We start from the raw sequence: 144,179 nt of genomic DNA on the forward strand, positions 1-144,179 counted from the left end.
CTATCTTTAATTAAATATTTCCCTTCTGTTATGCTTTCTAGAGGTGGAATTTAATATTTTTAGGATACTTCGAAGTGCAGAAAACTGACTATAACTGTTTTGGGGGTGCAAATCAAGTATTACATAACAGCAGTGATGACTGTATTTCCTAAGAGCTGGATGACTCTGAAAGAACCTCCACCCCCCAAATATTCAGAATTTCTTTTCTTGGCTCAGCCTATGCTTTATTCTTAGAGCCAGGTGAAGCACTGTTTACAGGAGCTTCTCTGACCATACTTCATTTCTCGTTTGTACTGAACCAGCTCTTATTTGAGGAAAAAATACATGTATAGCAGATACATTGCTAATTTTTTTTCTTGTGTATTTATTCTCATTTTCTTAGGGAATGACCAAATAGTTAAAGACGTGACTGAATGTACAAACAGAAACCACACATCCAGTAGTATTCAGCAAAGAAAGAAGGCATTCTTTCACTTTGTAAAAATACATTGGCACATAGCATAATGACAAGATTCATCATGAATGAACAGCCTTCTCCAATATTTTTTTTTCTTGCTGTTTGGTATTTAACATTTTGATTTGAGCATTCCTTGTTATAGAATGGCATATATTTAGTCTGTAATAACTTCAGGAAGCTTTCGTAACACACATTTATTCATAACAACATGTGGCTTATCACATCTTACTTTTAAGATCTTTTAAGGTAACTTTTTGATTTTTGTCATGCCATGCTCAGTAAATTAACACATATTTGGAGCTCTCTGCCCCTTGGAATCCAGGTGTTTCAACCCATCCAAGATTTAGGCAGGACGCTCAATTCAAAGTTCTCCAACAGAAAAGGGCTTTTCTACGGTTGGTGGGAAGGCTGGCCATCCATCAGGAAAAATTAATTCAGCACTCAAGGAAAACATCCTTTACACAGGTTAAGGCATATGGTTCGCAAAAAAGCTTGAAAAAGGTGTCAGCCCTTGGTGAGGGGGATCATACAGTTCTGATTGGGCTGGTAAGTATGGTTAGCACTGTTTGTAGAAAAACAAAAGGTCTTCATGGTTTGAAAGAGAGATTTGTGAATCTCCACAGACATGTGTAGCCTTGATTTTCTCTTCACAGAGAAAAGCAAGGCACAATTCTTTCCAAGAATATTTCTGAGATTCACATTCTCTGAACCTCAGAGAAAGGAAAAACAATTCTTATCTCATTTGCTGTGCCTGTGTTTGTGCTAAAGTAGAGTGCAATATGGAGACTGTTTACCTAAAGTGATGGTGTTTTGTTTCCTTGGCCTATCAGGGCCAAGTGTGTGTTGGCTGACAGTCACGAGTTGCTGTGCAGTTGTGCAGTTGTGTGCAGAGTTGAGTGCTTGGCAGATTCAGTTTAGATGTAATGTAATATAGTGTAAAAAATTATATAATAATATAGTATAATAAAGTAATTAATTAGCCTTCTGATAAGATGGAGTCAGATGCATAATTTCTCTCTCCCCCTTGTCGGGGTTGCCTATGAATTCCATAGACATGACATGCATTTTGCACAGTTTTATTCTATGCTTTTGCAGTTTAGTGCAACCTAAAATAGATTAATATAATGATTGAGTTAATTAGACTATCAGGATAACAGAAGTAATTTATTGTCAGCTTCTGTGTTAACTTTCTGCAGGCATATAATTTCAGCATTCTGATTTTAAAGGAGAAGCACCACACCACTTTTCCCTTTCTAAATGATGTGTTGTTAAACAAAGTCATAAACTAAACATACTTTTAAAACAATTCACTCTAAATGCACCTGGAGGCAAGTTCTGTATGCAAAAGAACATACATATATATAGGTACATATATATATGTCTCTCTGTGTGTGTGTGTGTGTGTGTATGTATATTTATGTACAAGCACTGTATAAAAATCAAATCACTTCAGCACTTCAGTTCTGAAAATGCAAGAGGCTTTGCTAATTGCCTGATACTCCACTCTATATAAATATATCAGAATGTTTCAAAATCTACACTAGGTCAGTGCAGTCCAATTCTCAAGCCATGAGCATTTAAGTTACATACAAAAAACAAGCAAATAAATTCAATGTAGGTGAAAGCAATGTCGTATTTTCCTTCACTGGTTCCTAATATTTTAGAGAAGAATGACCTGACTGCTTGGAAAGTGGATTGATTTTTGAAGTCTGGAGCCTTACACCTTCAATAAATGCAAAGACTGGCAAGTATTGCAGCATGATACTAATAGTAGGCAATGAGGCACTGCTAAGCCATTTCCTGGTTGATTTTTCATTTGTATTTAAATAAAAATGATTGATCTGACATTGAGGAAACATCAAAATTAAGTGCTTTTAATATTACATCTTTGTCAAATGTAGGTTATTGAATCCAGAACTTGAAAAGCTACTGAAGCAGAAAACAAAAAAAAGGAGTATATGCTCAGACAAGCTAAATTCCTTAAGAAAAATGAAACTAAAAATTTTTTCTCTCTACATGCATTTGTATCAAATCAGATTCCTAAGAATACATATACTTGGCATTGGTGAAAAAAGCAAACTAGGGCAGGAAGGATCCAGCACAAGGGCAATGGAACTGATGAAGGGTCTGGAGCACAAGTCTGATAAGGAGCAGCTGAGGCATCTGGGGCTGTTCAGCCTGGAGAAAAGGAAGCTCAAGGGGGACCTTATCATCCTTTCCAACTCCCTCTAAGGAGGTTGTGGCTAGCTGGTGGCCAGTATTTTCTCCCTGGCAAATGACAGGACAACAAAAAGCTGCCTCAATTGTGCCAGAGTGTTTAAATTGTATATAAAGAATAATTTCTTCCCTGAAAGGGCAGTCAGGCATTGGAACAGGCTGCCCAGGGAAGAGGTGGAATTGCCTCTCTGGGAGTGTTCAAAAGGCATGTGGATATGACCTTTGTTCTTAGCCACCTGACAACTATGTGATACACTCTGTCAGCCTAAAGATATGCCCCCTTGTCCTATCTTTACATGATCTTGTGAAAAGTCCCTCCCTAGCTCTCTTTAGGTAGCCCCACTTTAGGTAGTAGAAGATGCTATAAGTTCTCCCTGGAGCCTTCTCTTCTCCCGGCAGAACAGCTCTCTCAGTCTGACTTCATAGGTGCTGACTGACTGCTTAGGTGCTTTGTAGCCTGACTTCTGGGTGCTTCAGCCCCCTGACCACCTTCATGGCTGCCCCTTGACAACTCCAGGAGGTCTATGTCCTTATGCTGGGGATCCCAGCACTGAATGCTCCAGTTGAGGTCTCATGATAGCTGAGCAGAGGGGAAGAATCACCTCCCTAGACATGCTGGCTACTCTTTCAATGTAGCCCAGGACATGTTTGGTTTCTGGGCAGCAAGCTCACATTGCTGGTTTATGAAAAACTTCTCATCCACCAACACCCCAAGTTCTTCTTCCCAGAGCTGCTCTTAGTTGGAACATGAGACATGTTGGCTGTCAGTCATCTCCTTATTTTCTACATGCCTTACCATAGTTTTGAGAAGGGTTTGCTCTGTCATGTTGCTCGGTGTCCAGGTGACACTCACTGGCCTGTAGTTCCCTGAGTCTTCCTTAAAAATGAGTCTCCCTTTTAAAAATGAGATTGGTACTACCCCTTTTCCAGTCCTAGGAAGTCTACCTGACCATCATGACTTCTCAAATACAGTGGCTTATCCTCTTTTTCCACCAGTTCCCTCAGGACCTGTGGATGTAGTTCATCAGAACCCATGGAATTGTGCACCTTCAGTTTCCTTATATGTTCTTAAATCTCATCTTCTCCTACAGTGGGTGCTTCTTCATTTTACATATGGCTTTTGCCTTCTGTGACTTGGGCAGGGAGGCTGGAGTCACTCGCCAATAAAGATTGAGGCAAAAAAGTAATGAAGTACCTCAGCTTTCTCCATGTTCCAGGTAATCCCCTTTATTCTTCTGGAGAGGCCCTCACATTTTTTCTATTCTTTCTTTCACCACTGACATACCTATAGAAGCTTTTATTTTTGACCTTTTGTCCCTGGCTAAGTTTAATACTACCAGTGCTTTATCTTCCCCAGCTGACCCCTGGGTACTCAGATTAGTTCTCCTTATTTCTCCCTGAATACCTGTCTTTACTTCCACCCTCTATAGGCTTCCTTTTAATATTTGAGTTTCCAGAAACCCCTTGTTCATTCAGGCAGGTCTCCTGTGGGTTTGCCTGACTTCCTTTTTGTTGGGATGCATTGCTTGGAAGAGGTATTAATGAGCTGACTATTAACCAGTTTCCCTGTGCCTCTCTCCAGGGCTTTATCCTGTGATAAAGCAGACCCCTGAACAGACCAGTCAGCTATTCTGAAGTCCATGGTGGTGAACTTTCTGTGCTCCCTCCTCATTGCCCGAAGCATCTCGGATTCCACCCGTTCATGTTCACTGCGGCCCTTGAGCTTCACATTCCCCACCAGCCCTCTCCTTGTTGGTGAGAATAATGCCCACTACAGCACCACTCCTCACTGGCTCCTCTATGACTTGGAGAAGGAAGTATTCACCAAGACATTCCAGGAACCTCCTGGATTGCCTGTGCTCTGCTGTGTTGCTCCTCCAACAAATGTTGGGCTGATTGAAGTCCCCTGTGAGGACCAGGGCTTGTGAACATGAGGAGTCCCTCCTCTCTGTCTGTGGAGGGACTCATCTCCTTGGTCTTCCCGGTCGGGCAGCCTGTTGCAGAACCCCTTTGTAATGTCCCCTGCCCCTGCCCTCCCTTTAATCCTGAACTATAAGCCTTTGGTTGGCTCTTCATCCATCCCCAGGTGGAGTTGCATGCATTTCCATAGCACCAGATGCTTGTGTACCCAGAGGCATTTAAGTTGCCTTCTCTACTACCATAAGCCAACTGACAGGCCAGAGTGGCTGGAATTCCTTTGTGCTGCCCTTCAGGAGCTTTCTTACTGACCTGCCATCCCTCTCTAGGCCCTGAAAATCTTTTCTTGGCCTTGGCATCAAAATAATAAGAGATGGATGGACTGAGGTTCCCCTCCCCTCAGCAACTACAGTAGCTCTTAGAGGTTCATACCCAGTGACTGCAGCGGTCCTTACTGCTCTTCAAAGATGGAATCCAACACTTTGACTTTCTGTCTAGTGGGAGAAATCAAAAATCATGAACAATCAAACTTTGAAGCATGTTCTCTAAGATATTAGAAAAAGCCTCAAACATGGGAAAACTTAGCAATGATACAAGCTTCTTGACTCCAGCAAAGATGCACTGAAATTTATTGGCCAAATTTTTGTGTACTACTACAGTTTTAACTCTTGGGAACAGGCAGGGTAGGAAAGGGGATGATATTCTTGGCAAAATAAATTAGTGGTGCTAACACTTACATCCTGACTTTAAGGCATAGGTGTATGTCTCAATGAGTCATTTATAAAGAAGCACACACTATGGTAGAACATGTTCCTAGGATGTGCCTAATTCCCAATGGCAACTAATGCATCTTAAGTAATTCCTCGCAACGCTGGAACGAAGCAGACACCAGGAATGCGTGTTTTTAGACCGATTTTCAGACCGACCAAAATTAGGAGCTAGAAGCTACCAAACAGAGATCACAACCTGAATGGCCTTCCATGAACCGGCCATTTCAGCTGTGACCCATTCCTGTAGTAACATGCGCTACTTTACATGAAAGCAACGCGGAACATTCTACTTCTTCAAACCTAGAAAAGCTTGACCCGAGCTGAAGCTTGGCAGCGGCTCACAAACGTGCCTGACGGGCAACAGGGATCCCACAGGAGAGCGGACGGGATCCGCTCTGCCGAACAACGCGCATGCCAGAGTCGTTCGGAACCGGAGGTCTCCCCACGCCCCTCACTCCTTCTCCTCCAGTCCCCTGCCGCCGCGAGGCGCGGGCAGAACGGCGGAGTCCTTCGGTTGCCGTCCCTCCCTTCCTCTGGCTTCCTCTTCCAGCCTCCTCGCTTCCACGGCGGAGGCTGCCACACACCGACCGCCGACGGGGCGGCGGCGGCAGCAGCGGGGACATCGGTGCGCGGCGCCTCCGAGCGGTCGCGGGGCAGCTCCCGCCGCGCCGAGCCGGGGGCGGGCAGCAGGGCTGCCCCTGCCCGCGCAGAGCGGAGGGGCGGGGGCCGCGGCTCGCCTCGGGTCTCGAACGCGGGGCGGCGCGGCCGGCGGGGGCGGAGCCGCGCCCGTGACGCGGCGCTCCGGCGGCGGCGGCGGGGCTGGCGGCGGTGGCGGCGGACGGGCGGGGGCTCTCTCGGCGCGGAGCTTGTGCGCTGCGGCCCCAGGAGCTCCGGCGGCGGCAGCAGCAGCGCTCCGGCCGGGGAAGGAGGTGCCAGACTCCGGCGTCGCGTGCGGGCAGCGAGGGGGAGCGGAGCGGCTGCTGAGGCGGCCGGAGAAGGAGGAGAAGGAGGAGGAAGGGAGCGGGGAGCAGCGCCGCTTGGTCGGCCCGGCGGTGCTGCTGCCGCCACTTCCCCGCTGGGCGCTCTTCTGCCCGCGAACTCGATCCGCTCCCGGAAACTCTCGGCTCTCCTCTCAGTCGCGCCGGCGGGGTCTCGACACGCTTCTCGGTCCCGGCGAGGCGGGCAGAGGGCAACTTCTCGCACTTCTCCGGAGAAGGATTTGGGCCGCCCCGCTCCGTGGGCGGCAGCGCCTGCGATCCCCACCGCGGCGGGAGAACTTTCGCCTCCGATCGCGGGGCGGCGAGAGGGGCCCGGGTACGCCGGCCGCGGCGGGAACAGCGCGGCGGCGCCGGCCCCGCAGCCGCGGAGATGAAGCTGAGCCGGCAATTCACGGTGTTCGGTAGCGCGGTCTTCTGCGTGGTGATCTTCTCCCTGTACCTGATGCTGGACCGTGGTCACTTCGACCACCCGAAAAGCCCCCGGCGAGAAGGCACCTTCCCCAAGGTGAGCGGGGCGGCGGCCGGGGCGCGGCGGCCGGAGGTGGAGGGGAGGGCGGCCGTGCCGCCGCCACCGTCCCCTGGACGTGCCGCTGCCGGAGCGCCGAGGCGCGGCGGCTTCGGGGCCGGCGGGGCGGGGGCCGAGCGGGCCCGCCTGCGGGCGGCGCTGGTGCCGGCCCGGCGTGGGGCTGCGGCGGGAGCGGGTACAGCCGGGCGCGGGGTCTGGCGGGGCTCGCCCCGCGGGACGGGACGGGACGGGACGGGACGGAGCCGCGCTGCGGCTGTGGCGGCTCCGCGGGTGGCTCCGCGGGGTGCGGGGTGTGCGCGGACAGGACGGGCAGAGCTGACAACTGGGGACCTCAGCTGTGTCAACAACAGGTAGATTTAGGGAAATGCTGACTTGGTGGCTGCTTTCCTTCCGCTGAGCCGTGCTTTGGAGCTGTGGCTGGCTGACCCGACTGCTCCTCATGGTCATACGACGCAGTACTTCAGTTCTTCACTTTTCTGTCTCTTCGCTGCGTGGCAGAGAAGTTTAAAAGCGTTGTGTCGTGACTGTGTTCTAATTAGGAATGTTTGCCCGTGAGAAGAAACATGAATTTCAGAGAGGACGTGTTTTTTTGTGCAGAATGGCACAATACTGCTGCCTATACACAGCTGTGTGTTCTTAGAGACAAAAAACACAGCAAAACCCCACAACATAGATTACAAAGTTATGACCTATTTATGCTTGCACGGTACTTATTTTTGTTTTTATTGGAAACAAACCGAAGGAAAGTATAATTTAGTACTGGAGTGAGACTTCAAGTGAATAAAAGTACTCTAAGAACTTAGTTAAAAAGTAACAATTATCTCTCTGTTAGAACCACTCTTGTTTCATTCAATGCAAAAGTAATAATTTATATAATTTTTTAATAGTAAAGACAAAACCTTTGACTTAAATATAAAGACAGTGAGCAGATCTGTTCTGCCTTTATTCCTTTAAGTTACAGTTCAGGGGTCAGCCTTCAGTTTTTGCAGAAAGGAAGAGAACAAGAGGACAAGAAGAGGAGCAAGACAAGGCTGGCTACAGCAGCTGTGTCTGTTCAGTGTGTAACTCCAGCAGGAGGGTAATGCTACATGCCACTTTTGTAACAGCTACGTAGGAGTGCTGCTTTGGGGATATGGGAAATATCTTATATGAGGAAATCGCTTAATGTATCATTATTCAGCCAGCTGAGTTTAATACAGGTATGTATTAAAGTATGGAGTAGGAAAGCTCATCCTTGGGTGTTGGTTTTTTATTTTTAGTGTTAGATTTTGGGTTGAAATACTTGAGTGAACAAGAAAGATTTATTAGGCGTGTTTTGTCTTCCATTGTCAATGTCTTGCAGTTGTCTGTTCCTGTCCTACAGTGTAATCCTGGTCAGAGGTCTTTCCTCTTGTGACCATGGGCTTGGTACCTTGATCTGTTTTCAGGCCTATTCCTTCTAGATGGTGTAGTCAGCTTGAGACAAGCGTTTCTCCTTTCATCCTCCTTCCTCCCCTTGGTCTTTTAGAACAGTCTGTCAGTGTTTACTCTTTTTATCTTTTCGGTGCCTAGATTTCTTTGAAGCCTCTGATTATCACTGGAAAAACTTCTGCCTTTCGCTGGTCTTTCCTTTGGGTAAAACAGTTACCTTTTCTTTTCTTACTGCTTTGTGTTTTGAGGAAGTTACAGATGAAATTCAAATGTTTCACTTTGTTACAACTGTCAAACCTCTGACACCTAGCAAATGCTTTCAGAGTTTTGTAACATCAGTTTGAAATAAATGCAAAAGATAAAGAGTGGAATAGAAGCCTCTAGAAATATATGAAAGAAACACTTTAATACTACTACCTCAGCTGACAAAAAGTTGTTTGTGTCAATGCAGTGTTGCCAAAGCTCAAAGTACTCTAAGTGAAACTAGCCACAGATGTAAAACCTTCAGGCTGGTTTTGGTTGAAAAAAACCATGGTAGCAGACTGTCGATTTAAGAATGCATTTTTCTTTTCCAATGACATAGGTCAGAATCTTTTATCTTGGAAAAAGGAATCAAGATTTTTTTTTTTTTTTCTTTCAAATGTTATTGGTTTGTTTCACTTTATACCTCTCTGATGTGGCAATGCACTTTGCTGTTTCTCTGTGCAGCTCTGGTAACAGCACACGTCACCTTTCATGTGCCGGAAGTTACACATTGATTAGTTTGTTCTTTCTGACTTACGTGGCTTACGATTAGCTCAGAGAAGTGGGTACTTCTGGAAGCAGTCCCTTGTTTAGCTTATAAGCATTTACTGTCTAGGTGTTGTGTTTGAATTCTACCAGAACAAGAGATGAGATTTTTCAGCAGTTACTGTCTGTTGAGCTGTATTCACCTAAAGTGAATACAGCTAGTATTCATATATACTATGAAACTAGTGCCAGTAGTAAAATAAGTTATGAGAACTGCTGCTCCATTTTCATTACCACGTTTTTTCCAAAACAGGGTGCCTTCTCTTTGTGTGGTCGCAAGGTAGCTTGCATCAGACTCAGTCCTCTTTTAGGCTTCTCAATGCAGGCCAGTGAGGTCAAGAGGGTGTCCTCACAGAACTTGCTTACTAGTTTTAGAGGTCACGACACAAACAAAAATATCTTGCAGAAATAATCTGTGGGCAAGAGCTTCCAAGATGGATAAATATCCATAGACAGATGGCTTTATGTTTTGACCAAGTATTTAAATGCTTTGCACTGTGGTACAAAACAGAACCCATGGTCAGGCTTGCCGGTGACACAGCAGAAACTTTGTATCTTTCTTGGTGTTTGTGTTGCAAAAGCTGGCGTCAATAGTCAGTTTCACTGTGGGTTTTTGTCATACCTATCTGTGCTAGGATGGCATTAAGGCAACTGTAATAGAACTTTAGCTAAAGTGATTTATATCCTTGTCATCATTGGTGGTGCATTTAAATCATAATAGCAGAAGATCTTTATGTTGCCATAGAATGGAAGCTACTGTTAATTTGGGGAAAGATAAGTACCTATAACACATGTAGATCAAGGCTTACTGACCTCTCCTCTGTAATTCCTGCAGGTATGTTTGTGGATCCTGCCTGTTTGTCAGGTGTATATTATTCTGGTGATGACCATATCACAATCTTTATCTGAGCCTGCTCATAGCCATGGGATACTCCTGTCTCAGGACACATATCAGAATATGACGAGCCCTATTGTCCTATCTCAAGGCTAGGAACCATGTTACAACGTTGTGCAGAGACTAGCTCAAGGTGCAGGGGGGGCCTTAGGTGCATTTTTAGGTTACTCTTGTACCAGTTGTCTGTACAGATTATTCTGTAAAATTCCTCTAATTTAATATATTAGAAAAAGAGCTGAGTGTATTGTTTTTGTCGGCAATAATACAATATTTTCTCAGAAACCTTGTGTGACTGCAGAGTTGAGGAAGTCTAAAAGTGGTGTTTAGTCCTATGACATTGCCTGTGCAGCAAGTGCAGCAAGTGTCATGTATGAGTGATGTGTGGGCTAAATTGATAACTGCTAAGTGAAAGCTACATTCAAATCAAACCTGAGAAAACATCCATAAGCAGCTTACCTTATAGAACTTGTGTTATTGTACACAGATGAATAACAAGTATTGATAACCCATATTAATCTATTCTGGATTTTGGACTCATATAGAAGAATGAAAATAGTGTAACAACTTGTGGACTGTTTATTTTGATTCTAGATCAAAATAAGGGTCTCACCTAAGCCTGCATGATGCACACTAAAAGTCCAATTAGAAAAAAGAAGTAGAGGGTTTGTTTGTCATAGTCTCTTGCATCAGAAATATATGCTCTTTATGTAGTCTTATGATGAAAGTTAATTTTTAGTGAATTTTATGGCTAAGCAAGGTGAAAACAGCATCACATTGAATCATCCCCTGTCACTACCTGAGAGCTAATACTTTGAGCTTGAGCTTTTTCCTCTAACCACTTTTTCACATGGCTTGGTTTAGCTTTTATGGGACAATATCGCTGCACTGTGTTAAATGTTGCTTCTGAAAATACATTTTTGAAAGTCAAGACTGCAGTGATTCTGGTAGGTAAATGGACCAGCACCAAGGAATGCTTCATTTTGTCTTCATTATTTTCTTTGAACTTTATTAAATGGCAAAGCAGAAACATACAGCAATTACCATGCTTGCTATTTTCTTTTTCCTAAACAACTGTTATTTGAATAAGATCTCCTTTCCCCTCTGTGTTTTTTCCCCCACCTCTCTTTTTGACCACCATTATTTGAAGCATTCTGTCATCTCATGTGTGTTAACTGCTTTTATGAACTCACCAATTGTACTGCATCCAAGAGAGGTGATCAAGTACAGTTCCTCTATAAGTAGTTGGCTTGTTTTTGTGGTTTTTTTGTTTTTGTGGTTTTTTTTCTTTTTTTCTTTTTCTTTTTTTTTTTTTTTTTTTTTTTTTTTTTTGTTCCTGTGCCCTTCCAGCTAATCATTAAGTGTCCTGGCAGTTGGTACTGCTTAAGGTTCTTGTTGGATTCTTGCTTTCAAGGTATCTACACAATGCATCAGATACTCCAGCATAAATATCACAAGTGGTGGTTGCTCCTGTATGGGGTGTTATTTCTTCCCAATTAACCAATAATTTGACAGTAGTACCACTTGGCCAAAATAGGAATCAAAATAGGGTGGAGCAGTAGTGGCAGGAAATTAGCACCAAACACAGGCAGAAACACCAGAGTTCTCTGATCTGTGTGGTGAGCTTTACTCCAGGGTTGTGCTGAAGTAGCCCTTGCCCTACTGTAAGGCAGCTCCGCCTCCAGTCAGCCCTGAGTCGCCACTGAGCTGTGGGCTTGGTAGGTGCCATGCCCCGCAGATACACTCTGCACACCTTTTCCAGCTACAGCTTTGCTGTATACCTTGCCATAGTGAAGTAGCTGAAATCAATTAGTCACAGGCAGTATGAATATGTGTGTTTTGATGCTGCATGTTCTTAGTAGCTAGTGTGTTTTCATGAGCTCATTTGGGAGCTCTCTGGCCCATGTTATGCAACAAGGAACAGGACTTCTGTTTGTAGAAGTATTGGAAGCAACCTGGTCAGGTATTTTAGGAAATGTTTGTCTGTTTAAAATGTGAATAGTGATAATTAAGGTTGTGCCTAATTTTGAAGTACTCATTTTTTGACCTCTGAGCACTGAAAAACTGTGGGCACAGTGACTTTTACTAGCATTCATATGAGTTTTACATCATCGGAGATTGAGAGTTGAGTGAAAAAATCCACAGAAGGAATAAATTTTTCTGGTTTTGAAACATGTTGACTTATCTAAAACAAACAAATTCCTATTAACAACTCTCAGTAACTTCACAATCTAAAAGCCTTTGAATGTCATGGAAATGATCTTGAGTGCAAATAATAAAACTCTAGGATTACTTCTACTTTGCAAAGGAGGAGCAGCTGCCTTTGTGAACATAATTACAGGATTACAGGTCAGTAACAATTCTTTGTTTTCCTATTTGTTTTCGTAATGTTCACAGAGTGTATTTGTTGGTTTGTTTTTTTTTTTTTTTTTTTTTTTTTTTTTTTTTTTTTTTTGCTTGTACATTTTGTGTAAAGTTCTGGCTAAGCAGCAGTCAAGCAGAAGCTATAAGCCTCCTTCAATTACAATCTTTAAATCTGGTGCAAAATGTTGACCAAAATGTATTTTACAGAATACATAGTCTACAAAACAGTAACTCTTAACTATAATTGAGCACATCCTTCTGCTACCTAGAGTCATTGCCTAGCTTAATGGTATAAACTAAACAGAGGTTTTCTAATTTGTTCTTACTTAAGCTTTTTTTTTTGTCTAACACATTAAGTTTTGACTTGTTTGGATGAAAAGAACCATTATTAAAGTTCCTGCTCTTAAAGGCAGATAAGTTGTGCTTCACTTGTGTACTGCTAGACATTTAAATAAAGATTCAGCATAGGGTAGGGAGGAGAATCAACAGATTCTCATCTACAGATGTACACAAAAATGTATCAGTAACAGAAGTAGTGAATATTTTTCAGTTTAATTGACTTTAAACTGAATATTTCTGGATTTCTTTTTCCTTGCTTTCAGGTCACTGATGATGGTGTCAAAACTAGTCCCTAACAGCATGCCTTATATTTGTCTCTGTAAATGGCATGAAACATAAGTCTAGTGTAATAGTACATTAAACATTCTTGTTATTGCTGCCTCTGGTGGTAAAGCAAAATGTGAAAGTCTATCAACTGTAGTCTTAAATCTATTTGTCAGGCTCTTAAAATCTATTTGTCAGGCTATTGCATCTTTGGATCAGAATTTTCTCATTCTCTCAAGAGAACAGACTTTTGTAGTTATTTAATTCAGAAGATTTCCAATGCCTCCATAAAGTGAGCTTTCTTAGATTAATACTTTAAGGGCAGGAAGTTAGTAACAAGGTTTCTTATGTTCTTTTCATTGTCACAAATTTACATAAGCCCTCTGCACGGATCAGCGAAGCCTTCAAACCTTGATTTGTCCTTTAACTGATACAGTCTATGTTTTTGTTCTGTATCCTGCCTTGTAAAGATAATACACGCTGAAACAGTGTTCTGAAATATTAAACTCTGATGGTACATTGGGTTACATTTTAAACTTTTACCTGCTTGTTTTTTCTGTGCAGGAGGTGAACATTTAATTGCATATTTAATATGTTCTCTTTGCTGTACAGTGCTCTGATAGTGAACAAAGAATGCCTCCTGGTGTTACCATCTTGATAAGCTGGCATCTCATCAGAGTTTATATCAAGATTTTGGCAAAGATAGCTCGTGATTTCTAGAGATGTACCTGGATATAGTCACTGGCAAGACTGGTGCAGAAAACTGTTATGATGACTGCCATTCAGTGCAGCCAGAAAATGAGACTTTGCTCCTCACTGCTTACTGTAGTGAATGTGTATAGTGAATGACCTCAAATTACACATCCTTTGGAGACCTCTGTCCATTGTGGTGCTCCACTTTCTTCACCACAGTTCTTTGGTACACCAGAGCCTCTAATGCAGGACACTGGCAGCTCCTTTGTGGCCTCCTTTTTCTTCATGTGGGTGAGAAAGGGAATGGGTTCTGGCTTGTTTTGAACCCAGCACTCAGTGGTTGCTGGCTGAGTCTGGATGCAAATAACCCAATTCCAGCTGACATAACATCAGGAGTCTCTAATCTGGATTTCCCCTCTGCCTGCCTGTTTCTATGAGATCTCATCTGTGGCTCTGTCATACTCCCTCTTCAACTATTTGAGCTAGATGTCTTTTTCCTGATGAAGTGATCACTAGTGGTCTTTTGGTCTGCATTTAGAGAAGGAGTGTGCATTCACTCAGGAAATGAAAATTCCAACTAGCATCTTTTCTGCAATGTACAGTGTTTAGATAGGAGAAACTGAACACTACTTCCTCAGGATGAAACATGTTGGACTCTCATTGTGTTACTGGGCTTCCCTCCATGTGTTGGGTGTCACTGTGCTCCTTTCTGGAGAGTCCTTGCTGCAAATCATACTGGTGTCAGGAGCAAACAGAGAATGACAAGCAGAGGGCAGTGGGAAAGCAGACTGCTCTGGAATATTTGGGGCATGAAAACTGCTGAAGGGTTCAGAGTGACTGAAGCATAAGGAGCTGTTTATGTAGCTGATTCATGTGGTGATAGTGGCAGGTTTCTCACGGCCGCTAACAGGTGTGGACACTTCTTGTTCCAAATGGGAGGAAGGTATGTGGATCTGTGTTGCCTTCACATGAGAAGATTTAGTTGGTTAAGTCCAAACCTGTGTAATCACAGGGATGGTGAACAGGTGTGCTGTTCATGTGATGCCATTCTCTACCAAAGCTGCAACTGCTGCTACTTTTGGTAGATTTATTGGCACTTTGCACTTCTTGCAGAAGTGCTTCCTATGCTGTGAAGTAACAGAAGGATTTGCTTTATTGCTTTTTTAAAAAAAAATCTTTATTTACACATTCATCAATATATAGAGACAGACATAAATGAAAGAAAGAAACTTACACCAAAGTTATTACAAACTTTTTAACTGGTTGTGTAGGCCGAGTGATCCACATTACTTTTAGTGTCTTTATGTTAAAACAGTGTAGATTAACAGAGCATACTTTAGTGTTGATCACTTGTACTAGGATACATTTTATGTATCTCCAATTTTTGGTGCAGTTAGGCATTTCTCAAAGTCTTGGATCAAGGTTCCTTCTGTTCTGAGAGGACTTGATGCTGTGAAGTCAGGGATAGTTCTGCTAACATTTTTGACTTGTGTACCTACTGAGGTTTTGCTATTCAGCATCTACAAAGCCATGCAGAACCCAACATTTCAGACAGAATCAGTTAATGTAAAATTTGTGCATCTCTGCTCAGATTAAAAAAAGTTAAAGAAATCTCCCTGCTAACATAAAAAAATCTCCCTGCTAACACTCTAATGTGTGGAAAATTGAAATTTTAATTTAAACGAATACTGTTGGAGTATGGTTTGAGTAATGGCGAGGATCTCTGTGTTTTGTCTTTTAATTACACCTATTTAGTGTCCCCTGTAACTTGCATCTAATCTGTTTTTCTGGTAAGACAAGGTCTGTTGCTAGCAATTAATAAGATAAAACAGCTTTAGAGTAACTTCAGTTTGGTACTGTTTGGCCTTGATATTTGAAGTTAGCTGCCTTCCTTTATAAATGTTGAAATGGAATTTATTTTCATCTGTTAAATTCACTGGTTTGAAGAGTTTGCAGTGTTTTTCACATTCAGCTAATATTTTAAAATAATTTTACTATTGAATAGGCAGTATCTATTTAAAATTAATAAGAAGAAAAGGTGAATGTGCAATGAAGATAGACCTAGCTTTTGCATAATAGACCTAGCTTTTGCATAATTGGGATCCATGTGAAGTTTTCGCCTTGAGAATGGATTCCAGACGTGAATTATTTTCATACTGAATGAAGGCTGGGATCCATTTCTAGTCTGAGACACTATTGTTTCTTAAAGTTAATTCTCATGCATCTGACATTTCACAACAAAACACAAAACCATTTTGATGATCTCCAAAATTTGATTTGCTGCAGTTTTAACTTGGATATTACATGAGGTCTTGGTTACATGTTCTTAAGTGTAGCTTTTTATTTCATGTTTTGCATTCAAGTTGAGTTGGCACATGGCATGCTTAAAAGCTTTAGAAGAGAGGCGTGATGCATCTCACAGTCTCCAGAAAAGAAAGCAGACTTTTCTATATCAATGTCCTCTGTTAGGTTACACAATGGGAGGTCTTCTTAAAGATTTCTTTCTCCAAATAACAGAAGCTCTACCTCCAAAGTTAAAATAATATACTTTACCAGCTTCTGAAAATAAATGTCCTAGGTAGGCTGAAACCTTGCAGCTTACAAATTATTGCTGGGTGTATGTAGCAACTTATGAAGTTGTTGATGTTTGAAGGCCATCTGGTAACAAATTGCTATTTGTAGACAGAGAACTTGGTTTACAAAGAAAAATATTTTGCCACATAATAAACAGTAAACTGGTAGAATTGTTATAGGTTTTTCAAGGTTTAATGTATAATTAAATGAAAGATATGTCTTAAAGATATGAAATATGACATGACCTCCAAATTTGGAGGAAGTTTATATCTGTCTTTTAGAGACTGGCAGTATATGGTGGTGGAAGGATGAATCAAACATGTATTTTATGAGATTTTTATGGGTTTTTTGTTTGTTTTTTTCCACTCTGTCTGTTGTTTCCCTGGAGAGCATGTAATTGGCTAGATAATATAAACCAGACTGATGGTGTATTCTCTCATCAGGTAATTCACAGGCTATTGCTAAGCAGTGTGAAACTCTTTTAGTGGAAAAAGGTGTAGAATACTTCTACACATACATGAATGAGAATAAAAATTTTAAACAGTTGTCTGATTTTGCAGTTGTAGAGACAGTGTTGATAGTGGTGGGATAGGTGTGAGCAGTATTTTAGCTGCTTGCACATATGATAACTCTGAACTGTAGTCATATGCAGTGAAGCTGGGAATGATTTGTATGGATGGCAGCTGTACTGTAATTTCCTAGGAATCTAAGAATCAGAGCCTGTAAAGCCCCCAACAAGTATTGTTTTATATATGCTATTTTTAGATTGAGTGGCATAATCAGCTATTAGGCTTCATGTAGAGAAGCCCTTCTTACTTTCAAAACATTACAGATATTGCAAGAGAAAACACTAATTTTGCGTAGAAATGTGTGCACAGTATCTTTAACATAGCATTTGAAAGACTCTAGTCTGGTTGTTTCTTTTGTGCCACCAGGTGGCATGGGATTACAGTCTGTTTATTTTCTTTTTGTTTTTTCTTTCCAGTATTCCATCATCAGCATATTGATTTCTTCTTGTTTTCAGTTCATCTGTTTTATTAGTTTCTAGAGTTTTTCTTTAAACTGTTGGGATTCTAGGATGTTGCTCCTGCATTTTGTTTAGCTTAATCTGGTTTTGTTGTCAACATATATTTTTGTCTTTTTTGGAAACAGTAGCTGTTTGCATTTGTTGCATTTTAGAATATGTTACCGTTTTCAGGATGTATCAATCTAACAAACAGAAGTAACAAGAAGTGGATCAGCACTTTAGACAGCTCATAAAACGCAGAACAAACGAATACCATTAAAGTAATAGTAAAACATATTGTCTGAAAATTACTAAGAACTTCCATAAAGGTAGAATTATAGTAATGACAATACAGAATCCAGAAACATGGTTGGTAACTCTTGGTGAGGGTTTAGTTTTCTTTTTTTTTATATTTTTTTCATTCCTGAGGACTTTTCAAAGCCAAGAGAATTTGAAAGAATGTACACATCAATTTGGAAAGGAGACCTAATCCTTTGCAAGCTACAGTTGCTGAAAAGAAAAAGGCAAATATTTCAAGTATATTACTGTTGAAAGGGGAAAAAGTGTCATGCTAAGATGTTGTTTCTTATATTATACTACAGTCCTAGAAAATAAGGCAGTGGTGCTGGGATAAAGTCATTAGGACCATAAGTCACAGAATAGCTGTCTATTGAATCAATGGTATTTGTGTTGAATGTAATGGTAAAATGTAGATGCCTGGAACTGAAGCAGGTTTTGCTGTTATGACGGCTGCTTGCAAAAATATCTAATCGTGTGTTGTATATTTTCAGATCTGAATTCAACTTTAATAATTGTGAAAGTGACTGTTTTGTTTGTTCTCTTGTCACTTCTTGTTGCATTAAAGTCATTCTGAGGAAATAAAGAAATTACTGCTAATGATGATAGATATCCCTCAGGTCTTATTAAACAATCTGGCCTTTTTGATTCTCTAAAAGCTAGCACATTCATGCCTGATAAAAAGCATCCCTCAAATAATTTGGGAGGAGTGGCTAGTACATGAGAGGGCAGTTTTGGGATGTCTTGATTGGCTGTGTTCCCTCCTGCATCCCAACAATGCAGTGATTAGATACCATTAAATTGCTTTGTGGGATTGGTCTCTTCCTTCCATGTTGCACTGGAAGATGCATTGACTTCTTTCAGTTCACACTGGTGTTGTTCTGCAGCCTTCCTCTTGTGGAGTTCTCTAGAATGTCTACAAAACATTGTTGTTTGGCAATTGGAGATGACCTTCTGACTGAAAATGCCATTAGCTTGATCTCTCTTTTACAGGATTTTCTTGATGATTGTAATGGTCCAATTATACAGATTATTCCTGTGATCAGGCTGTTAAGGGATCTCTTAAGCCCATGAAGTTATTTTGTTAATTTCTCTCCAACTTTCACTGAAAATCAGAAAAGTCGTATTTATGTTTTACATGTATGGGAAAAAAACTGAATTGTTTACACTATTCTTGTAATCCTGTCACAATGTGACTGACTTGTAAAAAAAAATCACTTTCTGTTTGATGTTCTGATAAATGAAAAGATCAGATTTTTGGAAATGAAAGATAGGAAAAAAGTTGAATTAGATATAATTGCTACTTGACACTGTGAGACTTTAAAGAGTATCTTTGTATCACTGATTAAATCTTGTGCAGTGAATTCAAGTTCACAGAGGAAAAATGTATCTTTTGCTATTTTCTCTTGGGCTGAAAAGAGAAAGTTCTGTGTGTTGCATCAATTCCTTATTAGTTTGCCTTTATGTAAAATATAAAATAAAGATATATTTGAATTTTCTGTGTGATCACACATTACTGTGATTTTTTTTGTTGTTGCTGTTGTTGGGGTTTTTTTGGGTCTGTCAAGAATTTTTCTGAGAAATAATTCAACTTTTTTTTCCTCTCCCCCAGGGCCAGCTTTCAATATTGCAAGAGAAAATAGATCATTTAGAACGCCTGTTGGCAGAAAATAATGAGATTATTTCAAACATACGTGATTCTGTGATCAATCTGAGTGAATCAGTAAAGGATGGACAAAAAAATTCAGAGGCTGTAAACTTCGGTCAAGGATCTGTTTCTGAGCTGTTTCCTTCTGCTTCAGTTTTGCTTGCAGTTGATTCTGAGGACTGCTTGTTTGCTTCAAAAAGTGGAAGTCACAGTTCAGGTGTACAGGTAAGCAGTATGCCTTTCTGATTCTGCTGGAGTTTTAGTTGTCACTATATGTTTAAATCTGAAAATGTCAAGTTGCTGCTAAAATCTTGGTGCTAAGACATGATAATAGAATTGTTGAAGTGACTGATGTGTTTAACAGATGTTATGAAATTGTTCCTTTATATCTTTTTTAGAAGTTCTCTGGAAATTGAGTAATGATTATGAAGAGCCAACATAAAAAGTGTAAAAGAGAAAGCTTAGAAGTTTTTTGTAAAAAAAAAAAAAAATCCTCCATGGTGATTATTGTCCCACCAGTTCTATGGAAACAATTTACTTGAGAGTTTCTTTGAGTTTCCCCAAACTCTTCTAAAACTGATGAAGCATAAGCTGGAAATAGTGGATAGGCATGTTTTAAATAGATTTTAGTTTTAGGGATGTATGTGAAACTTGATGGATAGGTAAAGAATGTTCAAGAATTAGTAATTTAAAAAAAAAAATCTTGGGTCCTGTGTTCCCTTTGGAATGTCATTTCTGTATTTCATCATTCCTGTGTGTCTTCAGTTTGTATAGGCACTTTGATCAGAAAGGAGGGTACATATACCATCTTGACTGCTTGGCATAAACTGTGGAGGTTGAAGTTTTTAAAGTCAAACACTTCAAGTTGAATTTATTTTGCTTTCTGGTGATGCTTTTGAGTTCATGGACTCTTATATATTCATTTTTAATGGAGTGATTCAGGAGCACTGAGAATACTCTGTGAAGTTTGTGATCTGTACTGTTTTTGTGAGTCTTGTGGGAGTACTATAAATATTCATAGTACTCTAAAGCAAAGATTAAATTTTGAAGTCCAGCTTTCTCATTTTAGAATTTGAAGTATTTCTATTGCAGGAGAAAGACAGTGGACTTCAGACAAATAAATACACGTATTAGAACAATTGAAACCTCTGATGTATCATGGTTAATACTTTTAAACTTTTCAGGGATAGGCACTACCTTAATGTCTTTATTAGAGAAAGAAGACTTTTTAAAGGCAATATCTGAACACCTTTTTTTGTGTCTGATATGCATTAAGACTTCTGTGCAGGGAAGTGAAACATCTGGAGCTGTGGTCACAGGCTTTCAAGTTAGTGGATTATTAACAGATTATTCATCGTACAATCTGTTACTATGTTACATGATGTACTTTGTTATGTGCATTAAAAATAAGTTCTAGTAAATGAATTTTGAAATAAAATATATTGTCTTAAATTCTTGGGCATGTTAACATCTTATGAATGGAAGATAAAATGTGTTTTCTAAAACTGCTCTTTGTTTCTTGCTTCACACATGCAGAATACAAGAACATACACCTGCTATCACCCAACTACCTACTACTTACCAAATGCGAGTCTGTAGTAGCTATACTGCTTTTGGATAATTTTCTTTATTTTTATGTACATTTGCATGTACATAAGAAGCAAACATACTGTTCCCCTACTCACGCTTTCTTCCTTGTGCAGGGAGGAAGGCCTTAATGTTCTCTGTGTCATTGCACTGCACCCTCTGCTCAGCAGGTTATTCACTGCCATCATTAAGTCACTTTAGTAGTGCTTCTGTACTTAGTTAGTTTCTCATCCTGTGGGTCTGAACTGCAGTTCAGTTATGGAATCTAGGACCTTGACTTCAGCAGCATTCCTCTAGCACCGTGTTAACAAGCTGATCTAAATCACTGATCTAAATAAAACCTGTTTACTATTTAATACTTTACCAACCCTGATGTATTCTGCATGCTGAGTTAATTTATTTGAGGCATTTTCAATAATTATTTTGAGCACTTTTTGAAAGAAATATGTGTTAATTGCTGCTGTTTTGTAAGCATTAACTTAAACCCACAGATTTTTACATTACTTCTCCCATGTTTGTCTCTCAGGTGGGTGTATGAGAGACTAGAAAGTAGTAAGAGCTAATGTAGGTGAGATTAAGTGTTTGGATAAAAAAATAACTTTACAGAATGAAGGCAAAAGAGTCTTCACTGAATAAATCATGGAAGCTGATTATCGTCTCCCATAATGGAGAAACCATTGTAAGAAGGTATTCAAATATGAATTAAAAAACCTTGTGATGATACAGTGAGAAATATTGCTAGATTTGCTACTCAAAGGCATGTGATTTCATAAAACAGAAAAACCAAGTTGCTAACAACATGAGACCAAAGAATTCTCATATGGGACAGCTGAAGGATGTTTTTTTTTTCATAGAGGAATTATAAATCAAGAAATTGTTTACTTGCTGCTTGAGCTGTTTGTAAATTTGTAGATAACTGTAACCTGAAAATAATGGTGACTTGAGAATGCTATAATTTAATTCAGGTAAAAGACTAATGTTTACTTTTTACCCAAAAGATGAGTAATGGAAACAGGTAATAAACCCACAAAAATGAAGATGACTGGATTAAATATGCATATGACCTGATGCTTTTTCAGTTTAGTAGTTCAAGAAGTATCTGGTATTTGTGCTTAGAGAAGATGGCATTCTCAATAGCTGTCGTGCTGAGCTGGAAGATCTTTTAAATAATACAGTGAGGTGTCTCCTCCTCTTGTCCATTTCAACTACTGAAGCATCTAAGATCAGGCTTAGTAATGTTTCTCTTTTTGAAAATGAGACATGAATCACTCTTTGAAAAGGTGGTTTGAAGAGGCACAATATAAGCTTTTATTTCTTCTGAGCAGTAGTTTAGTATTCACTGTTAAGATGTTATGATGTTTTCATGAGATTTATATAATTTCAGCAGTTTGTGTCCTACAGTATAGAGAAAGAATAAGCCCATATAGAAAAGAGACAACTGATGACCTTAATGTTTTACTAAAAAACTTGTAGCAACATGGCTGTCTTCTGAAGCAGCCACAATGAAGACAGACAGCATCCTTTTTGCATTTCTATCTGTCTGCTGTTTATAAAAAGTCCTTTATTCCTATATCAGTATCTTATACTTAGATGTGAATCTAAAATATCTCAGTGAAATATTTTCTTTAATGTCTTTTGCCTTTTGCTGACTGGCTTGGAATTTATTCTTCACTTGCAATCATGTAACTTGTTTGAGTGATGATGCAATTTGTAATTAGTCCTTTGCACAATTCTAACTGAGGATGGTGTTGTATGAAAGAAAAAAGGTTTAACTTCAGTCTTTTAGATTTCTTTTCGTAAGTGTGGGGATTTCAGCCTTTAGTTGGCTTTAGTTGATTTCAGTGGAAGTTTTAGATTTTTTTTCTTGTCTTTTTTTTAAAACTGCTTTTAGTTAACCTTTGAATCTGAATGGTTGTGGTTGCCAGGGAGCACTGGGTGTCATCTGGTCCAACCACCTGCTCAAGCAGGGCTACCAAGGGTTAGGTGTCATGGATCATGTCCAGGTGACTTTTCAGTATCTCCAAGGATGGTGATTGCACAGCCTGGTCACCCTCACAGGGAAAAAGTTTTTCCTGATATTCAGGAGGAACCTTCAGTGTATACCCATCACCTCTGATCCTGTCTCTGGGCACCACTGAAAAGAGACTAGCTCCACCTTCTCTGTACTCTCAGTCTTTGGTTTCCTGGGTTCTCCTTCTTGCCATTTTTGAAGACAGGAGTGACGTTGCTTTCCTCGAGTCTTTGGGCACTTCTCCTAATCACCACAATCCTTCAAAGCCTTTTAAGTGTGGCCTTGCAGTGACAAGCCAGCACTCATGGGTGCATCCCACCAGGACCCATGGACTTAGCTATGTCTGATTGGTTTAGGTATTCCCTGAGCTAGCCCTGTTTCAAGAAGAGACAGTCACCTCCCTGATTGTGCTGGCCACATTGTCTCTGATACAGGCCAGGATGCCTTTAGAGAGGCACCCCAGCATGCTGATTTCCCAGGAAGGACTTTTGGGACTTCTGTGTGATTGTGCCTTGTAGGTACTTCCTTGCTTATCTACAAATGTTGGAGGTGATCCAAGTTTATTGATTTCTTATATTGTACTTTTTTGAAAATCCTTCCATGTGACATCATTCCTGGCAACTACTCCCTCACTAGGGCTGCTGTTGATTCTCTCAGTCTCCTTTTATTCTTAGCCAGAAGCTCCTTAATAGTTCAGCTGTCTTCCTGGCAAAGGTACCTCTGCTGCCCTTAGCTGGATCTCATCTCTCCCAAGAAGACACACATCTGAAAACAGGGTCAGAGAACCCCAAACACCAACTCTGAGGCCAATTATTTCTCTATACTAGCAGTGTCCTCCTCACACAGTCCTATTGCCCTTACTGGTAGGTAGAGGAGGACACCACCTGTGATCTTGATTACCTACAGAATTCTGCAGTCAGTTGTCAGGCAGTCTGTGTTGCCTCTGGCAGTATCGCTGATACCCACATGGAAGTACAACGAGGGATAGAAGCCATTGAGTTGGACAAGCTTCAGCAGTTCCTCTACAATACCCAGGATTTAGGCCTTTGCAAGGCAGCAAACATCTCTAGATAATGGGTCAGAGACTCCAAGACTTATTTCCTGAACTGCAGTTTCTGTCTCTTGAGCTCATAGTCATATCAGCTTGGTTTGAAATAGCTGTAAAGTGGTAGATGCCAGGGAAAAAAACTATGAATGTTATGACTATAAAAATTAGTATATTGAAAAGTGCAGAAAGTTGCTTGTTAAATTCAGACTACATCCATAAGAAAAACTCATAGGAATGTGTGGAATTCAATGAATGCCTACTTTTTAATTAAATAATATTTTCATAGTAGGAATGTACTAAATGTTTATCAGTATTAAGGCCATTCATTGTTAACTGGCAAATTTACAAAGTATGCACTTATATTTTCTTCAGAACATTATATTGCAGAGAAAAAATACAGTTCTTCAAACTCAGGTTTTGGAAAATACCATATTTAGAAAATATGAAATAATAAAATATCATCTATCTTATATATTATATAAAGTATGTATTATTTATTATTTATCTAATATATAAATTAGCCTAATAGGTATTTAAAATATATGCTATTAGGCTAGCCAACTTCAGTGTAAACCTTATTTGGGGCCTTCAGGCTGACAGTACAGAATGAACAGATCTTCAAGTATTGCACCTGTGTTTTCCACTAGTCAGTATTGTCTGAAGATTGAAGCAATCCTGGGGGATCAGTGATGTGACAAGATCATCTCACACAGGCCATAGATGCCTGGTGTACATGGAATCCCTCACAGGTTTTAGGTATCTGGTGCACATTGCCGGCCCAGCTGAGGCTCTGCTAGATTTAGGATTACTGAGTTGTATTCCCTTTTTACATTACTTAGTTTCCTTTATACCTTAAGCTAAAGGCCTGTGGTGGATTGACCTTTTCTGGCTGTCAGATTCCAATCCATCCAAGGTCAACCCACTGCTCTACCTTTAAGCACCAGAACCTGTGTCTTGAGGATTAAGAGATAGGGAGTGGTATGGCCAAAACTTGGACTGAACATTGCCGGAGTGAAATAACTGTGGGGATTCTTTTGTTGTTCTTATGAGGTGAAAGGGCAAGGAGTGGAGATTTACCTTGTGTGTGGGTGTGTGTAAAAAATTATTTTTCTCAGGATTTTTATGTCACTTTGATTTTAGTATGGGAAATGTTGGGTATTTTTTGTAAATGTAAATGAAGTTTGTGAAGAATATGTGATGAATATATATTTTATTGATTGTGCTTAAGGTAAGTCTTTCACAGAGGCGAGAGTGGAATGCTCTGGGTGCAGATGTCTAGGTGTTGGCAGTGAGTGTCTCCAGTATCTGTGAGGAGAGGCCAGTCCTGCCCTGTGCCAGACACAGCTTCAGACCTACCACAGGGTACAGCCTTCATCAGCAAAGCATGTCAGTACCTCTGGCAGAATGGGTTTTAAGAAAGGTAAAATGCTGCCTGACAGTCTAAAGGCTAAAAATAGGGTAGAAACCATCCTGTGAGCACCATGGTCCTTGATGAAGGAAGCAAAGTAGGCATTCTAGTCACTGGAGCAGGTTGGGAAGACCATAGTGGGAAAGAGTTTCCCTGAAACCTGTGCAGGACCTCTTGCCAGAGTAGGTGGATATTTTCAGGAGGAACTGGATCCTGTGGGGGATCCACACTGGAGGAGTTCCTGACGTGCCGTGGCTTGTGGCTCTCATGCTGGCGCAGGCAAAACATGTGAGAAGGAGAGAATGACAGTAGAAATATTATGGGCTTATCTCTCACTATCCAACTCCATTTTAATTGGCAACAGATTAATTTAGTGTTCCCAAAGTCAGGTCTGTTTTTCCTGTAATGAAAATTGGTAAGTGACCTCACTGTTTTTATCTTCACCCATAATATTTTCTATTTCTCCTCATGTTCTGTTGATGAGGAAAAATGAGAGATCAGCTGGGTGGAGGCCACAGTCAACTATTGCAAGGCCTTAATTTCTTTAGTCAGATATTTGTTTCAGATATCTGTAGTTTTTTTAAGTTTTCCTAGCAGGACAGAAAGCACCTTACCACTGGGAAAGTTTAAGTCTTGTGGTGTTGAAGTAGTGAATGACTGGTGTAGGAGTCCTTTTATGTGTAGATGAATTGGTTTTTGTAGAAAGTTTGTCAGATGTACAATTATATTCTAACATGGGTTTGGAACTGATTAAAGTTTAGTTATTAAACTAGAATGTCAGGAATTGCATGTCTGATGTCAGTTGTTGTGTTTGTATGTTGTGTTTTTTTTCTTAAAAGCAAACCAGAGCCTTACAAAAAATATTTCTTGAATCTCATACTGTAGACTCTCTTTGAAGCTATATGGTGTTCCCTAAGTTTCATAGGAACTTGTTACAGTAATTCTAGAGTTTCTTTATTCATCTGTAACCTTTTTATTTGCGTTGACAAGTGAAATACGTCCTTCCGTGTACAGTTAGTGTACTGGGGAACAGGAAATGTACAAGAAGTTCAGGAAATGTACAGGGAAATGCACAAAGTCCTATAGCAATTGCCTGTAGTTATCAACATTTTTGTTGATAGCTTCTTTCAGTTCCTTTTTGTGATTTTGGTGTTTGCCTCTATCTTTCTCATGCTGTCATTCTTTCTTGCTCAGTTTATTTTCTTCGTTTCCTGCATTCCCCTGTCTAGTGTATTGTGTTATTCTGTATAATCCTCTTCATATCCTCCTGCCCAATACCATTGTGAGCTGCCATAATTTTTGTGACTTAAGGCTCTTAATCCTACTGTTTATCTAATCAATGTCAGTTTTCTCAGAACAGAGCCTGCCAAATGCTCCTCTTCCTGGCAGCTGTGTCTTGGGTGTCCTAGTGTGATTTGAAACTTGCTCTCATTTGTCAGTTTTTCTATTCATTTGGCACATCATCCCTCCCTCTGTAATGAACAAGCTGATCCATTTTAGGTGAAAACAGCTTTGTTTTTTAATAGCAAAACTGTTTCTGTGAATTCATGTTTTATATTCCTTTAATTTTTCTTTTTTAGATGCTGGATGTCTATGACATTCTTCCTTTTGATAATCCAGATGGTGGCGTTTGGAAACAAGGATTTGATATCACATACAATGAAAATGAATGGGACAGTGAACCACTTCAAGTTTTTGTTGTGCCTCACTCACATAATGATCCAGGTAATATGTTAACTTAATTGATCTGAGGATCTAGAGACTTTTGAATTAGGAAATGCATTTCCACTTCTGTTAAGATTTGGGTTTTTTTGAAGCATACAAGTTAATATGTTAGAGTTAAGTCTAGCAAGGCCATGAAACAATTGTATGATTTAAGTGCCATTGACTTCTTATGACAGTTGTTATGATACAAGTTGTTTGTCTACTGAATTTATCAACTGGAGCAGAACTTCAGTGTTGAAATTGAAAAGTGATGAATTTCTGGTAACACATTCAGTTTATACATTGCTACATTAAATGCCATCAATTCTTATTTTGACTTTTTGGACTGCTATAGATATTTAATCCTCAGCCTGTACTAAAAAAATGTGCTTTTAGAAGATGTGACAATGGCAAATCTGAAGTTTTTGACCCTTTCTTCACTTTTTTTTTGTGCACACCCCCAACCTATAGTGGGATAATGAAAAGTCTAGATTTAAACAGAAATCTAGGTGAACCTACATAATTTCATTTACACCCAAGTGGGTTTACAGTGTAATAAACAAAATGGAGAAGTGTTCCTTTATTTGGAAGGACTTCTTGGTAAAATATACCAAGAAGTGAATTATACCACTACACTGTGGTCCCAATACATGTACACTGACCATGAGAGGCTGGTAGCATTGGTTGCTGTCATAGAAAGCCACAATTTTAAAGATATTAAATTTTACTAGTGTATATCTCTCTAAAATTTAATTTGTTGTATGAAGTACTGTGGATCTGAGTGAAGGTATAAACATAAATGGCTTTTATTTGCACATATATAGCATTTTCAAAGAAAATGAATGCTGGAATGTGGAATTTCTATATTACTGTCCAGTTATGACAGGTAAATGAATGCAGTATGGATAAGGTAAAAGTATTCAGAGCAAATAATCACACTATAGACTTAGATCTGCCTATTTATTGAACTATCTTTGAACCTGTGTCCGTTTATTTCCTCTCTGGTTGTAGTTCTCCTAAAGACTTCCCTTGAAAGAAGCAGCTCTGGCACATAATGAATCAAAGCAATCCTAAAGCAATATACAAAACTTCTCATTCTCTTGGGCTTACTGGAGTGAGGTGGGGAGTTTATCTGTCTCCCTTTTTTCTGCTGAAGCTGTTGGGATCATATCCTAACTGGTACAGGACTGCTGGTGGTCCACTAGAAGTCAGTGGCCTGGTGTCACATCTGCCCTCCAGGAATGTGTTTTCCTGAATTGAATAAACACCCTCTGTGCACAGTGCAGGCTGAGGTAACTTCTCAGGCACATGAGGTTTAGGAGCTGCAGGGAAATGTCCTGAGGTAAGCTGTGAAGAGATTTGCTGATAACCTCACCAGTGTCTATTCAAGTCATGGGGGACTTTTTCTGCAGGTTCTAGTGATTTCAATGTATGTGCAAGATATTTACCAAGAAATGGGGTTGGTAAAGGTATAACTGTATTAGCTCATCTGAAGCTACTTCCTCTTTAACTTCTCACATAACCAGTTATGCTAGTGAGAATGTGTAGCTCAGAGGCAAAGGGCCTTGAAACAACTTTGTCTAGTTGTTATCTAGTTGTCATCCCTGTTGTCTAGAATCACAGAATGCATCACAGAATGATGCAGTACTTCTAAATTAATTGTTGTTGTCTAGTTGTCATCCCTGCCTATGGTGTGTGGCTAGAAATTGCATGGTCCTTTCCAATCCAAGTCACTCTGTGAATCTATGAAACACAATCAGTAGGGAAGGTGGTGGTGAGTTTAAGTTCCACCTTCTTTTCTGGAGGATGACTGAATATGCCAGTACTCTGAAATGCTTTGTGATGCTAAATCTGGGTTAACTGCTTCTGTGTGAATTTAACCATGACCTGCAAATTTGGGATCTTTGTGCTTCTCTCTGCAGTAGCTAAAGTGTTTCCCTTTTGGGAAATGGGTTGAGAGTGGGTCTCCTTCAGACTTTTGATCAGTGGTGGCACAATTGCTGTAGTTGCTGGCAGTTAATGAAGATTTGAGCACCTCAGCAGCGTGTCTTAATCTTAAACCATGGGGAGAAATTTGGTTGTTGTGTGAGATTATAGCTATCTCAGATAAGTGGCAATTCTGTCAGAAGCAGATTAAGGAGTGAGCATATAACCTACTGTGCTGCCAGAGCCCTTATGCTGGCTCTCACCTGCTTCAGCTGTGGTGTTTTGTGGCTGCCTGAAGTGGAGGAGGCAGCTGAAATGCAAAGGGGAGAGCTCAGATCAGGGCTGGCAAGATTGTCAGCCAGCACAGATGGACTTGAAGGACAAGTTTTGGATATGACTGGAGGGAGGGAAAGACACCTCTAGCATATATTGATCTGTAATAATTTTGGTAATGTCTACTCATTAAATTATTTAAAAATTGAGACTTGTGATCTTTCTAAAATATGTGTGTACCAGTATCTCACTGCTGAATGCGGTGGTTACAGACCTAGTATAAGCAGCACTTAAGTGGAATTGAAAGTGACTGAAGTAGATTTTTCTCTTGCTTCTCAACCCACATGCAAGTGTATGGGCACAAAGGTCAGAACTAAACACTGCTTTTTAACACTTCATCAATTATGTATGACATTGGTAATTTTGCCTTACTACCACTCACATTAATCACCTTTTATTATTTAAGACAGCCTCCATTTCTCAGGAGGAGATCTATATAGGCCTAAGTCAGTGTTAAGGTGTAAGAAAACTTAACCATGAAATTTGATGCTGTTAATACACCATGGAGTTTCATGTAAGTTTTCTGTTGACTGGGTCTGGGTATGTTTTTCTGGTGACTTCACCAGAGCAGAGATTGCTTAAGCTGTTGTCTTGGCCACCAAAATACAAGAAATGGGCAGCTCACAAGTTTTTCTTGACATGCTGAATGAGGGAAATTAGAGCTTTATTCCTGGCTTATTTTTTAGTAGTTCTGTGTTTGCAGAAGAGGTGCAGTTCCTTTGGAAATAAGTAGGACTGTTTCAGAAAGGACATTTTTGACTGCTCATCAGTAGAAATTTCCTTTCCATTCTAGCTATGATGGCAGCAGATTTGGATGTACAAAAGCAAAAATAGATCTTGCATAAGACTTAAAATGTAAGAAGTTTGGTAGTACCTCACAGATCATGGCAGATTTTACTTTTTTGAAATGTGCAATAATTCAAGTTTTTAATTATGCTCATGAAATTAAGCCTGATAAATCAAATCATTCTTGTTTTGCCTGGAGCAGAGATCTTTTGCAAGTTAAGGTATGCTGTTGGAAAAGTAAATACACTGTCTTACTTTTTAAATTTCAGTGTATTTTCACCTACCTAAATTATTTTATTTTTGTACATATTTTGCAGGAGCAATAAGCTCATCTAATTCCTTTTGAATCAGAATTAATGCTCTGAAACAAGGATGTTTCAGGGGACTTTGTTTCTCTGATTTGACTATGTGAAACAGAAAAATGAGAAACAATCTTACACAGCTTTTAGTTTTAATTTGAGATTGCCTTACCATTGGGTTTTTCAAGTTTTACTTCACAGTCTTGACTGTGAGTAATTCATCTTTATTTTTGGTGAAATTAGCACTGAAGTGTTTTGTCAGAAACATCCATAAAATGTTAACTTGTATGTCAGTTCTGTATTTTACATCACAGAATGATGCAGTACTTCTAAATTAAAAAAAAAAAAAAGATATATGTATTCTCTACTTTAAAAGAAGGGACTTTTAAAATGCTGAATCTACAAAGCAGCTAATGCCAAATGATTTTCATGTGTAATCATACTTGCTAAAATTAAATTTAAAACTTAGCTTTTGGATTTATTTCTGATATTTATTGTTATTGCCTGAGTATGATTGATCAAACACACATGCACACCATGCTTAAGTTCTTTAGAGCTGTTCTCTAAGAGGTAAGAAGTCATGGCTACATGTCCTTTTTTAAATGTGTTTTTTGTTTGTTTGGTTTTTTGTTTATGTTTTGGCTTTTTTGTTTTTGTTTTATGAAAACCTTTTACTGTTGCATTTTGTGGAGCTTGGATGTAATTAAGAACAAGGATATCCTCACAGTTTATGACACTTTTTTTTTACTTCCTCAGCTATCAAAACAGTCACTTAACTGCGTCTTCTCACAGGAACTAGTTAGTTGAGAATCAAGCATAAATGTAAAAAACGAGGAAAAAAAAACCCTGATATTTTTACTAACTTGGGTGTACATTTTAAAGACCAAGAACTGACGTTCCACTAATATATTTGTAAATAGAATGCTTTTATTTTCTGGAAAGCTGTGTAGTGCTAGCTGAAATTTGTTTGTTTTATTTAAAACTGACATAAAATAAATAAATTACTCAAGTTTCTTGTGTTGCAGGAAGTGTCACTGATGGGTGAATTTTATACTCAGTGAAATTAATTATTATCTCCCGAAAAGTAAATCAGAGATGCAAACTTATATCAAAAATGCATTAGTCTAGTATATACTGGCATAATATTTCAGAAATTCATGAGATGATCTGCCTCTTATTAAAACAGACTTCATCAGAAACAAGAAATTTTTTTTTAAGGCACATTTCCTCTTAAACATTGGAGGGTGACTCGTGGAAGTAAGCAATTGAAAAGCCTATTTTGTTTTATTTCAAGAGTTATTTTAAACCAAAAGACAAAAATGAAAATCTTAAAAACCACCCCAGGAGTCTTGCAGGTACATGTAAGCAGTATCTAAATACTTTTGCTAGAAATGGATTTGTGATCCTTGTCATGATCAAACTGTTAAGTGCTTTTGCTTAATAAAGTTACTTTTTTTGAGTAATGCTAATTTGTCAGCTTCTGTTCTGATTTTGTCCTAAGTTTCCCTTTATCTCTATGTCTATGTCAACCATGCTAAGACACAAGACTGCCTTTCTCTAGTGCAAGGAGCTGATAGAGCTTCAAGAAAGAATTTGAACTTGAAAGTGTAGACAGGAATAGTGGCAAATCAGTTAATAAAATGTTTCAGGGGTTTTTGCAGAGCAATGAGTTGTGTTGATATTCAGAAATGATTCTTGGAATTTGCTGTCAAGCCAAGTAAATTTGCATTATAGTGGGGGAAAAATTCGATTAAACAAACAGCTGCATAACGATGATAAATTTCATGGAGGTGGGGAGAGACAGCAAGTTTCCACACTTTTGAGGACAAGCGTCAGAGAGAGAATCAAAAGGCAAGCAGCTCAGCAGTGTGTACCCTCTGTTGTTATCACATAGGCTGGCAGAAAATGAAAGTAGCTGGCAAAGTCCTCAATGTGTATAAGTCAAGCCTAGCATAATAATATGAAAGACAGTACTACTTTTTCTGTTGTTTACAGGGTTGTTAAACATTGGAATGGTGGAGTCACCATCCCTGGAGGTTTTAAAGGAAAAACTTCATGTGGTACTCAGTGTCGTGGTATGATTTACAAGGTGATGGTTAGTCAGAGGTTGGACTTGATAATTTCAGATGTCTTTTACAACCTCAGTGATTCTGTGATTTTGTGATTTTGATGTTGACAAAGGGCTTTATGTACATTTAAACCACAAAGCGTAATTTAGCTGTTAACAGCATATTTAGTCTTGGTAATTGCAGCTTTAAACTATGGCAATTTTTCCATGTATGGAAACTGTCTTTGTATTGAAAGTTTCCTTTTCTTTCAGCCAAGTAACAAATTCTTAGTTTGTGGATAAGCACAAAATGAACTTGAGTTGAAGATTCTTATGTTGTATTAGGCACTGAGGTGTGAAATAATACTCTAGCTAGCAACTGTACATTTATTTATCCATTCTTTTATTTAGCTTTTGATTTTGTTTATATTTTAATTTTTATTGTATGTCTCCATACAAAATTGAAGAGTCTCTGTAAGTCATGGGGTTTAGAGCAGCATACTTTAGGAAGGATGTGAAGGCACTGGGGTGCACCCAGAGGAGGGCAGTGGAGCTGGTGGAAGGGCTGGAAGGGCTGTCTTGTGAGGAGCAGCTGAGGAGACTGGGTTTGTCCTTTCTGGAGAAAAGGAGGCTGAGGGGTGAGCTCACTGCTCTCTGCAGTTTCGTGGGGATGTTGTTTCAGAGGCAGTTGGATAACACTCTTATTAGCTTTTGTTTTTTGGTCAACCCAGAAGTGGTCAGGCTGTTGGACTAGATGATAATTTTAGGCCTTTTTCAGTGCAGACTGTTCTGTTCAATTAATAAATAACTAGATGTATGGTAATTACATTTCAGAGGGCTTTCTGTTGGCTTTCAGCTAAATCTATGAATACCTGTAAAAATTTCCTCAGACTCTCTGGAGTGTATTCAGTTCAATGTGTTAACCATGTTACAATCTTCCTTAGCTTAATAAACTGAGTATGATAAAACAAAACATTTCATTATAACACTGTTCTTCCTACATCATAATGTATTCTTTTGTCAGCTACTTTGACATTTAAATCAGTGTTTCAGTTAGGCTGGTGTATTAATGTTTTAAAGAATGTTTCAGAAAAGTAATGTAAATTTGCTTTTATTGCTGCAATATAAAAATATTTTAAAATAGTTTATTATGATGATATTTTTCTGTACAGGAAAATCATAGGATGGTTTTAATTTATCCTCCTTTAGTTGTGTGCTAGGATGATACTGTCTCTTGCAGAAGAAATTTCTAATATAAAGCTATAAACTGGTAGTCTAATACATGTGGATATTTTTAATGTAATTATCAGTAAAATATTCCCTTGATTTGTTGAAAAGTAAATGAGAATTGAAAAAGAATAATTCGCTATGTGATCTCCATTCTTTAAGTGGAAGCATCTATTAAAAAACCAACCCAGACTGAAGTGGGAAGAGGTCAGAAAGAAATCTGATTACGAATTCAGATTATTCATCACATTTTTTTCAGCATTTCAACTATTGCATAGCAGTAATTTACTGTCAACTGGGGTTTTTTTTGTATTAAACTATTTCCATTCCTCCAAAGGAAGTATGTTTTAATTTTAGGCTTTAAGCCCTCACATTAACCACCTTGACAAAATGCATTTTCCCCCTTTAAGGCAGATTAGACCCCACTTGTCTGTCTGTACAGAAACTTGTGTCAAAGGTGATGAGTCCTCTAGGTGCTAAACATCTGTAAAAGAAAAAAAGAATGACCTAGAATTTTTCCTCTGGAGTGTTACAGTTTTATTTATTCTTTTGCAAATTAAAAGCAGTATTTCTGCATCTACCTAAGAAGAATGTTTGAGTTTTTTGTATCCCTAAAAGAAAGTATAATATATCCTTTCTGAGTAAATAGTCAGACTTTATTTAATTATGAAGGGTTTTTTTAAACTAAATTTGAGAATTATTTTTTTACTACTAAAAGTTTCTGCACTTATGTAACTTCCTTGAAACAATAGAATGTCATTGCATAACAGCCTAATCCTGTATCCTATAAGCAGACTGGCTCTATTAGAAAGGCAGTGGCTCTGCAGAACTTAATTGGTAAATCAGAGTGGAATTACTAGTGTAATATTTGTCTGGAGTGCTGTCTTCACATAGTGTGGAAGCTTTCACAAAATCTTAAAATGGACATACTTGACAAAAGCTGGTAGGAGTAGGAATGTGACGCTTTAGAGTAAGTAATAAGTAACAGACTTAATTTTTTCAGCTACAGTTACAGAAGAAAGATGCATATACTCTCAAATGCAAGATATTATGAAGAGGTTAAAAAATTTAATGTAAGACTGTAAAGTCTGAAAATGTTGTTAAAATTTCTTTTTCCTTTGCATCTCACTGAAGCACAATTATTTGAGTCTGTGTATTCTGTTGATAAAATTTTCTACTATGCAAAGCATAGAAAACTAGAAAGTGAAAAGTCCAATAATTCCATAAGTTTATACATTTAGGAAATAAAATGTGTAATCTTTGGTAAAAAGAAACTCCTTGGAAATTTAGCACTTCAAGCTGTCCATGACATGTAAAACTTTTTAAGAACAGTCGTTACTTAGCTTTTTCTGGGGAGTGAGAAGGAGCCTGTTCTTTTGGGGACTGTTCTCTAAAGAGACTAAGAAGCCAGTTCTCTAAACAGGCTTCATTTATATTTTCTTTTTCCTAGGTTGGCTGAAGACTTTTGATGATTACTTCAGAGATCAGACACAGCATATTTTAAATAACATGGTTATAAAACTTCAAGAAGACAACCGGAGGAAATTTATATGGTCTGAGATTTCCTACTTTTCAAAATGGTGGGACGGAATAGATAGCCAGAAAAGAGATGCTGTTAGAAGGTTTGAGCGCTGAACTTTTCTTCTGTGTATCTTGTCTTGAGATTTTGTGTATTTGACTACACTGTAAACTTGAGATTTCATTTGTGATGTGAAATTACTAGAAAAACCAACTGACTTCTTCAGTTCTGACTTTTTGGGCTTGGTTTGGTGTTCTCCCATTTGCAAAATAGCAATCTGCTCAGGGAAGTGGAGACAAATTACTGAGTTGCCTAAAAATTTGACTAAGAGTGCCCAAGTACAACCATGAACATGTCATTCAAATTGTAAGGGAGTAGCAAATATAATCTTTATTTGAAATCACACTAAGGAATTTGCAATAAAATAAATACATCTTTTATACTAGTTATTTATATGTGGTATTTTTTTTCCTTGTTATAACACACAAAAGATTTTTTGTGATTTTTATTTGAATAAGAATTTGTGAGTTTCTTTTGTGTTAAAGTACAAAGGGTTTTTATAAACATGCATCTGCTTTAATGGTAAAGTAGAACATACTCTACACTCTTGCTCTTCTAAGTAATTTTTGAAATCACAAGTCAAAATGGAGTAAAGAAGTGAAAGGTTTGCCGAGGCATTGAGACAAGGAAGCAGGCTGCTTGGATAAACTTGCAGTATGGATCTAGTTTGGAATTTTCAAATTAGAAAGTTTGAAAAAAAAGTTTGAAAAGTCTAGTTGGGACTTTTTTTCTTATTTTTACTTGGCTTTTTTTCATATTTGTACTTGACAGTTCTTAGCTCATCCTTGTGATAGCCTCCTTCTCATGCCCCTCTTTGAGATGCATGTGTTCAGTATGCATTAAGTCTGTGACACCTTCACAGACTCACAGATTAGGTAAAGATGGAAATTTGGGATCTAGGCAAAAAAGCTACTTATTAGAAAAAAATTATGTGCAGTGGGTGAGTGCACATAATGTAGCACAGTTATAGCACAGCTGTGTGGTGTTTTGACGTAAAAATATCTCTTGGAACACAGTAAACAGTAAATGACAGTCACTAGGGAGCTATGTCTTCTCTTCAGATGAGTCAGGTATTCGTTAAGCTGCACTTGAGACTGGAGAAGACTTTGGAGAAGCTGCACTTGAGATTATTTTTGTTGCATGATTTTCATTACTCTTATGGGTACCATCTGTGATGGGACTAAGTTTTGATGAGTTCACTGTGGAAGTAAACACTTGAAGTGTGTTTGAAGTAAACACTTCCATGCTGGTGACCAGTGTAAGTGCTGAAACTGTAGGGGACCGCCTGGAACTGGGAGTGTGATCTTTATGTTCACTGACAATGGAGAGACCAGGTCATCCTGTGACCTGTTTCAAGAAGGCATTTTGATGAGTGAGATGTTCTGAAGCATTTCTAAATACAATACACTTCCAAGATCTATCAGCTCTCTAAAACTCTAAAAAGAATATTAGATCGAAGGTGGGGAGATATTTCAAGCAGTGCTTGAAATGTGCAGTGTCTAAGCATCTTGCTCAGTTGGCCTTCAGTGCTCTGGTATATTTATATTATTTTAGTAATCTGTGCAGGAAACTGCTTTCTTCCTGATTTTTTAAAAAAATCTAATATAGCACATGCAGTAGAACTGTTTTCTTTGCACAAGGACACAAAATACTTCCCTGTTCAGCAGTTCATTTTTTCCCTGTTCGATTAAAGAAATATAGCCCAGTGATGGAAGATGCAAGAACAGTTTAGATTTTGGAATCACATTGCTGGTGATTGCCTGTTGAGTATACAGAAAATGATTTTAAGAGTGTGTTTTAATATGGAAGATTCTGAATATGACTTATGTATTTTTCAGGTTAATAAAAGATGGACAATTTGAAATAGTAACAGGAGGATGGGTCATGCCTGATGAAGCTTCTTCTCATTATTTTGCTTTAATTGACCAGCTCATAGAAGGACACCAGTGGCTAGAAAAGAACCTTGGTATGTACATTAATCTGAAATTTAACTATGTTAATACAAGAAGTCAGTCAGAAAATACTTCTTTGTTAAATTTCTGAGGTGCTAAGCAGGCTCTTTTTACTCAGCTTTCCTGAAACATTAAATCAGACCACTTACAGGAAGCTGTTGGATCAAGTCTGGTATTTGCTATTCATGTTTGCAGATAAAAGTTCCTGGACAAAGTGTATTTGAACAATTTTTTGCCACAGCATTTTGTCTTGATCAATGTAAGACATTCATATAATATTGTCATAACCAAATACTAACACTAAATCATGTTGAATTTTAGATCCCATGTCTGGTCTAAACAGCCTTTAATTGCTTTTTCTGTCTTTTGAATATTATGACAAAATTCTTAAAATGACTTAAAAATTGATACTGCTTTTGTGTGTTTGGATCTGTTCTGCCTGTTCTGTGTTCATTATGTGTTCATTAGATTCTCTTCTGTAAGGCTTTAAAAAAAATATTAATATGTAGCAGGCGTAGTAGTAGTTATAAAGCCTAATCCCATAGTAATGTTAGAATGGAGGAATTAATGGCTGCAGTTACATTGGCTGAACTGTTTTGGTGCCTTTGGATGTTCTTTTGTTTAGATCCATAAGAGGAGAGAAACCTTTTGTATAGAAAATATTTGTACAGTGATTTTAATAATAAATTGACATTATTTCACCCAATTAACTGAAATTATTTTGGAAAGCTGTTTCACTCTTGTTCTTAGATTGCAATTTCCATAAACTCAGCTTGACATAATTGGAGGGGGAAGGGAAGACCTAATAAAAGGGTAATGCGTTCCTTACTGTGTTCTTTTGGAAAGACAGTAAAAAGTGCCAAAGGAACCTTGTTGATGAATTAACAAGAGTTAGATGTAGCTTCTTTATTTACTAGCATGAAGTTCAGTGAAAAGAGAGTATTAATAAACCGGATTCTATTGATCAACAAACTAATTTAAAAAAATAGTTCTGAAACCAAAAAAGGTTAACATTATTTAAATAACAGTAAAATTCCAACAAGCTATTGCATTTATCTATCCACATCCATTCATTTTCTTTCAACTTTCTTTTTAATTGTAATATCTGTATACTACTTTAAGTGAAAGAGGGTGTGTATCAAGTAGTGATTCCAAATAAAGATGTTTGATGCAAATTTGAAACAGTGTAGCAATGAGTACTATTCTAAAGTTTTAATTTTTTTTTAGAATGCCTTACCTACAAGATATTTGCCTTACTTATAAGATATTTTGTTTGTTTGTTTGTTTGTTTGTTTAACTGTTTAATTCTAGTTTTTTAATTCCAGGGTTCTGCAGGAGGTTTAACACTTAACTGGGTATATAATCTTGGACATGTTATCTTTAGTACTCTTATTTGAATTGGAATAATTTTGTTTGAGTGAAAAGTAAAGCTTTTTACTTTTGTCATCAGGAGTAAAACCAAAGTCTGGATGGGCAGTTGATCCATTTGGGCATTCACCAACAATGGCCTACCTTCTGAAGCGCGCAGGATTTTCCAAAATGCTTATACAGAGAGTTCATTATTCAATTAAAAAACATTTTGCAACACAAAAGACACTAGAATTTTTTTGGAGACAGAACTGGGGTATGTGTTCTTCCTTTATGTCAATTTATTTTGATAATTTACACAGGTAAAATATGAAGAAAACTTGAATAAGTACTGTGGAAATATTTACAGGCAAGATTTAGCAGAATTTGTCTAGACATGAAAATTTTAAATTTGCAATTCTGTTTAAAAAAAAGGCTTTCATTTAGCTTAAATTTATGAGATTTTTTTTTCTTTTTTCCTCCCTCTTTGAATAACAGAAGGGGAATTGAGAATATTTGTGAGTTAGGGAAGGCACTAAATGTAAAACTGATATAGTTGCTGTTGTTCCTCTGATCTTTTCTTTTCACTTTTATTTTTGCTTTTACTTTCTTTTGTTTTTTCCATTCTCTCATATTCCTTGCAAAAGTAAAAGGGATGAAAAATTCTTTTACTTATTTTTACTTCTTCCTCCTATTCCTTTATTTCCTACTATGTGGAAATAAAGTGTAGGAGGAGGAACATTTCAACTAATTTGAATATTGTGCTAATGAGGCAATGACAGAAGGGTGATTGGCTTTTTGTTTGGTTTTTTCTTTGTTTTGTTTTGATATTTTGTTTTTTAAGTTGTTGTTTTAATCCATTAAAGTTTAAAAGATGTTTTGTTACTGTGTTTTGTTACCTCTAAAATTCTGAAAATCACAAGTTTTATCTAGGTAAAACACACCTAACATTTGTTCCTGTCTTTCCCAATCAGCTGGTGCTTCACTAGACCACTCCAATCTTGGTTGTATCTCTGTTTTACCCTCTTTATACATATAAGGTACATACAAAAATAGACTCAAGCTGTGGATATTCAAAATAAGAAATTGTCTTGGTGTGGTAACTTTCTAGTACAATCCTTGGACTGAGAACATGAGAGTGATTTACTTTTGGCAAATCTGAAAAGGTTTTTTTTTTAAATTTTACTCTATTTAATTCCAGATTTGGGATCCAGTACAGATATTCTTTGTCATATGATGCCTTTCTATAGCTATGATGTTCCTCATACTTGTGGTCCGGATCCAAAAATCTGCTGCCAGTTTGATTTCAAACGACTTCCTGGAGGAAGAGTAAGTTGCCCTTGGAGAGTCCCACCAGAAGCCATTCATGCTGGAAATGTTCAACACAGGTACAGTTTTTACATACTCCTCAAGGGAATAAACTTAAAAAATGTAACAATGCTAGCCAAAGATGACATCTGTGGCATAGCTTGGTGAATTTAGCTCTGCTGTCATTCAACCCCAGTGAGGAGCTCAGCTCCTCTAAGCTCACTGCTGCCCTGGTGGAGCGGGGAAGAGAATCAGAAGAGTAAAATGAGAAAACTCATGAGTTGAGATGCAGAAGAGGCCTTGGCTCTGTGCAAGCCCTGTTTAGAAATAACAAAATCATCTCTCTGTTGCCAACCCTGTCATCAGAGCAAATCCAGATCACAGCACCATACTGGCCACTGTGACTCTGCCCCAGCCAAAACCAGTACACGCTTTTAAAATAAGCTTGTCATGGGTAAACAATACTTATGACATAACCTAGTGTTTGCTTCTTAGTTGGGAACATAACTGTCAGTGAAATTAGAGAAAAAGTTATACTTAAGGAAGGGACATTTGAAAAAATTTTCTGTTCGTGATACATGAGTCCATCTCTAAATGACAGTCAGAACACAGTGGTCTGTTTGGACTCGTGTTACTGGTTTACTGTGCTTTTTGTGAACACAGTGTGAATTTTATGAACAGTGATCTTTCTGCTGCAAGTGGAACTACAAAAAGTGGGATACTTACTATGGTATATCCTTGAAAAACTTGGCATCCTGTGGCCTAAGTTTCCTGAAGTGCAAACCTTAAGTTAATTGATTCCTGTTTTTTTGTACCCAGGGTGAAAATTCCTGTTTCTTTGTGCCCAGGGTGGAAATTCCTATTAACCTCAGTTTTACTTTTCAAACAGAAACTTTGAGTTGTTTTGCCACAGTTAAGAATCAAATTTACACTTCCACAAAGCTGCTTCTCAAATTTGGGTGACGGAGCAGGGGGTGGAGGTAGTGAGTTGGGGAGGGAGAGTAAAGGAAGAAAAAAAAACAAACAAAAAAAAACCAAAAGAAAGGGAAGTGAGTTGAACTGCCAAAGGTGTTACCAGAAAATAGTTGTATTCTATGGTCCTATTGCTATCTTCAGGTTTCACACTACATCAGGTTTCCAGACATAAAAGTTGAGGCAGCTGTTTATAATTGCTGTGTGTACCAAAAGCATTAAGGAGAGCTGGGTGACTTTTTTGGTCCCTGGTGCTGAAGTTTTAAAGTGATGATGTGATTATGTTGCACTGCTTGTCTACATGTCAAGTATGGATCACTTTTTTTTCTGAGTATAAATTCTGACAAGCATAATGAAAACTTCACCTAAACAAAATTCAGTTAGAAAATATTACTGAAGATAAAACCAAAATTAAGCAGAATACCTTACAGCTGCTGTATTTAAAGGTAGAAATTGGAATGATGATAGGAAAAAGGAGGTTTTAATAAAGTAGAGAAAAGAAAGATGATGGTGACAGGAGAAAAGTAGAAAAATTGTGATACATCTGGTGCCTATTGCATGTGAAGGAAAATTCATATGTCATTACATCAAAGTTTTAAAAAATAAAAATCTTGACTGTATATCTCAATTAGCTGAGACAAGTATTTCCAGAAGAGCAACAGCTTGTATAACAAATACCTGAAACATAGAGGCTATAAATTTAATTTAGAGTGTCTGCTTGAAATAGTCTTTTTAAGGGTCTTGGTTTTTAATTTTTCTTAATCCCTGCACTTCCTAGATGCAACCTTTGCATAACAATCTAAATTAGATCTTGTAAAAGAAATGGGTTTTCACTTGTCAAAGGATATTTAAGAATATGATAAATGGGGCAGGGATGTAGTGAACATATGATCAAGTTGAAGTGATTATTGTCTCAATATGGTCTCTGAGACTTAATATTTTGCATCAGCTTTTTAGATAAAAGCAGTTCTGGTGTCTAACAGGGAATTGAAACATCAGTATGCTGTATGATACCTATGGGAAAAGTAAAACTAACACGTGGTCTTTGAGTTGGAAGCCTGGATTATATACATTCGGAGCATTCGAACCACACTTTAAGTGTCCAGTTTCAAATAAACCCACTAAAACACAGGAAGTGATGTTTTGATGGAGAATGCTAAAACATGCTATGTGTGTTTTTTGAAAAAGCTGGAATACTGTAAACAACCAAAAATATTATTGATCTGTCTTCGGTAATAACATGTTTCACAGTTGTTATGATGAGGAGATATATGAGTTCCAGAATGGAAAAGTCTATCTTTACATCATAAGTTTTTCAAGGTTATAGGTTTGCAGCGCTCTAATTAATTTGCCTCTTATCTCTGATTGCTTTAAGACTAGAAAAATACAGGACATTCATGGGTTGGAAAAAAGTTGATTAATTTAGAGACCAGGTTTAGATCACTGACTTTCTTTCATGCCAAAGCTAAAACAAAAATAATAAAACCCAGACCTAGAATACTCAGCTGGGACTGTTGCTTTTGATTTCAATACTGTTTTGGGTTTACATATGTATTAAAGGAGATGCTGAGTTGAAAACTTCAGACTAGTAGTTGGGTTTTTCATTGCCTTGCCACTTAAGTAGTGACCTGGTAAGAAGGAATGAAGCAGCAACCTAACTGAAAACCTGTACTTGTTTAATTACACTTCATAACAGCTTAGGTTATAAAGCCTACTGCTGCACTTTGCACTTGCCCTGATTTGCAGCTGCATCCTTATCCATATGTTTGAACGCTGAAGTGTGAAGTTTTTCACACTAGGAAGAAAAAGCATCTGTTGGTTGTTGTTGTTGGGGTTTTTGTTTTTTTGTTTGTTTGTCTGTCTGTGGGGGTTTTGTATTTATTTTTTGGGTTATTATTTTTCTTCCTTGAATGGAAGTAAGTTGTTAGCAGAAGCATAGTTTGTTTCAGTGTGTGTCTCTTTCTCTCCCAAGCATGAAATAGGACAGAATCTTTGCTGCAAGTTATGTGCTTCAGAGAAGAAGAAGTAGGACTTTCCTCTTCACCAGCTATTGTTCAAAAGACCAGTTTTGCCCTTCAACTTTATCTTTACGATTGCGTTGTATGGTCATGTGGTGGTTAGTGTTTGTGATTGCCTACCTCAGGTGGCTATTGCTCCTCTTCCTTTGACATAGGAAGGGTCAAAACCAGCCATGTTTATTGTTTTGGAACTTATTTACTCAAATACTTGGTTTTTTACATTAAAGGAAGTCATGGCCCAAAAATATTTTCTTCATTTGTGAAATGTCTCAAGCTTTCAGTGAAAGCTTGAAAACAAAATCTGAAAACAAAAGCTTGAAAACAAAAAGTTTATTGTGGCTGATCTCCTGTGTGGTTTTCAGATTTTCATTCAGGTAGGCAGGATAAACATACCAAATGTACCTAATTCTGTTTAATGGGGGAACAATAAAGGGACAAAATTGATGAGACTCAGTGGAAGCTTTTTTTTTCCCTCCAGAGGTACTTTTTGTCTTCACTGTGCTCTGTCTGGACCTTTCTTCTGTCACTTTCACATTCCTGTATGAATTATTGATTTAGAAAGTTATTTGAGAGAAACACAGAAGCATATAACTGAATTGATGTTCTTTGGTGTTTTTGCAATTAAAAGTGGTTTGCAATGGAGGAAGATCCTGCTGTTCCCTGAAAAACACATAATAATCCCACAGTTATCAGTACTTTAAGAAAGGGAGGTACTGATGAGTTTTGCTGGATATTTGGAAAGAAACCCGAGGAGGACTTTAAAGAGCGATGTCAAAGTCAAATATCCTGTTACCTGTACCTATCCTATTTTTCAAGAGATTCAACACTAAAGTATGTTTTCAACCATAGCCTATATGTGGAAAATTTGAATTAGATTGGATTGGCTCCTTAGAAGGAAGCATTGCCAAGTCTTGTGTCGTGCCAATGTTTCTGGTAGCTGTGTGGTGAGGAAACTTCTGTGTTTAAATCTTACAACCTGTTGAAAGTCATGGAAAGTATCGATTGGCAATCTAAACTATAAATCTGCTAATAGACAGGGGACAGAGGGAAGCCACTAGGTGGGTAAATTCTAGTCTCATTAGAACTCTGTAGATCTTTGACTAAAGTTAATATTGTGGCCCCTTTCTCCCTCCAGAATACAGTCACATCTTGTTGTTTATGCAGTTCTTCTGCAATCAGATAAATAAGTAAGCTCTGACATGCTTCTCAAAGAAAGAGGGGTTTCAAATATATTTGACTACAAGTTCTGCATAAATGCTTAAATAGCAATTCTTCAAGAGTGTCAGTTGAAAGGTGATTTTGCTAGATCATCTATTAAAAAGACATGGAGAAACAAAAGAACCTCATTAGAATCTGAATTTTCTGGTATTTTGTCTTTAAAGCCTTGGAATTTGTGTTTCTGTTTTCTTAAAAATGTTACTATGGTTTTTATTTCCTATGAGAATTATTTACAGAATTTTAAATAGAGGGTATCAGCATCTGAAGATGCTTATAATAATGGTGACTTGGAGGGGGACAGTTGAAAATGGACTTTTTCAGTAACCTAGATGCCAGACTTATGATTCTTAATAAATTGCTGCAGTGGAACTGATAGTTTACCCATCCTAGAATTAGTAGGTGCCAAAGGGTAATTCTGCAGTTTTTTCTGTGTGTGCATGTGTGATTATTTTGTTTCTGGGTTTGGTAGGTTAGGGTTTCTTTTGGTTAAGGCCAAAATCATAAAAGTAGTGGGTTTAATTTTTCAGGACTCAAAGACTCCAGAAGGATGGCTCTAAGGCATGTAAGAACCTGGCTGAAGGGAGAACAGTGATTTTTAGCAGCAAACTTCCTCCTGCTTTTTTTTTTTTTTTTTTTTTTTTTTTTTTTTTTTTTTTGCAAGGCTGGAGTTCCTCAGAGATTAATCTGTGGGCAGTTTTTCTGCCAAGGACATGAAGATATAAGCAAAGTATCAAAGGAAGGTGCCAGAGGGGATGAAAAGAACTTGCTTATTATTGTACATAGGGGCTGGAGAGTATTAGGATTGTTATCTAAATATAAAGCAGATAAACATAATTTGAACTGGAGGTTAGTTTTGGCACAGGCACAAATTGATCCAGACTGCCCTACTGCTTGAGATGAAGCTTGATAAGCTTATTGAAGGATTTAATTAGCATGGTGTTTACAACAATAGTAGGTCGAATATGGTTTCCCAGTGGGGGGAATTGCATCCAGCTTTTTGTTATGAAGTGAGATAACAGAGTTTTGTATGCGTTCTTTGGGGTCATCCTAATGCACAACTTGGTATCTAAGAATTGTCTTGCCAAATGCTGACTTTTTTCCACCTGTTTTCTGAATTGCTCTTCTTTTTTTCTCTCCTCAAGGGCTTGGATTATATTAGATCAATACAGGAAGAAGTCAAAGCTTTTCCGTACAAAAGTTCTGTTAGCTCCACTTGGGGATGATTTCCGCTACACTGAGAGCTCTGAATGGGATCAGCAGTACCAGAATTATCAGAAGCTGTTTGATTATATGAATTCTCGTCCTGAGTGGCATGTTAAGGTAACTACAATACATTTTCTGGTTTGTGGAGAAAACAGTATTTCCCAATATTCTGTGATTCTTCATTGAAAAAGTAATTGTGGTTAGGTTTGGGTTTTTTTCAAATGTGAATCTTTATATATTATTTAACAGCGATTGATGTGTCTTGGTAGCTTACGTATTTTTTACCTTTACTACCTTCTCTCCCCCCAAAACAAAAACGTTGCTGTTAATAATATTGGCTTGAAAACTATAGATAGTTTCCAAACTAGATTAATTTGGAGAATAGCTAGTAGGTTTAATTGTTTTCTTAGCCTGTTTTCACAGGCTTCAGGCATTGTTACTTAAGGCTCACAGACTTTGGTAATTCAAACTATTGTATTATCTTATTAGTAGCTCAAGAAGATTTTGCTGCTTTATTTGTGTCCTCTTGGTTTTACATACCAAAACAAATCAAAAAATCCTAAGAGATGCCATTTGGCACGTGTTGTTGAATACAATAAAATCTGAGACTGACCTGACTCAAAGGACTGAGTATATTAACACAATTATCAGAGGAGGTATCACTTCAAATCAACAGTTATGTGTAAGAGTTAAAACACACATTCATATGCTCTAATGTGTACTGGTACTGGTACTTCTTGAAGTACCAGTCCCTAGGGACTTCTGGTACTATAGATGTTCTTTGTATTCCGACAACGTCTCATGATCTTTTGGCATGACATTAACAAATGGGGGCCAGAACCTTGGGTTTTTTGAGTGTTACCTGAGAGTGTGCTTTTGCTTGCTTTCACATTTAGGCTTTTTTTGAAACCTGGTCTGGTATCTTTCATATGGTTTGTGCGTGCATCTGTTTTCCCTTATATTTTCTGGGACCTCCCCTCTTCTTCCCACTGTGCATTTGAGTAGTGTCTGTAGTATGTTATTACATTCTGCTGACTTCTGGACTTGTATTCTGCATAAGAAAGATGATTTCTTGGGATTATATCTTATCTGAAAACTCGACTTTATGTGTTTCCTATGGGATCTGGGTGACATGATGTATGGTGAGGGACCACTATGTCTTAGTGGAGGGAGACAGACCTGGAGAGTACTCTTCAAATTTCTGAAATCTAAAGCCCATATTTTAAAACTTAAGCTTGCTGCTATCACTAGCTTTACTTCTGTAAAAAATGTGTGTACTGTACAGGTAATTACTCTTTGGATACTAACAGCAGCATATTTTCTGAACTTCTTACTAACCTGTGCTTGTTTATTTTGCCTCTGGGGCGAAAACTGAAGGCTCTGGCTCTGAAGTCATTCTTTAAGAACTAGTGCTGTCCTGAGACTTCTGAAAGTTTCTCTTCTGAAAGGTTCTGCTCAGCTCATTGTCAAGGATTCTAGCAGTCTGCTTAATTAAGCTGGGTGTGCCCATCTGGAGTCACATTAAACCCTTGGCTCCCTCATGGAAGTATCTGACCCTTTTTCTGGTTTTTAATATCCGGACAAAAAGATACAAAATCCTCTGGGTCTGCTGCTTCATACCTAGGATATTTTGATTAGCTGGAACACTGTTGGCATCAGAGCATTTCTCCTTTCCATTTTGTTCAGATACTTAGGTTTTCCTCTCTCTGTTTTTGTTCTTTTTTTTTTTCTTTCTTAGTTTGTTGCCTGTCTGTTGGGTAGTTTTGGGTTTTTTTGTGTTTTTCTGGTTTGGTTTGATTTTTTTTTTTGTTTGAAACTGATGTCATTTATTCTTGAGAATATGAGCTTAAATGGAGACACATTTTCTTTCTTTCACACTCTTCTGCACTTTCCCTAGTGGAATGTAACTCCACAGGCAAGTAGAAGGACATGCTCAGCTATGTAAGAATCTAGATTATATAAAGGAAGAGTTCACATTTCTTCCTGAAGTGCTGATATGCCTAGGATATTACTGCTTACACAAGGGAGTGCCTACTCTGCCTTTCTGATCTGAAGGGAGATTTACTCTTTCAGACAGCTCTTTGTGATGTTTATCTAGGGGATATGTCTGTTAGCATTGAGATTCTCCTGCCAGCCACTATTCTGTTCTAAAAGTGTGTGGTACATCACTGTAAAACATACCTATTTTGCTCTTTAGGAATTCAATCTCCCATTCAGAGATTTCCTTTGCATCTATTATACATAAATTAAGCTGAGTCTTTTACTATGCCAATAGAAGACTCTACCTGGTTATTCTGCTGTTTCCATTCACCTGACTTTGATGCTTCCTCTGGTGAGAGTTTACTCTGAGTCAATGCAGAAGTGAGATCATCTCTGTGTTGTCTCTTGGTGCATTGGTTTTGTTTTTTGTTTTCTACTTTTAGGTGCCTATAATAGCGAGGGAGAAGAGCAAGTACCCTAAAAGTGCCTAATAAGACAAAGTTTACCAATGGTGGGGTTTCAGGGACAATATTTATCTTTCTCTGCTTTACTGCCATTTAAAGTGGCAAGTTACTATATTGTCTCCACCTAACAAATACTTGGATGATCTGAACAACTTTGAAGTGAAAGTGTTTGGGGTTTTTTAAAGGATTAAAAAGTGTGATTTTGTTGTTAGAGAGATAGTCTGATACTCCTTATATTCCAAGTCACTTTTTAAAAAAGATTTTTACTAAAACTTGGTTTTGTGTTGTAAATTGCAGCATGCTACATTGCATACTTGTTGTTAAACCTAATAATAGTAATAGGAAATAAAGTTACTTGATATTATCATTTTAGTTTACAGTGAGGATATTTCTGGTAACATAATGTGGTCTTCTGTCCTGTTCCAACTTCCATTATTTTTTTTTCACTTTCATTTGAAGTCCATTTTGCCATCTATGCTTCTTTAACAACATTTCTCAATACTAACAACATTGATGCCAATCATTTATTTACTCTTTTTTTTGTTCCCCTGAATCTTAAGGATACCAGTTTTTGACCTACCCTGTAAAGATCTGCTATTACCATGCCTGACCATTTTTAAAAATGACCAGAAGATAATTTTTTTTTTTTGCTCCCGCATGTTACTTCTCTTAATGCGATTTCTTTGTACAGAGTTTAAGGAAACAGCTTCTGAAAGCAAATGCTGATTTCTTTTTTTTGTGATCAACAGTGATCTTTTGGATTAAGCAAGATCTGGAGCACAAGAGAGCTAATTTCGAAGACACAGGATTAGGAGAACTATGTTTTTGTTGCATTACAAAAATACTTCCTTAGCCCAGACAGCTACTTGGGTAATATTGAGGTGTTACTTAGCCCGTGTATTGCTGACTCACTTGTAAGATATGAAACAATGCTTCACTTGTTTGCTGACATTTAGATATTATTTTATATATATTTAAATAAAAATAATAAAAAATCATATTTCTTGAATTGTAGAATGGTTTTGATTAGAGGAGACCTTTTAAACTGTCTCATCCAACTGCCCTGTAATAAACAGACATGTCTTCAAAGATTGCCCCAGAGTCCCATCCAATCCAGCCTTGATTGTTCCCAGAGATGGAGCATCCACAGCTTTTGTGGGCACCTTGGATGTATTGCCTCCCTCATATTAAGTGTTGTCTTTATATCTAGTCTGAATCTAACCTCTTTTAGTTTTAAACCTTTACCTCTTGTTTTAGCATGAGAGGTCCAACTAAAAGCCTGTCCTCATCTTTGTTGCAAGGCCCCTTTCTGTACTGAAAAGCTGCAGCAAGGTGTCCCCAGAGCCTTCTCCTCTCCAGGCTGAACAACCACACCTCTCTCAGCCTTTCCTCATAGGGAAGGTGTTTCTCTGGCCATTTTTGTGACTCTTCTCTGGACATGTTCCAACAGATCCATCTCTTTCTTGTACTGAATTGATATGCCTTTTTTGAAAGGCATATAAATTCTTCTTGTATTGAGTTTTGAAATGCTATCCAGCTTGTTTGAAAAGTGTGCAGGGGAACTTTAAAAATTTTTAGGGTAGCTTTTCTGCTGTATATCTGCTGGAAGAGTTGTGTGTTTCTGAAATGTATACAGAGCCAAGCATATTCATTGTCTTAGTATTTTCTGCATAATGAAAATGGAATATTGTTACAGTAATTTTAATTTTTATTCAGGCCCAGTTTGGAACTTTATCTGATTACTTTGAAGCTCTGCTAAAAGAAAGCAATTTGGGTGAAAAGAGCAGCAATTCACTTTTTCCTGTTTTAAGTGGAGACTTCTTCACCTATGCAGACAGAGATCATCATTACTGGAGTGGGTACTTTACATCACGACCCTTTTATAAACGTCTGGACAGAGTCTTGGAATCCTACATAAGGTAAATCCTGCCATCCAGTACGTTCATAATGTGTTTCTTGGCACACAGGAGAGATTAATGTGTAAGTATTTGTCATGGTTTAACCTCTGGCAGCCCCTTGCTCACTCCCCTACCAGCAGGATCTTGAGGAGAATTGGAAGTGCGAAGGCTACAAAACTCGTTAATTGAGACAGAGGAAATAGGGAAAACAAAAGCTACACATGCAAAAAACAAAGTAAGGAATTACGGCTATGGTGTGGACTTTTTTTGAGAGAAGTAAAAAGGTTCTCAGAGGAAGCTGAAAAATAGCCAATATTGAGTATCAAGTGATCTAAGACTACTGTTCTTTTCAAACCTGTCTGCATCGCCTTTAAAGAAAAAAATTGTTGCTGAATTTTGGTAATGGAGTATTTAAGTGGTTCTCCCTTGTAGCAGACGTAAGATGATTTAACAGTGTTATAGAGCTCCAGAAGGAAAGAAGGAAATCTGGAGCAGATGGATGTGATGTAAATCCTGAACATTTCACGTATAGCCTTCCTAAAATTTTTTTTTACTGTCATGGATGCTGCAGTAGTGGGATAGGCAAGAGAGGTGTGGAAAGTGGCATTTCCAAGCAAACTTGGAAACTAGTGTTTTGGAGGCAGATAGATACAAGTACCTTTCAGAAGAGGAACTGTATCTAGCAGAACTTGTTTTATTTCTTCCAAGGAATCTAGTTTTTACTGTAGTGAGGTAAATGATTCATCACAGGAATCTTTAATTTTCAGTGACAATAATGTTGTTTGATACTGTTGTTGGAGAAGACAAGATGCACAAGAGAACAGGAAAAGAAGGACAGATAATATTTTTATAAATTTAATTATCTAGTTAATTGTTTTTTTCAGTTTTGGTTAATTTCCTTTCTGTTTCTTAAAATGCACCAAGGATTTAATTTCATTCAGCTTCATCATAGACTATTTTTTCAAGATTTTTAGGTGTGGTTACTTAATTGTCATTTTTCTGTTTTTTATTACATAGATTACAGAAAATTTCATATGAGTTTGTTTGTAGTATTTAGAACTTTACATTATTAAAGGGATTCCTTAATTTAAATGTTTCAGTTGCCTTCAACATCTGAAAAAGGTATAGATAAGGTATAGATAAAGAATGTCTGGAGAAACACTAATCTGTCAATGTTCTTATGTATTAAAGTATAGTTTAAAAAAGTACATGGGAAGTTTTTAGTTTTTCATTATCCTTTGTAAATGACATGTAAGGAAAAAATGTATAGATGTGTTTTCATTGTTTTAATATCAGGTTTTTTTGTCAGTGTTGTTTCCAGAAACCATGAGAATCTTCATGAAGATCACATTAGCTATGAGAACAGCAGGAGTAGGGTTTTTATCTTTCATTTTTTATTTCTTTAAAGTCAAAGAAAATACAGTAGGATCATATTTAATCCTCAAACTCATAATAATTATTTCCATAGTTTGAGCTAACAACCATCTATCTATCTATCTGGTGTATGTCCATATTTGTGAGAGAAGGAGCCATGAACAGAAGGAAAATATGTGTGTATATATACTCATTACCAAGGATGAAGGTTTTTAACTTCCAGCAGTACCAGAATTAAGCAACACTTCCCTGTTACATAAAAGCCAGATGATAGTGTTCAGCCCCAGGACCCACTATGAAAACTAACCATTTAAGCAAGAGAAAAGTTGGTTGTTTAAGGTTTTTCCTGTTTGAAAAGAGTTTTTTTGGGGATTGTGTAGTAAAGAAGTGTAAGAAAGCTTAAAGATTTTATGATGGAGATTGACAGTGATTTGAGTCATTATCGACTTTTTAATCTTAAGTGAGAGATGGATGGATGGATTGAAGTAGTTTAAAGGGTGATAAAATATGTGACTAGAAGTTTATTTAATGTAATGAAAAGATTTAAAGAACAGCAGTATAGTTTGAGACAAGTAAGGACACAATTTTTGGTTTTATTAGTTACTGATCTAAACAGGGAAAAATTACAGTAAATCTGCAAAAAGAAAATTGAAGTAATTTAGAAGGTGAATACTACAGTGATCCATCTAACTATACAGATAGCTAGAAAATGCTACATCTTGAGAGTTCGAAATCTCTTGGAAATATTATTTATTTAGGTTAAATATAAACTGGACCTAGGTAAGGTAAGGCCTTGACAAATAAGTGAAGCACATTTTGGTCTATTTGCAGTGTCCTATCAGGGACAGATACTACAAATTATAATGAAGTGGAAAATTTCTGATAACTGTATTAGGTCGTCTGCAGTAGTTTGAAACAGATGTGAGAAAACCAAGACTTTACACAGCTTTTATGGAAAGGTATTTAATGCTTGCCTGTAAGCTGAAGTGTTCTCTAATTCAGTGTTGTATTTCTGAGTGTCTTTCATCATTGACCATTGTAACTTCTTAGTGTTTAGAAAAATATTGAGATATGAAAGGAAAATTCTGCATCTGAGAGATGCCCCTATTAATAAAAAATAAAATAAAATTAAAATTAGTTGTGGGGAAGAAAAATCTCACCTTATTTTAAGGATTAAAATTTGTTGTGTTTTCTTCTTTATAGCTAAGTTAGGTCAGTGTTTAGTAGCTAACTTGATTTTTTTTTTAAAGGTAAAGTGCTTTAGGACATGGTTTATTCACTAGATGAATGAGCATCTGATAACTTTTTTTTCAACTATAATATTTTCATTTTTCATTCAAATTAAGGTGCAATAGGACAAAATAGGAGGGATTCATAGAAGTAGGAATTTGCATTAAGCAACATTTAAATTACAATGGTTAAGGTTAATCTAGCACTGGTAATTAAATATAGGACTTAAAACTTTTTAACACCTTGATTTTGTATGTAGTTTCTGAGCAGTTACCTAACTGGTAAGAGCAAAATCTCCACGTGTTCATGAAATATTGACAATATGAGAATAGTTTAGTCTGTTATATGTATAGTGCACCTTTCAGTTTACTTGGGTACATGGTAGTTGCAGTTTTTGTATAACTGTTACCTACGTATTGTATAAAGATGAACAAAAAATTGAATCTAGAGGAATTTCTCATGTTAACAATTAATACCATACATAGTCTGAAAACCAAGGGGTTTTGCTAATTTTTTTGTTTTATATAGTTTAAAATTGAACACATGCCCTCACTGACAACTTGGGTAAATAAAAGAGTTAACTTATTTCCCTTTTCTTTTTAATTTATTATTTGCAGGCCTAGAAGTCGACATTACAAGAAAAATATGGTGTTGTGGTTTTTTTGCCTTTTGTGTCATTAACCTGTATCATCTTTTTGCTTCAAGTACTCAAGAAATTTCATTAGCCTCTAATAAATTTTGAAAAATAATCTGACACTTTTCAGACTTGCAAAAAGAGAACTATAACATTTTAGGAGAAGATAGGAAAAAAAAAAAAGTTAACAGATGTTTTCCCAGAATTTATGCAGGCATTTTTCTCAGTTAAATATGCATAATAACTGGCAATTATGGGGATATTTTTTGTAAAATAAATTTAGATTCTCATAAAGCAAGTGAGAATCTGTGGTAATATCTTAGTGCTAGGCTTTTGCAACAGGCTCTGCATACTGTTCAGCGTAAGGGTTTTGGAATCCAGTGTTCTCTCCATTCAGGTGACTGTGTAGTGAGCAGGTGCATGAGATGATTAAGCTTTTAGAAGAATTTAGTTTGCTTGAAGTGCAAATGGCAGAATAGATATTCAAAAGTATACAGATTAGTATATTTATTTAAAACAAATAAATTTTATTAATAAGCTGTTTTTTTGAAATGGGAATTATATGCTTCTTGTAAGGCACTCTATCCATGCTGTGAGGTTTTAAGACCACTTCCATATACCTCTCACATATTTATGACTCTATTTTGGTTTGCACTGTCATATTTTTTTTAAAGTCCATTTCCCATCACAGAAGTCTCGCAGGAAGCTACAGGGTGAAGATAGGCTAAAATGTGCAACAAGGTTTATAGAGCTTATGGAACTATTTACCATTTATTCTTCAGATGAAGCTTATATTGCTTTTTACATTTTAAACCTGTATAAATACTTGATTTTTCTTTGCAATTCCAGGGCAGCTGAAATTCTCTACTCCTTGGCTTTAGTACAGTCCAGTAAATCTGAGAAGATGAGTGCATTTCCTTCTGTGGATAACTATAAATTGCTGACAGAGGCTAGGAGGAACCTTGGACTCTTCCAGCATCATGATGCTATTACAGGAACAGCCAAAGATTGGGTAGTTGTGGATTATGGCACCAGGTAATTTATTATAAATACATAAACTTAAATCTTAATCTCCTTTTGCATTTTTAAAACTGAAGTGTTTATTTCAGTCATACAGGTTTGATACAACAACTTCTTCCTCTGAAAGTGTAGAGGTGCACTACATGAGAAGTAGATTTGATTACCCATGCTCTTCATTTATGCAATGTTTTTGAACCCTCTGAGTAAGAATTTGGTGTCCGAATAAAAGTTTGGTATTTCAAAAGGTAGACACATTACTGAGATTTCCTTAATAACAGAATTTTTCTGCAGTAAGTAGGAGAACTTGTTGTGTTGGTCTGTCATAAGCAGTAATCAAAGGTGTGGTAATTTAAGCATAGATTCCTTGGAAAATCCCACACCCTCTGTAGCCTACCTATATTAGAAGTGGGAAATCTTTTTTGTGTTGAAAAATCTTCTGCTTAACTTGTCTGTCATTGTTTATTGTTTCATCTGGGGGGGTATTTCTCAGTATTTAGAAATTATTCTGCTAGCGTCTTCATAGAATTTTTTGAATAACATTGAATGATATATGTATGTCTGTGTATACACATGCTTTAATTATGAGTTTGTTCAGAAAATAGCTTCATACTGGAATGTTAAGAACTAATAAATTTGATTATTGAAGTGATGATGGTAGACTGATTATATAGCTTGTTCATTAAATAAGTAATTGTTTTAAATGCATCTAAAATACTCTTGTTTAAAACTATTTCATGACAAGTATTTTTAATTTACTAAATCATAAGTATTCACAATGCACTTAGTTATGAGAGAGTGAAATAAAGTCTTTTTTCACGTTACAAATAAAATTATCCAGCTCTCCGTCTTTAGCATCCTGGTAGTTTCTATAGTTTATAGTTTATATTTTTTATGTTTCTCATTGTTCACTTAATCCTGTGTAAACACAGTCTTGGCTTTCTGGCCCATGTTTCAGGCTTGTCTCTGCTACAGAAACTGAAAATCAAATATACAAATTGCAAACTTTCTTAAGATTAGCATTTTGAAAAAGTACTTGGTATTCTGAGAGATACATCTTTGGTAGCGCAGCATACAGGAGGAGTTGTACCTCACTTTCAGTATGCAAGAAAAGAATGTAATTCAGAATATTTCTGCATTTTTCAGGCTGGTGACCCATTGCAACTAACTGTTCTTAATTTCATACTATATTGATGCTAAATTTTTTATTTATTTTTCTGCAATTCATATTTTTGAGTTCTTTAATGTTTTTAAATTTCAATGTTACAACATTGAATAAAACCAAATGGAAACTAACTAAGATTTTAAATGTTTTAACAGGCTTTTCCATTCAATAATGAATTTGAAGAAAGTAATAATTGACTCTGTTCATATTCTTACCCTAAAAGACAAAAGTGCTTATAACTATGACACAGCAACTCCACTCCTGAAGATGGTGAGCTCTATTCCTTGATTTTTCCAAAAATGAAATGCGAACTATGTCTTTTGAATCATTTGAGTAGCCCTGGGAAATGTCAGAACTAAATTTGCACCTAATGCCTTCTCAGAAATGTGCTACTTTATCACTCTTCACATTAACTGAAAATATTAGAAATTAAAAACTGAACATGTCAGCAGTTGATGCTGAAAAAACGCCCACACGGCTAAAGGAAAAGGACTTATTTTGTTCCCTTTTGTGAGTTAGATAGTAAAAGAAGGTGTTCTAATTTTCTTGTGGGCATAAATGTGTTGGTGACTTAAATGATATACATAAGTGAATATATAACAGTATGCAGTCCTCTAATTTGAATTCACTTCACAGAGGAATTTAAGAAATATGGGAAGAAGAAAATTCCCATCCCTAACCAAAGTCTAACCTTAGTTTGCAAGGTTAGGTCAAGACAATACCTTGTGCTCTTTTTACTTTGCTGAAATTATTTGAAACAGGAATGTTCAATGAAATAGACAATAAAGTCAGCAATGGATCCTCATGTATCATTTTGAGACCTATTTTACAGTAAAGAACACCTTGAAGAAACACACTTGCTAATATTGCTTCCTTTCTTCACTTTCTGAACAAAAGTGCTCTTCTGTGACAGCTATGAATTTTCAGGAAGTCTACTTAGTGCATTTACCCTGAAGATAGACAAAATGAGATGCTTTAAGTTCTTTGTGCATAAACACAGCAGGGTTAATACAGTCTTTAAAATATGATTCTCACACTTCTGACATGATAAACATGACATACATTCTACTGGTTTAGTTGTGCCAGGTGTGTCATATCTTGAACTACTCTTCCAGTCACATGTATACATTAAAATTTTTGTTAAAATAATTCTTTATATATAACTTTTATACAAATACATATGTATAAATATATGCTGCATGCGTATGCTACATGCTTGTGTGTCACAAATATATAATTTTTCTCCTCTTGGGAAAATGAATGTGCATTTTCATAAAGTAGGAATATTTTGAAGGCATTCATGGGATGAAGGTTCTACTGCTGCTCTGAATTATATTGGAAGATACTGTGATGTTACATTTTACTAAACTTTTGTTGTTCCTGTTCTTTGTCAGTCTGGATTAATACCACTGCATTGTAGAAGTACTAATTGCTGTTTAAACTGTATATTGCCTAGGAGCATACTAATGCGATAAGCTATTATTACCACTGTAAAAGCAGAAATTAAAAAGGAGGTTGTTATTTCAATGAATTTATTGTGTCTATATAAAACAAAAAAAAAATATGAGGTGATTACAAAAGCAGATTAGGATTTATCTGTTTGCCACACAATATCTGCAGTGTATCATTAATCCAGTATCTCTGCTATGCATTGAATATAGCAACAAAAGCTTTTTAACATGGGATTTGTAGACTGATAAGAAGAGAACTTCAGGATACTTACAGAACACCTCTGCAAACCTTGAGCAAGTTGGAAGTTCAAAGGCATTCATTTTGGAGTGGTACTCTGGTGGCTTATGGAAGCTGGCATCAGGAATTGCTCAGACATGGGCATTCAGAACGAATGTCAAGAGAGTTGAGAAAGAGTCTTCATCATTTGTCTAAGAGTGAAAGTGGCTGTTGTTTTTGAGGGGTGAAGAAGTCAAAAGCACTTTGGGGAACAGAGCACAAGACCATAGCAGCAGCATTCCAGCAGGTAGCAGGGACAACCAGTGAAAAGTTCCCTTTTTTTGGAGGCAGAAAAAGGAAGTTGGGAATAAGACACTATGGAAGAATTCTGGAATGACACCACTTGCACTTTTTCTACTCTTCTTAATTATAGTTCCACACAAAAGCCTCACAGTTTTCTAATGAATACTTTGTACTTCTTGTGTTAAGTTTTACAAACTCTACACTAGTAAACAAACCAAAAAAAAATGATTCGAAGGCAATACGTTGATAAGGAGAAGATCCTTAAAGATTCCAGACTGACCCAGCTCTGGTTGGATCATAGATGAGATTCAAAATGTAAAAATAAAACTGCAACCATTACACATTTCCTATACATTAGTCTTAGTTCTTAGTTTCAGAAAGAAAATTTTAATGTAAGTGACAATTGCTGGATTTGAAAAACATGATTTTAAGGCTGTTTTAAGGAACTGAGAACTCTGCACATCAGTTACAAAGTCTGTAGTGGTCACCATTGTAAGAACTGACTGGAATGCACTGTGAATCAGCAATTTGGCTGTTCTCTCAGGCCATGCAACAGTGACAGCAATGTCTTGTCTCTACCTTTCCTCAGTGGAAGTGAGCCCTGTACCACCCCACACCCGAAATTATGTTTTTTGAAACTTTTCTTTTTGTACAATATGAGGTAACAGTGAGAGCTTGCAGGTGACCGTACAGTGAATGCTTGTGATAAGTGCACAGGAGTGTATTGTTTCAGAATAAATTTGCAGTAGGAGAAATTTAATAAAAATATGTGATAAGTATTTGCAAAATTTGAAGGAAGTTGGTGATTATGAAGGCTTGTATGCAAAAATGAAAACACAGGTGTAATAATTTGATAATGGAATCTAAAAAGATCTTTAATGGAAACAAGTATTTCCCAGTGAATTGGTCAAAGTAAGCGTCTTTCTTTTGTCACTGAGGTCCTTAGTTTATTAAATTTTGTGGTTTGTCGTCCTCAGTAATGGGCTAAAATAAGATTTAGTTTCTGGTGTTGTTAATGTGGTTTTGTGCTCCACAAAATGCATATAATAGACAAAGCTCATGTATTACTCACTGAAGTGTATTCAAAAGCAAATTCAAAGATGTTGTCTTGTAGGATGATGTTCAGGCTTCTCAAGATTCTTTGCCACGCAAGACAGTTATAAAGCTGACATTGCAACCAAGGTAAATAATTTATATATTACTCAGTGTCTGAAATTCTTTTAGCAATATATATGTTTTCACTACCTAATAAGTAGTTTTTTATGCCATTTCCTTTTTTCCTTTTTTTTTTTCAAATTTTGCTCAAAATAGAGCTAAAAGTTTTAAAAAAATAAATAAAATTTTTAAAAGTTCTTCTTGGAGATTATGCTAATATTATGTCTAATTGAAAGAGGACACAACATGTTAAAACTATAGGCATTTCTCACATACCACAGATGAAATAAGTGGTCTGTTTCTGTGTGCTTTTATAGCATTGTAATACTAAATAGATTGTGCTTGAGAGAAGCAATAGAAGATTCTAAATAGGCAGAATTACAGGTGCCTCAGTTGACTCTGTGAGCAAAATGTTAAGTTTTTATAAGGCCTAAAAATCACAGTTTATAAATACTGAGTTTTCTTTAAAAATCGAGTAGAAGATAAACTAGGATATTGTTCTCTCGTAATTCCAACTTTCCATTCCATTAAGAGGAGTTACTTTTTATTTCTATGTAGTTGTAGGGTGTTCAGGTGAAATTGGCATCCTGCTATGTCCATGAACACTCAGTATCCCACCTGAAATAATGTGCACATTCATTTAAAGCGGCTGATCCAAATAAAGTGAGTAAGATGTCTGGGTATGAGAACTGCAGTCTGTGTAAATCAAATAATGCAAAGTTTTTGCTTACAGAACAAAAAATTTAAGATTTATTTAAAAAGCAGTGAATGCTGTTTTTGCTGATGTTAGTATCTGATTTCTCTAGTTCTAGTGGCAAGCTAATAAGACTTACTTGCCTAATGGATGCAGATGTCCAACTATTCAGCTGACCAACTGCTACTGTTAAAAAATATAGTTAAAGTCTTTGAAAAAATGAATAAAGTTTAGTTCTTGTGACCTTTTAGGGGAAGCTGTCTTCAGTCTTCCAGCACTAAATATATATAATATGTCTAGTGTATGCTTTTCTCTAGAGAATGATTTTTTTAAATAGGACTTCTCTTATTGGAGTGCTATAGAGGTGCTAATAGATGATCTTAAACTTGTCCAAAATGACCAAAAGAACTCAGGTGCCTATTTATTTAACAAAAATGTTTTAGCTTTTCGAAATTCTCCTTGGGTTTCTTCACTGGAAGAGGATTGTATATCTAGTAAATAAGCACTTGGTTGGAGGCAAGTTATGATGTAGCTTTTCTTTGCCATTTGAGGATAGCTTTATTGCCTTTGCTTTCCTTACCTAGGTTAGCTGTTGAAATTTTCCCTGTGCCCTTTTCATCCCCTAATACACCTTTTGTTTGCATACAGTGTTCCACTTTTGTCTCTGCATAATATGCTAAGTAAGTTTTTACCTTTTTTATCTTAATTAATTTCAGACATTTGTCTTTTAATTTTTTTTTCCTCTGACTTGTAGATTAAATAGATATACATGACATTACCAATAATATTATTCTGGCAGACTACTGCTGCTATTCTCTAAACTGGTCTTAACTTACTAAGAAAATAGTACTAGTAGAAAATTTCTAACTTAATGTTGCCTGGTATTGTGAAGATACCATAGAGTTGTATGAAGTATGATATATGTTCCAAAGACTGAAGTCAGAAATATGAGAAAAAGAATGAAGAGGGGAAAAATAAGACAGAAAGGGCAAAGAAAGATGATAAGAGAATATTGATATTGCTGACTAAATTCTGGGGTTTTTTACATCCTTTCTTGAAAACACTTTGAAAGTGTTTCACATGTTTTACGTAAGTGTACAGTACTTCATATTTTATTTGTTGTTAAAATTTTCATTGGAAAATCACTTTGTTAAACTTGCTTATAAAAATTAGCTTAGTTTTTTTAGGCTTCTAACTTTATCTCTGGTTGTAGTCTGAATCTCCACTAACTTTATTACCATTGGGAAAAGTGGTATGTAAGCTGACACTGTAACTACTGGTTAAATCTAATATATGATTATTATGACTGCGTCTGAATTTTCTTGTAGCATTTCATGAGAAATGTTATTTTCAGTAGAAGCTGAAACTCAAGTCAATAAATCTATTATTAAGGAGTACTATGCCTAAACTTCAAACTTTAAAGCTTTTAAGAAGGAAACTGATTTCCTCTTAAAATTTTGGGGCATCAGCAGATTTTAAAAACTGATTTTCACCAAAACTTTGTTATTTGCTTATCTTCTGTTCTTAATATTCTTTATTATTCATCTGTGCGTAATTGAATTTCTAGATTTCTTTCCACTAGTGTGTTCTAATATGTCATTATATGGCATAGAAATTAAATCAGCATAACTGGCAAGGTGTTTGATTTTGATTGGCTATTTAGCTTTTCTTTGATTGGCTAGTTAGCTTTTTGTGTTTCTGCATTTCTGTGTCAAAATTTAAAAACATCTGTATTCTATCTTGGTTATTTTTACATGAGTGTGGTTCATATCTCTTGGGCTTTTACAGGAACACTGCTGATGGGAAACTCATAATGGCTCTTCAAATTTAATTTTTTTCCCCCTTATTTTACTGATTGCAAATATAACCAGCTTTCTACAAGCCCATGGTTGGTTGTGTGCTTTTTGCCTGTTTTATCCATCCTTCCTTTTGGGTATTTTTTAGTTAAGTGTTCTCATCACTGCTCATGAAAGTTGTAGTCAGTAGAGAAAACTGATCTGACAGACTGTACAGGAGAGCTAGGACTGCTCAATTACATGAAAGAAAAAGAAAGCAGGAGGAGATCTATCTTTCGGTTGTTAATGTTCTAGTGTGAAGTATCTCCACGTTGTTGTGTAGTTGAGAATTATATTTCAAACTCCTAAGCAGGTGCCACCTGTAACCTATTCAGTATTGTTTCTGCTCCCATCTGAGTATCTCTTTTCTGTAGTGCTGTTGTGATATCTTTATGAATCCATAAATGTATTTCTAAAGTAATGTGTTAATTTTGATGAAATAGGTGTACAGGGTATTTTAGGTCTTTGTGACGTCAGGATGACTAAGTGGTCTTATGATCAGGTTTCTGAATACTGAAATTATGGGGTCTTTAATGATACTAAATCCCTTTTAACTGATAAACGAAGTTGCATGCTTTTTAAAAAAATATTTCTTTTAGCTGAAAAATGGAGCTTTCACAAGATAATATCCAACTAGATATGGAACTACTTCAGTCTTGTTCTGAAGTGTAAAATTGCTGCGTGTCTTGGAGACAAAGCTCATTGAATGTGCTGATATATTGGATGCTGGCTCATACTCTCTTGCTGCCCAGCTATTTAGTATAATAATAGGTTTTCAGGAACAGTCTTCCAGAGGTCATACTTTCTGAATGCCAAAAGTCTTGCCCTCACTTGACTTGGTGGGTGGGGGGTGTGTTTGAACCTCCTGTTGTCCAGTTTAGGCTGTCAGCAGCAGATGAAGGGCATGCTGACTGTGAGGGGAAGGGTTTTCCAGCTATTTCTAGCTGTGCTGTTTTCTGGAGACAGCATTGTAGGGGAGCATGTTACATGACCAAATGATTGGATTGACTGTCTGCACCAGCTTGGATCTTGTAGTGGTGTTGTTTGGCACAATATGGTGGATCTTAGTGAAAAGGCCTAACAATGACAATTAGGTTTTATCTCTTCTTCCCCATTCTTGTTTTAACTCCTGAACCTTCACATACCTACCTGAGCAGTTTCAATACTGAGTTCCACTGCACTCTATCTTATGTGAACTGAAGATACTGTGGTACTGAAATTTTTTTTAAAAATCTTCAAGGATTTAGGATTTTTTTTGTGCTAAACCAGCTATTCTTATAATTTAACCACAAATAACTTTAGTCAACTGATCTTAGAGGAACAATATGATATGATAACCTTCTTATCAGGCCAGTTTTATAGCTTAGCAGACTATAAAATAGCTTAGCTAGCTATTTCCACTAGCTGAAATACTTAGGTTGCCTAGGGGATTAATTATGGGAGAATATCAATTATTTCTTCAAAGATCTGTCAAAGCAGTTTAGTGATATCCACCTTATAAAAGAATGTTTCCTTTTTTCAAGTAGAGGATACAAAATAATCTTGGCTGTTATCCTTACTTTGTTATCCATGAGCAGATTTTGGCATAAAATTGTATTTAATAAAGTTTTGGCGTAAGTTGTGTTTATATCATTAGGTCCAAAATGCGTGGTATTTTTTGAGAAAGAAAAATCTCAATTTATCTCCATAATTTTTCAACTTGATAATATTTTCAAAAATTCACTGCTTCTCAACACAGCACTTTAATGCAGAAATTAAAGCTATATTGCTAACTTTAATGTGTGATAGAGAATAATGTACCAATGTACTTGGCAGAGCAGTATGGTACTGTATTTGGTTGGATGACTACAGCAAGAATAATTTGAGAAGGAAACTTTGTTAGTCACATACCATAACTGTGTCTTTGTGAGCTTAGAATGTGACTGGATCAGGGTGATACTCTTTATTTGGCAACTTTTGCTTTGGTGGTGATTTTTTTTGTTTTCTTTTCTTTTCCCCCTTTAGACCTGTGTTGCCAATTTTGGTAAAACCTATCTAAACTTTAGTCCAATGTATTTACAAGCAGAGGATCCTCCAACAGCATTTGACATTTTAATAATAGAGATCTTAAATGCCTTTTATGCTTGCATGATTTCAAGGGCATATGTATTCCTCTGAAATACATACTCCAAAACTGCTGGGGAAAAAAAAGGACAGCAGAAGAAAAGGTATTTTCAAACCTCAATGAAGAAAAAAAAAACCAAGTTTAAAGAAAACAGAAAAGAATGCCATAACATTTATAAATATTTGTGGCAATTCATGCACTGTTAATGTGCACACCTGTTCCCCAGAGAAGAAAACAGATCTTGAAAAAACAAGCAAACAAAGGCTAACCAAACCAATACTTTCAAGTTTTAATTGGATGAAATAGTCATCACAAAATGCACAGCCGTGTGTGTTTGTTTAAGTGAAACCTCTGTATTAGTATATTTCAGGGAGGTGGGCAGGATGAATACTCATTCAGTCAAGCCTTAATACTCTCTATTAAGAAACAATGCTTAATTAAGCCCTTCTGTTAAGCACACAGTAGTGCAAGTAGGTGAAAAATTAGAAAACATGTTAGAGGTGATATATGAAGAGCTCGCACTTTGGTTTCCAATACCCTGGCTGCTTAGGTTGGATACAGCCTAATGGTTTTTTGAAAAATTACTTTAAAGTGTTAATCTCAGTGTTCAGCTGCCTGATCAATTTACTAGATTTCAGGTGACCTGTAACTGCCAGGAACATGTTCTGTTTGTAGTAAACTCAAGGTCATTTTGACTAAATTGATTGGATATTTAAGAAGCATTCTCCTTGGTTTTCATGAGGGAAGAGCTATTGCAGAGGCAATGAAATGCTTGGCTGAGTCAGGATAACTCAGGCATCTGAATCTTGAAATGTTACTAAATGTGAACTTGAAATAACTGTTTCAGTAAAAATCATTCTGGTAAAAGTGGTGTTCATTCAAATTGAACAAAAAAGCATGATACATTCATTCTGTTTTTTAGGTGGAACTTAGCTGTGCAAATATCTTTATGACCAAACCAGCAAACTCTCCATTGACAATGTCTAATGGGACAGGAAGTGAGGGGTATGGAAGAGTTTCACAGCACCTTGATCTCTTTATTCTCACTCTTTGTGTAAGGTCATAACAGTTTTTCAGAGGTTTCTGTATTTTCTCTGCGAGTTTTCTACTTTCTATGTTAAAAAAAAACATTAAAAAATATAATTCATACAGGCTTATCTCAGAACTGACTCCAGGCACTGGTAATTGACATCTCTTTAAATTTTATCTATGAAGTCTAAAAACAAAACAACAAATAAGCTAAGAGATGACTGCCTGGTTTTGTTTAAGTGCTTTAAAATTGAACAGTGGTACATTTTTTGAGGTACAATAAGTTTTCATTATGAAGAAGAAAAAAACAACTTTGATTTGCAGTTAATTGAACTTCAAAGTTTTTTGTGGAATTTTTATTTTTTAAAACTCAGTTTTTGAATGCTATGTTCTGAATTCAGGTTATTCTAAAAGTTGTTACATTTCAAACTTTTAAAGATTAATTTTTAGTGAATAAAAATTCTTATACCTCAAATTTTCTTTCAGTTGTTGGTCTGTCATTCTGTGGATGAAACAATGACAGTCTGTTCTATATGTTTTTGTCTACTGACTGTCTTTGAAATTGCCACTGCAAAATTAAACCAGTAAATAAGTTCATACTTTGTAGGATTCATAGGATCTTTGCTATTTTTCTAAATTGCACAAATTTAGTCCTTTCATTTCAATGCATGGAATATCAGCATCTTTTGTTGGGGTTTGCACTACCAGTACAAGCAGACAGTGAAGGTGTTTGATGCTTCAGTAGCTATAAAAAATTACAACATTTAAATAAAATATGACAATTAGGTCTTACAATAAATTTCTGGTTTCCTCTGAGAACACTGCAGTGGAAATATAGTGAAATACAGAAGGAGCAGGTGAGCTAAACATACTCTAGTGGAAGGAAAAGCCTGAGCAGGTTTTCAAAGCACAGAAAGTGATCATTATGAAGGAATATGGTAGTGAATGGTTGAATACATCTGAAAGATCTGCATCGTATGCATGTACTTGTTGAAGAAGTTTTGGAAGTAGGATATACATATTTTCAGTATATTAGTACATTTGTGTATTATTTCTTTTTTTTCCAGGCACTGGCCCCTTCAGCCTTTTTACTGGAGTTACCTTGAGGCAATATTGTAGTTAGTCCAAGGCTCTCAAGGCACAGACTGAAGTGATATGGAATACTTAAAAGTCTTTCTGCTTTTCTGAACCAGATTTTTTTTCCCTTCTAAATGCAGATTTATAAAGCCTGCACTACAAGACGAACAAGGAAAGGATTTTAGTGAAGGTACTTCCTGATCCTGAAAAAGTCAGGGGGCTTCAAGCCCATCTTGGACCTCAGAACATCTCACAACTTTGTGGTAAAAGAAAAATTTAAAATAGTGCCTTTGGACTTAATCCTTTTTATCCTTAACTGGAGAGTAGTTATGTGCTCCAGATTAGGATATATGTGCCACTACAATCCATCTAAATCATAGGAAGTATGTGTATCTGGCATATGTAGTAGGTACATAACAATTAAAAGTCTTGTCTTAGGTTAATGTTGATTTTTTTTTTTTTTGTGTTCTCAAAATATATAGTTCTTGCTGTGCTGTTGTCTGTGTTTTTTTGTGAATGCTGTTTTCTTGAGGGTGTTCCATGGTTTGTACTTGAGAAAGCTACACAAAGGTCCTGCTTCCTGTGAGAGTGGAGGGATGGATTATGTGCCTATTGTCTGCCTAATTCTGCGCCTTTTACATGAGCAATGGATATTACAAAGATTTCTCTGTAGAGTTATAAAGGAGAGAATTCATAGGAATGCATGTTGTCTCAGCTTTATTAATGAGTCTGAAGTTCAGATTTGGGGTTGTCATTAGGAAGGGTAATCCTACAGTGACTCTGAAATGTCAAGCAAAGATTATTTTTTTATATGCATATAATCTCTGGTTTTATTTATTTGTATGTTAACCAGAACTGTCAGACATTACTACTCTTAGAAATAATATGTAATTTTAGCGTAACTCTATTTCTGAACTATACATTTCTTTTCAAATGCTGTTATAATTATGGCATTATATTGTGTTAGCTGCAACTCTACTGAAGCAGATTCTTGTGAATTTACTTATTTATTGAGTATCTCTTTATTTATTGATGTCACCAGTTTAATAGTATAATGACAAGCTGATCCCTGGATAGTAGGTTCTGTTTCTACCTTTTTACACCTTATGAAAGCAACACAAATTTATGGTTTTTGCTGGTAATTTGAGGTTAAGATTACCATCCTACTAAGTCTTGAAGGTTATTATTCATAAACTGCAAAAGATGTCTTATTTAAGAAGAGGGAAAAATCCCACTATTTCTTCATATATGATAACATTTTATTATATATATTCAAGATTAATATTCTACTCTAGAATGAACAGTTTAAATGGATTATAATTTGCTGCTTTGATGTAAACTGATTTTCTTTTTTTGTTTTATCTGTGATGGTATTGATGAATTTATGAGATGCTTATCTGGATGTGATATAGAGGAACGTATTAGCATTATTTATTTTATATTGTTAGGTAAACTGATAAATCTCCTTTGACTTTATCCAGTCAATTAAAAGACCCTTGGGAGAAGGTATTGGAATCTTCTTTTGGGGAAGAACCTGCTTTTCTCTGAGTTAATAGAAAGCTGTTTGTTTAACTTGATTTTTAAGAAAACACCCCTATTCCTACTGCCCCAGATTTTTTATTTACCTCTGATACTGTATCTGAGAGCATAGGTCCTAATCATAAACAAAAGATTTTTCAATTCAATTAAATGTCTAGGATTGTATAGTTATGAATGCAAATGGCTTCAGTATCTACTGTATCTCACAGGAGGTATGTTTAATGTCTAGAAACTGTTGAAATTATTTTAATATAATTAGGTGTGTTGATGCAGTTTAAGCACAATTCACTGTAGTTTCATATGTTGCTTTGACCTTAACTTTATGCTACCTTCACTCAGTTAATAGACAGACTTGCTGGTTGCCTAGCTGTTTTCTAAATGTTTGTTGATAAATGTTCATTGGTAAATGTTGGATATCATGTATTATTCAAATTAAATCGTTTAGTATCAATCTGAGTAGGGTGGAATTTTTTTGTGCAAAGTAAGGCCTAAAAACAAGTAAGGATTTCTTTAGGCAAGATATTAAAGTCACAAGTTATTTTCTTTTCTATCTGTCATGCTAACAGTGTAGAATGTAAATAGATTATAAAAGTTGATGTCTTACTGGCAACAACCACTCTATATAGGATTAGTATTTAAAACTGTCTTGGTAAACTGGAGACATTTCATAATCAAAGAAGCAGGCAAGTGGAAATATTGCACATCACATGGAAAAATCAGGTGCGAACTGACCAAATGGACATTAGTGAAGCAGAAGAAGACTAGGTATGACAGAAGATGGAATTGAGAGAGTTACTTGTATTGTATCAAAGGCAATTTTGCTCTTGGATTATTTAAGTGGAAATGTTCTTTGTAAAATGCAGCTGAAATAGTGTGCTATACTCAAGAGTGATGAAGACTTCATCAAAAATATGGGGTTGAGAAGCTGGAAAGGGTTAATAGGAAAACAGGAGCACTAAGTCAAAGAAAGCACCCAAGGAGATGTTGAAAGAGCATCATCTGTTTAGCTTGAAAAGACTGATAATAAGGAAGATAAGTCTCTAAATGCATGCAGGTTTGTTACAAACGGTCATTGTACATACAGTGGAAAATCAGAAGATGTAATTAGAGAAAATGTTGTTTAAAATAATTAAAAATTTAATATTCTATTAGAAAAACTGGTGCTTGAGCTGCAAAACAATGTGATCAGATTTGGACTTTTTTCAAGTATAGCAATGGCAGCATTTTTCAAAGTTTGCCCTTCTGATTTCTCATTTTGTCTAAGAGGTCAAGCTACAGCAACCTCCTAGTCCACAGAGGGTTTTGTTAATATCTAGGTTTTCTTTTTGTCTCCTCAGTTTACTCTTGGGTGTCACAGTGGGAAAGGGGTATTTTGTAGTACCTAACATGACCTAAGGTTATAGAATACTCTGTTTTGTGCATAGACCTCTGTTTGACCAAGTGGAATGAAAGAGAAAAAGGGAGTGGTTTAAGGTATGTAAGACCTTCCAGTGATCTTAAAGGCTGCATGATATTTGTATGAGCTGGTAGCTCATTTTTGCTTAGAGTTGCTGTGCACAAGCACAGCAATTTATTTTTCGTTGTACAGAAAAATGTAATTTTCTGTTCAGGACAAAAAGGTTTTTTCTTCTGACAAAAGTTATTTTGTCACTTGGCAAATCTGTTGTAAAAGCTGGAGTGTTTTTGTATCACTTTTGATGAAAGACTGTCTGAGTGCTGGTATTTTAACTGTTTTATGCATTACCTGTTTGCAGAGTGATGTTTGGGGGGGTTGTGGAGGTCTTTTTTTGGTGATTTTTTTAAATTACTGTTACCATAGGTAGGTAGGTTTCACATGTGGTGAGGGGTATTGAGCAATGCAGTAACTACTAGTACTAACTGTGTAGATTGGTAGCAACAGATCAGTTCTCTGTAGGAATGCAAAGGGTCAAGAAATTTCCTCATACTGGAAAATCCTGCATTTTACCTTTGCCTCTCTACAACCCTCCCTCTCCTCATCCCCCAGAAATTCTGTTTCTAAAAAAAAATCCTAAATTCATAGCACCAGATTTCTGTAAATTAGTTGGCGTGGTTTAACATTGGAAGCGTACTTCCTCTTCTCGGAAAAGCCAGAGAAAAACCTCTGATGTTTCTAATGGGTATTGCTGATTTTGTTCCCTTTTGAAATATGAACTAGAAAGAAAATTATTTTTGTATTATTGGACAAGTATCCGTGCATATTTGTTCCAAAATATTTTAAGTAATTCCTTTGGGCATAACATCCTTATGGGATTTTATCTCAAAATTAATTGGCAAATTGATTTAGATACATTTTATTTCCTTTTTTTTTTTTTTTTTAAGTAGTTTCCCACTGTTGAAAGAAGGTTGTGGATCAGATGTCACTGATAATAGTTCAAGGTACACAGAGACATAAAGTTCAGTATTTGCAATAACATGCAGTAGAAGAAGTATAATTTGGGTGAAATCATGAGAATATTTTACATTTGAGAAATAAATATTCATTTCACAGAGGGGGAAATAAGGATAGTTTAAATACCTGCAGAGTCAAATTTTCTTTGAAATTAGCATGAGTCAGACTCAAATACTTTCAGAAAGTGGAGGGCATTGGTCAGAAGGTTTTCATGCATGAGGGTTTGAGTAACTTTGTCCAAAACATTCTCTGTTGCCTAAATTTCTTAAAAAAAGAATTTTGAATAGAAATGAAAAGTGTCTTGAAATGCTGTGAAACGCACAGCTTCTGAAGCCCAATTTAGTAACTGTAGGAAAAAAAGCATTAATCTGCTGCCAAGGAGAGTGTCACAATCACGAGCCTGCACAGTTGGCTTTTGATGAGTTTTGTTCCTAAAGGAATATTAAGAACAGAACATGGATTGAGATGTTGGAAAGTGTCTAACTTCTGTATAACCAGAGGAGCACTATGAACAGATAATATCCTGAAGATTGTATATGTGGCATTTATTTCCATAACAATTATTTATAGGCTCTATAATTATATTTTATAGGTCATCTGTAATAATTCCCAGCAGAAAAGCATACAAAATGGATGAGGAGACCTGTATTTAAAATGTCATGTTATTCATACTCTTAACTGAGGAGTCCTTGACCCTTACATGAGGGACCATTGAGAGTTTTGGAAAGAGCTGAGTAACTTGACATAACTTTTTTTTTTTTTTTTTTTTTTTTAACCTACCAGTTTGAGTAAGTATTCAGTAGAGTTTTCCTTCTTAAGAAAAGGGAATTGTTAATGTTAGGTTTTATTCTATGTTTTTCCCCATGGCCCCCTACAGCAAGGAGAGAGCTTTTTAAATAACAGGGGAGTAATTTTTGTGCTCAAGTTACTTATGGTTTTATTCTGTTTTTTTTAAAAAAAAGAGGAAAATAAGTGTTTTGATGTTTTCTTGGGCTTCCGTGCAAGAATCACAGTAGTCTTTTCTTCAGGGGAGGTTGTACATATTTGCACAATTAACAGATAAATGCCTGGTTCAAATAGATGGTCTTGATTCTTTTCATTCTGTCTCCATCCCCAAAGATATACATCTGTGTAACGGCAATTCATGACAGTTTCTTAGGATTCTCATTTTCTTGGACTTTTGGGTTGTTTTTTTTTTGTTGAAATTCCGCCATACATCAGAAGTCTTGTAGTTTGAATTTTTTTATGGTATTTTTGGGAGCACATGGCAAGCAGTGCTTTATGGAGTTTAAGTATGAAACCCTAGTTTGTTTCTACCTCATATACATCAGTGTCCAGTAATTAAACATTACTACCTACTGACTCTTCTTCCATATTTCAAAGTAATTTTTTCTTGCAATTTTAAGATGTGAGACAATTTTGATTCTATTACACAGTGAGGTTTTTTTTAGAGAATTTCAGTGTTGTTTACAATTTTAAAGTTCTAATCTATCAAAGCCCATCAAGAGTCAAGAACTCAGGATACATTTCTAGCTGAATTGTGGTTTCTAACCCACCAGCCTCTCTGGTGACTATTAACATGTGTAGTTACTTAAATTCCTTTTTTCTATAGCAAAAAGCATTTAAATCTGTTTTCTTTACTCCTCTCTTTTTACTTTCAGAACTCACATGCATCTGGTTGTTCTTTTTTGTTCTTCACTGGAAGACCACTAATATACTGTATAATTTGTATAATTTAGCTTCATGGCTTGTATCTTTTCTCAGTTTTGGGCGTACTTGTTGCATTTTTTTTTTTCACCACTTAAGTGGTTTTTACCTTGGCCTTTATAGGAGAAGAAACTAATCAGCTTTGAAAGTTTTGTTCGTGTAACTTGGCATTAAAATTGTGCTTATGGGTCCAAAGAACTGACTCTGATGAAACCATTTATAATGGGAAATGCTTCAATCCATCTCAGAATGTTTGCTGTAGAAATTTTAGTAAAATTGGTCAGTCTGAGCTAGAGGTCCTCAAGGAGTTGGTTCTCCAGATGTATTTGAATAAAGTTACTCTGCTTTGAACAGTGAATGCTGTTGTCCTGTGCTGTAAATCCCAAGTGCCTTGAAAGGCAGTTTTTGAATAAGCCTTTATCACTTACGATGCTCTGACATTTACTAGTAGTGAGTTTCTCACCTTAGTTGAATGCATCCCTTGTGAAGGAAGGATGAATGAACTTCAAAAGGAAGTGGTAATTATGGTAATTGTGTTGCAGGTGTTACCAGTAAATGTGTGTATCAACATATATGCGTATATGTTTACGCACATTGGAGAAACAGAAAACAGTGATCTTTTGAAATACTGAAGCTCTTCTGTTTAAGAAAAAATATTATTTTGGAAGGCAGAGATTAGAGTTGTTAGAGATCTAAATAAATAGTCTTTATTCATATATTTGTCTGTAAATATAGCTACAGCAGTTTACATATTTTCTTATATATTCATTTTTTATATATAATATGTATATATTATATATGTAATATGTATATATTCATCATAATTTAATAATGAAAGTATTTGAAGATAGAAGCAGTGGGGTGGGGTGGTAAGGGAGGAGTGCATTCCAGCTCCTGCTGAAAATGTTCCACAACTAGTTAAAGCTTGTACTACAGGAAAGACTGGTCAAAATATTCTTGTATGCATAAATTCAATAGTGTTTATTAATGTTATTAATTGTGGGTTATCTGGGGAAGGTGGTCATGCTTGTATATGCTTATATAGTCATACATGCTTGTATGACTAAAAGATACCTGTTTTGAATTTCATAGACCCAAAAAGTATGGGGTTAAAGAATTCAAGGTATCTTTCCAAAAGTGTCTGAAAAGGTATTAGGATTTGCTTTTCCTAAATTTCAAGTATTTGTGATGCATCCAATTTAGGATTAAGAGTTCAAATCTACAATAACTTCTTTTTTTTGAATGGGCTGGGAGCAGTTACCTCCTGCTCCCAGTGTGTGGTCTCTATGTGGGGGTTTTAGTAATGGTTTTAGTATCAATGCAGTTTATTTTAACATAGTTTTAGCATTCTTAGATTTCTTGAATGAATAAAAGAAATTATGGCTGACTTTTGGCCATAACGGGGCCTCTAAAGTAAAATATTTCAGATAAAATTTTTCATATTAATTTTACCAATAACCATTAAAACCCTTCACTCTTTACCTGAATGAAAGATGTAAACTTTAATAGTTTAATTGGTGTTGTTGCCAAAGACCAGTGACCTGAATAATGAAAAGAAAATATTTGCTTGCTTTTTTTGAAAGGCAGTAATATTCATTTTTTTGCCTTAAGGAATAGAAAACCTTTAAATATTATCAATTTACTTCTCTCTGTAATGCAACCACAGTGTGTTAAGCAATTGTACACAGCTTTTTGTGTGACATTCTTTGCAGTGCTCCAGCTTAAGTGAGGTGTAGCTCTTTTTTTTCAAATAAAATCTACAGTTTTTATAGTGGGATATTATTTAAGGGTGGGAGTTGAATGGTACTTCAGAAATAATGTGATTTCATTACATTAGTCAGTGCTTTTGTATATGGACAAGAATTATGTCTTGCTTTGTATAACTACTGCAGTCCTCCTGAAATAGTATGCTAAAACAAAATATTAGTATCTAGTCAAAAGTCCTGCATTTCAAGTGCTGAAAATTTGCCCTGTCATTGCTAACCTCATTTATCTTATTACTCTACACACACATAATTAACTTAAAATACATTGATTCAAGAAGTTTAAAAATGTATATATTTTGATACAATAGATTTCTTTAATCCAAATACAATTTTTTTAAACAGCCTGATGAAATATAATAATAATACAACAGTTTATGAGACTGAAAGTTATGTTTACCTTCAGCTTCTGTTATAGGTAAATTTGTCATGCAACTAATTAAAGTTTTGAAATATGTTTCTAGCTATGGGAAGGTGAACAAAGTTTCTGGAAATATTTTTGCACTAATATGTTCTTGGCTTGGCAGATAATTTAAATTTAATGAGGATGTGTAGCATTACTGAAAAATTATTATATGCCTAAGGTCTCCTTTTACTTGGAGGCGTAAGAATTGAGGAATTCAATTGTATATGAAGAATAAAGAAAAAAACACGTGGTGTTCTGTTGATGGATGAGAATGAGGATTTATTTTGAACTTTGTTGTTCAATCATCTCTCAATCCGTGTTTTTTCTGACAGATTTCTCAACACTCTTTTCTCACAGTACATGAGGAGTTCTTAAAAAAATTTATATCATTTCCATTCTCTTCCTAATTTGTGATGGGTTGAGACTTGAGAGCAGGGTTGGTTTAGCTAGGTTTTTTGATTCCATGGGTATAATTTAAAAAATCCCAAAACAACCAACAAAAACACCTATTGAGATTAACAAAAACATTTAAATTAAAATATTTCTCTGAAATAAGACAGCTCCACATAAGCAGAAGTGTAAATTGCCCTACCCAAGTCTAGGGGAGGTTCTCAGAAAGTCTTGCACAAGTCCTTAAAGACTCTGAAAGCTAACCCAGAATATGGTTAACTATTATATTGTCTGGTAATCTAGGAGTCTTCAGCATGAAACAGGGCAAAAGAAAGCATCCAAAAGCATTTTTGGTTGTGATGACAAATGCACATTGAAAATCATTAGTATAATTAGGAGTCATGATTTAAACGATACTTAAGCACAGGAATTTAAGGAGTTAAAAGGAAAATATTTTTTATATGGGAAGCACATTTGAAATATAGCAAGTAGTCCAAAAGTTCTTGATATGAAAAGCTAATAAAGCCTGTGATTTTGTTTATTCAACTAATGAGAAGTTGGAAATGACCTTTTATTTCATATTTATTATGAGGTAATAGGGTAGCAGTGAAGTGCTGGGAAATTTACTAGCCAAGTTTGATGCAGGCAAACAAAAGAAGCCAGTGAGAAGATAAGGGGGAAATGGTGGCCTGGTCAGAATTCTGAATGAGATTTGTAGATTGGATGGATGGAGACAATTCTAGGTGAAGTGGTTTAGTCTGTGAAAAGGGTAGTTGAATTTGAGGTTTAAGATGTGAAAGCAAAAGAAATTAGACCATGGGCAATACCCTGAAGAATCTGCATAGAAAATACAGAACAGAGAAGAGGGAGAATCTACTTAGAAGAAATAGGGAAGGAGTGATTTAATAAGTAAGAAATGGATCTCTTGGGAACTGATGTAAGATCAGATCCCATGAAGAAGTAAACTGCTTTACAGTGGGAAGGAGGTTGAATATAAAGTATTGGTTCTGCTGTATATAGTTAAGAAGACACCAGAAGATTTGGCAAGAGCAGTTTTTGTTGTAAAAGACTTCTTCTAAAGGATGACGCAAACAGAGGGAAACTTAAGAGAACAGCTGTAAATATTGCATTCTTTGAGCTTGTCAGTGAAAAGAAATTAAGTACTATGATAGTCCTACAGATGCATGAACCACAAATGTTCTAGTATAGTTCTGTTTTTCTATACCTTACAACACATGGACCTGTAATAATAATAAAAAAATATATAGGCTGATAAAGTCAGTCTTCAGCTCAGGGCTGATTCTTTTGGTTAATAGCATAATCTGTGTTCAAATGGAAGGCTATGGAAAAAAATAGTTATTCCGTATGTATCTATTAAGAATATATGCAAACAGTTGCCATAGTGAATGATGCTAAATTATAATTTAAATAATTTTGTACTTTCCCTTATAGGAGAGAGAAACTAGTTCCTTTAGTGAATACATATATGTAGAGCCAGTTTTCTTCTCTCATATTTTCTAAGCAGTATTAAAAAGGCAATTGCGGATGAGAATTTGATCGTTCAGCCTGAAAAATACATGAAAAATGCCCTTAAGTATCTTTATTGTGCTTGCAACTGTTAATAGCAATTCTTTAGCAATTATAATGGGAAATAGATGTATTTTTTGTAAAGAATTTTCAAAATTTCTTGTACAAATCATAGCATTAAAAAAGAAGATCTGCACATAATTGATGTTAAATATCCATTGTTGCTTGGTTATGTTTTGTATATTTATTTGTTGTGGTATGTACCTGTTGTTCTAACATTGTTTTAATCCTCTGTATGTAAAATTTATGTGCAGTAAGATTAAACCTGAAGGAGGAAGCTTGGTTATCAAAAGGTAATTTAGTAAATATGGTTTTTTTCAGATACCTTTTGATACATAATCCTACGGAACAGGAGCGATTTTCAGTGGTTTCTGTCAATGTGAATTCACCCAGAGTTAAATTACTGTCTCCTTTGGGAAAACCTGTTGCTGTCCAGATTAGTGCTGTTTGGGATGGAGCAACTACAGTATCACATGAAGCTTATCAGGTACCCTGCTTTAAGTAAAAAGCATTAAAATGTGGTTTTTGATATATACTGTAGCTTCATAATTGAAGTAAATGGAAAGTGTATTTCATATATTGGCAATTCTATTCTCTGTAGACAATATCATTAATTCAGTCATTTTAAGTAGGAAAAGACCCAAATAAAACCCAAAACAACAATAAAAAAACCTCTTAAAACCTCTTAAAATACATGTGTTTAGTATTAATGTTTCTTAAACTGATAAACTGTTAAAATTTTGTGATATAATTTACCGTATTTAAAGGATCAGTTTCAGCTGCATGACTGGAAAATGCTGGAAGTGTGTCTTTTCCCCTCGCTTTCTCAATTGAGCTGCTTCTTTCTTCAAGTGCCAATCTGTACACACAGTCACACATGTCTGTCTGTATATTCTCAAGCACTCCAGCTGGAAGGTCTTGTACATGAAATCGCTTTAAGCATTTACATTTAGATGTCCTCTTCCCTTCCAAATACTTAAGCTGGACAGATATCTTCCAGCCCACTTCCTGTTTTTTGTTTGAAGCAAAACATCTTAGAATTTTTGAGTTGTACTTAACTATAGAAGATTGTCCTCAATGATCGCATCACACATCAGAAATTTATTTCATTAAATTTTTAATGAAACTGTAATGTATAAGTGCAATAGTAACACTGTATTGCTTTCAGGCTTATGTTTTGATTCCTTTTGACTTGGTTCAGGATAATATTTCTGTGAAGCTAATTCAATAACTGTCTCTCAGTTGTGTTCCAAAGGGATTATTATTGTGGGTAAACCTTGCTAAGCATCTCAACCCCACACACTTGCTCTCTCACTGATCCAGTGGGGTGGAGGAAATAATTGGATGGGTAATGATGACAAACCTCGTGGGTAAAGCTGAAGCTTGTGCACACAAGCAAAGCAAGACAAGGAATTCATGCACTGTGTCCCAAGGTTGGGGAGGTGTCAGCCATCCCCAGCAGAGCAGGGCTTTGTCACATGGAGCAGTGGAAGACAAACACCATCACTCCAAACATCCCCCCTTCCTTTTTCTTCTCACAGTTTTTATTGCTGAGCATCATGTCACATGGTCTAAAATATCCCTTTGGTCAGTTGGGGTCAGCTGTGTCCTCTCCCAACTCCTTGTGCACCCCCAGCCTCCTCCCTGGTGGACCAGCAGAAAGGGCCCTGGTGATGCTTAAGCCCTGCTCAACCAAGCACCAAAAACTGCTATGAAGAAATTTAAGTTTATCCTAGCCAAAACCAACACAATAATTAGTACTTTTATTGCTTGAAGAACAGGAAGTGAAATTACTTTTCTGGACTTCAAATTTTAAACAAATTGCATTGGAGATGTACCTTGTATACTACTCTTCTATGCAGATTATAGCTCCTATAAAAAGAGACTGAAAATGAGACACTTGCTTTATACTTAGTTATTTAAATTCATACATTTTTAAATTTAAATTTCAAAATCAAGTGATAAGTAGAGTCTGTGTGCGCTTGATCCAGTACACATGCATCTTCAATGAAAAGCAAATATACTCAGTACTGCATATCACAACTAACATTCTTAACAAGATTCTAAATTGTTATTGCATTAATATAATGGTAGTCTTGATGCTAAGCAAATTAGTCATGCAGATGTTTTTGTTTGTTAATTCTTCATATTTATTTATGGACTATAGGAAAACTCAGCCATCCTAAAATTATTCAAGCAAAAGTACTTGCTCTGAACATAAATTCAGTATAAAAAGTCAATATTCTGCTATTTTTAATAATGGCTACTTATTTGCTCCCAACAGATGTCTTTTGTGGCACATCTGCCACCTCTTGGGATTGGAGTTTACCAGCTTCTGGAGGATGAGAGTTCAGAAGCAGTTTTAGCTGACTATAACATATATGTAAGGAATAGCGGACAGGAGAAGCCAGATAGAATTTTCAAGATAAAAGAGATGCAGCATTCTGTGGATAATATAATCTTAGAAAATGCATACATGAAACTATGGTTTTCTGGAATGTCTGGATTACTGGAGGTATGTTATATTTTATTTCAAAACACTATATTTTACTTTTTTTGTGCTGCTTTACGGAAACCTAACATGTGTCTCTGTCCTTTTAGAAAATGAACACCAAGGAAGATGGTAAAAATCATCAAATGAAGGTGGAGTTTGCTTGGTATGGAACTACCAGTAACCGAGATAAAAGTGGAGCTTATCTCTTCTTACCAGATGGAGATGCTAAGGTAAACTTTCTGTTTGCAAAGAAATTCTAATCTTGAAGTAACTTAAAGTGTTTGGCAAATACAGATTGGAACAGCTAGTTGTCCCGCAAACTGAAATAAAAGCTGTGTGGCTAGGCATAATGACATGGGCTATTGAAATGATTGGCAGGAGTTCATACTGCCTAACCCTACATCAGAGTAAAAACACAATAGAAATTTGAAAATGTGAAAATCTGGAGAATACTTATGACTTCCCCCCCCCCGCCAAAAAAAAATTAATATGCGATCCTTGTCAGAAATCCAGTGAGATGTGACCATTCATTATCAATGAAATAAGTTAATTTTTATTTCCTATGATGAAAATGTGTACTGATTCATTTCTACATCTTCACTTTTCTAATTTTTTTTGAATTGTGAACGTGTTGCTTCTGGTTCAGAGCTACTTTAAGCTGATATTGGCATACTTAGTTTAATATAGTAATTAAGATACTGAGTCCCAGTTGGTGAACTTAAAGACAGAGTAGTAAGGAACTGTTCTGATTTAGGGTTCTCTAGGGTTATTTGTATTTTTAGCTGTGTAATTATTGGAGAGCAACAGCATATTCCTGTTAGTTTTCAAATTGGAAATTGGGAAATGGCAGCATTCTTACAATGACTTCATTACCATATGGAGTCTACTACTTCCCTTTTGGAACTGGAAGGGGGATATTTCAGAAAGCAAAAGATAAAATAATGAACATTTATGAAGCTAGCCAGTTGGCAGCATATTTCTTCTGAGTTTCTCTGGTGAAAAATCAAGTTGCATACATAAGGTAAATTATGAGCTCTATGCTTACCATTTTAGGAAATATACAAGAGTAATCATTCTACTTTTTGGCAGGAGGGAAAGGTGTTTGGCTTTCTTTCTTTCTGTTTTCTTTTTTTCTTTTCCTATTTCCCCCTTTTATCTGTGTAAATCAGTCTGGAAGGACAAAGAGCAGTTTCCTGTTCTTTTAGCAGTCTTTCCTAGAAGCACACCTTTTGAGGTCTGTGATTTGACATGTTTGAACATATTAGTATATTTAGTCCCACAATAATTTACTTCAGATATATTCATCATGGTTTCCTTATCCTTCATTTTATATGCCATTTCATATATTTCATATGTCTTCATTTTATTGTGTTTTTATCTGTGAATACTTAACAGTATCACTTAGGGTTTTTAATTTTTGCCTTTCACTAGTGTGGTCACACTTTAACTAATTTCATTTTATATTCTAATTCATCTTTTGCTTTTAAAAATAATCACTAAATCTAGTAGTTATGTAATTTTAACTATACATTTAAGTAATTTGCTTTATGAAAATAATCTGGACAAATTGTGGCAGCAAAATGGTATGGTTCAAACAGAAAAAAGTCTGTCACATGTCTGCAAGCACAATTAGAAAAGAAAAATGAGATTAAACTACATTTTAAGTTAACATTAAAAGGGTGCTGTTCAACTTTTGTAACATTTTATATAATAAAAATGAAATTGTTATACTTCTGAAAATTCTGGTTCATTAATATTTTGCTTCACCATAAGGATCATTTGGCTTGGATTTCAATAACACTAATTAAATTGTCCCACTGGAAATAACAGAGTAATTCTATAGTAGTTTCTAAACCAGTTGAGCTAATGCTTTCTATCTTAAAAGAAATGCCATCTGTTCAGGGTTCTTTGTGTAATGTGGATTGACTAACTTTCTAACTCCTTGTGGGAATTGGCAATAGGATAGATGGCAGGCAGTTTTCTTGATTTTTGGCTAGGTGTTTTGTTGTTTTTATTTTTTTTCTTACCTCCTTTACCCTATGTTTTACAGCAAAATTTGCAAAGAATAATTGCTTTTTATGTTGGACTATTTTTCTTTGGTATGAGTAGAATTATGTGTTTTCTTTGCCTTTGTTGACTAATTGATTTTACGTCTGAAAAGTCTTTTGGCTACTTTATTTTCAGTTCTGCAATACTCAGAAATTATTTTGCTTTGTCTGTTTTAATAATTTGTGTAGCCATAGTGCTGAACAATGACAGTGCAAGGTCCAGAACAGAGGCACAGAGTGGGGGCTCCATCCTGCACGTCTGGAGAGATAGGACAGTCCCCCACCATGCCTTTGTTTTGCATGCAAAATCAAAACAGAAAGCAAGGCACCAGGGAAAAAGGCAGCATCTTAATTTTTTTGAATGCAGTGCAGTGTTTGACTGATTGACAGTGTTAATGAAGGGAATGGGATTTCCTTGGGCCTCACAATAAGTATAAATAAAATGTCCTGTTTATGAAGACAAAACATGTTTTTTAACTGCTGTGATTTTATGAAGAATATCCAACAGTTTTTTTTTTTACAGATCAGTGGGAAAAAAACTCACAGTATTCAATAAACTTTGAAACAGTTAAATGTCTGTATTTTTTTCTGTATATTCAAGACAAGTCAATATGTGATGACTTCTTACTAGCCCTGCTTGGTATCCATAGGGAATAGAGCAAAGCAGTTTTTTCCAAAGAATCAGATGCTAAATGTTTGTGGGATCAATGTGAGTAGTTGATTTTTTTGTTTTACAAATAATTTTTTTCAGTATCAAAGTGATGGGTTTTGGTATACCCAGACTAGAAAATTTTGATTCTCCCTCAGGCAGCTGGTTCTGTGATTATGTGTATGTACTGGTTCCCATAGGTACTTATGTACTAACAGAATATATAAGAAAACAGATTTTTTTTTTCTTCTTGCACAATCTCTAGTGCTAGAGCTGAAATACATGATATTATCTCAGTCTAACCTCAAACCCTGCCAAATCAGGGGCAGTCTGCTATTGAGAAACACCTTTTCCTGCAGGCTTTGTCTTGTGATTTTTCTTTTTTTAAATTCTAGACCAACCCAGAACATTTCATGTGTGGTTGAAAACTTTCCCCTGGGCATAGTTTTTTTGCCACCCAGACCAACAGTGTTCTGCACTACCAGAAGTTTCCTGGCCACTAAAATGGTTAGGAGTGTTTTACTTGTCAATAAGGGGAAAAGTTAAATGTCCATGCTTTGTGCCTCCAGGATGCAATATACCATCTATTTTCTATACAAGCCAGTAAATATTTTGGTGAAGGTGTATCCAGTTATTTCCACACTTTGGCACCTGTTTAGATGTTAAGTATTTTAATATACCATAGGGGGATCCATGAGGTATTATTTTGTTCCAAGTATTCTCCCTTAAAATTCCTACCTAGCTTCTCTCCAGGCCTCCTGCCCACTATCTTTCCAAAGAAAGATTGTCTTATTTCTCTTAAATAGGAGTACAGAAAGATGATTTCTGAACCCTTTGACTCATAGTTCTGTTATCCTGTTTCTGAGAAATACTGATTTCCAGGCTCAGCAGAAGCTGCCTCACCAGGCTGCTGGATCTTGTACAATGGAATTCATTGTACACTGGAGCTCAGGGGAACAGATATTACAGCAGCTATTTATTTTAACTCTTTAGAAAGTGGAGTCTTCAGACTAGCCATTGGATATGAAAGGAACATATTTTTATTCCAATTCGAGGTGTCAGGAATAACAAATTACTTCATGCTGGAAGGTCCTTTAGTCCGTGCTTGTTTACAAAGCAGACTTAACACTGAATTGAGACAAGAACTTTGTCAAATCAGTTTTGCAAATGTCTATCATTGTTTGTTCTTTCCACATTGCCTTGGACTTTCACATCAAAAGTACCTTTGTATTTCAGATCTGGGACCAGGATCCTTTTACAGACCTGTGCATCTCACCAAGGATCTTTACAATGATACTAGAATAATTGCATATTCAATGCATAAAGATGTTTTCCTGTTTAAGAGCAAAAGCCTGGTTGATTGAAATGTTTTTGGTGAGGCAAACCTGGGCAGGTTCTGAACTCCTGGAATTTCTCCTGGTATCTATCAACAAATCAAGTTCTAGGATTAGTGCTTTTCTAAGCACTAAATATGAATTTGAAGGCTCCCCTGTTCTATTTTAACTTCATTTTCCCTGCTTGCCCAATAATCAGGGAACATCAGTCATCCTTGAGAACTTGAGTATACATCATATTGCCACTCTTTCTGTCAGAAAGAACTTGTCTGATCCCCAAAACTATGTGATAGCATCTGCCTTTGTAGGCTACCTTCCTCTTTTGTGCCTTTTCTAACACTGTGACTGAATTGGAGGCTTGCAAACTCAGTGCAGGCCCTAGCAAAATTAAGAACTATTTTTTTTTTTAAATTGATTCATTTCAGGCTATATCTGCAAAATAACAGTTCCTTTTCCATCAGCCCATCTTTCTGTTTAGACTGTTTGGAACAGTCTATAATAAGTTGCATTTCTCTTCAGAAGAGGAGCTAATTTGGCTACATGTGCAGCCTGGAGCCTCAGGTGTGTGAACTTATATTTGTGGCAATATCCCAGAATCTGAGAGCTGATATATCCATCTCATTTCAGCTTTCTGTGTATTTTGATAGCTGTTATCAATATCATGCTCATGTTTTGTGCTAAGAAACTCAGTGGAAAGGAGTTCCTCCTAATGTTTGGGTTTAGTTTTTTTTTTAATTTTTGATTTTTGAAATTACTCTAGGTAATTTTTTTCTAGTAAGTGCACAGCCTTTTACATTCCTGTCACTCACCCAGCATCTGGCTAGCATTTTGCTGGCTAGCTCCAGCGAGATCGAAGCAAGAAATACTGTTACAAACTACACAAGACCATAAGATCTGTGTTACTTTGACAACAGAATATATCTGGCAGTCTGCTGTGTAAGTGACATTCTCCTAGGTCACAGGTCATTGGCTTGTCCTGATGACCTCAGGTTTCTCAGTTCCTTTTCTGAGAGTTACTTTAGGTGCTGTTTCAGTCCGTCTTTGGTAGCTTGAGTATCTTCATACTGCTCTGCCCTGCAGGGAGGATTTTGAAGGGTTTGATTACTCCACCATTTGTTTGGTCATTCAGGTTCTCCTTTGTGGGATTTTTAACTTCTAGAAGCCAGGTAGTCACCGATTAAATTAGTTTGTCTTCTCTGCCTATACATGATAGAAAAGCAACTATCAGTCTCTTCTGCCGGAAGGGGAGAATTCAGTCTACAGTTATGGATATTGTCAGTTTTTCATGGAAATAAGAGGTTCTAACCTAGGATCTGGTCTTCAAATTTCTTTTATCTCAGTGTATTAGCTCATCTGTCTAATATGCCCCCTCAATGCCATATTCCTTCTGTATTTCTCACCTAGCAAACGGATTTTGCATAACAGATAACATTTGTCCGTCTTATTGACCAGATATATTCCATAATTCTTTTCTCATGTAGACTATCAAGAAGTCTAAAACACTATTTTGAGGTTTTTTATTGATTACCTGGATAAAATTTTCAGTACAAAAAAGCCTTTTCACCCTAAACCAAACAATCTTATCAAAGCATAAGTAACTGTGATTTCTCTTCCAAACTCCAGCACAAAATATTCCTGTAGTTGATAACTGCAGAGTTGCCTCTTGTAGCTCTGGCAAAGCTTAAAGAATATTCTGAAGCTCTAAGAATAAGTATGTGAATACAAAAGGCGGGCTTTTTGCCCTTGAAAGTCCCTTTCAATTTTTCTTTTATACAATACTTCTTGAAATCTTCCCTGTTATACCTAGAGTTATATGCTCAATGAATATTGGATATTTACCTCTACTTGCTCTTCTCTAGTGTGTTTTGTCTGTATGTATGTGGGCTTGATCTCTGCTCTTTCTCAAGATGCATCTGTTCTTTGGTGTCATTGCTTCATGAAAGACCATGCTCTGTCCTTATGGCCTTGCTATACACAGGAATAAAACAGCCACCCTCTGAGAGCTTTCTGACTAGATCCCTTTGAATAATGTGGTTTTCAAGCATTTGGGATGTGTTTGTTCTGAGTGAAGTCTTTATTTACAGCTGTTTCCCTATTGAAGCAGTTGCATGTATTTCATTTTTGGCTTGTACACTCTCAGTATTTAATTCAGTTTTACCTTTGCAGCCATCCATTTATTCCCATCTGGAGCACACAGTTTAGTGTGGGATCAATGTTTTTTCTAAAAAAAGTCACTGTTTGCCTAGCCAAGACTCTAAATACTGTGACTACATGGAAAAATAATTTTCTTCATCTCTTTGGTTTGTTGTGAATATGCAAAATTTGTCCTAGTCTGTGGGAGCCATGAGTAGTAAGCCACTGTCCTTATTTTCATTTCATAATGATTCCCAGCCCTACCCTACATTCCAGAGAGCTCCACTGACACCTGTGTCGGCTTCTGATGAAGAAAAAGCTTTCTCTTCTATTTTCAAAGGATATGCAAACTGATCTACACAGCACAGTAGGGGAGGCTTTCCCTGTGCAGTGTATACCACTGATGGAAGTAGTCAAACCACCTGCCCCAAATTTTGGAAGTACAATATTTAATTACTATAGTTTAATTAGCAGTTATAATTTTTCTAGATCAATCCAGATGCAATGTCAATACATTCATATGCTTGTCTGTAGACCTTGTATCGCTTAGTCCTCATAAAATACTTGTGAGATGTGTAATGAAACTTAAACTGATTGTAGTTGAAGAGAATATAGGACCCTGAACAGAAGTTGCTGAATTTCAGATTAAGAGTAAATTTTAATCTCCAGTGTTTTAGATCTAGAATGGTTTGAAATCCCACTATGTTAATATTTATTAAATATTTTATTTATTGACACTGCATTTATGAAAAACTTCCAAAATACTCACTCTGACTTTCTGTTTTCTTTTTGTAGCCTTATATTTTTACAGACCCCCCTACGATAAGAGTTGCTCATGGAACAATTTTCTCAGAAGTTGTTTGTTTTTTTCACCACGTGACACATACCATGCGGCTGTATAAAGTCCAAGGTAAGAGTTGTGAAATTCTGTCTCTCTTGGCAGTTAATTTACATCACAATGATCTTGGATCCTACCTGCCTTTGTAATGTTTAACTACATCTTTGCACTAGTGCACAGATCGTGAGACTGAGGTTGTATTGACTCCAATAAACTTTGCACTGTGCACTGTGATTTCTCTCTGAGTATCATGCTAGTCATTAAGCTAGAATACTTAAACTCTACAGATTTTTTGGAAATACCTCTCCAGACTTTACTGACTCATCTGAATGTTGTAACTAGTTACACATTTTGAAAATCAGGAAAAAAAATTTAAATATCTTGGAGAGAATGTAAGAACATAGTTTCTTTCATAGTTTCACATTTACTGATGGAAGTACAATATATATCAGTGACCTTAATAGAGGAGTCTGGTTTACTTCACAACTTTAGGCTTTAATTTTTTATTACAGTATTTCATTGTATGTTCTTTTTCTGCTTGGGAGAGCTCATGACAGAATTTTCTGTGTCTGTTGAGAAGCACTAGCACCAAACATCAACTTTTGGCTCGTAGGACATAACATCACACCAGTTTTCCTTTGTTTCCTTCAGTTTTCTTTTTAAGTTGCTTGTTTCTCTACTGTTCAGTTACTGATTTCCAGGGAAATTCTAAGTAAACAGTAAATTTGGAAACTCTCTACCCTTCCAAACTTGATGGTATTGGCCGCTGAAAAATGTAAAAGAGGGAGGAAATCATGGTGCAATTGTATACAATTATTTTCATATGGAAACTCGAGTTAACATGCTTAAGTGTATCTTTCTATAATTAAGAAACATGCATTCATTATTTACATTACTGGAATTATTCTGAAATAAAGAGGCACTGATTAATGTTTTCAGTTGAAGGAACTTACATGTTTTGTATTACCAACTTTACTGTAGGATTCAAAATTGTCTTCATGTTTTTTAAAATCCTATTTATCATATTTAATTATTTTTCCTAAACATCTTCTAAAAAAAAAAAAAGTTATCAGTACTTTGAAAGTCTTGCTTACCTTCTCCTTCTTTCTTTTAGGTCTCAGAAATAGTAATGACATCATCTGTGTGATTTTTTTGGGGGTTTCGGGTTTGGTGTTTTGTTTTTTTTTTTTTTGTTGTTGTTGTTTTGTTTTGTTTTAGTTCTAGTGTATTTTGATCTAGAACTAAAATTGATTCAGATACTTCATTTTTGTGACGTGTGTACATTGACGTGTGAAGTTGCTGGAGTTTATACATATGCCAAAAGCTCATCAGAATTCAGTTCCCAACTGATACAGTAATTCTGGATCAAACATTAACTCACACTCCTTAGGAACACAAACCAAGAGTTTACATTCATTGCTGAGCATTCTAAGGAAACACAACATATATTCAAGACTATATATATATATATATATATATATATAGCCTATATATTTGTTTTATGTGACAAATAGTTAAAATCATCTTAAAGTGGATTATTCTGTAGTACTCCTTTTTCTTTAATTTGCTACCTAATACCTGCTAGAAGTATTTCAGTTCACAGTTCACAGAAAATGAGTTGTCAGTGAAAATTGCTTGCCAATTCCTAACACTTAAATTTATCTTTCTTTGTGAGTGTACTGCCTACCTTTTTCCTTTGGTTTTTCTGACAATTTTTAAGTCATCACAATGTTTCAATAGTTACACCATTACAAATGCAATGTGTACATGGGTAAGTCCTGTACCATGCTTCTACTTTGACAAGGAAAAATGATGCAAAATATATTTTATATATTGTCTGTTTGCTCTTTGGTGTGTTTTTATCTAAATTTCTTTAAATGTTCTTTTTCAAAGTTTAAAATTTGATGGCTTTGCATCATTGTTTTGCTGAGGTCTATTTCCTTGGCTTTGTAAGGGGAGTTATTTATATAGGATGACTTCAATTAAAATAAGATATTTTGAAGTCTTACTAGGTATGTGAGAAAAAATCACTATGTGTATAAATGCACTTTGATTTCAAATCAGGATCTCATCTCCTGTTGTAACCTACCTCCTTGCCAGGGGATAGAAAGACTGATTGTGTGGCTAATCCAGCTGTTGGATTGTACTCCCAACACCTATATCTTCAGCAATTTTGGGGAAAATAGCTTTTACCACTTCTGGGTTTAAAATTCTGATGATTTTGGGCAGAAAATACTCTGGGTTGACAACTCTGTTCAGTAATTGACCACTGAGTGATTTTTAGCTTCTGCTGCCATTGACATTTTCTTTTGATATTATCATGATTTTGTTAATCTTTTTATCAGAAGCTTGTCATACTTTATTTTCTTCATGGTTGTATTTTTCTATATTCTCAAATTACACAGTACAAAAATGATAACAGTCTAAATGAATTACTGTATTCTTCTTCAATGTACTCATGCTCCTAAATATTTGGAAAAAATATATTAAATAATTGGAAAATCTGTTACTGTGAGCATCAAAAGTGGAGCTTAAAAATCCACATTTTCCAGACTAGGTTTGGGAAAATAAAAGTAATTAGCTGAACCAAGTGTTTTTCATTTAGCACTGAAGTTTAATAGCCATTGGTAAATGTTAACATTTTAACAGTTGCTGTACTTCTGCAGGTGACATTTAGATTTTAAAATAGATGTGGAAACAAATACATATCTGTGTTCTGCTTGGTGCATTTCTTTTTGCAGTCATTAATCCCATTAGACTACAAAAAGGGTAGAAGTGGTGATGCTGGATGATGGTATGATTCCACTCCAGACTGTGACTTGAACTGTTTGAAAAGGTCAGGTCATTATTAGAGGTATTTAATTTTCAGTACAAGGCACTGTAGAAAAAGAAAATCTCACTTAAAAACTTGTCTGAATTTTCAGACACCTAATCTGTCTTTTAATAAATATGAACCTTTTCCCTGTCAACAAAGTTTTGTGTCCTGCTTGTGCTTTAATCAGTTCAAATTTCTTAATTCACTATCCTTAAGGAGTCTCGTTTGATTAAAGAAGATGCTCAAAGTTTCCTGCTCAGTTGAACAGTTCTATCAAGAATCTAGTAACTTCATTTTTTGTCTGGGAATGGGGACAGCTGCTTAAGAGTGAAGGGGAGAAGCAACTGATCAGGTCTTGCTCTAGCATATTTATTTAAAGACAGCACTTAACAGTTGTGTCCTGTTCCCTACTGGTTTACTGGAACCCACACTGGTTCTTACCATGTATTGCTCCTGTTCCCCTTCAGTGCTCCCTTTCAGACTGTCTGCTCAATTTGTACCAAATTAGAAATATTGCTCTGTCATCTGTTGCATAATTGAACTGTCTTCCAATATCTCGTTAGGTATAAGAGAAAACAAAATCTAGATCATTGTGTCCTGGGAGCACAGTCATTCTTACACATGTGGCAATCACTTTTAGAGATTTTAAATGCATCTTTTTCATGTAGGTTTGGAAGGTCAGTCTCTTGAAGTTTCCAATATTGTGGACATAAGAGGAGAATATAATCGTGAACTTGCAATGAGAATTTCATCCGACATAAACAGTCAAAACAGATTCTATACTGATCTTAATGGATATCAGGTAATTACCATCTTTTAATTATAAAAGCTTAGGGTGTCAGGTTTTGACTGTCTAAATGTAAAGAGATTATATTAAACAAACTTTCATGTTAAACAAGACTAATCATTTAAAAGCAGAAATGCTTTTTAAAAATGTACCTGTTACAACATTTGACGTAAACCAGACTAAGAAGTAACTGTGTGCTTTTAGGGAGTTTGTTGACTATTCCTTTAAATTCTTTTTAAGAGAAGAATTATAATACAGGAAGTTATGACAAGTAGTTAGTAGTTAGTAGTAGTTGCTTGTATACATGCATGACTTCTTTTCCTCTGCTTTATTCGTTTAGTTGAAACCCATTGAATAACACAGTGTATAAGGACCACACCTAGTGAACAGCTGCTTACTGCTGTGTTGGAAATAAATGATGTATTATTTTATGTATAATGCTTTTTCTATGGGTAATACATCTGAGGAGAGGGCTATTGTCTTAACTTGAACTGTGCAGCAAACACAAAGGAGAGAAAAATTGTTTTTCCTTACCTTCCTTTCTTGCTAAAAATAGTTTTGCAAATACATGGAGACCATGACTCCTGAATAAAAGAGTACTAGTTTTCCAGTTACTGTACTACTGCATTTTGCTGGAGACAGTGAATATTTAAACATGAAAATAATTTTAATACTACTACTAATTTTTCATGTACCATTCAAGAATTTCAAGAGCACTTCAATAAGTGCCCATTATAAACCAACAATTCCTGTTCTGCTACCTTAAATCTATTCACTGCTTGCTCTCTAGAGGAGAAAATTTTTTCTTTTACTTTATATCTGTGATTATTCTTTTTTATAGGTTCCTTTTTTGTAGGTTCCCTTGGTGAATCTTTCACATTTTTTCTTAGTATTGTTTGATCTAAAAGTACACTGAAGCTACCATTTCCAAAGTGGTAATTTTAGCCACAAATCTCAAAAAAGCTAAATAATAGAGTTGAGTGAATGCTTTCGTGATGGTTGTTCTTCCAAAGCACATGGGATGAATGTCTGAAAATGTCTTTGAAATTTAATTGCATAAAAAGAATGTATGTTTTTGAAGTTTGTGTTCATATTGCAGATCCAGCCTAGACTGACGATGAGCAAGTTGCCTCTTCAAGCAAATATCTATCCTATGACTACCATGGCTTATATCCAAGATGTTGGCGCTCGTTTTACACTTCATTCAGCTCAGTCTCTAGGTGTTGCCAGCTTGAAAAATGGTAAATATAAGATGAAAGATATGACAAAGGTGTCTCCTTCATGATATTCTGAAATAGTTCATTCAGAGATTACTATGCTTACCTACAAGCATTTGAAGAGAGGAAATAGTTTTTTCCATCTCTGCCAAATTTTAAAGTATGTCCATAAGAGAGGAGGAAGAGGTTGGTCACACATGAGATCCTGTCATCTTCAATGAAAGATCTCTCTCAAACTAGAGGGAGAGGACAAAGATTGCGAAAAAGACAGAAAGAGCAGTAAATTGTCAGAACCAGCTATTTTTCACCCAAGATCTCTGGTGGAATGAAATAACAGAACTAAAGGGTTTTTCATACTGCCCTAGTAGCAGAGGACTTAAGAAGGATGCTGATCATGTTTTTTGTTCTGTTTGCTTTAGTGTAGACAGCACTAGTCTTAAGGTATATACAGCACAGCCTAAGTTACCTGACAAGGAAAAACAACAGCAGCTTTTTTGAAGATTAGCATTAGTGAAATAAAGGATAAATATGACCCTGTGTAAGAGTGAACATAGTTCTGAAGCAAAATGATACTGCACAAATTTAATGGAGTACTTTGACAGTGCTGATTAATATGTTGACAAGAAAAATCAATTCATATTAAGAATTCCAAAAGAGACACAGTCTTGCTCCTTGGAGCAGAAAAGGGTATGATGAATGGCCTGGAGTACTGGAAACAGAGGACAGTTATTCATTCTATCAGAATGGGGGAGGTATTCAAATAAAGCTAGAGGTAGTGGGCAAAATAAGGTATATAATTTATAACTTAATATGTATAATTTCTTGCTGTAATATATGTTGTCAGTTTAAATTTATATGGTTTTGGACAATAATGGAATGAATACTCAGAAGAGAAAGAGTCCATCAGAAACTGCAACAAAACCTACTTCACAGTTTCTTTTAAGAAAAATGTCATAAATGCTCTCTTCTTACAAAAGGTGAATACTATGCTGGATTGGTGGCAGCATTAGCAAACCTAATTCACTTTAGGGCAAGGAATTAACACTGACTATACAGTGATGCTGTAATAAAACCACAGTGGAAAATACCAGTCTTTTGTTCCAAGTGTACTGGATACAAGACCCAAACCACATTTTTTCATGCCTCCCTTTGCTGGAAACCCAGCTCCTATTGGCCTGATCCTGTGAATGACCCTGACACCACCGATGTTGTTAAGCACTCATTAAATGGGTATTGGAGACTGAATTAGTCTGCAGAGGCTGTTACCTGATAATAGTGTCTGTATTTGTTCTTTAACAATCTTAGTGTCTCCATCACAAGATAATGCACCATCTAAATCCACAGACACTCCCACTCTCTGCCGTCAAATTGGGGAAGTTAAGGCTAGCACTGTTCGATAATTTGCAGTTAAGCATCAGGGAGAAACTGATCTATGAGCACTTGTTTCAAATTTGTCAGAGGACGTTATAGGCTTTTCACCTACTCCAGTTAAATAAAAGAGCAACAGATGTATCCCATACCTGACATGACATTGATTTCTTGACTGTTTCACTATTTGACAAACTGTATTATGTAATTTAAGATACACCAATGGGAAATATTTATTCTGTGCCCACTAAGAAAAAAAGGAGACCGAATTAATCTGATTTGTTATCATTAAGTAATAGTTCATTAAATTACTAAATTGGCTACCTTGTCCTGAAGGCATGTTGGATTCCTCAAAAAAGAGCAGAAATGAAGCTGAAGTTTCAGAGATTGAAGAGTATCATACGCTTCATGACGTTTTTTCTGAAAGTCTTTCAGGAGCTCAGAGGGATCATGGAAGAAAATTCAGAAATCTTTCAGTTTAGGCAAGCAAACCTCAGTAGCTGTGTGCCTGTGTGTGAGACACAGGTGTGGCTCAAGGTATAACCCACTATCTGAAAGTCATATGCATAGAACCTTAGTTCAAAATAGCAGGTTTTTTCTTACTCATTGTCAGCTGATTTCTCTCCTGGATAAACAAAATCTGTTTGTACTTGAGGGAAGGGAGGAACAAGTATTTGAGAAAATCGGGTAAGTGTTTGTAGAACATTGAAGTATAAAAAAGACTGCCTTAGTAAGCAGCCTTTTCTAGAAGCTTAAATTGTGAACTTCTTATTCAGGATACAAGCACTTCAGTCTTTCAGTTTTATTTAGGAAATATGTACTCTTGTTTGAAGATTCAGTGTGCAAAATACGTAACAGCCTTAATTATGTGCCCCAATCTGATTTCCTTCTGGAGATAGACACTTGAAAAAAAGTGAACTTCACTGTCCAGGTTATATATAATTTAACATCATGCTCAAAGAACTATTTTGAGTGGCTGTGCTGCAGTTCAGTATAAACTCAGAATTTCATGCTCAGTGCTTATCCAGTGCAAAGTTCTTTCCTATTCCTACAAGTGAAGTTATCCATACAAGAAGTGATTGTGAATATTTATATACTCCTGTTGATACCTTTTTTTTCCTTCTGACTTCAAGTGTGAAACAAAAGAATGAAGTACAAGGTGAAGATAGTTCCTAGTTCCTCTACAGAAGGTCTCTCCTACTTGGGAGTGATTTTTATATTGCATGTTTGATTGCCAAGTATCCTTGTTGTAAATAGTAGTTAATAGTATATATTTTTTCATATTAAACTTTTATATAAACTCTGAAAGTAAAAATTGCTGGACTTTCTGCAGAAAGGCTTGTGACAAATTTTTTGTAGGTTATAAACAGCCACAGTCCAGTGGTATTAACTGTTTTTATAATCAACCCTAACAATATTGATCAGCCAATAGCTCTTCCAAACTCAAGAGAAATATTATGATTTCTTAAAAATAAGTTAAATTTTAGGGCAGGTTATTTATGCTTAATAGAACACTTATCTATTCTTGATACTAGTATAATCCTCATGTTGCTCTTTCAGGTCAGCTGGAAGTAATCATGGATCGTCGGCTTATGCAGGATGACAACCGTGGCCTTGGACAAGGTGTTCAAGATAACAAGATTACAGCTAATGTCTTCCGATTGCTGTTGGAAAGAAGACATGGAACAGATGTGGTAGGATTCACCGTCTGGAACTTTTTTGCTGAATAGGATGTAAATATTAATTTCTGTTGCAGCAGCAAAAAACTCAGTAAATGAATTATTCCATGAGTAGAACTAAGGAAATGTAGCTTCCAAGGGAGTTTTGTCATCTTGCTTTCATATTCTGATTTTAAAGACTTCATCTCTCACTATTCCTCTAATAAATCCTGCAGTACCTACTTCCTCACTCACGCTTCAATATATGAGTGGGGTACCATTGTGGAAGTCTCTTTTTTGTTTTTTAATTACTTTTTTACTGAACAAGCCTTAAAAAGCTGCTAATTAGTGTGAGTTCTATTTCTTAACAATGTTAACTGAGTCTGAACAAAGGTTGACAAATAATTTACTTGAATGTGTAGAAAGAGAAAACCTCTTATAAATATAATTTTCTTAGAGAATAAGATTCAGGTAGAAATATTTAGATGGCAAACATAAAAACCTTTTGGTTTCATTTTGATTCTTGGAAAGTTGAGACCATTTTGTTGTGGGTTTTTTTTTGTTTGTTTGCACATATCTTACTTTGCCTTTTTGTGTCCCAGTCTTTTGAATAACCTCAATTTTCTTTCTGCTCTTCATATTTTCTCTTTTTTTAAAATCAATTTTGAGAAGGACAAAATCATAAGTACATCTTCATATTGAGGCAGTAGAATCATGATACAGCACTGAGTATATTTTAAAACCATTGCATAGCTAAAGATGAGAGGTTGTATACTAAGCTCCTAATGAGTATGCAGATAAATTGAAATTAATTCTGGTTTATAATGGCTATCATTAACCACTGTGAGAGGATGATAATATCAAGCTTAAAGCTAATTTTCACCATTTAATGATTGACAGTGGGGTTTTTTTTTCAGGTTGTACATGTCATTATGATTTTCTAGTTCCTCATTATGTATAATGCAGGCTGCATATTAACTGCATTTATCAGTGTGATGTGCAGCCGCCCAAGCTAACCTAAGGTCAGCAGCAGTCTGACTGTGACAGCAAGAAGCATTGCACAGGTTACTCCATCCTTGCAAGAGGAAACCTGCAGAGGGATCTATACTGCCACCCAAAAATTCTTTCATACCCAGGGTAATTTGCGTTGTGTTAAATTAGAATGTGGACCTGGTAAGTAAGAATTATTTGGCATGGAAATCTATGTTTACATTAGAAAATAATTTGAAACAACAGAAGCAGATCAAATCAGTTAGTGCCATCGTGCTTGTAGTGACATTGTGTGCAGTCTCGGTGCTTTCCGTAGAACCATAAGACAATTCGCTAAAAGGCACCTCTGGAACACTTTCAGTCCAGTCCCTGCTCAATGCCATCTATTTTCGTGTCAGAACAGACATAAAAGGTTAGTCATCCATTCTGACCATAATCAAGATGTGATGGGCTAGGGCATGTTTGGTGCCGTATTTCCAGGGAAGCTCCTGGTTTACTTCCTTCTAAAAGGAAACTGGTCCACACACACTGAGATTGCTCTGCAAAGTAGCACAGTTCTCCCTTGAGTGGGGCTGGCCACAAGTTCAATTTCAGAGCAGCTGCTGCTTCAGACCAAACCACTCCATTGGAAAACATTTTGAAGTTACCTCAGATAGAGTAAAGGCAGCCTAAGCAATGCTGGAATTTTCAAGTTAGTACAGTGTTTACATGTGTGATACAAGTCAGGTATCATCTCAGCGGAATACCAATGTAATTCCCTTTCTTTGTTAAAATCATCTGTCCTACAGATATGAAAGTTTCTGTGCAAGTTACTGAGACTCTTTCAAAGGAGAAGGGGCAGTTACCTACTGCAATCAAAAATTTGAGGTGTTTTGGAAACCTGTGTTCCAGCATCTTTCTTTCCCTATAACTCTTCATGCTGAGTTTATAATGGTTTTAAAGTCCCCCTGCAGAAGACTTTAAGGGCAATTGGTTCTTATACACTCTTGAAGGGACTTCACAGAAAGTGGAATCAGAACTGTGGGGAAGTAGGCACAGTCCAAGAGGGGCTGATCCAATGTACACAAGCCCCAGGAGCCAAGCAAGATGTTTTAAGGAAACATTTTCTTTCTGTCATTGTATCTGGAATTCCCCTTTTATATATTTAGAATGTTCTAGAATTTTGTTTTTCAAAGTGTATCTGAACATTCGTAGCATTTTCTGATTCATGTTACTATTTCAGTGTTAAAGTAAGGGTGATTCTCTTTCTGTTTCTTAGATGTGCAATCATACTTTTTTTAGCCCAGTTACTCAGAAGGTAGTTGTCATAATAGCTTAAAAATAACCATGTCAGAAAAAATTATGGTGAAATTACGTGCAGTTTATGTATGAAATCAGCTACAATGTGACTCATACACTGACCCTGATTTTGTTGTCAACCCTATTTTATTATTTACTTCAGGAGCCACTGGAGGATAAATTTTTGACCACTTGACATCTTTGGCATGACAAGCTTTTCCTAATGTATGTTCCAAAACATTTCATTCTATCTTTTCTCAAAGAAAAAATTCTGAAGAACAGGATGCTTGCTGCTCTATGTGAAACTTACCCATAAAAGGAGAGTATGTGAAGTGTCACATGTGCAGTTCAAAAATAATTAAAATTGTGCATCACTGGTGAAGTTACTGTGGAGAAATTTGTTATCACAGTATCTACCAAAAATTTCTTTTCGTTTGTATCTCTAAAATCCTTCCTTCCTTCCCAACCCCACCCTGAACAGTAAATTTTAATGGCAGGGTCAAATAACATGAATGTCCTGGAGACTCCTATGTGCAGTGGGTGAATAGAGTGAAATTCTTAATAATTCTTAGTAAACATTGCTATACTCAGTCTGTATTGTAATAGGTTCTTAATCCTAATACTACCTGGGTTTTGGCTCTTGAATTCTAGCTCATCTAATCAGTCATAAATACTCATTCAGATATTGTCTCTGGAAAAGACTTCAGGTTGATGTGTTTTGCTGAAGCTTTTTTAGTATTTGTGGGGAAGGAAGAGACTTGGTAGGGAGGTTTGTGTTTATATTTTCTGGTTGGTGTTGTTGGGGTTTTTTTCCCCCTAAGATGAATACTAAAGACTTATTCACAATGACAGTACTGTTGGTTAAGTGAGCTGTGTTTGTAGTAAGAGCTGGGCAAATCCCATTTCACGTTGTTATCCTCATCTCCTTTATTGATAACTGTGTTCCTCAGGCTTCTGTTTTTTTTACTGTATTTTTGATATAATTTCTACATATATATTTTTATTCTACTAGATGTAATTAAACCTTCTTATATGTTCATTTTCTCCTGGCAAGCATTTTTCAGGTTGGATGTCTCTTTGAATCCTTTTCTAAGACTGTCTTCTCTTTCTTCAGATTTTTAACCAAGAACTGAATTTATGTCATTTTTGGAAAAATAATCATTAATACCCTTTTATTTTCTGAATGCCAGCATGTTATATCAGTATAGAAGTGAAAGAAATAGGATTTATAGGAGGAAGTAATATATTTTTTCATCAAAGATGTAGCTGGAGAAAAGATGCCATGCCAGGCAAACACTTTCTTCTTAAGACTCCTGTTTCATACCTTGTCTTGACTTGGATTTATGGAGTGGGCTTAAGCAGAGAGCAGAGGATTCAGTGGATCAAATGGCTCTTACTTTTGGGCAACGTTGTTTAGAGGAACAATAATACAGTTAATAAAATCACAAATACATTGGAGATAATCAAACTCCTTTTCTTCCACAACATACAACTACGCTTTTTTCTTAGTAAATCTCTATAAGTACCCACTTTCTCTGAAAATTTATGGTTGGTGATACAGCCATTTTTGTCTGATTATTGTGTTGGTTTTGCTCCTTATTGATGTGCTTATTTATAATGCATGTGCATGTTTCTCACTGTAGCTATATATTGTACTGTGCATTGCTATGCTACATGTAACATTGCTATGCTACCTTAGAAATTTATAATTAACTCATAATTAACTTGATGTCTTGAAAAAGCACAAATTTGACATTGGCTTAATTATTACAATTTAGATGCTTTTTCAAGCCCATGTGTGACAGGTTCAGATACTCTAATATAATTTTTAATTGTAAGTGCCACAGTGAACTCATCAAATAGGTTTTGTTAGGGTTTTGGGGGTTTATGGTGGCCACAGAAGGAAAAAAAAGACATTTTCCTCTTGTTTTCACACAAAATACTATGCATCTCCTTTCGAGCCTTACCACATATATTTACTAAGGGGTGAACACTAATTTTGTATTTCATTTGAAGAGATATTCAGGTACATGTTAATTTCCAATTTTGCTTAAAACATTACTTTTAATTCATTAGTTGTCCTACCACTGTATAGTTCATACTGTATTTCTTATGGAGGAACTTTGTGTTTGCAAATCAAGAATAATGTTTACATCTCTTATTTATATACAAATACCATCTGTTTTCAGGCAAGCACTGTCATTGTTTTTATGTTTTTATGCTTAATTTCCTTCAAGTTCTTTTTTCATGATGCAGTGACAAAGATGTGTTGCAGAAAGCTATTAAATAAAGACTGCTTTGTCTGCAAGCTCCATCCCTATGTTCCTGTTACGAAACATTCTCATCCTGAAACAGGGCAGCAGTCACTTGACTCTTGGGTTGAGCAAGTAGCACAGAAGACTGCCTTCCTCTGGGTTCTGGACATACAGCTACGTCTCTTTTGTGTTCTTTTTCATGTAATTATGTACGTCTCAACAGTGAATTACTTTCCTTGGTTTGTTTTTATCTGTTTTCATTTGTGTGTACCTGTCTGCTGGCTCTGGTTAAAATAATTTTACCTCAGTATTATGCATAGCATAAAACCTTGGTCTTTCCACTTGCAGCTCATACAATTCATCAAAGGATGAAGGTAGGCCTCTTTATTGTCTTTTGTGAGCTTATCTGAGCTAGAGCAGTTTGAAGTCTGAAATTTAAACCTCTATGTATCACCACTTCTAGGAAGGGTTAATTCCTGAGGCAGGATCTGACTGCAGGGCAGAATCCTTCCTAAAATAGAGAGAAAGTGTACAAGTCCAGCCTCTTCTTGTATTTTAAAATGAAATCACTCTCTGGGAATAACCTCCTTGCACATGCAAGTTTGCTCCAGTAGCAAGAATTTTGCATGAGGAGCAGAGTTCTAGTGCCTGGAAATTAGCAGGTATCGCTGTGTACTTTCTGTCATTACCATCAGTTTTTTAACTACTTCCTCAATCAAAGCTGAACTCCAGTAAATTTCTGATTCCTATTTTCTGCCATTATTTGGAACAGGATAAGATCTTGCCAATCTTCTGGGAAAATCTAGCACCAGATCTGTTCCACAAGCCTAGCATGGGGTATTTATTTAGGCATTAAGCCCCTCCTCCTGTGTCATTATAAAATAATATCTAAATAAACTCTAAGAAGAATTAGAATAGAAGAAATAAAACTGCCAGGAAAGGCTATAACTGAAGTATAAAATACTTCTATTGCTAAGGAAACATCTCATGCTCTCTATCTGCTTTTCTGATCACTTTCATCCAGATCATGATTTCTGTTATGGCACCTGATTCAACATTAACTGTACTAAGTGCAGTCACCTAAGAACAGTGGATAGGTGTAACAGTGGTCTCAGCTGCTCCTGAGACCATGAAAGGGCGAAAATTAGATTGATCCTGGTGTGAAACCCAACAAGATAGATCAACAGAAATTGCCTTAGACTAAGATAAGTCTGGATTTTTAAATTTTTTTAATTTTTTTTTTTAAACAAGAGGCTAGTTATGGGATGTTCAGTAGAACTGAAACAGGAGGGGAAGGAGAAGGATTGAGGAGTAACAAGTGGTAAAAGGGGCATAAAAGTCTCTGATGAAGTCCAGTGCTTGACCACCACAGCTCATTCTAGGTTATTACATCTGATTTCTGTGCAACCCAACCTTTTTGGAATGTGTGAGCCATCAGCCATCTTCAGGTAATACTAGGAAACAAACAGAGTAAGAGGTGTGTGTGATGTGTGTGACAGCTATTGGAGAGAGATACACAATAGTGTATACAACCAGTATAAGAACCAGTACAACTGGCTTCCACTCGCTGGCAAGACCTGTGTTTTCTCTGTGTGCCTGTAAACAGCAAACTGCAAGCTAACAGGTCACAGGCTAGCTCCTGGAAGAAAATGAAGTCTGACCTGATGAACCATTAGGAAGCCTAAGGTCTAGACCTGGATATCAGAAGGGCTTCAAGTCCACACTGAGGTAACAGTGGGTGTTGAGTGTTCTTGAGAATCAAGAACGTCAAGGTCTTAAACTCCAGACCTGCTCAGTTGGAGGGCACAATCAGATTTGGGTTGTCTGTTCTACTTCTGTTTCCCAAGTGCTCTGCTTGTGTAGATTCTTGCAAAAGTGCTGTCTCTGCTCGCATGTAGGGATGGCCATGTGTTTCCATATATGCCTAACAGGAATAATGCTCTTCCTTATTCCTGCATGGTCTTGGAGGGGCAGTCCCATGGCAGGCTTCTATCTATCAGCCTGGAATGAGAGGAGTCACCTCTTGTTGGAGATGATCAAATTTGGCTCTAGCAGACAGGAAAAAATTCCTCCTGTAGATGCAAATGTCCCTGGATTTGGTTACCTGCAACAATCCTAGGTTTCTCATCTGCAGTTTTAGTGTCAACTAAGGATTGGTACAGAAAATATATGGTTATTTTAGAGTCACTGAGGCAACACCCAGTCTTGCGGATATTTTATGGTGCCTCAGAATTTTCATTTCTTCTATAATCAGCCTCCAGGAGCCCCTTTCAGTTAGTGCAGCAGACATGCATTTCCAATGCATTTTCATTAGCAATGACCAAGTGAATTGATAGAAAATTTTCCATTCCCTGAGGTAAAGAGATTAAATCAGATTTACTCTGCTCTCATGAGTTGTCTTTTGCTGGTCACTTCAATAGTTATCAAAAGACCCTAAGCACTCCCGATCTTAGTTCTCAATTAAAGGACTTGAAACCTATTGCAAAAAGAAAAATATGCTTTGATGTGCAAAAATGTAACATAATTGATGGATTTTTTAAGTGTAGACAAAAATGTATATGCAAACAATTCTAATGCTAATATTTATCGGGTTTTTTGCCCCACCAGCATTTCCGGAAAGCCAAATTCTCTGGTATAGCAGAAAATAATCTGTATCCTTGTTTATAGTCTTTTTAAGATTCCCGGAATCTGCCTGTTCAGTACTCACATTTGTGACTGTTATTTCTGGTTGCAATTTACCCATGCTTTCTTAAAACTCTAACGGGTCTGAGCCTGGATTTTTACCTTCAGAGATTACCTGAAGATTGTTCTGCTGAAGATTTTTGTGCAGCTTTGAGGTCTAAGATGTTCTGAATCCCACAGCACAGAGAAGATCTTCCTATCACCTTATTTGATTCCCATACAAAATCTTCTCTGTGATCACCAGCCATTTTCAAAGCTGCTTGAAGTCTTGCTTACTGTTTTCTTTGACAGATGCTTACATTAACCTTGCTCTCTTGGACGCTGAAAAGGAATTATTCAGCTCAGAAGAATTAACCCAATTTATATCAGTCATTAATTGCTGTTTGTTTATTAGAGGTGTAAGACCCATTATCTTTCTTCTTTCCTTCTGAAAATAACTAGGAGTTGTTACAGGCATGCAAAAATCTAGCTCCAGGTATCAACCTCAGAGGAAAGGAAATGAATAATCCATACCTGGAAGACTTTCAAAACTTGTCAGATTTTGATTATTCTTTTTGTATTACAGTGTGCAAGTTTGAATGAATTTAAAGCAAGAACATCTGATTTTCACTTGGTGAGATAACAGCCAGGCAGTCTTTCTTACAAAGCCTGTAAATTAAGTTGAAGCCATTTACTATTTGATGACAATTTAATGAAGTAGATTAGTGTCAGTCTGAAACAAACCCTGAATTTCTCTTCTAAGTTGTGAGCCTTAGGGCAATGTGTGCATAGAGCACTGTGCATATTTCTCGCTCCTTCTTGCTTAGAGACTCCACCTTTCACAAATGGGGAGCCACTGTAGTTAAGGATCCAAACTGTTTGCATTTAGTGAAAAATGTAAGTAATTTTAAAGCTTAGTCATCTGCCCTTACCTGTCACTTATTTTTGTCACAAGTTGTAAACCTGTTATTCACATCATCAGTGATGTTGTACGCTGTTTCTCACCTATGAGCAGCCTAGCACCATATTACAGAATCAGTTTCTCATATAGAAGCAGCATCACATCAAACATACTGATGGATTGTCAGTCTTTGAATAGTACAGAAAGAAACAATTGTTTTTCCTCGTATTTGTCTTTGGAATTCTTTGACTCACATTCTTGATTGCTGTCATTTGCTAGTTTATGATTAAGATATTTTAAAATATTTTCTCCATATGCTTTATGCTTTCAGAGCATAAAGATGCTCTGAAAAGTGTTTTTGCTCCACAGATTAGATTTTTCAGTCCGGAAACATTCTCCTTTGAAGAGTGCTGCCTGTTGGTTTTCTGAATCTGTTAGAGAGAAAGTTGATAAAAGTTGTTTCCTGACACAGCATGAAAGAGAATGAGAATTTTTTTATTTCCAGCAATAATCCAAGTGGTTTGGTATCAGACTATTTTAGTCTCCATCCCTTGATGTAGCAGGCCCAGAATTATACCGGTTTCCAGATTGTATTTGATTGTTCTTACGCACTGAGTCAACATCCACATTTCAGCATGTTAGATTAGGTAGTATGTATGCCAGGGGGGGTTTACTGTAATGATTAAGGGGTTTTTTGGTGACATTGTCACTGCAGAGAAGACTCTGGAGGAGGAGAAAATAGTAAAGATAATGTGATTTGATAAACTGTCTGCCTCAGTTTCCTTTCTTTAGTTTTGTATGGGAAATTTTAGATTACTTGTCTGTGTTGAAATGTTCATTCGTTCTCCATTAGCTAAATTGGTGTCCAATTATCAACTCCTTCAGCTCTACTTTCTTCTCTACAGAATCTTCCATTGATTTCTTCTGTTCAATTATGGAATGATTTCTGAAGAGACTAATTAGCACTTTTCCCCTCTAATTAAGGACCTTAGTTGCTTAATTTAAACTCTTAGCAGAAAACCCTCTGAGTCTCGAAGGCAGAGTGACTTTTCCCATAAGAGGCAGCGGGCAGCACAGGACGTGGAGTGGTGGTGTCAGGGAATAGCGGACACCCAGAGGCTGCAGTGCCTCTGTGGGTTGGTGAAGCAGGAATGGTGAAGCAGGGCAGAGCAGGTGAGGGCAGGGAAGCCATCAACAAGGAGGAAAAGGCGAGGGAGGGGAGGTGATCAAGCTGACCCTCTAAGTGAACCCCTGATCCCTCCAAGAAGTCCATTATTCCCTTATGTCACATTACCTGCTTGTATGTGCTGAAGTCCCTCCCACAGCCCGATTTCCCTGGCATTTTTCCCAGGCTTATGGGCATCTGCCCCACTGGCAAGGGACTGGGCCCACAGCCCAGTCATAGAAGCTTCTCTCCCCTGACCAGCCACCAGGCAAAGCTTCCCCAGGGACCGGGCTACCAGCATGTGTACAGCCCCATAGGAATCCTTCACTCATGCATAACACACAAATAAAAATCAGATTTGTCCCCATCACCCATCCCTGGAAGTGTACAAGGCCATGGATGAGACCCTGAGTAAAGAGATGTGGTAAGTGGCATCCCTGCCTGTGACAGAGGACTTGGAACAAGTTGAGCTTTAAGTTCCTTTCTAACCCAAGCCTTTCAATTATTTCTGTGAGTATCAATAAAATAGCTCATTTCTGATATAAAGGCACTTTTTATAGATGAAGGTATATTACCGTGAGTCTTCTGGGCAGTCAGGACTTGGTGAAGCGAAGGAGAGATCTTGACTCCATTTCAGAAGGCTGGTTTATTATATTATGATATATATTACATTAAAAAAGACCACACTATAACTATACTACAAAGAATAGAGAGAAAAGAATCATCAGAAGGTGAGACAGGAATAGAAAGGAATGAATAACAAAGTTCTGTGACTCCCAGAGAGTCTGAGAGCTGCTGCCTCCTCGATTGGCCACCAAGTAGAAACATCCCACACTGACCAATCGAGAAAGCACCTGCTGCATTCCACAGTAGCAGATAACAAATTGTTTACACTTGAAGCTGAGGCCCTTCAGCTTCTCAGGAGAAGAAAATCCTAGCAAAGGGATTTTCATAAAATATCACAACCACAAAGGTATTCTTGAAACTTGCAAATAGTGATCTAGTATTATATTGGATTATGGTTTGTGTCTCTTTAAAACTGAAAATTTGAAAATATTTACCTTACTTTTGATGACAAGGGAAGATCCTAAATGAGGCTCCATTTATGTTTACTGCACAGTCATTCAAGGGGTTATGTGTCAACACAATTTCCAATTGGATAACTGTATGTGGATGTACTGTAAGATGGTTTAAAAGGCAGTATATGCTTTGATTTGAGCTCATTAAGCCAGCACATCATCATCTGGCATTCATCAGATTCTTGCCAGTACTTAATGTTTGTAAGGCAGCCAGCTCCACTCACACTTTGAGTGATAAATGCTGCCATGGAAATTGAAGAAATGATGTCACTTTTGAGAGAGCAATACTTTAATTAGATGGAGACTGTGGGACTACATCTTCTGATGCGCATCAGCAGGGCACTGCTAAAAGCCATCCGCATGGTGAAGGTGTGCACAGAGTAAATATTCTTCCCATTACATTGTTTGTGTGCAAACTCCTCTCATCTCTATTTCCAGACAGTCCTGTTTAAATTCTGGATCACTAGACTTGAGGGAAAAGATATACTCCAACCCTTGCATGATTGTGATGCGCCTAGGGGAGAGTGTGATTTGGAGAATCCCTTCTCAGTCGTCTGTGAAAGCACTGTCTTCACCATGCTTGCAAATACTTTTTCCCTTGGTCTCCTGGCAGCTTTTGACACCTTCTGTATGCTCCATTCCCATTGCTGTTACACAGATTCAGGGAATGACTGCACTTTTTCTGCTGGTGCAGCCATCCAGAACCGACTGTCATTCCAGATGTGGGAATACAAGATTCAATATAAAATCTCCACCTAAGTCTTAGTTCCAAATTGGATAATGCATAAGGACAATGTTCCTGCTGGTGATATCATATTTAGACACAGTGAGAGCAAAAATGAGCCATGTTGAATCAGTTCTGGATCTAGCACTTGCCAGTCCTTCAAGGCTGTGCTTATCTGCAATATTTTGTTTTAAATAGTATAAAAGGATGAATAGGTTGTTTTTCTGATTCATGTGTGATTTGTAAGATGTTTTAGAAGACCTCATTTTAACTTCTCAGATGCAAGCAGTCAACTTACTTTACATGGGAAAAGAAAAGGTGAAAGATGAGAAAATAAATGTCAATTAAATATTTTTACTGACTTTAGCACTTCTATGGCAACAGAGTGAACAGTGTTGCTTTTGGGCTGAAAAAAGGCACTCTTCTGTGAAAGAACATGTATCTGCACATTTTCCCTGTGTATAGAGCATGTATTTAGGCACTTGAATGGAAGACTTTTTTATTGAGCTGTGCATAGAGCAAGCTTGCTCATACTGTAATTAGAATAGAAGAAAATCGTGGCAATGAAGTCTACCAATGATACTGAACTTTTCAAGGTAGTGAAAAAAAAATCAAGGCTAAATTGAGGAGTTGGAAGACTCAATACTGATTTAAGATGTCATGAGATGACAAATGGAATTCAATAGAAATAAATGCAATGAGACACTTGGAGGACCAATCCTTTACAATTATCCACTGTTATCATTTGGGGGTCATAGTAGATTATTAAAAATACTTAGCCTCAATGCTTAGTCGATACCAAAGAGCCAGAGTGTTATTTATTACTAAGGAAAGCACCTAGAATAAAACAGAAATTATCATCTTTCATTGATTCAGGCCTGGAATATTTTCAGTTTCTTCACTGTCAGCTGTATTTCAGGCTGCTGTAGAAATATAAATAAATATGCATACATGCAAACACACCCCAAGACAGAAATTATTGTTATGGTTTTCTGTTGTAAGCTGAAAAATAATCTTCCCCTTTGCTTTAAGTGTCTCCCATTTGTTTTTTATTTCCATGTTTCCAGCATATTATAAAATGCAAATGTAATGTATCAGTGCTTAAGATACTTTATTTTCAATAAACTTTCTGCAAAGTTTTTGCTAAATATCACCAACAAACAGGGATTTATCTGATTAAGTATGCAAGGGAAAAATAAGAGCAGAAGAAGTTTTCACTTCCATTTCTACTCTTATCTTCGCTGACATTCTAAAATAGAAATTGCCTGTTTAAAGTTCTTTTGTTTTCTTTTCTTTGCTTCTCTGGAGCTTTAGCTGGTTGTAGTGAATATGTAAGATTTGGTCATCTCAGGTTGGCAAGGCAGCTTCTGCAGCCAAGTAAAAACAATGCAAATACAAAACTTTGGAAAGTACAAAATTTGTAAAATACTGTTATAAAATACCTTTGGTTCCAGCTGGCATGACATTGAAATAAAATTTCTGGAAGAAATCTTTTGCAATGCAGACCAAGACAAAGATGCTAGCTGCTATTTCTTCCAGCAATAGTTTGAGAGAAGTAGATTTAAAATAGAAAGAGGGATTTTGGATTCAAGTTGGAGAAAGCAAGAAATACAGGTCATAAAATAATGTGGAAAAGGAGGCCTGCAAAAGGCTGTCTGCGTCTCCATTTACAAAGGGATACTGAATAAATAGGAGCAACTTGTTAAAGTAGTAACTAATTTCTTTTTTCCAAACTGTATTGTTCAAACATCAAGGTCTAACACAGAAGCACAAGGAATTTTGTAAAATTAGGTGTCATCATAATTTTGAAAGATTATAGTTTATAAAAACAGCAAGTATATCTATCAATAAAAGAAAATTAGTGGATGACCAAAATTTTCCAAAAGTAATTGACTGGGCAGTCTAGAAATTAAAATTTTCTATGTAATTATTGAAATCATATATAAAGTAAGTGGGTTTCAAAATTTAGACATGATAGTATGTTAACTTTGATCATTCTTTTGTATTTTGCAGAATGAAGAGAAGGCACCAGTCAGTTTTCCATCCCTTCTTAGCCATATGACTTCTCTCTTCTTAAATCATCCTGTAATTCCAATGACAACAAATGCAGATTCAGGTGTCCCAGAGCTGATAAGTACTTTTTCTCCACTGATGTCGTCCATGCCTTGTGACATGCATATAGTCAATCTGAGGACAATCCAAGCAAAGGTAAGGTCATACCACTGTTTTTTGCAAACATATGATGTAGCTTATTGATATACTAAAAGAATCTATTCTTGTAAAGTATTTTGTGAGTGGGTTTATATGATATGATAAACTCCAGCGTGATTATGAGCTTTTCTTAATTCTGCAAGAACTGGAGACTTGTGTCTGTTTGAGTAAGAAGAAACGAAGGGATTGTGTTTTTTCACAACATAATAGTATGCATAATACAAGATTCTGTCTCTGGAGGGGATACCTTGCAATAAGTTCCCAAAGTTTAGGAGAGAACCATTCATATACCTCAGCCTTTTCTATACTGGAAAAATTTAAGGTCATTAGAGTTTGTTCTGAGTATGGTTTTAGTAAAGAATATAGTTTTATACCCAAATTTTATTGTCAAAATGTTTTTAAGCTTAGTTACATGATCTGATTTGGTTAGTCTAACAGCATCTCATGACTGGTTCCTGTGAAAATATTCTCTGGTAAGGAAACCAAAACCAAACCAAACCAACAAAACCCAAACAGCTAGCCAACACCAAAAAAACCAAACCAACAAACAAAATACCAACAAAAAATTCAAACAAAAAAAAAGGCTCTTCTGTACTTAGTGTTTTTCTCCTTCAAAGGAAAGAGAGGTATGTAACCACCAGAATTTAATTTTCCCTTCGATTAACCGAAGGACTGGATCTCATTTGGCATTATTTTCCTGCCAACTGTTCTATAAATTCTTTTCTGTTTTTCAGCTCCTTTAAAAATGTGATTATGTTAACTTTATGTTTTATTGCAGTGCTGTTCACCAGTGCTGCTAGCACAGTGCAATCCCTTTTTAATTCTGGCATACTTAAATACAAGCTATTTATCCCTTTTCCTCTTGATGTTTTCCTCTTGAGTTTCCATGATAGGTGGGCTTGTCTGTATTAACATGAGATTATATTCTGTTTAATCTGATCTTCATGCTGTTTTAATCTGTATTTTAAAACTTAATGTTTGCTTTCTCATACTTTCTGTGTAAGTAGTTCAATTTTGTGTGAGGCCCTTCAGCTGTGACTGATTCCTAGTCTGAATTTCAAAGTGGAAGATTTCTTGATTTTATGAGTCTTGTGCCTTTGAAAAATTAGGAAGACCCTGATACTAAATTAAATGTTCACATGAAGTGAATATTTCAGACTTCGCTGTGTATATTTTCATTTACTTCAACCAGCTCAGCATCACAGGTTTACTTCAACATGCCAAGTTCGGGGGCAGACCTTCATGAACATCTTCCCTCTGTTTTTGAGGTGTAAATCTATCCCCTTGTTTGGATGATCTGTGTATGAAAGCTGTAAATAGACAGGCTTGCTCAGTGTCTTCTTTTTGAATTCAGTGTTACTACTTCTAAGTGAATTCTATGGTTTTATCTAGGCTATTCAGGCCCCACTGTCCCAACTGATATAGGACTGTTTGAGGCTGTGATCTCTTCTCTGTCCACAGCTGTATGTTTCATTGATTACTGATTGACGGCCATTGAGCTTGCAGCATTAATGTGTCCACTTCAAAGTGAGAGCTTGCAGCAGTCATAGGATAGGAACGCTGTCATTAGAGATACAGAATGTTCTTCCCCACAGCAAAAATGGTGCTATGCCTTGCAAATAAATCTGTAAATCTCTCCTCATTTTCTGCTTCCTTTCTCTTGCTTCCAAGAATTTGAATGACAAGTGACATAATTCTAGCTAATTGACACAATGATTTTTTTTTTCAGAAATGTATGCCTCTCCATTGCTTAAACTGTTGACGCTGATTTTCCATAATCCATTACAATTACAGAGAAGAGGGTACCAAATTAAAATAATAGTTAAGATTTAAGGTAGAAATCAGAAAGAATATTGCTTTTATTGTAAGACATCTAATCTTGTCATGGAAGAGTCCAATCCATTAGGATTACAACATTGAAAGATTTTTTTCTTAACAGAACTCCAGCTTTTCAGAAGACAGATATTTTACCTTATGTAAATAAACTGGGATTCAAGATCTAGAACCCAATAGATTTGAGGAGATTGTTGCAGTTTTTCATGCAGTTAGCATGGTCATGTTTAGAAGGTGTATTTGGTATAAATTAGGTTCATCCTTGCTCAGACATTCATAAACCTCAAACATATTTAATATAATTTACCTAGAGATAAGGACAGGTAGGTTAAAGTAGATCTGGAGGCTGTGACAACTTAATCTTTCCCCTGCTTTTATAGCAGGTTAGAACAGCTTTATTTTTTTACACAGGTAAAAAAAATATGTGCGTGGTAGAAGGTGGAGTGCTAAATCATAGATATTTATACTGACCAAAACACTTCTACTCAAGGTATCATTAATTGTGGGTTACCTTTTTGTTTAAAATCTTTTGAATCTTAATAAGGATAATATTTAATTCTAAAAAATTGTGAGATGAAATATTCATGCCATCATTTGAAATGCATGCATGCATTTTTTATGCAGATTACTAGAAGATAATTTAAGTGAATTAGAGGAAGTGTTGATACCCATTACTGGCTTGTCATTTCTAACATTAATTTACCCCATAGGAAGTCAGGCTTTTTCAGTATGAATTTTAATGTTTCACTAATCTGATGTTTAAGCAGACAGTATTATTTTGTGTGCATAAAAATATCTACTTTTAAGTGCAACACTGTCATTTCAGTGACAATGAAAATTAAGTCAGCTGTTTCATTGTAGTAGGGGGAAAATACCACAGCTATTACCTCACTTCATGTAGAAAGTGGTACTGCTGTTTCAGTAAACAGGGTAAGAATTTCTTTAGCCATCAATGTTAATAAATACTGGAAACCTTTTCATATGCTGAATGTAGGCACTATTCATAAAGTAGAAAGTTGATTTTAGGTGGTTATAAGCTACTGTTCACAAAATCTTTTCAAGCAGAGTTTTATTTGTGATTTGTAAACTATGCAAAGTTTCTAATTATTAGTATTTTACTAAAAGATGTCTAATTTCAACTCCAAATACTATTGAATAAATTTTTACTATTTTAAGTGAGGAGCCTAAACCCACAAAGTTTGTAATTTTTTTTATTATATAAATGAGTACTTTATACTATGAATTTATTGTACTTTGATTTTTTGTCATGCTGCATTCCAAAGAAACTGGTACGAGCTGATCCATGATCAACTTTATGAAAAGAAATTTGGATCTGTTAGATTAAGACCTCTTGTTTGGTACACCTTTAGGAGCTAATGCATCACAGAATGCCTATTGCTTGTTGGCATTGATTTCTCCAAGCAATAGATACATTCTGAGGAACCCAAAATGAACTTAACTCATGGCAGATGCTTTTGTGAAAAACCACCACTATAATAACAAGTAAACCAGAAATAAATAAGAGAAAAATAGCCTGAAGAAATGGCATGGCTTTGGAACCATCTTTTTTATGCTCTTATTATATGTCTAATAAGATCAAGAGCAGAAGAATGTAAAACAGCAATAATTAAAGAAATAAATAAAGTAATGTATGGTATTAAATGACTACAGTGAGTGTAGAGGTGCAGCCACAAAAAGATATTGAGGGGCTGGAACATGTACAGGGGAGGGTAATGGAGCTAGAGAAGGATCGGGAGCGCAAATCCAGTGAGGAGCAGCTTACTCCTTAATGTCTCTTGAGACTCAAAAGCACTGAATATGTTAGAGGTAAACATATTTATTTCATAAGTGTATCTCAGTGTACATTTTTCTGTACACCTTAAGCTGAGTTAGAGAGCCTTTTTGCTATGTGAAAGTTTGTTCAATGTAATGCCATTAAAAATGTAAAACTGAGTATTCCAGTTAACATATGATTTCTAGTTTGTTCTGTTTTGCCATATAATTTTTGTGGGGAACCATTTAATATAGGTATGATAGCTACACTTCTGTCCTGAGTCATAAGAACATGTGCATCTGTTGACCTTTAAATTCAATGACTTGTATTTATATTCTGTAGTACATTATATGTTTCAATTCTTTGCCATTTACTTCTTTCTGTGTTTAACCTTATAAAATTATTTAAAAAGACATGACAGTTCAATCTAGGCTGAAAATTTTTTATGGTGTAAATGTCTCTATCCGCTGTATGATAAGGATAATTTTTTTGGCATCCTAAAATGTCTTCCTGACTGATACTTTGTGATTAATCTTGTATAGTGTTTGTTTGTAGGTAGATACCAAACCATCTGATGAAGCTGCTCTGATTCTTCACAGAAAGGGATTTGATTGTAAATTTTCAAACAGAGACACGGGTCTGCTCTGTTCTACCACTCAGGGAAAGGTATGGTTATTAATCTGTAGGAATTTTAAAATAAAATTTTAAAATAGGTTTGGGATTTTCTTTTGGGTGGAAGAGTAAATATCATTTTATTTGGAAACAAGAATAGTTCAAATCCAAATATTTCTAGTAATTTTGAATATACTAATTAAATTACATTGAAATGTAGTGAGTGACTACTGTCTAAAAAGATCTAAATTATTGTACAGTATTTAATCTATGACATTTAAAAATATTCAAAATTATTTGGCATGAGAATTTCTGATTCCTGCAAGAAGCTGTACAATTTTAAGGTATTTACTGCTTTTTCTAAATATAGTTTGTTTTTTTTTGTCTTGTTTTGGTTTGTTTTTTTTCCCTACAGATAAAGGTGCATAAACTCTTTAGCAAATTCAGAGTGGAAAGTCTTACACCCACATCTTTATCTTTGATGCATTCACCTCCAGATGCCAGAAATATAAGTGAAATAAATATGAGTTCTATGGAGATAAATACGTTCCGGATTCGGCTGAGATGAAATCCTGCTTTAATACTCAGATAAAGAAGAATCTGCAATTGTATCTCCTCTGAGTTTCATGTGCAATAAGAGGCACATTAATGTTATTCCAGCTTCTGGATACTGTGAGCAAAAGATGCATTCTATAAATTTTTTTTTGACCAACACAATGAAAAGCCATGTTGCGAGCCACTTTTTTTTTGTTCTGATTTTTTCCCCCATAAAATAGCAACATCATTATCAATTAATACAACAAGTGAAGAAATTTCTATGGATGTTAACCTCTCAACAGATTAAATCTCAGGTTAAATGCAATTAATGATGTTTCTGGTGTTTTAATTTTCATAAACAGGGGATTATATTTTAAACAGTCTTCTTTTCCTGATTCTTGATGAATTTATGTGCGAATAACTCAGTGTAAAAAGTCCTGATGCAGCTTGGAAATAAAATGGAATAAAATGTTCCTGTGTAGTAGCTAATGTCCAAATATTTGCAATCCTTTATATAAATGACAATAATCTCAATTTATTCCACAATTAATTTCAGTTTATTCAACACAAAGGGGATTATTAATTGTGGTAAAATGAAAGCCTGCAGTACTTGTGATAAGTGATGGTAGATTTTAATACTTCTACCATTCACCTGAGTTATGTAAATAGAGAAACCTGAACCTACAAAGTAATTTTGCAATGGAATTGTTTAATAAAACTCCCATTTTGTTACTTGACACACTGGGATATGTGCAATTATTCCATTACCATGATGAGAAATGTCCATAATTATCATGAATACAAGATTTTTTATAAAACTCATTTAGATACCAGTGTTCTCTGAAATGAGTTTTCTATTTCAATATTACCATATCAAAATAAATGTGCCTTATTTTTGATATGTCTTGTTACAGTTTTGGTGTCTATGTTAATGTTTTCGGGGAAAAGGTAGTTTATATAATACTTAAACTGTGTATCTCCTATTTGACAATGCTGGCCACACTGATCTATGTACTCCTGCACCAAGTTTATGCTACCTTATTCTGAACATTTTGACTATTTGAATGTATTAATATGATGTTATAACATTAAACACCGACAAGAAAAGAATAACTGTAGAAGCTAAATTCAGCTGCTTTCAAGAAAATTGCAACTTGATGCAAAGAGTTGATAGTAAGCAAGATATAATTTGCAAACCCATAAAAACGTGCTTGCATGTCACAGACTGTGGTGATCTGTTAATTCCAAATCATGTGCCTATATTTTAAACAACATTTTACAGACTTACAACCTCACTTACATTGCCAGTGTTCATGTTACTGAAGAATGGAGACTTTGCTTTTTCCCATATTAATTCATATTTAGTACTTAAGCCATCCAAGTGTGGAAAGCATTTCCCTAAGTAGGGCTGCTGTTTACAGTTAATATATATAAACATTCACTTGAGTGTGATCCCATTTTATAGTTGTCATTTATTTTCATAGCTCATTCTTCTGTCTCTCGCTTGTGCTCTACTTTTCCATACCCTGTTGCTTATCCTCAATACTAATGCATGAAAAGTCATCATAACTGGTAAAAAGATGTGCTAGCTCTAATATTGCCTCCTGTATTTAATTTCATCATTGTTGTTCAACAATTATATCAAAATCAAAGTCTCTCAAATTATTTCATGTAGCTACAAGCTATCTAAAAATAAAATGAAAGTCATACTTAGATTTTATGCATTGTCACAGGTTGGATCTCTGTTGAGATTGTATAGATTTTCTTAATTCAGTCTACTGTGTGTTTTGTAATAATGGGAATACTTTAGTAGGATCTGGTGAAAGTTACATCAAGAATATGGGAATCACTGACCACAAATGGAAGAATCAGATAAATCCAATAAATGGATGTTTTCATGCAATAAACATGTACTGTAACTTCTTTAAAAAAGTATTTGAAAATGCTGGTTATTGTTGGAACTCAAAGCTTGGTAGACTTGCCAGCAGAAATTTCTCATAATACTTACTTTGTTGCTTCTTTGGAATTAAAATGTATAAGATACTTTTATGTGTTCTGTGCAGGAAAACATTCAAAATATTGTTTCAGTTTTACTAGGCAGAAAAGGAAAATTTTGATGCAATAAAATTTTAAAGTATTTTGCCTCTTGGAATTGCTTTGAAAGATTCTTCATATACCATTGGTTCTTTTATCATCAGCTGTACAATCATGGTGCCTGAATCTTCCTTAACCAGCAGATGTAATCCTTGTTCCTTTGCTTTTTTTGTGTAATGACAGCTTTCAATTCAAGATCCTTTCCTAAAATTCTTTACTAAATCAAAACTCCAGTCAGTCTCAAAAAGAATTTTGCTTGAATTGGTTCAGAATGTTGCTGTCAATGAGGTTGTGTTTTCCTCGGTTTGGGTTTTTGTTGGATTTTTTGTTTTGCACAATCTTAATGAATTCTTATCCTGTTTCTTTGTGAATTGGCCATATAATTCAATTTTATTATTTTGGGGTTTTTTTTCTGTTTTTATAGCTGCTGGGTTTGTAGCTATTGGTTAAGAGAAGCAAGCATCTTTACCTTGCCAGTATGATTTTAAGTACAATGCCGTGTAAGAAATGGTTTAAAACCTTGTAATTGCTTTCCATACAAGAGTTGTACTTGTTCTGATTTTATGGTTTGGGGCTTTTTTACATTCCTTTATCTTAATTTTCTTTGGTTTACTTGCTTATATTGTCTGAAACAAACTGATTTCAGCTGAAGGTTTTTGATATTTTCTCTTGGAAGGTTTTATATCTTATGGGGATATGTAAAATAAGATCTCTAATAAAAGTAATGTTATTGTGAGATGTGGTCAGCGTCATTAATGCCTTGGCTTTAACAAATTTAAGTTTTTTTTTATTTTAAATGAGAGAAACAAGAAACATAACTTCTTTGAAAAGGTTCATATGTCAGTATCTGTTGGGAATGACAGTTGTCTGCAGTGAGATCAAAGGTGCAATCTATTTCACAGCTGCCAAAGAGAAGAGGATAGATGCTAGCTTCAGAGATGTAAACATGTGAGATTGCACAGAGTGGGAAGGAAATAGGCAGCTCTTTTGCAAAGGAAGCCGTGCACTAACTTAATAGAAAATATTAGAAGGTTTAAAATTCTAGATTTTTTTTTACTTGAATTAATGCTTATCTTTGAAGCATTGGGGAGCAATGAAATGGAAGCTGTTCTTGTAAATTAACAAACACACCATTAGAACATAGCAAGTCAAAATAACAGTTCAACTATAATTAGACTGAACACTTTTTTAAAAAATTCTATAATGCTGATACTATGTTCTGTAATTGCACAGGGCAAGTTACACAGGCTTAGATGTTTTACAGATTTGCTTCCCAAAGTGGTGGTGGAGCTTGAATATAATGACTTGCAAAGACAATAAAGTATTAAATTCAGTCAGTGCCTGAGGCTATTTGATGTTTGTCTGGATAGTCTTAACTACAAATATAAAAGCATGTACACACAAAGTAAATCCCCATAATTTTAAAGCTGATGTTTCAAGATAAAACCTGAAAGGCAACAATGGGTATGGGTCTAATTTAAAGCAGCCCTTCACCATTTTAAGGTCATTCTATTTTGGAATCAATTAATATCAGCATGTCCATGTGGAGAGAACGTATTCCATTAATTCTAGTGATCAATAATGTATTCTTTTACTATATGAAATTATACTATGTTTGATATATGCCTGTGCATTGTGTTTTAAAAAACATGCAGGGTCTCTCTATACATCTTTACTGATAGTGACACTTTTGCTCAGATTAAGTGGGTTATTTGTCTCATGATGGGGTATATATATCTGTGGTAAAATACAAAACATAGATTCAGTCATTGACTGTTGTTATTTTAGGATAACTATTCTGTCATAATATAACAAATTTCACAAATCAGCCAAAGCCATTAATTGAGTTTTCTAAAAGAGGGAACATATAAAAATAATATATTGTCTAGAAAAAGCTCAGGTGAATGGAGAATTATTAGGATTTTTCAGACAGTTCTGTTACTGACAAAAATTTGTCTGTCTCCAATTTCTCTGTAAATTAAAATATTAAGTTTTGGACCTGTCAGTCTTTCAATACATGTATTTTAGGAACTAATAAATATTTAAAGTCTGTATTGCATCACCTAATCTTTGTACGCCAGAATTTTTGTGGAGCATCAGTAGTGCATGATTTCCATTACTCCCCTTCCTTTAGGTAAATAATTTAATAGCACTAAGAGTAGTAAGGAAATAATTAATTTTTTTAAAATATCCATATTTGTAGAAAATTGTGCTATTTGGACTGCAAAGGCAAAGACATTTTTAATTACACATTTCAGAGCTTCAAGTTTTTGATATAGCACATTCTTTGTCATATGCAGTGCCTGTTAATGTGATGCCCAGTCTACAAAAATCATTCATATTATGAGTATCAGTAGACTGGAGACTTTGGTCACAGTTTTACCTCTACCATTGGCACTCCTTCTGCATCAGAGGCATCCATCATACAGGAAAGCAAAGGAACAATGTCTTTGTTACTTTCAAATCATGACCTGCAAAGTCTCATGGTCTCCCCAGATAGCTGGTCTATTTTTATTTCTATCTTAACTTACTCCTTTTGTCTTTTCTCCATTCTTGGCAGGGCAGGTAAAGGTATGGGCATTTGTAGGCTCTGGCATCCACACAGCCTTCCAGCTCTGCCCATTGCACATGATGGAACTTTCTGGAGCTGGTCTATCTGCAGTGTCAGCCAGAGCATGGGGTGTGATAGATTCTTCAAGAATTATATGTTTTAAGTCTACATCAATGATCATGCAAATACTGTGCATTCTCTACTTAACAGAACTGCCTCGCATCACTGGCCTGCTCCTCAGAAATACACATCTCTGATTCTCAAATCCACTTGAGCAAGCTTCAGTGCCATTCTCCCTTTTTCTCTTCTTCAATTTCATGATATAAACCACTTCATTTCAGGACCTTTTGGTCATCCTGTAGCCTACCTTCCAGAAGTCCTGCATATGTTCAGAATGAATAATTAGCTGTCTTGCAGTAAAAAAAGTCTAATGAAGATAAAATAGTTCCTAAGTAAGCTGTGCTGGCTGAATCACTACTCTTGCAGTAGTATAGAGACACACAGCTTTGCAAACACAAGATGACCTTTTCTCGCAAAATACTTTAATACCTGTGACAGTGAAAAGATATATTATCTGTGTTGTCTTTTATTTTGAATGATTTAAAACCATTTATTTTACAAGCTAAAACAAACAGTACAAGTTTAATGGAAGCAATTCAGATTGATAGTGATGGTGTCAAAAAATTGAATACAGCTGGTGCAGACATTCTTAATGGAGCATGTTAGTGAAAGTCCTTCAACCAGATAAAAAATTAAGGTTTGCATGGCAAAAGGGATTTGTTTGTTTTGAGAAACAAATCAGTCCATTGGACTGACCAAATCAGTCTCATTGCTGTTTTTTGTATCTTAGTAAGTGAAATCTACTGACTTGGCTAGTAGACATGGGAAAGAATCTGCAAAAGCTCAAATGGAACTGTAAGGCAAACTTACTCAAATGAGTTACATAAGGATTCACAAACTATTAGCCTAATTGGTATTCGAATACACAAAATGAGTTGGGAATTTTCATTCATCAAATATTGGGCCTTTGAAAGATAAGTCAAGTGATAATAATTATATTGCGTTGGGTTTTAAAAGAGGTAATCAATATGTAATTCCTGATTAGGAAAGGTACCTTACAATTTGAATTTGTGGAAGTTCATTTTTAAAGATATACTCTATGCAAAACTCATGATTTGCAGCTCTTGGTAGCTTTCCAGAGAGAACACGTGAGATGTAGCTGAAATGGGAAACCTGTAGTTTGGAAAGTTTAAGTTGTTAAAGCTCCTGCAGATACAGATGAGAAATGGATCTCTATTCATCTTCTGAATATTTTTGATAACTCTTACCTAGATGGTCGGATATTTTGGTTTTAATATATCATATATGAAACAGTGAGTCGAATACGTGCTAGGCAAGAAGGAAAACTGTTCTGTCCTTGATGCTGAAGAGCATTCCTTGATGATATACATTTAACTGGGGAGAAACCAACAACTCTTCCAAGATGGAATTCAAAAGCATTCTTCTAAATCCAAGAAAAAAAAAAAAGTCTGTGTTTCACTGACCTAGCAAGAGTTTGGTAGAGGTGTGTGACACAAGCACCATCTAAATAATCATCAATAGCTAAAGAAAAGAAGAGATCTCATTCTACAGGGCTTTGTCAAAATCTGTGGGGAATCTTAGAGCAACCGTTGTCATTTTCCCATGTTTCAATTAAAAAATTAAAAACACCAAACAAGCCCCCATCTCACCACCCCCAACACACATCCACATTGCGAAAATGCCGTGTCATCTCTGTCAAGACTTTTAAAATTTGGCAACATAATATCTATGGAATTGCAGTTCAATTTTCTGTTGCAAACTGTGATCAAAATAAAGTTTAATTGGAATTTCTAGTCACAGTGTTTCCACAGTGATGCTGCCTAAAGTATTATGTGCCCAAAACCTGACGTCTGTGGTGACAGGCTGTATTTTGGGTATGCAGGTCACCAAAGAACAGGGTTGAAAAGATGCTGGCTGTGTTGTGATGGGAGGTGTGGAACTGTGGGTAGTCAGGGTGTGAGTTTACAGTTCCTCTAAAAGTGAGAACAATTAGTAATTTAATGCTGCCTTACATATGGATCAGTTAAAAATTGAGATTAAAAGATTTTTTAATAATTGTCATTCATGCATAGTAACTTGCCACCAGTTTTGTTTAATTTTGTGTTCTACACTTGTACCTAAAAGTAGGTACTTGTAAATCAAAATTAATCCAAAGGGCAAAGGGAAAACAATTTTGGGATAATGACAGAGCTTTAATAGAACAAAGGGATTTCTCTTCTCTGAAATTATGCTTCAAACCATGTTTGAAGGCTCTTGCTTGTTTGCTGAAGGGTGTTGTCTTGGTACATGTTGCAGTCTGAATAAGAATCAATAAAGTTTTATTGATCTGTGAAAACACAAGGTTGTCAGTGTGATCACATGGGAAGAAATGTGAATAATATTTAAAAATTAAATTCCACAAAGAGAAATTTCCATGGACAGAAATGGAAGTGAGAAAGCAGACAGCCCTAGAACACAATTTCCCAGACAGACATAAATGAAAGGAGTTTTGCTGGACTTTGCTTCACACATCACCTGCTTATGGATTTGCCAGTTTTCCAGAAGAAACATCAATGTATATTCCAGTGGTCAAGGCTAGAAAAATTACAATGGCTGTTCATATACTTATCTACCCACTTTTTCTTTCACATTGGACATAGGTTTAGGGACACAGAGCTTGTTTTAAGAACTTATTGAGAGAATTGAGTATATAGTAATTTTCCCTGCTGTGTGTATTGCTGTTAGTATGGAAGAAAGTCTGCAGTTACTACAGAGCTTTTTGGTTCAATTTAATGAACAAGTGAAACACTTGCTAATCAGCAAATCTGAAGTTCTGCTGTATTCACATTGAATTCAGTCTTTGTTGAATTACTTTGGAAAACAGCAACACATTTCCTGTGAACAAGAATTGCTCTGCTCTGGGAGATCTACGTCTATGGTCCAATGATTAAAAGAAATATAAATAGTTAAATTTATACTGATGGTAAAAGGCTTTAAGATGCCTTGCACTCAAAGACAGCTGATTTTTTTAAAGAAAAGAGACAACTAAGTGGATTTATGGAACTGGAAAATCAACAGGAACATATGTATTCTAGAAATATTGTTCACTTTCAAATTCATGATAAATTATTCCTTATCACATGGAGAATGATTGAATGTCAAAAATGAACTGTTTGACAGGGGAGAGAAAAAATGGATGATCAGAACATGGCTACACTCCTCATCACAGGCAGAGGAATCTTTTAAGATTATTTCATTATTTTAAATTGTTGGATATTCTACAGTTCTAGAAACTTCAGTCAAGGTAAGACAGAATGAAACTGGGGAAAGGGAAATCGGGCAGTGGCAAATGTTCAAATAATGGGACTGAGAGAGCATCTAGCCAAGATGAGATCACTGGGAGAACAGCAAAGTACATTGCTATCCACATATCTGTGACTTGGAATTGTGTGAGGACTGAAACTTAACAAGAATAAAAAAAAGTTCACAGTGAATACACTTTTTCACATCTATTAGAGGCCAAGGGAGAAATATGAACCTACAGTTCCTTGAAAAGGTGAAATATTTGGAATCTAAAAATTCATAGTATTTTAAGAAAGATTCAGTCTTCCACTAATATGGAGGGGACAGTGGTGATTGACACAGTGGCTTTCGTGAAGTATTTGTGTAAAGATGAGATCAGTTTACAGCACCTGCTTGCCTAAAAACAGCCAGTATTGCCCTGGTTGACAAACAGCAACATTTGTTTTAGCCAGGCAGCAGCAGATAACCCTAAAAAAAGGTCTTGTTTGGAGATCATTTAAAGCACAGGTGGATTTTCTGGATTTCATTGGAACAGTGTGCAGGTCTGCCAACACAAGTTGATAATTGTTCCAGTATGAGAAGATAAATGTGACTCTGAGTTCTGGCAAGCCAAATGCAGAAATCCTTCACAAAAAAAGGTTATTTCATTTGCTTCACTCTGAGAATGGCAACTGATACAAGCTGCTATCTGAAAATGGGAAATAAAAAAACTTAATGTTCTCACACAGGAAAAAGCAGTGTCTAAACTAAATGTAGATCTCAACAGTTTATCTAAATATCTTCAATTTAAGTCTGATTAAAGTTTTTTTTTTTAAACATAAGGGCCATGCTACTGAAAGCAAAATATTTGTAAGTGTGAATTCAAACAGAAAAGACAGAAAAAAGAGATTAAAAAACCCCAACAAAACAATCTTCCTCAGTTTTACTTTCAACAGTGGCTTTGATTGGTAGCTAAAACCAGAAAGTGCTTTGTTCTGTCTCCATTAGGTGTTTGAATGTTTCATCTTGATTTAAATGATAAGTTTCTTAATGCCATCATATTCCCATGTAGTAATTTATTTAGATATATATTTTGAACTGGAATTCTGAAAATTAGAACTGAGATTTTGATCGTTTCTCTCTGTGATATAAGGAACCAGCGCCAAAACAGAAGATATGTTTGGATGTGTTTGTAGCAGACTTTGTCAAAAAAGCAGGAATATTAAAAGCATTCAGTAATCTCATGTAGGAAGATACTCAATGGCAGCAACCATGCAGACCAGTGTGGAAAGGGAAACAGTAGCCATGGGAAGCTTTTTCTTTTGTTTTTCTGTGTTCAAGAAGAGCAACTAACTCTTCAGAGCAACTCAGAGAATTGTGTTCTTAGGTGCACTGAAACACTCCCTGCACAGCCCTTTCCAAGGTGCTTATAGTGCTTATATGGAGATTAATTATTTGGGGCTCAGCTTCATCATTGGATTATGATCTTACATCAAGAGATCAAACATATTTTACACAGCAGTCTTGGAGCCAAAAGGATGTCTAAAAAAAGAATTTAAATTAAAAGAAATGTAACAGGACGTAAAGACAAATTCAAAAATACATATTTTGGGGAAGTTGTGATCTAACAATTTAGTGTCAATTACAGGTGTAAGATCAATGCTAGAAGACAGTCTGGGTGTAAGAATTCCAATTCATTCTTTTACACATAATGCTTTCCCAGCTGATGCTCAGGTGTACAAGTAAGGATGATATTCATGTGCTCTGCAGATATTGATTATAGTACCAGACCACTGGATCTGTGCTCTTCTCAAAGCCTTTTCAAATTTATGTAATCCTCCTTTAAAACAACAAAGGGAGAAAACACAGCTACAAATTAAGTACCTTTTTGATTTAGTGAATGCAGTGATCTTATTTCAGTTTATGAGTTTTCACACTATAGGGTGCAAGGGAATATATTTTTGGTTTATATTTTAAATTTCAGGAAATAATTTTATTTAGGACCGAATCTCTAGAAAATATAATATTTTATCAGCATAAAATATTGTGAGACAACTGTTCATAAATTTAAAATATTGATTTTTATATAATACCTCTGCACTGTTTCACATTCTTGAAAATTATAAGATCTTTAGATTAATTAGTGCACAAATCAGTTAAAATGCTTTTTTCCTTGAAATTTATATGACTTAATCTATAATTTAAAGTTGAATCAAGGAATATTGCACTTTCAGTCTAAACTTATACTATCTTCACCTATGTACTAGAATATAGGCAACCAGAGCATTCATATCAGATTCCCGTTGCCATGACAACAGCTTTAGTCGCTCTTTTGTGCATGGAAGGGCTTGCTTTCTTTCTCCAAGCCTGATACTCAGCTGCTCCAAATTCCTCACATAAAGAAAGATAAGATAAGGCTAATAGGAGACTAACAACAAACAAGATAAGAAAACACGTGCGATTCTAAGTATGCCTTCAAATACAATTGAGGGAAAGTTATAAATGCAAAATTTCTTTAAGCAAACGCCTACACATGGCCAAGCTTGTCTGACTAGACATCTCTGCTTTTGTAAGAAAACTAATACAGTTGAGAAGAGGATGTGTGAATTTCGATACAGTTGTCAACATAATTTTGGGACCAATGAGGTTTGTGTCTGAAGCCAGCAGGTCAGAATAAAATGTAATTTACATTCCTGAAGCTCTAAATTCAGTGTCTTGTCACTTCAGACAAGAGAGAGATTTGCTATTGCAGATAATTTTCTACATTGTTCACTATTTAAATACTTCTGTTTGTCTGTACAAGCAGTCTTCTAGTGCATCATCACTGCATCAGAAAAAAAGATGTCCAAAATTATTTCCATGCTGTATACTCCAAGGCTGTAAATACAATTATGCGTTTAGGAGAGAAAGTATCACCATTTCTTCTTCATTGTCTTAAGAGTTTTTTTATTTCAGCATCCTCTACGTTTTACCAAATAGTGTAACATTTCACTGGCAGAAGTCTCTGAGTCTTCCCAGTAGTAGCATTCAATACATATAACACCATTACTGACCTTTCAGCAGCAAACAATGGGAATTCTTGCAGTTGTGGACCACAACCACATCTTGTCTGTTACCAATTATTCTACTATCAAGCAAAGACTACGATCCAATTTTGTATTATCAGTTGCCAAAACTTTCATGAGAAAGTTTACAAGTTAAATCATCTATCTAAAAAATTTTCACCTAGTTTATGTATAAATCATCCTGGAAATTTTTTGAGAGTTTAATAATCAGTTCTTGCAGCTATCATCATGAGACACTGGATTCACAGAGAGGATATGTAGTGTAAAAACAATGCCATTAACCTTCTGTTCACTTCCAACAGAAACAGAAGACTCTGGCTTCCAAATCACTTTTATATTGCTTTATCTGTTTGCCTAGAAGGGAAAATATACCTAAAACCTATAGCTTGCCATAATAAAGCCAGAAAGGCCCTGTGCATTATGATCATATCCACTTGCGTTACTTGCATTATAATGTGTCAGTTCCGGCTCAAAGAGGGTTGTGAGCATTCATTGCACATTCATGCAGTGTCCTGCAAATTGTTCTGTCATTTCCTGGGTTGGAAAAATGTTATGTTGGGACAGCTAGTTATATTTTTCTCTCCAAAATTAAGTCTATTAAGTCTGATGTTATAATTACAAACTATGGAATGGAACATGCTGCCCCTCAAAGAAATGAGAGGCTGACACCATTCTCTTTTAGCATTAAGGTTTTCTTGGCTTCCCCTAATTTCAGATTTGTTGTCTCTTCCAGATCCCAGTCTTTCGTGATGGTGCAGCCTCCATAGCTGTCTTCTCCAGCTGTGTAAAGTTCATGCGCTGACATTGACTGCTCTGCTGGAGGTTGCACTGTGGGCTGGGTCATTAGGGAAGCGGTCTGGGGTGAATATGTCTGCTTTTCCTTATCCTAAAGAGTGTATACGCTGTGTTCTGAGGCTTTTTGTGAGAAGCTTCGGGTCACTTTCCAGAGGGCTTCTTCTGTTTGATATTCACATCAGTCAGTAGTAAGTGTAAATTGTAAGTGTTCAACTATTTCAACCAATTCTTTCTGATTTTAGGGTTCTCTAGCTGCAGATTGACAAGACTGTCTGAATTGGTCTTGAAACAGAAATTTGGTATTTAATTTCCTCTCAAGATACCTGATGGAATTTCTAGGGATTTACAAGTGGGCACTCTTAACTTAAAAGGCTGTAGGGGTAAGTAAGCTGTACAGCCCTACAATTCAGTTTAGGTGCCTCACAAACTTAATTCTCACTATTCATTCTGCTTTTCTGTGTACTTTACATTAAGCCTAATTCTGCTAATCTCTTTCATGAGTACCAAAGGAAATCACACTATAAAACTGCTTTAGTGTTTTCCAAAGGAATATTTTTAGCAAGAAACACTATCTTTATGTTATACATTAGATGCAGAATATATTTTTTAGATTTTATGAAGAACTCATTGTTGATACAAGTAATAATAATTATCCAATAAACATTCTTATACAGTTATTAATTTACATTAAGATAAGCAAGATAACAGAAATGCCACACTAAGATGCATTTCCAGTGAGCCACTAGTGTAAGGAGAAAAGCTGTTTGACTGTGAATTTTAAGGTTCCTCCTCTACACATCAATAAAATTCCACCCCCATTCCAGTATACAAATATCTCTCTCTCTGTTGGCCTGTCTGGCACCAGAAAACAACTGCACAGAAGTTAGAAAGTACTGATGATTTTGGAGAATTCAATTGACTCCTCGCTTTCTTGGAGTATCCTACTTTTCAAAACAGAGTAGCATTTGGCTTTGTAGAACCAGATGTGTATTGATATCTATTGCAGACCTAGGTTTGTTTGTTTTTTTTCTTACTGCCTTTTAAAAGAATATCTATTAATATTAAGCTGTTAGACAATGGCGTTTTAATTTTTTGTCAGTTCAAGTTAGAATATTGCCTGTTGTAGATGATAAACCACATCTGTTCCTTAGCTGGGAATGCACAGGATTGTTTTAGAGTTGCAGGGGAAAGGGGATAGTATAACAAACAAATGTGCACATGTAGAACAACTGTGGGACGTATTCTGGCTCAAATGGCTGGGTCAGAGATCCATATTTGCAAATTTTCTTACATCTAGATGAATATGCAAAAGAGATACTTGCTTCATGAATATTTTCCTGGGATTGAATTTCAAACTATATAAAATTTAAAAACCTAAATAAAGTCTGGATGTCCCCACCTCATTTTGTCTTGCAGCTGTTGAAAACAATGAAATACGAAAAATTACATGAGCAGAGCTCGAAATAACAGCCAATTTTACGTCTCTCAGGAAGTCTTTTTTATTCAAAATTGATGTATTATTGAAAATTGCATTCTATGACAATTTGTGCTGGCCAGCGTGAGGGTGATGGTGGACTAGAATAAGTAGGATATATATTAGAAAATTAATGTAAGCTAAAATAAATTTATAAATGTACAAGAAGACTCTCCTCTTCAGCAGCCCCAAGTATCCCTTGGCTATCATCTGTATTTACTGTGATTTTAGCTGATGTGACACAGATTGCTGATATTTGCACTTGTTTACCAACTATCCAATTTGGCTGGAATGTTTGTGTTGCAGGTTCTTGAACGTTGGAGTCTGAGACAATGACAGAATCTGGTGGTGGTATATTAAAATATATATAATGGGTAATTCTTGTTCACCTTCCACTAGACTTGTGAGTAGGGTTTTTTCTATAAGTAAAAGTGGCAAAACATGGCTAGTCTCTGGTGTCAAATGGGTTCCACCCAGAAGGGCCCAGTGCTCAACTCTTACCTTTGTTGCTAGATCTGATAGTCTGCTTGAGTTGTGGTGAAAAATTATTTCCTAATACACTCAAATATGGATAATTTCTTCAGGTGGCTTTCTCTGAGCTGCTACTGATCACAGTTGATCCCGACTTGTTGGGGGCATGATTAACACCCAAAAGTTAGCTGCTGCATATGGGCCTGGAATCACCAGCCTATATGTCTGATCTGCTTTTTTTTCCCCAGAGAATGCATAATTAAAAACTGTGACCTTGTACTGTCACATCCTTTGGTTCTCCTTAGATAGTTGTTTTAACTCACTCTATCATCAGTACTGCAATAGATGCCATACTGTTTTTGCTATCTTCAGCTTTTCCTAATTTTTAAATTTCTTAGTAGTTCTTTTTTTTCCCCCACAATTTTATACTAGCCAACAGCTAGTTGTAATAGATCAGACCAACAATAAGATCAAAATCTTGAAGACATGCTAGATAGCATCAACAAGTTCCTGTCTTTTTGCCACAAATAATCCCCCAATATGAATTTCTTAGGGCTCTACCTAGGAGTTTTTCGGATATTCCCTCATGTGAATACCTCCAGAGATGATCATTCAGAGCAAGAAAAGAAAAAGAATGGCTACTCTCTCTTTAGAGATATTTACATCCACAATATGTACATCCACAACTTACCTTTCTGTCTTTCTTCCTCAGAGTCCCAACTGTAGATTCTTGGACTGACAGGAAGTGATTGGGATATCTACTCATTTACAGTTCCATATACATTGGAAATAAGAGCAGGAGGGTTGGATTCCTTCAAGACGGGAGTGTAGAACTTTCTGTTCAACAACATCTTTACACTTGTACCCACAGCACAAATGTCTATAAGTGGATGAAAATACAAGGTTTGGCTTATTTTAACAGTTAAGGACAAAGTACAGAAACTGTTGTATATACACCATATACATGGTATGGTGGATGGTAGTCTTACCATCTTCGTATCCTCCAATAGGTGTCTGTTCATTTGTCCAGTCTGGTATCAAAGTTATCAAGAGCAGTTAACTTCTCCTTTAGAAAACTAAAAGAATTACAGTAGTCTTTCTCTTCTATTTTATCACCCCCCCCCCTTGTCTTTCATAAAATTTTCTCTTAACTGCTTATTTCTAATGAGATGGGAAGGAGTTATTTTGATTTTTTTTCCTTTTCTTTTTCTCCTGTTTCTTTCAACATCTGTGTCTATTTATCATTATACAAGACCTGTATACTCAAAAAGAAAAGACCCTAGTACCAAATTAATCATATTCAGAAATTATTACAGAGCAGTTCTATTTCTGTTAGATTCATGACTGGTTATTTCTGACTTCATCCTTTTAGAGTCATAAAAAAGCAAAAGCTCTTGTCTGTGATTGATCTATAACCTAGCAAAACATATCTGCTAATGTTTTTTTAGGCATCTAGCTAGCAATTAGTCTCAGGAAAAAATCTGAAAGAAGAGAAAGGGTAATACCTTATTTATCATATGAAACATTCATTAGTTTTCCTGAAGGCTTCCTGCATAATTCATATCAATATTTGAATCACCTGACGAACAGAGACACTGCAAAGCTAATGATTTTTATGATGGTGCACTTACTTCCTTGTATGCAGATTAAAGTTTGATGAAATTGATCTCTCTGATTGTAATTTGTCTGAAAGATTTTCTTTTCAAATAGCTGTTCTGGTACAAGAAATTCTCTGGGTTGTCTTGAAAAGGAAAACACCTTGCCCTCATTTTTATGATTTTCTGTGTTATTCCTCTGATATTGAATCCTTCTTATTTTATTGATCTTGACTTTCAGTAGCTTCAGGCCTGCATGAAGATTAAAATCCTATTGGTATTTCCATAGTCTTTGGATATCTTTGAAATTAGAGTCTCTTCCGTGAAATAATACTGGCATTTGCTGTAATACTTTGTCCAGACTATAACTGACGTTTCAACAATTTTAGTAGATTTGATGCTTCAGTATCTTCCCTCAAACATATCTTCTCTATTGGCATGGAAATACCCCTATTCAGAAACACGTCTTTAATTCTGGGCATGTATATCTACCAAAGTTCTTTCTTTAATTTTTTTTATGGGTTTATAATCTTTTGGCATCAATCGTGCTTTTCAAGCTCAGGCATTGCAATACACATACAAGAGACAAGACAAATGGACTGGGAAATTAATTTCAGAATATGGAAATTTATATATGCATATAAAATTATGGGCTATAAAGTAGCTATTACTTTAAAAAATTGTGCATTTCTCTGAAAATGTCAGATTCAGTGCTCAGTAGCAGATAAGAAGAAAATCACAGTACTGAACTATATTCTTAGAAGGAGACATAAGGAAAAAAACCCAAACTATACCAAACATACCAGAGAATATTAATGAGAATTTGCACATATCAACATTATGTCCCTGTATTTATTTTTGTCAGTAGTTCTAATTATTTCATCTTTCAAATGTTATAATAGAACTAGAAAAAATAATGAGTACAGAATAGAGAAAATTAGAATGGCTTCAATATGAGGAAAGATTGAAAAGCTGAGACTCATCAATAAAAAACCCCAGAAAAAAACAAAACACAAACCAAAACAAAACAAAACAAAAAACCAATCCACACAAACAAAAAAAATCACAAAAACCCAAATGAAACAAAAAAGAAAAAGATGACACATCTTCACAAAGATATCAGACAAATTCAGAAAGGAATCTGATGGCTGTTAAAAACAAGAGTCTGAGCAAACACACAGTTCTGGGAATCCCTGAGCCTTTGGTTTTTGGAATACAGGGGAGTAAATTTGGGTAGGGAATCTCTAATAGTGGTCCTGTACAAGTATTCTTGTTAAAAATTACATATTAGTCACTGTTATACCAAATACAGTCCAAATCTGACCAATCTGATCAATCATTGTGCAAAGCCATTTACACAAGATGAAAATGATTTATTTCTTTCTCCAGCTCACTGTATGACTATTCTTATCAATAGTATCGATTTATGCAGAATAATGCAGAATAATTCTCGGGCAAGAATCTACTGAAATGGTGGTTGTAAGAAAATAGATGCAATTCAGATATATGGATGAAAATTTATTAGTAAGGAGAAGTTGTGTAGTATAACCACATTGTGTCTCATGTCAGTCAACCTTAACCAGCTGCCCATTGAAGTTTGGAATAAGTACAAACAGTAGTTTGCAGAGATACTTCTCCAGATACTTCTGAATCTTTGGTATAAAGAGAATGAAGTGCCTAAACATGCAGAAGAAAAAAAAAAGTGGGTATTTTTAATGCCTGAAAGAAGGAATGACTGGTTTTTCCCCCTTCCTGTTTCTGAATATTAATAATTTTTAACTTGGAGACTTGAAAACTATCATTTGAAAAAATAGCAATATGCTTTTCTTGGGTCTTCAAATATCCCCTTAAGTCTTACTAGGTAGCTTAACTTATTTAACTCTTGGCAACAGAGGCAGTTTAGACTAACACATGATTTCTTCCTTTGTCTTTGCCTCAATATGAGCATCTTTCCCTAGCCCATCTATAGGTCATAAATCAGGAATCCTATGCTCTTTAAACCCAAGTGTCCTGAATCCATGCATGCTCCCATTCCTTAACTGGTGCCTGGTATGTAAAAAGCAATAATTAACACAACTGAGCTTATTCACATGATACAGACACCTGGTCATGACAAGATGAGGACAGCAACAGCCCCTTGGAAAAGCTAATAACAGGGAAGACGCTGCAGCTTTCCCAGGATATACAGCCAGCCTTCCCAAAACAGCCATGAGGTTTGTGTCCTGCTCCAGTTCTGCATGCTTGGGAAGAACAGTGGTGTAGAGTGGGCCAAAAGCCAAGTTGTTTTGGCAGTAGCAGATTATCATGCAATCAAAAGACATCCATATGGCCTTTTATATATTTTAGCTGGCATGTAGCCATGACCTGATAGAAAATGGAATACACAGCACTGGCACATTGCAGCAGCATACTCCTTCTCTGTTTGCTAAGGTCATGGATGAAAATATTTAAATACCATCAGTTTTAAAACCAATACTTCAAAAATTTCCTAATTGCCTTTTTCCAGAATGCTAGCTCTTCTTTCATCAGAGGTCCTTGCCATCTCCCTTTTAGGCAGTTCCTAAATGACTTTTTTTTTAGTTCACGTATTAATTCCCAGTGCTCACTAACATTGTGTACTTACAGGCTGTTCAATTTCATCTATTATAGACATTTATACACTGATATTTATTTTTCTGTCCCCAAATGATGAGAAAAGCTTCTTTGTTATATGTTAAGCCACAAGACTGCTATGCTGCTTGAGCAGCATGTCAAGGGATTTAACTAAACTGAATATAACCTGTTAGTAATTGCTAAAAATCTTCACTAGAAAAGCAAAAGAAGGAAGAGAAAAAAAAAAGCCACTCCTTTATTCTTCAAATGAGACGAAATTCACAAAATATAGTTCATTATAGTTAAAGAAATTGCCTACTTGCCATAAAGTTGTCAAGATTAGGGATTGGGACATCAAAAGCCCAGTGCTCAGAACATTTGAATTAATTTTGAGGGTAAATTTGAGTGAACAGAATTTAATCTCTTCCATCCTCCTGCTGACACATGAACTCTGCAATGTCTTGGGGCCCAAAACAAAGCTGCCACAGGAGAGAGAAACAGATTACCTCTCCAGCTCATCCAGTGAAACAAGCCCATGGCATTAGCGCATGAAAAAAAATGCTATGAGTGACTGAAGTCATCCTGGTAGGCTTGGAGAGATTTGGATAGGGCACGTCTGTAAGAAAAGAATCCTTTCAAAATTGGTACAATAATTTGAATTGATGTATTTCTTAGTTACTGTCTTAACAGCTATGTTATAACTCTACATATGGTCAGCAATCTATATTTGTCTGTAGATGAGAATCTGCAGCCCCTGTGTAGTTGACTCTGTAACAAGGAATTGATACTGTTTATATGAGTACTTTCACATTTATCCCTTCATTTTGCTTTACAGCTCCAGCATACTAAATATGACTTTTGTGTTTGGTAAACCTTTTACTAAAGATTTGTTGAAAGTCACTGAAAGTTAAATACATAAGCTGCAACTATATTCTGAATGACTCTATCCTTCTAACCTGTGCTTTATAGAGCAAAATTCCCTTGGAAAAACGTTGATCTTGAACTAGGGCACTAACAAAGGGTGATTTCATCATGTATTCCCAAAAGGCCTTGAGGTGAAGTTCACATTTCAAGTAACTGCATGGCACAGATATTGTGCTACCTGGTTACTCCTGTAGCCAATAAACAGATCACAGACCTTTACATCTGTTCTTTCTGTGTGCCTTCTACAGGAAAATAATCCTTTGTTGATGATTTTCTATTCCTTTTTGCCAGAAGCTTAGACCTTCCAACCTAAGTGATATGTTTTAACCTCCTTTAATGCAGCACATGGGAATATTATTCCTATAGCGAGGAGGGAAAAATCTTCCATTGATTGAGATGTTTGGGGTTTTTCTATTCACAAGAAACAGGGTAGAAGTCTGCATGCATATAAATGAAACTGACTTCTGTGTACTTCTGAGGAGAAGGTGCCTCAGGTTTTGTAAGTATCAGCAGTTGATAAATGTGCAGCATAAGTACAAAAATTAACTTTAATTTTCCCATTAGGAAGAGAAGAACAAGTTCAAGACTGGTTATACATTAAACAATGAACTCATGGGGACTATTTCAAGAAGGGAAGACCTTGTAAATGGAAGTTGTATGGGAAAGGAAAAAAGACTAGGCTTTATATTATTGTTCCTGTTTGATATCATTCAACTATTTGTCAATCATTTAATAAAGAAAGACCCTGAGCCCCAGTATGAAATTCATGGAATAGTGAATGGCTTTATGTAAAACACTAAACACAAAAAAGTACCCCTTTCTGTGCACATATGTATAAGCACATAGAGATGTACTAATAAGCAAAACCATACCAGAATCTTCTTGGCTTTGGCTGGTGCAGTTTGTAATGAAAATAGTGCCTTAAAAACTGGGGACATTCTTCTGTGCGTAGATGGAATTCTTCAAATTAGAGTGCAAGTTATTGGCAAAATCTAAACTGAATATTTTGTAGGAGGAATGTGGAGGAGGCTGGTTGCATCCTGACTTACATAAAGAGTGATCATTTTTTGTTAAGAGCTATTTCTTCTAAGATTTGAACAGGAAATCAGTTTATGTTCTGCTCCAATTAATAGAAACTGATTTTCTGAAATTCTGATTCTGAAAGTCAGAATCCTAACTTTTTAAAATTTTACCAATATATTGTGCAAGAAGGTAAAAAATGTATTTTTAAAGCAGACATATTTTACATTAAATAATATGCTTGAACAAAAAAAAAATAGATTCTTACAGAGAAATTTGCTGAAACAAAAATGTAGGTACTTTTCATGGCCATTTAATGAGATTAGTTCTATTGCCTGATAAGGACATGTGAACCTAATGTCTTCTATCTTGTGTAAAGGATTTGCTCTAGCAGAGTGAATCAGTGGCTCTCTAAGCCCCAAAATAAGTGATAAAAAAAGATATTGGAGTACACTCGATCAAATTTCACTGATTTAAACTTAACATTTCAGTTATAATTTGGAATTTACAGACAAACTTTTCTCATAGCTTATAAATGAGATAATATTTCCTGGATCTTTGTAATGAAATTACTCACTCTAGGGAAGAAAAATATCTTCTTTCTTATTTCCATAAGTATTTGAAATACAGAAATAGAATAAAAAAGAGTTTCTGAGGAAGAATATATCTTCATGATGATTCAGCAATCTAGATAACATGTAACTGTTTTCCTACCTACCAGCTTCCAGTCTGTAAAGAAGCAGGCAATTTGTATCTATTTTGATTTAATAATGGTTGTTTAATGTGGTTGTTTTTTAAAAGCTGTTAATTTTTATTTTGTATCCAAAACCAATGTACAAGAGACCAGGCTGCAGAGAATTAAGTTGGACACATTTTCTCCTTATGAACGAGCGGATGTGGGTTGCTGATGTCCCAGGTGAGATCCTTCTATGCTGCACACAGCAGGGAAGAATCCTGGGAAATTTCTGAACCTTTTTGTGCACAGCACTGAGATAGGTGTGGCACCAGCTGATATCCCTGCCTGAAGATGGTAGCTCGCTCTTCACTGCCACTCCAAAGGTAAAGAGCAGCAATGGGACTGGTTGCATCCACAATTGGGTTTGAGTGCAGAAATTATCATCCTGGTTTCAGACATAAAGATGAGCCCATGGAGGATTATGTGCTAGAACCAGTGGGCAGCTGCTGAATCCCACAGGGCCATGAAATGGAGCCAGAACAAAAGGCCGAAGAGCTCAACAGCGATAAAATGCACAGAAGTACAGAGGATGGAAAAGTATTTCATTCTGTGTCTGCAAGAAACAAAAGATATTTTGATGATTAATCATGTTACTACCAAATGGCTAACTGTGATACACAGCCTTTAAATCCAACAGGAATCTAGCTGAAGCCACAGAAGAAGTTCAAGGGGTATTTTTTAATTTCATGTAACAGTAAAGACTTTGGGTGTGTTGTATTTAAAAATAATGAAACTGCAAAAAGCCATTGACTTAATTAAAGAATTAAGACATGATAGATAACCTAGAAAGAGGACCCAACCTTGACAGGTGAACAAAAAAATGGGGGAAGGGAAAGGAAGTGAAAGAAAAACCCGAAAATCCTTGTCTGATTTTGACAAAGAAATTTAGCTCTCATCAGAAATAGTCCAGACCAGAATGAAGTATATAAAATGTGGGCATCACTCCAGAGCAAAAAGAATAATTTATAATAAATAAATAAATAAATAAATAAATAAATAAATCTAAGCTACCTCATACAAATGAACTTAATTTAGAAAGACAGAGCTCTAACAACTGCTCAGGAAGATACTGGAGCCAAGAAAAAGCTCAGCTTGTGTATAAATTTTGCAAGAAACTTAATGACATAATTTTGCAAGTGTTTGCAAGGGCTTGTATAAAATGCACAAAATCGTGAATACCCAATAATACCACAGTCAAATTCTCCATTAAAAAATGAAAGGAAATAGGTTATTAAATGATTCTTAGCTACCCATTGATGTACAAAAGAGTGTGCTGCCAGAAGAGGTATTCATTAATAATAATGACCAAAACAGGCCTGGGTATCACACAGTTAATTCTATAAAGCAAAGTGTACAAAGATCTCCCCAAGAGAAGAAAGCCTAGGAGTAACAGAGAGCACAGCTATTGCCATTGGTAATACTTTTGCTCCAGCAAATATCCCTCAGTGTAATACACCTGGTAAGAAGTGTACCTAATCTATCTGCTCAGCACAATGATCTGAGAATGCTGCTCTGGACTAACACTAAATGGAAGCCTTGCTACAAAATAGAAGAAGCTGAAGGAGTTCCTTGAGGAAGCAGCAGTGGTCAGGAACAACTGGAAAGAACAATTTCGGTTATCTACAGATGACTCCAAAAGGAGTATTAGCATGATCCTTATTTCAGCAGTGTGAAAACCTCTGCTTAAAACTGAAGACCATTTGTCTGTGTGTGAGGCAAACAAAATGAGGTATATTCAATGCAGAGGAGCTCTCTAATACATAAGTCTTTCAGTCTATATGGGAAGCAAGCATTACCCAAAATGGAACAAGTATCTCAAACTATTATTGCTAGCAGGGGTCTTGGAGACTGGCACTCTTATCCTTGTCTATTTACTCCCCCAGAGAAAATGGAAAGAGCTTGTTTTTGTTGGTTTTTCCATCTTTACAGGCTCACAAGGATTCTTAAAATCAATGAGTACAAAAACATTCAATATGTAAGTGGTTCCCACCTACTTCATTGGAAGACTATTTCCACCTCTGAAAATACTTCCTAGTCCATGGTATGTCATTTACTGTAAATATTATAATTTAAAATATCAGAAAGGATGCAAGATACTTGGGAGGAGCTGGAGCCCCTGGGAACATGAGTTATATAACAGAAAGTCCAAATGCAATACCTCATAACTCATTTAGTAGAAATAAAAAAAAAAAGCCCATAATCTTAGTCTCACAGATTTCACATTGCATTGGGAAATCAACATTTATAGTAAAGAAAATCAACATTTATTTAGATTTATCGTTCCACATTTCTGTGTGAAAATACTCCCATGCCCTAGTTCCCATACCAAAAACTGGGAGAATGTGGAGCACAACTTGCTGTCTGCAGAACTCATCAGAGGGAAGACCAGCAGCAGTGAAACGGTTAAGTTCACACCTATGTCTTCAGCTACCAGATGCTTTGAAACTCAGAAACATGGGACATCAGTGAGCAGTGTGTACTATCTGATTTCATCTGAGAATAGAAACAAACCTTATTTTGTCAGCAAATCACATAATGCACTTTCAGAAGTGTGTATAGGAAATGGAGGGAATCTTAGCCAAAGAAACCATAGTCTGGAAACGTGTGGAAGCAGGACACAGACAAATTATTCTCTCTGAAGGTGAGGAACAGAATCATTCCAATGAAATAAGGCACATATTGCTCTGGGTTTGAAATTCACTATAAATGGATCTATGCTGCCAGAATTAAGATGACTGGCACACTTTAGGATATATATCTGTGCTAGCACTAAAACCAGGCAATTTTGGAGCAGTGCAGGGGAGAAGTAGGCTCAGATTTCAGGGTGAAGAGACTCACGTCTTAGAGCAAGTCATTCAAATTACTGACAGGTTTGCACCGAAAGGAAATATAACAGAATCAGGTAGTTTTTAAGGCTTGTAGGGGCATGCCTCCATGTACATCAATTACATCTTCAGATTCAGTGTAGGCATAGGATAAATGGATAAATTATATAAATGAAAGCACCCATTTCTAGACAATGGAAATAGTAAGAAAAGCCTGAACAAATAAAAGCAGTAGGGAGGTGCAAGAAGGGATTAGGGTCTCAATGTAGGCAGTATCACAAAATGTAGTGATTTAAAAAGAAGGGCAAGGCAGAACAAAACATTTTGAAGGGAAAAAGCTGGTTCAAACTTCAAAAAGACATGGTCAAATCAGATTTTTGCTGTACAAGAGGTTTTTTGTGGGGCTTTTTAAGTGTGGAATTGAAGGAAACAAGTGTAGATAACCACATGAGCTCTTAGTAATGGAACTGTGACCAACCTGTGTGGTGTAAAACACTGGCTGTGCACTTTCTTTGGACACAATTTCAAAATCCTTTGTCTAAAAGCCTGTGGGTTTCCACAAAAATGAGAAGATTTCTAGCATAAATATATTTGACTTTTTTCTTCTAAAGGAAGAATTTCTTCCTTTATCCTAACCCAAAAGACAAGGTGGTTCCAGAATTTTATTCATGTGTAATAATGAGTAAAAAAAGAATAAAGTACTCATCTCAGGGTTTTGCAATGCAATAAGATGAAGAATTAATAGAGGAATACCATCAAATGGAGCAAGGTCAAAGGTATAAAGCTTTCAATAATGTCAAAAGAGTCCGAATTTTTTTTCACCCTTTCCTCTGGTTGCTTGACATTTTTATGGAAAAAAATCTATATCTAGTTTCCAGGTGCATATTCTAGGGGGAAAAAATGAACATACTAGTTTGATCAGAGTAAAAGCTTATGAAGAGCACAGCCTCCTAGTGAATGGACACACTATTGCACAGAAAAGCCTACAGAAATAAGAAGAAGCAATTGTATGAATCAAAAGACATTGAGCCGGTGTATTGTGGTAACAACTGCAGTTATCAATACAGGACTGTTCAATTTGAAGTGAAACCTCAAGAAGAGATCAGAATCTTTTCAGAACTTTTCTTTCAAATCTTATGTGTACATAAATTCAGGTGTTTCTTTCTCCATCTGAATGGATGCTAATCAGTAAAGTTTTGAAAAACAAAATTTCTGTGAGTAGCTTAAATTCATCCACACTCATTAGATGCTCAATTAGGTGAAACAAGCTTTTCATCATGTGCCAGAGGTTTAATTTAATTTGCCCAGAATAAGCACTTGGCCATATCCATAAAGCTCTGATATTTATTTTTTTTAAAAATTACTTCAGGGTAGCGAAGCACAAACTATTAAATACTGGAAATCTACAGGCAGACTGAAATTCAACATTATTTCTGCTATATTTGAAGGTACTTAATTTATATATTTCTGTAAAAATAATTTAAAAAATCATTAAATTCCATGTTATACAATTGCTCATTGAAGTAAACTGTCATCAATAATAAGGTAATCTAACCTTCCACTTTCATTGTGGAGAGTACTTCAGTTGTATTATGATATTTCAGGAAGAATGATCTCTTAAGGATGATGACTCAGAGTCATCATTTTTCCAGTAATTTAAAATGAAAGATTAACAAAGGTTTTCTTTACAAAGGGGCAGATACTCAGTTTTGCTCCCGGAAGGCAAGGGAAGATTTTTTTTAATGAAATATTTTTAATTACCTCATTTATGTTTTTTTTCACTTTTAAGACTGATGAATTAAATGAAACTTTGATGAGAAGGAGCTTTGCTAAACTAAAACAGGCAGTTTGCCTGCTCTAAGGGTTTTTCCTTTGAAAACTAAAATCAAGTTAGAAAATCAGAACCAAGCAGCTGCAAATACAGTCAGTATTCTGTTCTCACCTGAAAGATAACTTCAAAATTAAACAATTCCTCAGGTGGTTATAGAACAATCCTAACTGGATCCTATTTTTATAAATACTTGTGAAGTTTGGCTATTTGATTTTATTTCCTTTTATGAAGACATTGTATCAAAAGGAGTTATCACTAGTAAATGTATATCAGCTAAATATTTTTAGAGAAGAGTCCTGCAGCTGATCAATATCCAGGGTTAGATAATATAGAATAGTTTTAGCAAACTTCTTTTCACCAATAAGTGAGCTCAGAAGCAGCACAGTATTTACATGTCTGAAGTTACTGCTATTAAATGACATGGTTTCTCTAATAGGGATTTTATGAACTGGTGTTTTAAAATTAAGCTCCACCTAAGTAATTATTATCATTATATTAATTTTCTTGCCCCAGCCGCCAAGGAACTGGATGTAACACAGGCGACCAAGAAAAGTCTTGTTTCTTCCCACGTAATTTTGAATACAATTCATGGCTTGTTTTGAAGATGGAAAGGGTAATCAAACAGTCAACCAGGCTGCCCAGAAAGAGATCGTGTCACCACTCCTTGAGGTATTCAAAAGATCCATAGATGTGGTACATTGGGACACAGTTTTGTGGTGGACTTAAGAGGTTAATGATTGGGACTTGACCTTAAAGGTCTTTTCCAACCTAAATGTTTCTTGTATCCTATGATTCTATGCTATGTCCACTGTAATCAGCCTGAGGAGATCACTGGTTTACAATGTTGCTGCTTTTTTTTTTTTTCCTAAATATTGGAAAATATTCAGGTCATTAATTACATTTGTAGCCATAGTTAATTTAATTATGTAATGATAAACAAGCTTCTTGCTTCAGGGTACAAACTAATTACCCCAAGGGACATCTGCATTTTATAGATGGCATTGCAAATCTGGAAAATGCATATAAAGCTTCCTCTTCTTTTCAGATACACTGTTAATCACTTGTTGGACCAGATACTGACTTTTCTGGTGTGAAAACGCTTTATTGCTTAATAAATGACATGGAAACATGGTCCTTTCTATTGCTGAATAAATGAAACAGTACCATCATCTGTAGAGTCTGGGTAGTTTGTTCCAATTCATGAGGGAGGAAAAGCTAATACAATGAACAAATATAATGGCCTAGCGCTGTATAAACCTGTTATTGCAACTTACCGGATACCTTATCAACCTTAAATCTCTTATTAATGTGGAAATTCATGTTCTCCATACTCAACTGAAGAGAAGACACTCTTCTGTCAAACAGTCTGAATGTTTGTAGCCCTGATAGGACAGCGCTGCAAAGTCAGGTCCCTTTACAGAGATTAGATAAGGCACACACAGTCCTTTCTGGTGTAATGCTTTATCCTGTTTTGGAGAACTTTTCAGAGTTAATGCGGAATTATGAGAAACAGTGCATTCTGTTAAAAGGTTATTTCTTGCAGAAGATTATGAGGAACCAAAGGAGTGGTTTATCTCTCCAAAATGACGATGATGATGATTGATGATGACGATGATGATGATGATGATGACCTTTCAGTTATCTCAGGTGTTTTTCTAAAATGTCTTTCTTCGTCTATGTTCCCTTTTCTTCTTAAACATATCCATTTTTAAGGGTTTGACTTCCTAGGAACTGAGCAGTATTAAACAACATACTTACATATCTTCTTTTCTGCTAGTAATACACTATTTCAGATGGATGAAAATCAAAACATCATCAAAGAAGTGCATAGCCCATGAAGTGACAGTGATCAGAACTGTCATGGTTAAAGAGAATGGTTGAAGAGTAAAAAATGGGACTGAGAATTGAATTTGGGATTTTTGTAAAATCACTAAACTTCTTTTTATATAACTGTCCTCTGCAAAAAAAAAAAAGTTCATATTTATTGCTTGTGAGTTTCAGTTCTGTAGAGTTTATCAGTGTTTTGAGACCAATTGAAAATATATTGTATGCAAAAAATATATATTTTTATGAAAGGTCTTCAGAAATAATTTCAAGATGCATATTGAATTTGTAATTAAATACAAAATTATGTGCCTCTCTGAGATGAGAGAGAAACGCAGCGTTCAGGAAAAGTAATGGAAATTAATAAACTTGATGGCTGCAAGTTACCCAGCAGGTGACACTGTTATAATTATCATTTTCAAAGAAGATACTCAATAAGATTCAGTATTCTTCCTGTTTGCAAAGTAATTGCAGAGATACTGTCTGTCATTGTATGCCAAAGACATTATATGCCAAAACCTTTAATGCGTCTACAGCTTTTAATTGGGCTTTAACTCTGCTTGCCTTGGCAAGCTCTAGGAAGCTTTAGCCCAGGTTAAATAAGTTCAAAAGGGTGATGGAGCCAGAGCTTTAGCTCCAGTCACAGAAGACTCAAAGCAGACACAGAGCTGGACACCCAGTGTTCCCTCTTGATTGGGAACCAAGAGTAATTTTGTCAGCTGATCCCCGATTAGATCTCAGAAACACACCATGTTCATTTAAAGCCACAAGGACAGGTATCACAAGGCACACGTGGAGAAGTTGAATGGTTCTGCTACCAGTGTCAGAACAGGACACTTGAAGATAATCACCTGACTGGGTCTTGGAGCACCTGTTCTTGTGAGCAATTACTCTGCTCCAGACAGTCTCTGGAATGAATGAGTCCCTTATGTCTAGAAAAGACTTACTGTTTTAGGTGCGTAGGAACATCTATCTCCTCTAAAAAATTGAGCTGATTCACAAAATGGTACTTAAGAAGAGGGCAGAACTAACACCCCTTATAGTTATCTTCAGCAGAAAAGACTGTTTTTAATGCTGAACTTGGGTTTTCTACCTGGTCACAGACATTCTGCAGGCTTGTCAGACCATTCAGTATTTTCATGTTTTCCATCTGAATTACTTATTTTGCTTCTATTAGGATAAAATTATGAAGTTCTCCCTCAAAAGTCATTGCCATGTGTGCTTTCTCACTGTGCAAGCCGGACAGTGAATTCAGCCACTATTCCTATGTACCAGTAATTGGGAAACAGAAGTAGGCAAAGTGCAGTGCTTTTGTTTTCTTTGATCTTTCATAGACAATTACTACCATAAGCCTTGTCTTGACCTATTGGTCGTTCTAGAAATGCTTTTTGAAAGATCAAGCAGCCTGAGATAACACAGAATTGAGAGGGCAGAGGTTCTCCTTTAAATAAGTTCCTTTAGATACTTTCCAATAAAAATTTTCTCTTTGAAAATCCTTAATCCATGGTCAAGAGTTTTGAAAACATTTTGATTCCAGATATTGCAAAGCATAATCCAATCTTTGTTGTCTTACACTCTGTGGTTAAAAAGAACTATGCAATTCATTCTATCTTACTTCTGGAAGTAAAGCTTTGTAAACATAAGCTTTGCAAACCTGTTTAGACTTTCATAGTTCGTTTTTTTTAATATGCACTGCACACACATGTTAAAAGGGTTGTTGTTAACCCGTAATTCTTTCTTAATAAAAGACTGATTCTAATACTAGGGATTTTGAAGGGACAAGTTTTTCGGCCAAGAAGTATGTATATGAATAAAAACAGTGATATGTTACCTCCATTTTTAATGTAAGAAAAATTACCCATTTTGTCTCTAGGGATAATTAAGTTTCACAATATATTTATTTCAAGATTTAGATGCTACTGTAAATTATAAGAAGTCACCCAACAACTATTAGTAAGCTTTTTCCCATATCCAACAAGCATATTAATCTTTTGTAATCTTTGTTTTCTTATCCCATGCAGGAAACCAAATGCAGGACTTTTTTGAAAAATAGAAAGCTTAAAATTTTTTTCAGATGTGTCCTGAAAAGATACATAATATTACTGACAGATAGTGATTGTAAGAATGCTTTTTATGTTATCTATCTCCACCTCCTAAGATAATTTTCAGAAATAATAATTTTTACTAATGATATGTATTAGTACCTTGTTCAGGAAGCTCGCCCATCATCCAGAAAGGGAAGAGATAAGGAGAAACAGAAGAGAAAATGAAGCTGACATAGAGGAATCTACATTGGTTAAAGGATTTCCACAGCAAGGCCCAGAGCAGAGAACAAGATGGGTCTGTGAGTTAGTAGCTCCTCCTAAGGGTCTTCCAATGGCTGAGATGAACAGGAGCTGTGGACAGAGAAACATGAAGCACTGAACTCAGTGATCATCTTAAGAGCTAGAATAAGGAAGGATGGGCTGCGGACAGAAAAGTCGTGGATGGTGTATAACAGGAAGTAAAAAATCCTAAAGACTGAGGGATTGTTAGAATGGAGAACTGCAGCAAAAGACAGGTTAAAATAGCACATTATGAAGACTACAATTCAATAATAGCTTTTTTCGTGTGGATTTAGATCTAAGACTTGTCATTATTTTAAAATAAGATGTAATGCGCAGACCAGGGGATGGACAGATTATTGACTTGAATGAATTCAGCAGACTAACAGAAAAGACAAAAACGCAGGAAACTGAAGAGCTTAGCTCCAGAGAACAGGTTAATGTCTGGGTATGTTTGATATGAGAGCAAATGGAGGAAGGCAGCTTTGAGGCTGCTGCTCTAAGAAGGGGGGAAGCTACCAATCCAGAAGTGACAAGGTAGGGAAAGAGATTGAGATGCCCAGTGCCTAAATTATTCTCTGTATGAGAAAAACTAAGGTCACCTCTATGACAGTGTATGTGACACAGCGACCCAGGAATGGCAATGAAGAGGAAGATGAAAGATCATGAATATCTCAACTCTTCAGAAACAACAATTAGGAATCATGTTAGAGATGCAATGCAAGAATTCAGAGAGAAGGGTACAGAACAAAATGAAAAGGGGATGAAGAAAGTAAAGAAGGCAACCGCGTGGAGAAGGGATATGGTAGCAGCAAGATCAGTTTTGGGACAGTGTCACCCAGGCCTTGAGCAGGAGCCACAGGAAAGTGTGCAGGTGATATCTGGAATCTGCTAGTGTTTAAAAAGGGAAAGTGGAATGCAGGGGAGAAAAGAGACTGTCAACTTTGAAAGCTGCAAGGATCAAAAAGGAAAGAAAAAAAAAATTGAGGAAATCATGAGAGACTGGAGAGAAGCACGGGTGAACTGCAAGGAATATTTAAATAACTCTCTGAGTAGTAGTGGAAAAGTGCTATAAAGTCAGCATCTGTGGAAGCTTAGCACTCTTCTGCTGTCCTCATCCAGGCAGCTTATGCCTTGTTTAATGCTAGTGAAATAATTTCTCTCCTTCCAGTATGACAGCATGCACTCTTGCAATTGCTTCTTAATTTTCTCAGGTTTTGCTTCTAGCACAGGAATGAAGGCATGCATTTATGCAATGAAAAATTTCTTTTTTATCTGGATTTTAAGTCTGCAAAGATCTGTAACAGACCATAAACATCAAAATAAAGTTTATTAGGTTTCTCATTTTCTGCTTAATTGTTGTTTCCAGAAATCAGGTCTTTTTAATAGATATATCCTTGGAGATATGAAAAATAATCATTAAAGCAGATTGTGTGACACTAACTTGCACTTCAGACAGCAAATTTACCTAAATTTTTTCATATGTTACATTTTTCTATATAATACAACATAACATAAGCTTTCAAGCTTTTCTTTCAAGACATGGATTTAAATTAAGTTCTGTTTTCTTTTTATTCTGAACTGTTTCCCCTTTTTTCTCTCTTTATTCTTTTCATGGTGCACAGTCTTGAGTATTTCTGAGCATGTAAGAAACTGTAACTGACTGTTCTGTACATCACATTCAGGTTATCACACTGACATCACTCTGTAAATGGCTAGGGTTGAATAAAATAATGAAGATATGAAGCCACATAAAATATGTTTCCTGTTAATTGTGCCCATCTCACCCTGTACAGTGTTTTAGCAGTGACTCATTGTAATTAATTGACTGTACAATAAATGCACTAAAAGTTGAGCATGGTAATAACACCCTTCGGGTTTGAAAGTATTGGCAGAATGATGTTAGTATAAAAATCAGTTTTTACATCTTCAGCTGTAGATGCTTTAAGGCAGTGAATGCCTTTTGGGTGTAACTCTGAAGGACAGCAGTACAGAGCACAGGGTTCCAGCTGTCAGCTCAGTGCCTGATTGAATGCCAATGGAGCACAGCAGAATGTTCATGAGCTTTGGCACAGTCTTGATCTGAAGGGACTTTTCTGAAGTTAGTTCATGCCACATTTGCCCAGAACATGCTGCTTTCCATGATGCAGACATACCCTGAGTTCTATACTGATGAAGTGTTTTCCTTCTGTATTTAATTTTTAAATACAGCTGGGCCTGCAAGAAATGAGGTACTAAAACTCCTTTAGGGTGGTAGCTGGGCTATGATTTATTTATTTTTGTGACCTCAGAACAATCTGAGACTATGAATTTCAAAGCTGTTCTTTTCTCTGTTATCCTTGTAATTTGGCCTCCAATACTAATAAATTTTGCCATGTGCAATCACAGTTCCTGAAAGTGTTCACATTTACAAGGGCCTAGTAACCATCTAGCGATCATAACAGCAGAGCCTGTAAAAGACAGGATCTTAAACTCCAGATGCCCAGTGCATAGTACTGCTCCAACTTTTATAGGAAGTTACATTGACATTTTCTAAGATAAATTTCACATTCATTTTAGCTTCAGATGGTTTTCAGACAATATGGCAGTTCTCCAAAATATCATGTAATTTTTCTCATGTTCTACATTAATATTTAAGTCTTTTACCAAAAAGAATTGCAACTTCTAAGCAACCTGGAACCTTGGAATTCTGCATGCAGAAACTGAATTTATTGAGACAGCAGTAGAAGTGAAGTCCCTTGTGATGCTTTGTCACATGTGAATGTAACTGTTTCATATTGAATAAATTGTATGAGAAGGCTTGAATAGCACATAGTAGGAAGTCTAAAAAGTGGGGTTTTTTTAATTACAAAGTCTGATGCAAAACTCAGTAAGCAGAATGAATCTTTCTACTGTTTTCAATGAGATTTAGATGAAGCTTTATGATGACAGTCTGTCTTGAAGCCATGATTTTTTATTCTTTATGATGAATGAGAGACACATACTAATAAATCACCCTCTTGAATGCTAGTGATATATTTAACTAGAGGGCAACTATTGCCACCTTAAACAACTGATTCTTTCTCCCTCTTTCATTCAAATAAGCTGATTTGTTTTATTACAATAGCCATAGGAAATAGAGAGTAAAACCATCTTTTCTAGGGTTTTTTCCCTACTTCATATGCCCTTCAACATTTTTAGTCAATATATGATAAGCATCTTGTACCTCAGACTGTATTTTCTCCACTGTATTTTCTCCAAGATGAAGAAACACATGGATTTTTGTTGAATAAATCAAAACTTTCTTATGATTGAGAAAGGTGCCCTCCCAATCAAGCAAACACTGTAATCTTGAGGATATCATGTAACATCTGTAGTTTATTTCTGAAAACTGTTTTGATACACTGACAACACTGCATGATGTCCATTCCTCAATGCTCACAAATGAGCCGCAGAAGAAGAACACTCGATTGCCTGGGAAACCTGGAGCTGGCACAGTGTGCTCACCACACGCTCCCTCAGCCTTCAGCCTGGAACAGAGGTGCACAAAAGCCTGCATTATCCCAAGGGCTGCCCTACAACGCGGGCACACAGGAGCGAGGTGCGAGTCACCTCTGTGATGGCTGGTGACTGCAGGGGCAGCCAGCCTGCCAAGAACCAGCCCATTGCACAGGTAGCTCTGGGTTGCCTTTGCTGAGAGCAGGGAGGGTGCTGAGAGCTGAGAGCTGCCTCCAGCAGACAGCAGGGAGAGTGCAGCAGCACCGGCAATTAGGAGCTCCTTTTCTGGGAGGGGAAGGAGCAATGGAAATGCATCATACCTAGAAAGTGGGAAATGTCACTGTGCCATCACAGAAGGGCTATGTGGTGGCTGCAGAGCCTGAAAGGACCAGGCTGTGGGACAGTGTGTAGAGCTGGGGCAGATCGAGGTCTACAGTAAAGATCTGGGCAGGGGGAATTCATTTGAGTGGCTTGCAAGGGGGCTTTTTGTGTGACTTTGTGAGGGAGCAGCACATGGAGCCAGCGACCTTTAGCATGGAGGAAATGAGTTGTAGATAAAGAGAAAATGAAAGAGGATCCACAGTAAAAACAGTCGAATATAAGTCAGTGGGTGTGACATCACAGTTGGGCACTTCCTCTCTGTGGCCCCGCTGAGTGCAGCTGCAAGGGAGGCCATCTGGAGCACTGATTTATAGTCTGATTCACCAGCACCAACGACAAAAACAGCTGGCTGCCTCTGAACTGTGGGTGTCACTTTGGTAATGAAATCCAGTGGTCCTCTTTCAGTCAAAGGTGCTTTCATATGTATCTTTATGAAAGTTGCAATTTAAAGTTACACTGCTGCCAGTTTAATTTCTATCATATTTCTCATCTGAATTTGAGTAATTTCCTTTTTAATGCCATTGTTTCTTTGACAGACTTATGCACCTGCACAATAAAGTGAGGGCACAGCATCAGGACTTAAACTGTATCCTGTTATAACAACCAAACCCAATCAATATCTGCACAGTTTTAGAAGGTCTTACAGCTACACTTTCTAGAGATCTTGCTTTAGGAAAACACCATACAGCAGAGTCTGTTCAGAAGGCTAGCAACATTTATAAGCTTCTTGTAAGGGTGATTTAGCTACATCCAAAGAATGCATAGAAAAGCTATTGGAAGCAGAGATAACTTAGCTGTTTCTTTGGTGTCAGAAATTTAACAATACCTCATGGGATCCTTTCCAACTTTTCCCTAAGTGAAACTAGCAACCCAGTTTTGTTGTCGCAGAAGTCAGTGAGGAAAGAAACACTGCCTAAATTTGTTAACATGCAAG

The 144,179-nt window shown here is 36.2% G+C and overlaps 1 protein-coding gene across 2 annotated transcripts; it reads left to right on the forward strand.

Moving 5' to 3' along the window:
- Positions 1 to 6,729: 6,729 nt before the first annotated feature.
- MAN2A1 (mannosidase alpha class 2A member 1) lies at positions 6,730 to 112,754 on the forward strand. Of its 2 annotated transcripts, none has more exons than XM_038123341.1 (22): positions 6,730 to 6,864; positions 19,126 to 19,386; positions 26,796 to 26,940; positions 34,988 to 35,159; positions 36,955 to 37,082; positions 38,519 to 38,692; positions 39,617 to 39,803; positions 45,074 to 45,251; positions 49,295 to 49,497; positions 53,564 to 53,749; positions 55,052 to 55,166; positions 57,982 to 58,049; positions 74,885 to 75,050; positions 76,848 to 77,078; positions 77,165 to 77,287; positions 84,017 to 84,131; positions 87,543 to 87,676; positions 88,761 to 88,902; positions 91,807 to 91,940; positions 104,971 to 105,165; positions 109,331 to 109,441; positions 109,803 to 112,754. In XM_038123341.1, exons 1-22 carry the CDS (start codon positions 6,730 to 6,732, stop codon positions 109,953 to 109,955), a joined length of 3,456 nt encoding a protein of 1,151 aa, XP_037979269.1. In that variant the 3' UTR covers positions 109,956 to 112,754. The 2 variants fall into 2 exon arrangements, with proteins under 2 accessions (XP_037979269.1, XP_037979270.1); XM_038123342.1 differs by lacking the exon at positions 6,730 to 6,864 and adding an exon at positions 7,114 to 7,235 and having other exon boundaries at positions 109,803 to 109,955.
- The last annotated feature ends 31,425 nt before the right edge of the window (positions 112,755 to 144,179 follow it).

This window comes from Motacilla alba, chromosome Z, assembly GCF_015832195.1.
Source record: "Motacilla alba alba isolate MOTALB_02 chromosome Z, Motacilla_alba_V1.0_pri, whole genome shotgun sequence".
Classification (NCBI taxonomy): domain Eukaryota; kingdom Metazoa; phylum Chordata; class Aves; order Passeriformes; family Motacillidae; genus Motacilla; species Motacilla alba.

What these genes read in the sequence shown, in the direction of transcription:
- MAN2A1 (XM_038123341.1), top strand. Translation starts at nt 6,730, where the DNA reads ATGAAGCTGAGCCGGCAATTCACGGTGTTCGGTAGCGCGGTCTTCTGC. An exon ending in GTGGCTAGAAAAGAACCTTG is followed by an intron (nt 37,083 to 38,518) that starts GTATGTACATTA and finishes TTTTGTCATCAG; the next exon opens with GAGTAAAACCAAAGTCTGGA. An exon ending in TGAGGACAATCCAAGCAAAG is followed by an intron (nt 105,166 to 109,330) that starts GTAAGGTCATAC and finishes GTTTGTTTGTAG; the next exon opens with GTAGATACCAAACCATCTGA.